Here is a 144,179-nt window from a genome sequence, read left to right as displayed (position 1 = left end):
AGCTTCACCACTAGAACCAGCTATTTCTCCAAGAAACCTCGTTCCTTTTATTAAAGAAGGGTTTTCAGAAACTAAGATCTGGGCACTGGGCATGGTTGCTGCTGGAGAGTCGTTGTTTAAGGCCTTATCTGTAGATAGGCTAACACCGTATGGAGGTAGGTACTCATGCACAGTATAACATTTCTGTCAGTGATGGGCTTCCTATATGATGGCGGTGTACCGTGCTCCATAGGTGTGTAGCAGGCTATACAATCCTGGTTCGTGTAAGAATGCTCTGTGATATTTGCACAAAGTGGAAACGGCCAAACAACACATTTCTTGGAACATAGCCCTGTTGTTAAGCAGCACATGACTGAAAAATTACTTATAACTGTTTTTTGATATCTTTCCATCTGTCTGTATGTTTATTAGACATAAATATTTGTTTATTCTGTTGCCCCTGACTCAAATTTAGTACCACATGGTTTATTCTAAACTACTTTTTATATTTATGTGTAACTTTTCTCTCCAAAAGTGAGAAGTTTAGCTTTATTTTAACAAGTTGATTTCAGGTTTTTTCTTGTATTTCATATTTTTGCACCACCTATAATTTGGACATTCATTATTAAAATATAAGGTTCATTAATTAATATGATAAGATGCATTTATCCTTTGAATTATATTATATTCATATGTAGGCTTTTAATTTGAAATGTTTTACCATTAATTTAAGTACCAGCTGTGCTTTGCATGCAAAGGAAGGAGTATAGGTCTAAAAATAATGTTGAGTGAACAATCAGACTTAATAAAGTTATCCTCATGTGAACTGCAGTTATTTGAAGCTGTAGATCAGTGGTTTTCTGTCTCAGCTGCAAATAGGAATTTCCTGAGGAGTTTTTTAAAAACACTGATACCTGGTTCCCACATCCAGAGGTTCTGATTTAATTTGTCTGGGGTGAAGAATGAGCATAAGGACTTTCAAATCTCCCCCAGTGATTTTGCTATGCAGCCAAGGTTGAGCCAAGGTTCAGGAACTCTGCTGCGCTTGGCCAGGTTAATGCCGATTGCAGCATCTTCTATGCTGTCTTGTTTTCTGAATGGATTCGTTCCAAGCTGAGTAAACTGTGAAACAGTAATACATGTTTGCGTTTAACCAATGGAGCGCTTTGCATAGTGTTAGTAGGTGTGGTCCCTGAAGCACACTTGTTGCTGTTATAACACGGTTACCAAATATATGTGGTGGTCTGTGTCTGAAGAGTAGTGTGATACATTGCTTTTTATTTTGAATTTTAAAACACAGAGCAGACACTAAAATAAAAACTTTAAAAACAAGGTATAGCAGCCATTAAGTTTCATAAAATTGTGGACTTGTCTACCTAAACCAAAAATCTCTCAAGCAATTTTAAAGCATCCTTTTTTCATAAAAAAAAACAAAAAACCAACAACCATAGACAACATGGCCCAGTATTATAGACTGTCACCCTCCAATTTGTATGGTGAAGCCATAACCCCCATCATGACTGTATTTGGACATAGGGTTAGAAGGAGGTATTTAAGGTTAAGTGAGGTAATAAAATTGGGGCCCTAATCGATAGTATTGGTGCCTTTATAAGATGAGGAAGTGTAACCAGGAGTGGAGACACACTAAAGAAAGGCTGTGCACACATACAGCAGAAAGGCAGATGGACGTCTGCGAGCCAAGGAGAGAGGCCTCTGCAGAAACCAACTGTGTTAGCACCTTGATCTTAGTTTCCACCCCTATAACTGTGAGAAAGTGTATTCCTGTTGTTTAAGTCAACCAATTTGTGACACTGTGATGGCAATCCTAGCAGACTAATACACCAAGCAATTTCACGTCTCAGTATATAATCAATTAATACATATGTACATTTTTCAGGAATGTTCAAAATATTTGTAATAGCTTTACTAATAACAGATTCAAATTGGAAACATCCCAGATATCCGATCTTAAGTGTACAATTCAATAAGTTTGACATACATACATAGCTATGTAATCCATACCTTTTTCACAAAATAGATTATTTGAAGTTTCCACTTGTGCCTTTCTAGTTAATGCTTCATACTCAGAAAACCTTAGTTTTTATTTTTTATTTTTACTATGGATTCGTTTTACCTGTTCTAGATCTTAGTGTAAATGATTATAAACACATTGGATACCAGAACTTCAAAGTGGTTTGCCAGAGAAAAAAAAAGGCCTTCTAGTGTTTCAATAATACTTTTTTCAAAAAAAAAATTTTTGACAAAACATAATCTATAAATACTCAAATGTGTAAATCTAACTGAACATAAAAAATTAATACTTTTTTCATAGTTATTTATTTTTATACTTCAGGGCACATCTTTACCTTGCAAGTATAAGCATTTATCATGGATTATCTTATAAATCTTAGACCTGCCTCCACAGTTCACTCTGAATTAAAATAATTCATCATTCTAACATGAATCAGTGATGTACAGCAGGAAATACAAAGTATTTGGAATTGATGATTTATTTTGTTTAATAATATTCATGCCGTACATATGTGGTTGATGCTTCCTGTGCTTCTGAGTGTTCCTTTGGGAAAAATGTTGATGTCCATAATATCTAAACTTAGTACATTTTAATGGAATAACCTAGGAGGCATTGATGTGTTAGCGGATTTACTGTGGTTCTTACAAAGTTGGAAGAAATACTAAAGTATACATTTTTCCAACATGATTACTTTTTATGAGGTATACTTCCAGTTTAAAGGGCTTACCTTTAAATTTTGACCACTATCCAATTAAATAAGTCCTAATATAAATAATAATAAAAATACAAATTTAGAGTGCCAGCTACTTTCTAGCTATATGCTAAAGATGTATGGTATATTACAGGGCTCTGCAGAAATAAGGCCTGCTTGAGTGTGGCTGGTAGGGTACTAATATGGATGTAATAATTTATAATTTTATTTGAACATTTCACCTAAAATTTCATATGGTATGCTTGAGTGTGGGTTGTTATGTTACAGAATTACATGCTTACCATTGTGTAACAAAAGATTTTATAATAAAAAGGGGGTGTTATTTGTGCCAGAGTCTGTATTTTACATTATGTTTAACTGAGGGGAAATAACTCTTTGATGGCTTTAATTTTATAGCCTTACCAGTGAATACTTTTCTCTAAAATACTGTATTTCCTATGTATATTCCTGAAGATTCAGGTTTATCACTGGGTCTTTAAAATAATTTTCAAGTCTGTGTAGATACTTAAAATATAGTAAATCTACTATGGTCATTTACAAATGTTATAGGACTTAATTGAATTATAGAGTCAATGATAAAACCATTCTTATGATATTTATAATTTATTCAGATTACCGTTCAGCAAATATTTGATTTCCATGCTCCATTTGGCAAAGAGGGGGATGGGATACTTGGACAAAGTACACCTCCTCACCCCATTGATGTCATGGACCATGCGACTCACTTTGGCTATGGAATGTCTATAGGTAGGATTTAAGCCACAGTTTTGTGTGTTTGCAATATTTGGTTTGACTCTTGTGCTCCTGTGATTCTCACCGCGAAGAAAATGACCACAGCAGCTGCTTTCCTTAAACCTTGGACTCAGGAGAAAAACATGTAGAGTAGACCTAAAGTCAGCCCACAGGCTGAACACAAGTCCAGATAAACACATCTTGATATAGAGCCATGTAGCCAGTCCCAGCCTTGATCAGCTGAATTGCAGTCAGCCTACTGGTCTGTGCATGTGAGATTTTGAGTTTAGTGGTGATGCAGCAGTAATTGGCTCGTATGATCTTAAACCTGGTTAATAATTAGTTTTCAAGTGGGAGATACAGAAGCAAAACACCCAACCAAGATGGAGGCATAGGTAGCTATACCTCACACAACCAAAAGAAGGATGACAGTAACAAATTTAAAAACAAAAAGTAACTAGAACTGCCAGAAAAATGAACTGTATGGAAGTTCTACAACCGAGGAGTTAAAGAAGAAACATTCATTCAGACTGGTAGGAGGGGCTGAGACCAGCAGTCTCAGGGGCTGGAGAGGACACACAGCAAGGTGGTGGATGGAGGACCAGGGTGGACAAAGTGAAAGCTGGTGGAATGAGCAGTCCCATATTTGCATGTGGATAAATTGGGAGGAACATCTGGGTAGCATGACCTCACAACCCAGGTTTTCAGTGCAGGGAAATAAAGCCTCAAAACTTCTCACTGAAAAAACCTATGGGTATTGCAGCAATGGGAGAAACTTCCAGCTTCCCTGGAGAGAGTTCATTGCAGGTACCCCAGGGTCCTGGAACTTACACAAAACTACCCACATGGGAATCAGTACCAGAAGGGCCCAATTTGCTTTTTGTTAATGGAGGAAGTGATTGAAAGCTAGGTGAGAGCCCAGCAAGCCACATTTTCCCTCTTGAACCCCTTCCCCACATACAGCACCACAATGCAGCAATGTGGGTAGTCCCACCCTGGTGAACAGCTAAGGCTCCACCCCTTACTAGGTAACAGGTGCTCCAAGATGAAAAAATATGGCCCAAGAAAGAACAGATCAAAGCTCCAGAAAAAATACAACTAAGTAATAAAGAGATAGCCAACCTATCAGATGCACAGTTCAAAACACTGGTAATCAGGATGCTCACAGAAATGCTTGAGTATGTTCACAAAATAGAGGAAAAAGTGAAAGCTATGAAAAGTGAAACAAAGGGAATTAACACTGAAGGGAAGGAAACTGGGACTCAAATCAACAGTTTGGACCAAAAGGAAGAAATAAACATTTAACCAGAATAAAATGAAGAAACAAAAATTTTTAAAAATGAGGGGGTGCTTAGGAACCCCTGGGACAACTTTAAACGTTTCAACATCCAAATCATAGGGGTGCCAGAGGAGAAGAGGAACAGCAAGAAATTGAAAACTCATTTAAAAACATAATGAAGGAGAACTTCCCTAATCTGGCAAGAGAAATAGACCTCCAAGAAGTCCAGGAAGCTCAGAGAGTCCCAAAGAAGTTGAACCCAAGGAAGTGCACAATAAAGCTCATCATAATTACATTAGCCAAGATTAATGATAAGGAGTGAATATTAAAAGCAGCAGGGGCAGAACCATAGAAATGGAGATCACATGGAGGGTTAGCAACAGGGGAATGGGAGGAGGGTGGGGGAGAGAAGGTACAGAGACTAAGTAGCATAGACAGTAGGTAGAAAATAGGGGGGAGGACAAGAATAGTATGGGAAATACAGAATCTAAAGAACTTGTGACACATGGACATGAACTAAAGGGGGGAATGGGGGTAGGAGGTGTGCAGGGTGGAGGGGAATGAAGGGGGGAAATGGGACAACTGTAATGGCACAGTCAATAAAACATATTTTAAAAAAAGCAGCAAGAGAAAAGGTGACAGTTACCTACAAAAGAGTTCCCATAAGACTGTCAATTGATTTCTCAAAAGAAACCTTGCAGGCAAGAAGGGGCTGGAAAGCAGTATTCAAAGTCATGAAAAGCAAGGATCTGCACCCAAGATTACTCTATCCAGCAACGCTTTTATTTAGAATGGAAGGACAGATAAAGTGCTTCCCAGATAAGTCAAGTTAAAGAACTTCATCATCACCAAGCCCTTATTATATGAAATGTTAAAAGGACTTATCTAAGAAATAGAAGATGATCAAAAATAAGAACAGTAAAATGACAACAAACTCACAACTATCAACAACCAAACCTAAGAAACAAAACAAAAACAAACTAAGTAAACAACTAGACCAGAAACAGATTCACAGAAATAGACATCACATGGAGGGTTATCAGCAGGAGAGTGGGGAAAGAATGGGGGGAAAGGTACAGGGAATAGGAAGTATAAATGGTAGGTAAAAAATAGACAGGGGGAGTTTGAGAATAGTATGGGAAATGGAAAAGCCAAAGAACTTATGTGGATGACCCATGGACATGAACTGAGGTGGGAGAATGATGGTGGAGGAAGGTATGGGGTGGAGGGGAATAAAAGGTAGAAAAAATGGGACAACTAACATAATCAATAACATATTTTTTAAACATTTAAAAAAGTAAAAAATGAAGCAAAATAGGACACGATTCTTTTGCTTTAAATATTATCATGTACTTGGAGACCTACGTGAAAAATGCAAGATGCTGTGGTGAGGAAAACAAGGTTATTGGTAAACACATTAGTTAGAAGAGAATAGAGATCAGTTTATTTGTCAGGCCACAACTCACCAGCAAAAAAAGCCTTGAAAAATTAAGTAGGTAGACTGTTCTAGTTATATATGCTGCATGATTGAACTTCTTAAAACTTAGTGGCTTAAAACTAGAATTTATTATTATATCTCATACGTGTTAATGTGGCCCAGATGACCAGTTCTCATTTGGGTCTCTCATGTGGCCATACTTTAATGTCAACTGGTGCTGTCATCATCTGAAGGCTTCTCACATCATTGCTGGATGTGTGAAAGGGTTGCTATAGTTACTTGATTCTGGCTCTAAGCTGAGACTTCAGTGGGGCAGTCCATAGTTTCTTCCATATAATTATGCAGCTTGGGCATCAAACAGTATGATGGCTGAGTTTTGGGTTTCATCCCAGGAGCAAGCATTTCAAAAGACCCAGGCAGATACTGCAAAGCTTTCTACCACTCAGCCTCCACACTTTCAGAAGAGCATTATTACCACATTCTTTTCATCAAGGGTGTTACTGAAATCAGCCCAGATTCCAGGTGACGGGATGGAGATCTCAACTCTTTATATGGGAAGCAGCAGCTACAAAGAGGAGGAAAGAAACTGAGGTGGCCATCTTGAAAGTGTGTTTATTACTGTAGAGGCTTTATCTGACTCGATTTAGATAAACAGCTTTATCTATAGAGTGCTCATATAATTTGTCTTCCACATCACAACATGTTTAAGAGTAAAATGGACAGTAAATATGAAAACGTTGGAACTTCTCATAAATGTTGGGATTTCTATCAGTGTGTCTTACTAAGCTATTAAGTATTAATCTTTAATTCACCCTTTTATATTCTGCTTTGTGATGCTGGGGTTGTGATTCAGCTAACCACATTTCTTTCTGACCAGATGAATCACTCTTAAACTCTATTAAGAAGAGGCACTATAGGGAGTCCCAAAGACAGGTAGAGGGAGGAGAGACTTCCCCCTTTCTACTTGTATTATTTTTTAAAGATTTTATGTATTTATTTTTAGAGAGAGCTGAAGGGAGGAAGAGAGGGAAAGAAACATCAATGTGTGGTTGCCTCTAATGCACCCCCCCCCCCCCACTGGGGACCTGTCCCACCACCCAGGCATGTGCCCTCACCGGGAATGAACCAGCCACCCCTTGCTTCACAGGCCAGCATTCGGTCTGCTGAGCCACACCAGCCAGGGTGCTACTCATATTATTAACTCGTCAGAGTCTCAGTAGGGACAGTGGTTCCAGTTCCCAAGTTTGATTTTTCCATCTTCCCCAGACCAGACTCAGTGCACTCCTTTAGCTATATGGACATCAACAGAGGGCACCTCTACTTCAGAGATAGGAGACTCCGTTCATCTTCTGGATTCTAACAACATCAGTCTCTTCCCTTTGTTCTTTCTGCCCTAGAGATGTGAGATATTCTTGTTAGTGCTTCAATACCTGTTTAGCCAGTTTCATACATTAAATTCACTGTCAAAAGAGGGTGTAGTTTTTGCTTTCCTATTTTCCTGACTTTGATTGATATCGTTATCTTATATGCCTGGCTTTTTCCCCTGGATTGAATACATCATATTAATCCAAAAGTTTTACTAAGTAGTCAGTTTACACTGGCCATATTTTGGACACTAAAAGATATAAATGACAAGGGTTGGGCCCACAGAAAAGAATTTTGTTACTACTGTAGTGTGATTCACTTAGTTATTGTTAAATATTGAAAAAATCTCTAAATTACTCTATCAATTGATTTTATAATGTATATGCCACTAGTTTCTTTAATATACAACAAACTGCTTATATTATAAAGTAATCCCTTACTAACTAATATTTGTATAAACATGGCACTGTGTTATTGTGTGTATAAAATCATTTTTATTCTCTTACTAGCATACAGTGAAATATTTTAGCACAGTGTACTGATGTATAATTTATAAGAGAATCAGAATGCATCAGCCCAAATCCCAAGAATAGCAAGCAGATATAAACCTGGCAAATAGACTTTAGGAATTTATGTTCCAGGTGGAAATCTCTTAGTAGATAATATCAGTTATTCAAATAAATATATGATCTGAGTAATGGATGTATTCTCCTCTACAGTTAATTATTTGTCTTTTGATAACCAAGGCAAAATATAAGTGACACTTTTAGTATTACCACTTAAAAAAACACCTTAAAGATTAAATTTATGTATGTACTCGTTGAAAAACATTAGAAATGGAGCACCTTGTTTATTTTCCTAAAATTATTAGTACTACACCTGTTTTGCCTACTGTGAAATCCATAAATTGTAATGGCGGAAATTTTCCTCTCAAATTTTATTTTGATGTTAGCTTTTGATTTGTTTTTCTGTTTTGTCTGTTCTAAGAGGAACAAGCAGACATGCTGAGCCAGGTGGGCTGCAGGACTCCCTTTGTCAGAGAGGACACCAGAGTTTGTGCCATCTGTCTCTGCTTTGACGGAGCCGGAACGGTGCTGCGGATGCACGACAAACGTATGTCTTGATGGTTCTACCATGAAAAATGCTATGTATCCTTCATATGAAATCTGTTTATTCAGAAGCATTTTAAATTGCTGTGGTCAGAGGCCCTGCTGTTAGAATTTGCCACTTAATTATGCTGTGGCAGCAGGACCTACCTATATTCTATAACAGATTGTATCAGTAGGAGTCATAGCAACACATATAATTTTAAAAAAATCTAATGGTTTTGTCTTTTTTTGCCAGCAGGAGGAAGGCTGGCAAACCCATGTCTCCAAGGGCATAGGTGATTTGCCCTTGACAATTATAAACTTTTGCGAATATGGGTAAAGACTTGAGGGATACAAATAATACAGAGGGTTATAGAAAAGGTAACATAGGCAAAGAAAAGAAGATACATCTTTTAAAGGAGGAAAAAATAAAATGTTTAAGAAAGGAAAGTCAGCATTTGGGAGCTGTGAACTAAAAATGATATGTCCATATTTGCATACTCTACTTGTTGAGATGGGTCATTTTCAGGTGTACCTTTTTAATGTGGGTTAATTACAAACAAGGCCAAATTTGAATAAATTGAAAAGATATTGTTTATCGTAACTTTAGTGCAATAATACTGGGAAATGACATTTTCTGACTAATATTTACCATCTTTGTCATGCATGATTATGGCAATAAAAGGACCATGGTATATTTACCACTAAACGCTAATTAAAAATCTGTGTTTATTCTTTAGTAATTCAGAACGCTTTCAGAATCTTGTAGGTTGGGAAGTCAAAGTAAAAGTTAGAAGGGGATGGATGCCTGAGAGGATAGATTTAGGGAGACATAACCCCATTTCTCTGGGTTTTGCATCATCATCACCCAGGAGGTACTCATGAAGCTGAACTGAAAATCTCCCGCTCAAGAAGCATCCCTGCCTGAGAACTACTCAAATGATGCAGTAATCTCAGTGTTTCTGTAGACAGTCGGTTTGCTGGTGGCCATGGGCAATAAGCTTCACTTTCTTTGTACCTTACCCATGACTATTAATCACAGATTCAAGATTTAAAACTAAAAAAAAATTTAAAAGAATCAAACTCAAGTTCAGCAAACTGGGAACTTCATGAAAACAGTACCTATGAAGAATTACTGTTTGTAGGGCAAATACTTGCCAATATACTCATTAGTGAAATAGTTTTCACAGGTATTTTGTAATTCCCGTTCAACAGACTTCAGTAGAAGGAACAGCTTTTTCAGTTCTTTTCTTCATAACAGGTTGGGCTATGTCAGTTGAACACTCCAAGAACACTGAAAAGTCCATTTATTTGCAGAAGGACACACAAGGAACAGGTTTCGTTAAAATTCCCTTTCTTTACTATGTCCTTTGCTTGTGGTACTCCAAATAGACCTAACCACACATATTTTTCTTCCCTTCCCTCTTCTTGTCTACCACCACACACAGTTTTGTCCCATATTTTATTTTTTACACTTATCTTGTTATTTTCCATCATGATCTATTTTCTTAAACTGTGCAGATGGAAATTTTATTTCTTCCCTCTTTGGTCATACTTTTGTATTATAATAAATATCATGCAGAAATGGCAACGACGCACAAACTCCAACTCTGGAAATTTTTGTTACTATATGTTGCTGCTTTTGAGATAAGTGTGTGAGTTTGTCAAGATTTAGATAATTCTAGAATTACATTATGTTTAGGAGCTGTCTCTCTGTGGGAAGAAATAAATGATATTGAAAGGGAATAAAATGGATATGAGTTGTTCTTTTAAAGGAAAGTTTAGTCAATGTATATCCAAAGTGCACTGTAAAAGTCTCAACATGTTGTCTAAATAAATTGGGTGTTTTATAGTGGAAGTAAAATTAAATTTAAAGTTTTTTTCTGTAGGTCTTTGGCTTTTATGGTGTCTCCTCTTCTCAAAAATAAAATAAATGCTATAGAATTATTTTCAAATTGTGGGAAAATTTTAATATAGGTCATTTATCTACATTCTACAAAAATGGGGGAATAGGAAACAAAAATAAATGAAAATAAGAGTTAATGTTATCAGAAGTTATAGTATAACCAACAGAATTAACTTTATGCAGAATACAGTAGAGTTTCATTGCCTTCTGAAAAATTCCAACCCTTTGTAGGGAGGCACCAGGGATTTCCATGCTGTCCTGTAAGTGATATTCAGGAGATGGTATCTAACCCTCTGTCTTTGGCCTTATAGCCTGATTTTTGTACTTTTTAACTTAGGAGAGTGATATATGTCTTCCAGGAGAGGATCAGTTCCATAATTATACACACTATTATACATATAAAAATACAGTGAAAAGCAATCAAAAGAGAAAAAGATTCCCAGAATTTTAACAAAAAATTCCTCAGGTATAGTTTTGTCTCTTTTTAGGATAAGACTAATGATATTTAAGTGCACGTGGCCCAATTTGAATTATTGTTTCTTCATATAACAGAAATGTTAGACTATAACAAATGATGTACCTGCATTTTAATTCCAGACAAATATTTTTATTAAAGATTTCTTCTCCAATATGGTGGCAGTTCAACATAATTATGTTAAATGCTATCCAGTATAACTGTAATAACCAGCCACAAATACTTCATAAAGAATCGTATCATATTTTCAAAAGAAATTACATAGGAAAAGTAAAATCTACCAAAATAATACTAAAACTTTACTTAAAATGTTGAAACTATCATTTAAAAGAGAGAATGACCAAATGGGAAGAATATTACTATTGTGGATTGTGATGCTTAGTTTTATGTATCTAATTTTCCAAGTTGTACTATCCACTTATTTAATCAAATACTAATACTTATCTATATGTTATTTTGAAGATATTTGGTAGATGTAGTAAATATCTACAATCAATTGACTTTAGTGAGATTTTTCTTACTAATATGGATGGGCCTTATCTAATCAGCTGAAAGGCCTTGAGAGCAAAACTGAGTTTTTCTGAGGGAAAATATATTCTTCCTCAAGGCTGCAGTTACCAGCCCTTGCCCATGAGTTCCAGACTGCTGGTATGCCTCATGGATTTTGTAAGCCAATTATCAAGTCTAAGATAATTCCTTCAAGTAAAGCTCATGTGTTCACAACTACATAAATCCTAAGTCCTAAATCATGACCACAACATATCTGAAGAGTCTCAAATTTTTTTTTTCAGTTTTCATGTAATTGTAGGTAGCTTAGCTATGATTCCCTTTGCAGGGAGTGGGACTTAGAGACTCAGAAAGAATATATAATGTAAACTAAAGTCTTAGTAAACTTATATTTGCATATTTGTCTATCAATTTCTGAAAAATATTTACTTATAAGAACAAATATATTTATTTTGGTTTTGTATAATTCAGCCATGTACCTGATTTTCATTTATGGATTACCTGCACTTATTGATCTTTTAATAAAATATGTTCACAGTTGCAGGATAATTATAATTGTAATATTGGCTAGATGAAACACTGCTGTGTGGTGAAATGGATATGAAATTTTTATTTTTAAAATACCATATTCATTTTATTTTCTCTTTCTTATAAGGAATTATAAAGAATAGCTTGAGGCCTGGCTGGTGTAGCTCAGTGGATTGAGCGTGGGCCTATGAAGCAAAGGGTCTCAGGTTCGATTCCCAGTCAGGGCTCATGCCTGGGTTGTAGGCCAAGTCCCCAGTGGGGGACACGTGGGAGGCAACCACACATTGATGTTTCTCTCCCACTTTTTCTCCTTCCCTCTCCCTCTCTCTAAAAAAAAAAATAAATATTTTTTTAAAAAGAATAGCTTGAGGTTTTCTAGTCATGAGAATGAGAGTAAGAGCATTTATCTTGTAGCTGTGTCCAACTTCCCTCTAATTCTTAGGTCTTTGGTAAATCTTTTATAAAGAGAGTATGGCTCTTAACTTCAAAGTAATAGGTTAGGATTTAAAACGCTTGTAATGTACAAGCGTTTTAAATCCTATGAAAGTGATGGTTGGGTTACCTTTTACCTACTTTTCATTAAAAGTAATGGTAATCATATACATTTCATATGTGATTCCTAATACATCAAAATATATTAGGCTGAAATTAAATAAGGAAAGGATTGTAAATCTTAAAACATAATGAGAAGTTATCTTTAACCATTGCTAACATTACTAATGGTTATCATAGAGGAAGGGTCACCAAGGAACATATACAGGACTCATGGAAAAAGCCAAAGAAGGGTAGGACTCTGGGTGGGAGGTGGGGATGGGTGGTTTGGGAGGGGACTGGTGCGGGGGAGAAATGGAGGCAACTGTACTTAGGCTCCATTTTTGTCCAGTTCATGTAATATAGAGTTCTAATGCAGTTTTCTAAATAGAGTAGTACCTTGGTACTCATCAGGAATTCTTTCCAGAACTCCTAACCTGTGAGTACTGAATGAATTTTTCCTATCAAAAGTAATGTAATTAGAAATAATTCATGAAAGCTTCCCAAAAGTTTCACAGTTTACTGGGCTAATGTCAAATAACAAGGTTGATTTATAACACAGAAACTAAAAACTAAACATAGATAAAAACATTAATTACATAAAAATGAAAGTTATCTTCACTTTTTTGTACTGAGAGGAGTTCCTGGAATACCTGGTCGGTGGCGATGTAGCGGAGGGGGAGGGCAGTAAATCCTTGGAAGAGGAGTCCTCTTTCAAGATAATTTTAGACAATTTTCAGGGATTTCTTCTGTTTTCTGTCTCTTGGCTTCACTGAACACTGTTGGAGACACGTTTAGGGAGTTTCACTAAAAATCTATCAAGAGAAATTTGTTTCTGTCTGTGTTTCAAAGTGTTTTTAAAGTGTGACATTGTTCATCAAGCAGACCCACATTTTGGCTTGCTAGAGCTTTGTGTGGGTGGTACTTTTCCACGAAGTTTCGAATTTCAATCCATTTACTGCACATTATTTTTATCAGTGTGGTAGATATTTCCTCTATTCCCTCCTCCTCACCTAAAGAAATTCCCTCAGCCACTCGACTGTCCTCAGTGCTGAGCTCTTACTTGTGCTTCTCCACTAGCTCTTTTAACGTCTTCATCACTGACCTCCAGGCCCATGGAGTTGCCCAGAGACATGATGTGCTCCACTACTGGGCTAGCGGGATCTTCCTCAAAGCCTTCAAAGTCCCTTGGAGTTATAACTTGTGGACATTTTTTGTTTTTTTAATTTAAAATTTTATTATTATTCTATTACAGTGTCTCAATCTTATCCCCTCTTTGCCCTCCTCAACCCAGCACACACCCTGCTCCCACAGTCAAACATCATACTGTTGTCCATGGACAAGGGTCATTCATAAATGTTTTTTGACTAATTCTTTCCCCTTCTTTCCACCATTATTCCTTCCTACCTCCCCTGTGGTCACTATCAGTCTGTTCCATGTTTCCATACCTCTGGTTCTGTTTAGCTCATTAGTTTATTTTGTTCATTAGATTCTTCTTATAGGTGAGATCATATGGTATTTCTCTTTTGCTGAATGGCTTATTTCACTTAGCATAATAGTCTCCAGTTCCATCCATGCAGTCACAAAAGGTAGGAATTCTTTCTTTCTTTCTGCTTTGTAGTATTTTATTGTGTAAATGGACCATGTATATCTCTGTTTTAATCCAACTGTTTACCACAGGGTACTTAGGCTATTTCCAGCACTTGGCTTGTAAATAATGCTGCTATGAATATTGGGGGTGCATAGGGTCTTTTTAGTTGGTGTTTCAGGATTCTTAGGGTATATTCCCAGCAGTGGAATTGCTGTGTCAAAAGGCAGTTCCATTTTTATTTTCTTAAGGAAATTCCATACTGTTTTCCTGTTGTAGACCGCTCTGCCTGGTTTGGGGAATTGTATCTGTACCCCTTGTGGCTAAGGGCGAGGGACAACATCTGGAATGCAAGCCGCAGGAGACAAAGCTTGTCTCTGGTAACAAAGGCTGACTCAGTTTCCTCTCCCTGCCCCCAAAGCCTGGTCGGAAGTCAATGACGGGTAAGACCCCTCACAGTGGGGGGCAACCTAAGCCAGACTCCATCACTTGGGAGGCCTTCATGGAAGGACTTGGAGGGCTGCAACAAAGAGCAATGGACTCCCTCCCCCCTCCCCCGTCCCCCGCCCACCTGGGCTTCAAATCCCCATGTTCTCTGGGAGAAGCGCTTCCTGGCTCTAATCCCCTTAAGCCTGAATACCTGTTGGGGAGAGGTGCAGCTTCTTGCCTTGCTAGAGCGTGTCCTGGAGAAAAATCTGGCACCACAAAGACTTGCTGATAAATCTGTGAAATCTACTCTGGTAAGAGTGCTTTCATTCATATGATAAGGGTCCTAGAGGAAATGAGTATGTCTCCCAAAGTTTCTGCAACTCTCTTCCTGACAGACACTGACTCAGACTCTGAAGCCCTCAGATTTCTTTGAAATGTTATCTACTGTTTGATCCTTGCCGCCCTGTATTCCTGTGTATTACAACCCAATAAAAGGCTATGGAGCAGGGGGCTCAGGGCCTTTTTCTCCTGGGTGAAACTGGCCGCTGCTGGCCTTTGTCTCCCGTGAGAAACTGGCCACAGCCCACTCCTCCTCCCCAAGCAGATCACCTCGTGTCTGGCCATTATTCACTCTCCTTCCGTGGCACCCGGGGGCGTGGCGAGAAGTCGCTCCTACATTTTCCACTTTACCAATCTGCGTTCTCACCAACAGTGCCCTTAGGGTTCCCTTTTCTCCACATCCTCACCAGCACTTGTTTGTTGATTTATTTTTTTAATTTTATTTATTTATTTTTAGAAAGATGGGAAGGGAGGGAGAAAGAGAGGGTTAGAGAAACATCAATGTGTGGTTGCCTCTCACGTGGCCCCCACTGGGGACCGGGCCTGCAACCCAGGCCTGTGCCCTGACTGGGAATCGAACCAGTGACCCTTTGGTTCACAGCCCGTGCTCAATCCACTGAGCTACACCAGCCAGGGCTGTTTGTTGATTTATTAATGATGGCCATTCTGACTGGTATGAGGAAATATCTCATTGCGGTTTTACTTTGCATCTCTCTGATGACTGGTGATGTTGAACATCTTTTCATATGTTTCTGGGGCCTCTGTATGACCGACCTCCTTAGAGAAGTGTCTGTTCTGGTGTTTTGCTCACTTTTTAATTTGATTGTTTTTTCCTGGTGTGGAGATTAAACCCTTGTCTGATATATCATTGGCAAATATGTTCTCTGTTACAGTCTGTTCCCTTTTTATTTTGATGATGGTTTGTTTAGCCATGCAGAAGCTTTTTATTTTGTAGTAGTCCATTTGTATATTTTTTCCTTTGTTTCCCTTGTCTGGGAGATATATTGGCAAAAATATTGTTAGGTGGGATATCTGAAATTTTACTGCCTATGCATTCTTCTAGGACTTTTATGGTGTCAATACTTGTATTTAAGTCTTTTATCCATTTTGAGTTCATTCTGGGGTATGGTGAAGTTGGTGGTCTAGTTTCTTTTCTTTTCTTTTTTTTGCATGTACCAGGCCAATTCTCCCAACACCATTTACTGAAGAAGCTATTTTTACCTCATTGTATGTTCATGCCACCTTTGTTAAATGTTAACTGACCATAGCTATATAAGCTTATTTCTGGGCTCTCTATTTTATTCAACTGATCTGTGTGTCTGTTCTTATGATAAAACCAGACTGTTTTGATTATAGTAGCCTGGAAGTATAGTTGGATATCAGGTATTGAGATCTCTCCTACTTTGTTCTTCTTTCACAAGGTTGTTCATGCTGTTGGGGTCTCTTTTGGTTCCATATAAATTTTTGAAATATTAATTCTAGATCTGTGAAATATTTCATTGGTATTTTAATAGAAATTGCATTGATTCTATAGATTGTTTGGGGTAGTATGGAGATATTAATGATGTTAATTCTAATTCATGAACACAGTATATGTTTCCAGTTATTTGTATCTACCTAAATTTATTTTTCAGTGTTGTATAGTTTTCCAAGTATAGGTATTTTTAAAAAAATATTTTATTTATTTATCTTTAGAGAGAGGAGAGAAGGAGAGAAACATCAATATATGGAACTGGCCTGCAATCCAGGCATGTGCCCTGATTGGGAATCGAACCGCGATCGTGTGGTTCGCAAGCCTGCGCTCAATCCACTGAGCCACACCAGCCAGGGCCCAAGTATGGGTATTTTAATATGTTGGTTAAATTTATTCCTAGGTATTTTATTTTTCTTGTTTTTGTAGTAAATGGGTTATTTTCCTAGTTTCTCTTTCTGATATTTTATTGTTGGTGTGCAAAAATGCTTTTGATTTCTGAATATTGACTTTGTAATATTTGGTAAAATTCACCTGTGAAGTCATGCAGTCCAGAACTTTTGTGTGCTTGGAATTTTTTGACTACTGCTTCAATTTCACTAGTTGTTATTGGTCTATTCAGGCTTTCTGATCCACTTCTTGATTCATTTTTGGAAAATTGTATGTTTCCACAAATATTTCCATTTTACCCAGGTTATCCAATTTCCTGTCATATAGTTTTTCATAGTAATTTCTCACAATCCTTTGTATTTCTGTGGTATCAATTGTAATGTCTCCTCTTTCATTTCTGAATTAATTTATTTGAGTCCTCTCTCTCTTTTTCTTGATGAGTCTGGTTAAGGGTTTGTCAATATTGATTATCTTTTCAAAGAACCAGCTCCTGGCATTGATCCTTTGAATTGTTTTTTAGTCTCTATGTCAATTAACTATGCTGTAATCTTGATTATTTTCTTCCTTCTTTCTACTCTGGGTTTTTGTTGATGTTGTTTGTCTAGTTCTTGTAGATGTGGGGTTTGGTTGTTTATCTGAGATTTTTTATCTACTTTTAGTAGTAGGCATGTATTGCTATGAACTTCCCTCTCAGGTCTGCTTTTGCTATTTCCCAAAGGTTTGGGGTTGTTGTGTGTTCATTTTCATTTCTTTGTACAGATTTTTAAAAATTTCTTCCTTGATCTCATTGCTAACCCATTCTTTTTCTAATAGCATGTTACTCAGTCTCCATTTATTTGGATGTTTTTGTTTTTCCCTAGAGATTGGTTTCTAGTTTCAAGCCATTGTGATCCAAGCACAGGCTTGATATGATTTCAATTTTCTTGAATTTTTTGAGGCTTGTTTGTGGCCTACCACATGGTATCTTTGAAAATGTTCTCTACACATTTGAAAAGAATGTATATTTTGCTTCTTTGAGGTGATAGATTCTTTATAAATCAATTAAGTTCATTTGATATAGAACATCTTTCTATTCCATAATATACTTGTTGATTCTTTGTTTGGAAAAATGTATCTATTGTTGACAGTGGGATGTTAATCTCCTATAGTGAGTGTGTTGCTGTGGATATCTCTCTTGAAGTCCTCCAAGATTTTTCTAATGCATTTCAGTGCTCCATATAGGGTGCATGTATGTTTCCAAGGGTTATATCGTCTCATATACTTAAGGACAAGTCCTTAAGTATTATGTAGTGACCTTCTTGTCTGTCGTTATGGAATTTGTTTTGAAATCCATTTTGTCTGATATTAGTATTGCTATCCCAACCTTTTTTTCTCTTTTGTCCATTTGCTTGCAATAGTTTTTTTCTATTCCTTTACTTTCAGCCTGTGTAGATCTTTTGTTGTGAGGTGGGTAGTGTTCTCTTATCCACTGAACTACTCTATGTCTTTTGATTGGAGCATTGAATTTATTGACATTTAAGGTTATTATTGATAGATCCTTATTCATTGCCATTTTTTCCCTTAGTACCTGTATCCATCTCCCACTCTCCCTCTATGTCTTCATCTTCTTTATTTTATTTTATTTTATTTTTAATATATTTTATTGATTATACCATTTACAGTTGTTCTATTCCCTCCCTTCATTCCCCTCCACTCGCACCCTCCCTCCCCCACCATTCTCCCCCCCTTAGTTTATAACCACGTGTCTCAAGTTCTTTGGATTCTATATTTCCCACACTATTCTCGCCCTCCCCCCTATCCATTTTCTACCTACCATCTATGCTATTTTCTGTGCCTTCTCCCCCCTTCTCCCCCTCCCACCCTCCTGTTTCTAACCCTCCATGTGTTCTTCATTTCTATGGTTCCACTCCTGATCTAGCTGTCCTCTTGGTTTGCTTTTGTTTTAGGTGTGGTTGTTAATAACTGTGTGTTTGCTGTCCTTTCACTGTTCATATTTTTCATCTTCTTTTTCTTATATAAGTCCCTTTAGCATTTCATATAATAAGGGCTTGGTGATGATGAACTCCTTGAACTTGACCTTATCTGAGAAGCACTTTATCTGTCCTTCCATTCTAAATGAAAGTTTTGCTGGATAAAGCAATCTTGGCTGTAGGTCTTTGGATTTCATGACTTGGAATACTTCTTTCCAGCCCCTTCTTGCCTGTAAGGTCTCTTTTGAGAAATCCGCTGACAGTCTGATGGGTACTCCTTTGTAGGTGACTGTCCCCTTATCCCTTGCTGCTTCTAGGATTCTCTCCTTCATTTTGGTCTTGGCTAATGTAATTATGATGTGCCTTGGTGTGTTCCTTCTTGGGTCCAACTTCTTTGGGACTCTCTGAGCTTCCTGGATTTCCTGGAAGTCTATTTCCTTTGCCAGACTGGGGAAGTTCTCCTTTATTATTTGTTCAAATAAGTTTTCCACTCGTGGCTGTTTCTTTCCCCCTTCTGGTACCCCTATAATTCGGATGTTGGAACGTTTAAAGATGTCCTGGAGGTTCCTAAGCCTCTCCTCATTTTTTTGAATTCTCACTTCTTCATTCCTTTCTGGTGGGATGTTTTGTTCTTCCTTCTGGTTCATTCCATTGATTTGAGTCCCCGTTTCCTTTCCATCACTATTGGTTTCCTGTGCATCTCCCTTCATTTCAGTTAGTTTAGCCTTCATATGTTCCTCTAATTTGTGACTTTGTTCCTCTAATTTGTGACTATAATCTACCAGTTCTGTGAGCATCCTGATAAATAGTGTCTTGAATTGTGCTTCTGAGAGGCTGGCAATTTCTTGGTCGCTTAGAGTTACTGGCTCTGGGACTTTGAGTTCTTCTTGCACCATCTTTCGGGTTGTTCGTGCCTGTTCCGTAGCAGGATCAGAGCCCTAAAGTGTTCACTAGAACAGGGCAACTCAGTCACTGGATTGTGACGTTGTATGTGGGGGTGGGGTCCAAGAGGGACAATGGCTCTCACTGGTATTGCAGGGCAACTAAGTCGCTGGGTTGTGATGCTGTATGTGGGTGCGGGGTCAAAGAGGGACTATGGCGTCCTGTCCGCCGCCTGCCGCCACAGCCCTCACTGGTGCCGCAGTTGCTGCCGTCACCGGGCCCACGTGTTTTGTCCCACTGCACGAGAGTGTGCCATCGCCGTCAGCCCTCGCCCCCTGGGGCCTGCGTGGTCTGTCTCGCTGTGCGCGAATATGCGCCCGTGGTCTGCCCTGCACCCCAACTGGTTCTTGTCTGCCTGCGCACCTGGGTCGGGGGCCCTGTCCTGCCCGACCCTGCTTGCTGCTGGCTCCGCCCCTCTTACCGTCCCCGTTGAAGGGTTAGATGTAGTCGGACTTCCGTATAATTCAATTTTCTGTCCTTTGGTTGTGTCTTTGTTTCTCCAAACCTTTGTTGTATTCAAACTTGGTTGTGGGAGAAGGCACAGTGTTTCCACCTATGCCTCCATCTTGGCGGAAGTGCATGTCTTCATCTTCTTAAAGTAGTCCCTTTAGCATCTCTTGCTGCTTGGCTTGATGAAGATGTGTTCTTTTAGCCTTCATTTTTCTTGGAAGCTCTTCGTTTCATCTTCCATTTTAAATGAGAGCCTTGCTGGATAGAGTAGTCTTGGTTGCAGGTCCTTGCTTTTAATTACTTGGAATATTTCTTCATGCCAATCCCTTATGGCTTGTAGTGTTTCTGTTGAGAAATTAGCTGATGAGATTATCAGAGCTGCCTTGTATGTTACTAGTTGTTTCTCCTGTGCTTCCTTTAAGATTATCTTTTTGTCTATCAATTTTGCCATTTTTTAAATTTTATTTATTTATCTTTAGAGGGGAAGGGAAGGAGGGAAAGAAATATCAATGTATGGTTGCCTCTGCTGGTAGCACACAATGTATTGTGTGTCCCCTGCCGGAAACTGGCCTGCAACCCAAGCATGTGCCCTGACTGGGAATCGAATTGCCATCCTCTGGTTCGCAGGCCCATGCTCAATCACTGAGCTATACCAGCCAGGGCACATTTTGCCATTTTAATTATGAAGTGTCTTGGAGTAGGCCTCTTTGGGTTCATCTTGATTGGAATCCTTTGTGTTTCCTGGACTTGCATGAATTTTTTCCTCATTATGTTAGGGAAGTTTCCCATCATTATTTATTCAAACATGTTTTCTATCCCTTATCCTTTTTTTTCACCTTCTGGTATCCCTGTGATATGAATATTACTGTTTCAAGTTGTCCTTCAACTCCCTTAAACTATCTTCATCTTTTTGAGTCTTTTTTTGTTGTTTTTGGTCTGTCTGCTTGATTTTTTTATATTTTGATCTCTAACTCTGATTCAGTCATTTGCTTCATCTGGCCTGCTCTTAATTCCTTCTAGTATAGTTTTTATTTAAGTTATTTTATTTTTTAATTTCCTTCTGGCTCATTTTCATAGTTCCTATATCCTTTTTCATGGTGATAAAGTTCTTACCTCTCATAAAGTTCCTTGTAGTTCTTACTGAACTTCTTGAGCATCCTTATTTGAAAGCTATGTCTGATATATTGCTTGCCTCAGTTTCACTTAGCATTCTTTCTAGAGATTCCTCCTTTCCTTTCAGTAGGGGATTGTTTCTTATCTCCATACTTTAAGTGACTCTTTTAGTTTATGTGTATTAGATTGATCTGCTTTGACCCCTTGTCTTCATGTGGTGGCCTTATGTGGTAGGAGGCCTGTGGGACTAAGTGGTGTAATCTCCTTGATCTCCTAAGCTGGGTGTTCTTATGATGCTTTTTGTGCCATTTATATGGGTTATATTGTTACAATCGGGTTTCTGGTGGTTGTTTGGTCATTCTTTGTTGAGTTCTTCCCTCCTGCTGGCTGACTGAGAGTCACACTGCCCACCATATCTTGTATGCTGTTGTACAGGTGCAACCAGAGCAAGACAAAACAACCCAGGAAAGAAAACCCACACTCACAGTAATAATCCCCACCTACAGCTACAATATCAACAGCAAAGGAGCAAAGTTAATAAAGGTAGAAAGAGATTAAGTATATTATAGGAAAGTACAAATGAATATGACATGATTAATGGAAAGAAAAATAATTTTGAGAAGGTAGAGAGAGGGAAAATAATGAGAGCAGGGAATAGAAAGAAGGTGAAGAAAAAAAGAAAGGAAAATTTACCTTGTAAATAAAGAAGGAAGTGAAGCAGGCAAAATGAAGTAAGATAAAGGAAGAGTATAATATGAGGTCTAAAAATATTTTTAAAGTAGTGAAAACATTGAGGAAAAAACATCCACCAGAGCAATATCAATGCCAAATGTGTTAAGGTCAGTACAGGTGGAAAGGAAATAGAAGGAAAAAAGAGAAAAAAATAGATTATGAGAGATGTAAAGGAAGGAACAGTGATCTTGAGAGAATAGAGGGAGAAGAAATAATAAGAGTGAGAAATGAAAACCAGGCTAAAAGAGGGAAACAGTGAAATTTAAAATTAAAAACAGATAGAGCAGGAGGAAAGCAAAATGGAATAGGGAAGGGGAATAGTAAAATTTGAGATTTGAAATACAAAAATAGTGAACATCTAGGAATAAAATTGAAGAAATGCAACAACAACCATCTTATCAACAGCCAATAAGCAAAGGTTAATAAAGGTGGAGAAAGAATAAGGATATTATATGAAAGGGAAAAAGAATGTGAGATAATGAATGGCAAGAAAAATAGTTCATTAGGCTGGAGGGAATAGAAATAAGAGTGTGGAAGAGAAACAAGTTGTAGAAAGGGAAAAATAAAATTTAAAACAAAAATAAGAGGAAAGAAGAAGGCAAAATGGAGTAAGAGAAGGAAGGCATAAAAGATGAGATTTGGAATAAACTAAAATTGAAAAAAAATGTTAGGAACAAACTTGAAGAAGTAAAAAATGTTGAAGTGCTATACAAAAGAAAAAGCAATGCAAATAATGAAGAAGACCATGGTGGAATTTATCTGTGCACCGTCCAGTGTTTTTCACTGTCTTCTTTTTCTGGATCCTCCCCTGATAACACCAGGTAGTGTCCTAGTATAGCCCTGGGCAGCCTGTTTGAGACTACAGGTGATCCAGTCTGTGGCTGTCTCCTTCAGGCTTGGCTGGTCCCCACTATTCTGCCCTGCAAGCTTCCCATCAGCCCAGGGCCCAGGAGTGGTTCACCTAATGTCCAAGAACACTGCCAGTGCCACCTCCACCTGCCTCCAGAAGGGGCTTCTGGTGTGACTGGGAGGGTAGAATCCCTGGGTCACCCTTGGGCACTGTTCAGTCTTCTAGGAAGATGGTGGGAGTGTTTCCATGCCCCTCACATGTCTTGGTCTACCCCAGATTATTTCTGATAATGGATAGTTTCTGGTGAGTTAGCTGTTTGTTTCCTGTGATGGACCAACCTGTATAAAAATGGCAGCTTTTTCCTGCATGGTGCTGACAGCAGCTCCTTATAAGAGCTGAGGCTGGGTGGGGCCCTACACACCCCTTGTGCCTGTCTGTAATTTCTCTGCTCTGCTGGTTTCAGTGGATCAGGGTCCAAGGAACTAGCATAGCTTGTAGTGTTTGATAGAAAATCAGAAAGGGCCCTTTTAGAGTTTCTCCTTCTTTCCCTTTTGGATATATGCCAGGCAGGGGGCTCCTGGGCCTGACCTCACTGATCTGAAGAGCCTGAAGTCCCTTAGGAGGGAAGTGGGGATGCCTGTCTATGTGGGGACCTGCCTGGCTGCAGCATATCTCTGCTGTTCAGCTCCTGGCTGTCTAGTCTCCAGGGTCCTTCTCTCACTGGAGATTCAGGCTTGAACTCTCTACTCTGCACAGCCTCCTGCTCACCAGCCATGCTGGGTCAGGTCCTACGGTCCCTTTAGCATGACACTTTCTGTTCTTCCTGTGCAGGTGGGCTCAGTGGGATCAAGCTGCATTTTCACTCTGGTTTCTTTGTCAGCAGAGCCGCTGAGCGTGCGCGCGAGTTCAGGGTGCCTGCTGAGTCTCGCCTCAGCTGCTCTTTTAGAAGAACACCTGTGTGGCCCCCACACTGGAGCATTGCATGCTGGGTTGGTGCTCCACACACTCCACCTCCCCAAAAAGCACAGTCTCTCTTGGTCGGGGCTGTCCACAGCCTGCCAGTGCCACTGACAGTTTTAGGAAGATAGAGTTCCCTTCTGGAATGCTTCCGGTGGGCGCTGCAGCTATGGATGTGATGCTCACTGTGTGTGTGTAGCCTACACCTCCCAGACTTTATAACTCCTCCCACTTCTCTCTCGATGAGGGTTGGCTGTTTCCCTGTGTGGGACCAGGGCCTGCTCAGGGAAGACAGGGAGCCATTAAGCTGTGTTTTCTGTCTGTTCTCTTCTCTGCTGTAGGGAGAGGGAGAGTATTTCCCCCTCCACTTATACCATTTCTTTTTGGATGGTGAAAAGCACCCTCTGTGCTCCCTGGCTCCAAAAACTCATGTAAGTTTAAATTCTGTTAATTGTTCATGTCACTTGTCCTAAGATCAGCCAAAAATCCATGCTGAGGGCACAAGTAAGTGGGCTTGGCTTCCACCTACTTGGTCAGCATCTTTTGAAAATCTGGCCATAATTTCTTTCAGGCAGAGTTCGTGGTGGTGTAACAGACTTCACACCAGGCCTCATATATGACAGTAACCGAGTGGAGGATATGAAAATGGTCCTTCCAGAACTCTCTGAGTGTCACCTGTGTATCCAAGGTTACTTCATAACACCTCTGGAAGAAGGACCTTTGTATAGAGTTTTTTGAAGTTGGACATGACCCATAGGTTCATGGGCTGGAACAGTGGAGTTGTGTTAGGGGGCAAGAACCTACTGTTATGAAACTGAACTCTAGTAAGTCATCCTCCATACCTGGAGGGTGAGGAGGAGCACTGTCCATAAATAACAGCCCTCGGGCGGTTTGTTTTCCTACAAATATTTATCCACGTTGGGGCCCAAATCTTTGTTTTTCCACTCTATAGAGAGCTGCCTCACCACCCAAGCTTTAGTATTGGTCTTCCATATCACACTTGGTTTTCATCATATTCTCTCTCTCTTGAAATCTTGTGGGTTTTCACTGTGATACACTAGTCGAGACTTAAGTTTTAAATTCCCTCTAGCACTCCCACACAACGACAGAGTTAGCCTAGCCTTCATCAGCTTGTACCCTGGCAAAGTCTTTTCCTCTTGAGTTAATGTAAGTTCTGTTAGGCATTTTCTTCTAAAACAAAGAAGTCTTGTCACAGTTAAACACTTGGGAGGGGACAACATCCTCAGCCTCTACATACTCACCAAACTTGGTGACGTAGTTTTGGGCAGCTTTTTGTTGGCACTGTCTGCCTCTCCATGCCTCACCACACTACGAACTCCAGTTGTCTTTTTAAATTTATAGAACCGTCGACAACTTCAGCTTCAAACACTTCGATCCTCTCCCCACTTGTTCTAGGCTTGTCTTTTAACAAATCAGCCTGTAATTGCCTAGATTTCTCGCAAATTATTGCCTTCGAAATATTGTCACCTGCAGTTTTTTGTTAATCCAGATGTAAAGCAGTTTTTCGACTTCTTCCAATGTCTGTGAATGTTGGTTACTCACAAACTTTACACCTTTAGCAACCCTTGCTGGTTTAACTACTTCCTTATTTCTCATTATGGTCAAGATCGTCATTCTCAGCATCTTGAATATAAGACCTATATCAATCACACGTACACCACTCTTATGCTTAATTATGATCTCTTTTTTATTTTCCATCATGGTTCTTATTAACTGCCTTTTAGGCTTAGCAGTATCCCTCTTAATCTTTTTGCAACCCATGATTAGCACTGAGAATGCACAAATGTACAAGCCTAATGATAAATATGTGGAGGTTCTACATTGTTCATGAGCTATCATGAGACTGATGTGTTGACCTTTGTTTCATCATGAAAGAGGGACACTGGGTGGCAAGAAAGCAATGAGTGATGAATCCTTTTCTCTTGCAGGATGGCATAGTGACTCACACAAGTTCTAGCAAGTGCAGTGAGTCCTGAGCAAGGGTCAAATGCTGAAACATTTTTTTTTTTCAACAAAATGTGATGAGTACATACGGATTTGATAAGTTCTAAAGTAGATGAGTACTGAGGTATGATTGTATTCTGAATGCTTCCTAGCTTTATATGCATACACTGCAAGATAATTTCTTAGATTTTTAAAGAGATTTTTATGTTTTAAGGAAAATGTATCTACAAGTTAATTCTTTTAACAGTAGAAAAATATCTCAGGAAAAACATAGATCACATATTTATTATTTACTAAGATATGAAATCATAAGAAAGTACAGGTTTTAGATATTATTTGGGTGTGGCTCCAGGAAGGGAGCTGGGAGCTGATTAATGAAAATGTATTTGGAATATTGTTTACCCACATCTGAAAGGTCCCAAACATTTCATAATTCTAATTACTGCAGTATCGTCCGAAATTTATAGAACCACTTTTAATTTGTTTTTTCTCAGTTGTGATTAGAAAAATAGGGAATTACATTCTACATGTCTTTATTTCTTTAAAATGAGGCTGAATTTTTCACCATCACCGTCACTTACTCTGGCAGTGTCCCCATATTAACATGACACACAAAACAAATGTTTCAAAGAAGTTTAATGCTTTCACAACAGGAAGGCCATATGGGAACTGAATGATTTTTACAGTGGAGCACACTGACCTGACCAGGTGGCCAATTAACAGAGAATATTTATTAAACAATGCTCTTTAACAGTTTCATAAAACCCAAGCCAATATTGGAATGGAGCCATATTCATGGGCACCTGGGATTATATTTAGATAATTTTAACAATTTTTTCCTGCCTACTCAGAAATGTGATTAAATGTTGTTGACATTTATTTTATTCAATAGTTACTTTGGGCTTTTTGCCTGCCTGACTGTGAAAAATTTGAATTATTTGACTCAGGCTCAGCCATAATGGCAGGGTTTAGAGAGACAAAAAAAGCTTATAGTATAAAATAGTTGTTTTCTTACTTCACTGACAATGAAATAAAGCACATGGATAACTAGAAGGCCAAATCCACTACAAACAGGGATGGAGGAGTATAGTATTATCATCAGTGTAATTAGGATAAAGGGCTGTACAAGGAGTGTGATCACTTTCTAAGCTTATTTTCATTCAACATTTTTAAGAATGAGTACTGTGATACACAATAACAAAAACTGAAAATGCTAAGGAAATAAAGTATTTTATTAAATTAAGTGAGCTTTCAATTCACTGAAAGAGACTAAAAACAAAATAAGTAATTAGAATTTACTTTGATAATGGATACGGCACAGTTTTCAAACATCTATAGGAATGGGAAATAACTGAACCCAACTACAGTGGAGATGTCAGGGAATGATGCTGAGAGATGCTGCATGCAATGAGTGTTAAAGGACAAGAATTAGACTTTTAAAATAATGGTAGACTAGAATTCCAGAAAATGGTAGCAGAATAGACAAAATTTCAGAGGCACGAAGTAGCCTTTTTTGTTTGTTTTGTTTTGTTGGTGGGGATTTATTTATCTGGAGATGAGGTTGGACAGATACTTGCAAACAAGTCAGCAAGTCAAACCAACTCATTCTTGTCTACTTTCTTTATCTGTGATATAGAGATAACCTATCTCCTGCATAAGTTAGGGTTCTCTGAAAAAGAGACCAATAGAGAGAAAAAGGAGGAGGAGGAAGAGGAGAGAGAGAGAGAAGCACACATTCTCTCTTTAGGAGAGCTTCACCTTTTTCTTTTTTAGGGTCTCCACTGACTAGATGAGACCCACCCGAATTAAAGACAGTAACATGATTATACTTGTGCTTAACATGATGTAGCTAAGTTGTATACAACTGAAAACATATTAACTCCATTCACAGGAAAGTATGAAAAGTTCTTTGATAATTTCACTCTTCTTGATATCTGTAACTTAAATACTATGATGTCAAATTATTTAACAATACTTAAATACTATATGATATAAAATCATTTCATTTTATGTTATATGATAATGGAGAAATGAAAGAAAACAAAGATATTTGCTAGATAGAGAGGTAGATACACAGGCACAGGTACAAACATATTCATCAAAAAGGAAGAAATAGTTGTAATAATTACAGTCCTCATTTATGTAGCTGGTCATGTGGTCATCACTGGTGTTCCTGTTTACCTTTTCCTATGACATTCTGTGTTCCCTTTATCAGCAATCACCTCAGATGGTTGTGGTTCTTTACCTGGAATAGAGGTGGGAGTGATCCAAATCTTCATTCCTGAAGTGTCTAGGACAGTAGTGCTGTGTGGATTGGGTTGCTGTAGTTTTCCATTGACTTTAATCACGGGCCATATTGAAACTAAGAGAAATCTTAAAGGATCTCCTGTATTCCAGACATGCTCTTTTCTACCTCCACTTTGGAGTAGAAGTCCAGTTTCCCCCGGGGAATTGGCATCAGTCAACCCAGCCAGAACAGTAACTCCTTTCTTTGCCGGCTGATTCAGAGGCATGAGATGCCCGAAGTGTCTGGACAGCAGTGTTAATTTTCTGTTCAATGAATGGAATCATTGTTGTGTTTGGTGGGTGCATTCTTCCCTTTGGAACTAAGATCACTAAGCCAACTGTGCTTAAAGTCATGGGGCTAGGAAGCAACAGTTTAGCTAGTGGGAAATTCAGGATAATATGGTGGGGAGGTGCCACTTCTGTTTTCCCCCCTTGGACCAGTGAATCCTCACTATGGGAGAAACAGCACCATATATTGGATGCTGACTCACAGTATTTAAGCCTCCAGGAGAATCTTGCTCCAGCCCTGCAAAGTGCTGTCACCTGGGTGACGTGGTTATTCAGTTTTCTAAAGGCCAGTCTGCCATTCTGTTAAGACATCTGCTTTAGAATAGTAGAGAACGTGGTACACCCAATGAATTCCATGAATATGGGGCGACTGCTGCATTTATTTTGCTGTGAAAAGAATTCCTCGATGATAAGTAATGTTTTGTGGAGTATGAATACAGTAGATAAGTCATCCTCGAAGTCGGTGGATGGTTGTTTTGGCAGATGCAGTGGGTGCAGGGAGTCAAATTTGTACACAGAGTAAGTACATATTCCAGTAAGGAAAACACTGCTTTTATGATGGAAGTGTCTAGTGTAATTAACTTGCCAGGTAGCTGGCTGATCATCCCTGAAGAAAAGGGCCATATTAAGGACTCAGTGTTGATCTCTTGTTGCTGGTATTGTACTGGGCACTCAGCAGTGGCTGCAGCCAGTGTGGCTTTGGTAACTAGAAATCCATGTGCTGAGCCCTTGAATCATCAACCCCTGCTCCCATTTTATTAACAGGAGAATATAGCAGCAACAGTATCTCATTTTAATCAAATTCCATATGTGAGAAAAGTATGTGTCAAAGTTAATGTTGAATTTATTTTATCATCATTTACAACATTATAGATTTTATCCTAACAGCCAACTTTATGTTTATGATACTTTCATGAAGTAATATTTGGAAATATTTATCTCACTTGTAGATGTCTCACTTTGAATTGTTAATCTCACTTTGGCTACTCTTAACTCAAAGTAGTGTATTGAAAGTCAGTTCATAATAAGATATAATATGTTTGGAAAATTATTGGGGAAAAAAGAAAACATACCAACCAAAAAGTACAAGAATGTTGTGCTTCTTTTCAGGAATGAACCATGGATGACATATTTATTACAGATTAAGCACAACCATCAAAAGCACTGTTTTTGTTTAGTGTCAAACAAATTTGATGTGTAAATAACTGGGTTATTTCATCCATCAAGTACTGATGTTTTTTTCAGGCTTGGAATTATTCACTTGGAAAGCAACAATAAGTTAGTAATTTTATTATGCATTTACTTCTTTATATCTTTCTTAGATTCATTTTCTGTCCACCTATTAAGAAGAGCAAATAATAAATCCTGTTCTCTTCAATAATTGCAATTTTCTCGATTCACTAGAGTTTTAAAACTAATAAATCAAAGGTACTTTCAAGGTAAAAATGAGACGATAAAGTATTTACAAATTTTATGGGTAAAATTTATTTAATTTGAGAATCTTAGAAGGAGTCATACATATTATACCTACAATATTTTATTATTTAACTTTTAGAATTTAAAATAAAAAAATGAACAAAAGTGAAGTGCAGAAACCAGGACATGTTAGACTCTCTTACTTCTGTGGCTGTATTGAGATGCAGAATAATGGGTGGTGCCTCCTGGCTCTGATGACAGAGAAGTCAATACTGTGACCTGATCTGGACTGATATGGTTCTGTTCGCTCATTTTATTGTTTCAGTGAGGAAAAAAATCCCTTTGCTCTTTTATTCTTTACTATGATTGATTTTCCCTAATTTTATTCAGAACAGCTCTTGCATGGTGGTATCCTTAGTTCTAGGTTCTATCAGAGAATAAATAGAAAAGTTAATGAAGAAACATAAATAAAAATAAATATTATAAGTACCTAAATTTTGTAAAATATTATAAAACTAATGTGCTATGGGAAGAAGTAGAACAGGTTAAGAAGAATTAGAGGTATTGAGAGGATATCACTTGATTGGATATTTGTAGCAAAATGCACACCGAACATCCCTTTTCTTAATTTAAGACATGGTCTTGGTTATAAATCAGGTTTATCACATGTCTATAAAGTAAAAACTAATATATTAGGTTAGTCTGGAAAAAGTCCAGCCATTGTTAATATAACAGAATTTTTGTGTGACATCAGCGTAGCCTGGTAGACAAGGAGAGTGGACTGGAATGCACATGAGTGAACAATGATTACTTCACTGTACTAGTGAATAAGGGCAGTAGATAGTATTGAATGAGGGTGTGTATTGTGTGGCCATGGCATTCAAAATGACTGAGTGAGCAGAGCAACAAGTCTGCATCAGAGTTTGTGTTAAGCTTGAACATTCCTCCTCGGAAACCATTCAGATGATTCAGAAGGCTGCAGATATAGGCAACTGGTGATTGGCAGCTTCATCATGACAACACACCTGCTCATGCATCAGGTCTTGTGCAGAGTTTTTCGGTGAAATATCAAATAACCCAGGTGACTCAGCCTCCATACAGCCTAGATTTGGTAACCTGCTTCTTCTGGCTTTCCCCAAAATGAAAGTCACCTTTGAAAGGGACGAGATTTCAGACCATTGATGAGATTTAGGAAAATATGATGAGGTAGCTTATGGCAATTGAGGGAACTGTTGTGAGGTCCCAGGGTGCCCACTTTGAAGGGGACAGAGGCATCATTGTCTTATGTACAGTGTTTCTTGTATCTTGGATCTTCAGTAAATGCCTCTATGTTTCATATTATCTTCAGATACCTTCTGGACAGACCTAGTATAATCTCAGAAATAATTTCCTCTTAAACATAATGGGTTTCATAATGATTTTCCTAAAGATTCTTTTCCTCTTTGGCATTTATAAGTTATAAAATTTAGTTTGAAATGCCCATTGCATTTTGAGAATTTTTTTCTATTTTATGAGGAAAATTAACAATATTGATGGAATGAGTAGTGTGGAAAAGCTCCAATATTTTAGTAAACTTCCAAAGCAGTTAAAAATCCTCAGTGGCTGTCTGAGCCAAGGCCATACCAATGATATCAGATTCTTTTAATGTGTTTGCTTGTTTTCATGTTTTGTTTTGTATTCTTAAGTGAATTTCCAATTAATGATACATGATGTAAATGAGGCTCTTGTTCCAAGAATTCTACTAATTACAGCTTTCAGGTTCAATTGGAAATAAATGTTAAAATGTGCTTCTCAAAGATTAATTTATTTTTAATGAGACTTGGAGAAATGCTAATGGCTTTTAATCTTTGAATGAAGTGAAAGTTTAGTAAATTGAAGAAAGTAGGCAAAAAATTCACTTTCAGATTCCAACTATTTGTTTTAAACTGTTACTTCAATTCAATATGTTTCTGTATTACCATTTATTTTATGCTCTTTTACGTGGTATTAAAGTAAGTTATATTAAGTATTTCTGTCGGCAATCTAGGTGTAAGTGAGCACTGACACCAAAATAAACTGTAAAAAGTGAGTTAGAAAATGGAGTATAGAAGGATTTACTATTCTTTTATACTTAGGCACCGTAGGAGTCAAGAATGACCAGATGAATGTGAGTGAGAGGAGGAGGAGAGCAGGTGTTTTAGGTCCATGAGGCATCTCTGCCGAAGTACTGAGGTGCACTTAGTCAGTAATTTGATATGTCGTGAACATGGCATTCCAAAGAGGATCGAAAGTGGGAAAAGTAAATAGAAACTCAATAATATCAGTTATGAGAATATACATGTATATATGTGCATGTGTATAAACTATAAAGACTACTTTTGAACAGAAGTTATACAAATGTCTCACTACAATGCAAATACATACATGCATTGCACATATATATATGCGTGTGTGTCACCATACCAAAGATGACCTACCTCGACACATTTTAATCATCCCAAACCTGTAGGTTATATTAAGTTTCACTTTTGGGGTTGTGTTTTATGGATTTGGACAAATTTATAATGACAAATTCATCACTGTGGTATAATACCACATAATATGTAGCATATGTTATCTATATGATAGAATATTTTAACTGCCATAAAAATCTCTGGTGCTTTGTTTCCTCATCCTGGTCCACTTCGCAGCTTCTGTGAAGGACAGCTGATCTTTTGATTTTCTTCATAATTTTCCTTTTCCCAAAATGTCATAAAATTGGAATTGTTCAATATGCAGACATTGCAGATTGGCTTCTTTCATTAGTGGTATGCATTTAAGTTTCCTCTATGTCTTTTAATGCCTTGATAGCTCATTTCTTTTTAATGCTGAATCATACTCTATTGTCTGAATATACAACAGGTAATTTACCTGTTCCCCTTATTGAAGGACATCTTGGTTGCTCCTAATTATGGCATAAATTGTGAATAAAGTTGCGATAAGCATTTGTGTACAGGTTTTTGTGTTGGAAACATAAGTTTCCAACTCCTTTAAGTAAATACCAAGGAGTGCAAATGCTGCATAGTATGTAACAGTACGTTTAGTTTTATGGGATGCCACCAAACTGTCTTTCATATTGCTGCATCATTTCACATTCCCTTCTGCAGTGTTGAGAATTACTTTTGCTCTACATCCTAGCCTTAACTTGAGGTTGTCATGGTTCCAGATTTTGGCCATTGTCTTGGATCTGCGGTGGCATCTTGATTTAATTTTTATTTCCCTGGTGATAGATAGCATGTAGCATTTTTTATATGTTTTTTTCCATCCAAATATATTCTTTGGTATGGTGTCTTTTAAGGTCTTTGACCCATATTTAATTGAATTGTTTGATTTCTTATAGTTGTATTTCAAGAGGTTTCTGTATATTTCGAACAACAGTCCTTTATCAGATGTGTCTTTTGCAAATGTTTTGCCCAGTTTGTAGCTTGTTTTATTCTATAGACACTGTCTTTCTCAGAACAGTTTTTTAAATTGTAATGAAATCCACTTATCAATTATTTCTTTCAAGGGTCTATATATATATATATATATATATATATATTTGTTGTTGTTAAAGTTATTGGGGTAACAACATTATATACATTTCAGGTGTGCAACTTTATAATATGATATTGGTATATTCTGTTTTGTGCTCACTGCCCAAAGCTAGTCTCCTTCCATCACCATATATTAGGTCCCTTCACCTCTTCTTCCTCCTTTTACCCCATTTCCTCTCTGGTAACCTGTAACTGGGATATCAAGTGAATATTTTCATAACCATCATGATTCCTTAAAATCACCTTTTTGTAATAGCATTCTATATTCATCATATGTTTAAAGTGTTTTAACTTGAAATATATTTTGTTTTATTTTTTCTGTGAATATGTGTCAGGTGTATGTTTTTAATCTTTTTTTCAACATTTTGGTTGCATTTGATTTCAGAATGCTTCTTGTAATGTTATATAGGTAAACTTTATGCTTTAATTATTCCTTTTTATAGATGTCACTTGGTCATTTCTTTGAGTACTTCCTCTATTCCTCTTCCTTTAACATTTGTCTTTTTTTTAGAACTACTTTTAAATAATGTTAGCCTTGACCTACCCTTCACATACATTAACATTTTCCTTATAATATTTTATCTCTGTTTTCATCTTATTTTTCCAAAAAAATCCCTTTTAATGATTTTTATTATATTTTTCCCACTCTCCTTTAAACCCTTATACCACACTTCCCCCCCACCAATCACCACATGATTTTCCATGTCTGTGAGTCCTTTACCTTTTTTGCTCAATTCCTCCACCCCCAATCCTCTTCACCCCCCTTAATTGTCATCCTGTTCTTATAAGTATGTCCTTATTTTGTCTGTTAGTTCAGTTTGTTCATTAGATTCCACATATGAGTGAAATCATATGGTATTTGTCTTTCTCTGACTGGCTTATTTCATTTGGCATAATGTTCTCTAAGTCCATCTGTATTGTTACTAAAGGTAAAACTTTATTCTTTTTTACAGCCAAGGAGTATTCCATTGTGTAAATGTTTCATAGTTGTTTTATTCACTCATCTACTGATGGACAATTGAGCTGTTTATAGATCTTTACAATTATAAATAATGCTGCAGTGAACATAGGGGTGGTTATGTTCTTTCATATTAGTGTTTTGGGTTCTTTTGTATATATTCACAAAAGTGAGATCACTAGATCAAAAGGCAGATCCATTTAGAATATCTTGAGGTATCTCTAAGATACTTTCCACAGTGGCTTTACCCATCTGCATTCCCACCACAGTGCTAAAGTGTTCCTCTTTCTCCACATCCTCACCAACACTTGTTTGCTGATTTATGGATGATAGCCATTCTGAGAGGTGTGAGATGATATCTCATTGTGGTTTTAATTTGCATCTCTCTGATGACTAGTGACATTGAGCATCTTTTCATATATGTACTGGCCATCTTTATGTCCTCTTTTGAGAAATGTGTGTTTAGGCCCTTTGCTCATTTAAATTTTTTTTTTTTTTTAAATGTTGAGTTTTGTAAGTTCTTTATAAATTTTGGATGTTACCTCCTAATCATATGTATCAGCAAATGTATTCTCTCGTTCTGTAGGTTGTCTTTTTATTTTGTTGATTTTTTCTTTTGCTGTGCAAAAACTTTTTAGTTTGTCTTAGTCCCACTTGTTTATTTTTTCTTTTGTTTCTATAGCCTAGGGAGATATATCTGATAAAATATTGCTACGAGCTAAATCCAAGACTTTGCTGCTTATGTTTTCTTCTGTGATTGTTATGCTTTCCAGTCTAACATTTAAGTCTTTAATCCATTTTAAATTTATTCTCATGTGTGGTTAAGAAGGTGGTCTAGTTTCATTTTTCTTCATGTATCTGTCCAATTTTCCCAACACCATTTATTGAATAAACTGTCTCTAGCCCATTGTTTGTGCTTGCTTCCTCTGTCAAATATTAATTGACTATAAAGGCATGGGTTTATTTGTGTGGTCTTTGTTATATTCCAATGATCTATGTGTCTGTTTCTATGCCAGTACCATGCTGTTTTCATTATCATCGCCTTGTAGTGTAGTTTGATATTCAGGACTATCATTCCTCCAACTTTGTAATTCTTTCTGAGGATTACTGTTGCTGTGTGGGACCTTTTGGGATTCCATATAAATTTTCAAAATAGTTGTTCTAGTTGTATGAAATACATCTTTGGAATCTTGATAAGAATTGCATCATATCTATATGTGGATAATATGGACATTTTAGTGATGTTAATTCTTCCTATCAATGAACACGGTATGTGCTTCCACTTACCTTCTTCAAATCCTTTCTTCAGTGCCTTATAATTTTCTGAGTAAAGGTCTCTGACATCCTTGGTTTGTTGTATTCCTATGTATTTAATTCTTTGTGCAGCAATTGTGAATAGGATTGTTGAATATTTTTTCTGCTAGTTTGTTATGGACATATAAATATACAACTGATTCCTAGTTATTAATTTTGTATCCTACTACTTTGCTGAATTCATTTATCAGTTCTCATAGTTTATTGGTGGAATCTTTGGTGTTCTCTATGTATAGTATCATTTCATCTACAAATAGAGACAGTTTTACTTCCTCCTTTTTAATTAGGATGCCGTACTCTGGTTTCTCTTCAGATTGTATAAATCTTTCACCTTTTAATTAGGATGCCTTTTATTTCTTTTTCTTGTCTGAATGCTGTGGCTAGGACTTCCAGTACTGCAGTACTATGTTGAATAAGAGAGATGAGAGTGGACATTCCTTTCTTGCTCCCTATCTTAAGGGGAGTACTTATATTTTTTCCCCATTGAGTACGATGCTGGCAGTGGGTTTGCCAGATATGGCCTTTATTATGTTAGGTATGTTTTCTCTTCACACTTTGCTGAGAGTTTTGTTCATAAATGTGTGCTGAATTTTATCAAATGATCTTTCTACATCTATTGATATGATCATGTATTTTCTCCTTCATTTTGGTTATGTGGTGAATCATATTTATTGATTTGCAATAATTTATTAACCTTGCATTCCTAGAATAAATCCCACTTGATCTTGGAGTGTGATCTTTTTGAATGCTATATTCACTTTGCTAATATTTTGTTGAGGATTTTAGCATGTATATTAATAGGGTTATTGGCCTATAATTTTCTTTCTTTGTGGCATCTTTATCTAGTTTTGGACTTAGGATAGTGCTGGCCTCATAAAATGTGTTTTGGAGCCTTCCCTCCTCTTGATTTTATGAAATAGTTTGACAAGGAGAGGTGTTTGTTCTTTTCAGAATGTTTGGTAAAATTCACCTGTGAGGCCATCTGGTCCAGAGCTTTGTTCATTGGGAGTTTATTGATTACTACTTCAGTTTTAGTAGATGTAATCTGGCTACTCAGCTTCTCTGATTCTTCCTGTTTTAGTTTTGAAAGATTGTACCTTTCTAGGAACTTACCCATTTTTCCAGGTTGTACAGTTTGTTGTCATGTAGTTGTTCATAAAATTTTCTCACAATCTTTTGTATTTTTTTGGTGTCATGTGTTATTTCTCCTTTTTCATGTCTAATTTTATTTATTTGGGTCCTCTTTTTTTTTCTTGAGTCTGGCTAAACTTTTGTCAATCTTGTTTATCTTTTCAAAGAACCAGCTCTTGGATTCATTGATCTTTTGTATTGTGTTTTTAGACTCTATTTTGTTTGTTTCTGCTCTGATGTTTATTGTTTTTATGGAGAACAGATTGATTTTATTTTATTGTCAATAAAATTTTCAAGTAAGTTGAAAGATGTAAATCTAGTTGAAAAGTACACATCTGTATCAATCAAAATGGCTTAAGTTCAAAAGCAAATTTATAAGTAGATGTAATGGAAAAGTTTGCAGTATAATAACAGCTAATGTTTATTCAGGGCCTATTGTTAGCCAGGCTCTGTTCTAAGTTCATTACATTTATTGTCTTGTTTTACCCTCGTGTCAGAGCTAGGATTTGAACCCATGCAGTCTGCTTCCAGACACTGTACTCCTAACCACAATGCTTTACTGTCTCTTGAAGAGATAGTTTCAGACAAAGCTACATGACATTTATTATTTCTTTCCGTTTTCTCACTTTGAGCTTTGTTTGTTCTTTTTCGAGTACCTTTAAGTATAAAGTTAGATTATTTGAGCTTTTTCTTTCTTTTCTTTTTTTTTGAGATAGGCTTGTAATGCTATGCATTTCCCTTAGGATTGCTTTCCTCCTGTCCCACAGATTTTTGATTGTTGTGTTCACATTTTCATTTGTTTCAAGGTATCTTTGGATTTCTTCCTTCATCTCTTTGTTGACTCATTCCTTTTTAAAAATCATGTTATTTTGCTCCCATGTCTTTGCATGTTTGTCTTTTCATGTTGTTCTTGTGTTTGATGTCTAGTTTCATAGCACTGTGGTCAGTGAAGATGCTAGATATTATTTCATTCTTCTTAAATTTATTAGAATTTATTTTGTGTCTTCACATGTGGTCTATCCTAGAAACCATTCAATGTGCAATTGAAAAGTGTGTATATTCTGCTGCTTTGGGGGAAAATGCTTTGAAGATATCAATGAAATCTATTCGATCTAGTGTGTCTTTTAAGGCCACTATCTCCTTGTTGATTTTCTTTCCAGAAGATCTAACCATTGAAGTCAAAGGGGTGTTAGAATCTCCAACGCTGATTGTATTTCCATTGTTCACTCCTTTTATATCTATCAAGATATGCTTTACATATTTAGGTGCTCCTGTACTGGGTGGGTAAGGGTTGAGTAGGGTTATATCCTCTTGTTGGGTTGTTCCCTTTATCATTATGTAGTGTCATTTTTTTTGTCTCTTACCATAACTTTGTTGTTAAGGTTCATTTTGTGGAATATAAGTACTGCTACACACATTTTTTTCCTTTAAATTTGCATGACATATCTTTTTCCATCCCTTACTTTTAGTCTATGTGTACCTTTTGGTCTGAGATGGGTTTTTTGGATTCAGTATATATATATGTGTGTGTGTGTGTGTGTGTGTGTGTGTGTGTATGTATGTGTGTATATATACACATATGTGTGTGTGTATATATATACTTAATAATCACCTGAAATGTAAATGGTTTACATGCTCCAACCTAAAGACTTAGGGTAGACCCATATATATAATTTAGTGCCATTTTATTGTTAGACTGTTCTCTGTTTTTTTTTCTTTCCCTATTTCTTGAGGCAAGCCCTTTAACATTTGTTGCAGTACTGATTTGGTGTTAATAAGCTCCTTTAACTTTTCCTTGTCTGGGAAACTCCTTATTTCTCCTTTGATTTTAAATGATAGCATTGACTGGTAAAGTAGCCTTGGTTGTAGGCCCTGCTTTTCATTTTCTTAAATATGTCACACCAGTCCCTTCTGGCCTGAAATGTTTCTGGAATCAGATGAAAGTCTAATGGTGCTCCCTTTTGTGTAACTACTTGTTTTTTTCTTGTGGCTTTTTCTTTAGGATTCTCTCCTTGTCTTTAAGCTTTGCCATTTTGATTATGATATGTCTTGGTGTAGGCCTCTTTGGGTCCAAATTGTTTGGGACTCTCTTAGCTTCCTGGGCTTGTGTTAAAGACTTTTGAAGGCCTTGGAAAAAGACTTGTGTCTTTTTCCTCCACCAGATTATGGAAGTTTTCAGTCACTGTTTTTTCAAATACATTCTTGATCCCTTGCTCACTCTCTTCTCCTTTTGGTATTCCCATGATGTGGATGTTGTTATGCTTCCTGTTGTCCCAAAAGTTTCTTAAGCTCTCCTTATTTTTTAAAAAATTCTTTCTTCTTTTTGCTGCTCTACTTAGGGTTTTTTTTCCTACCTTGTCTTCCAATAATTCATTCCATCTTCTACTTCATCTAACCTACTGTTTCTTTTTTCCAGTGTATTATTTATTTCAGATATTGCATTCTTTATTTCTGACTGGTCCTTTTTTATGGTTTTTATGTATTTTTGTCATGTTGTTGAGTATCCTTATAATCACTACTCTAAACTCTCTATGTGATAAATCACTTGCCTTCATTTCATCTAGTTCTTCTGTAGAATACTCTTGTTCTTTCATTCAGATACTGCTTTTTTTTTTGCCTTCCCATTTTGGCTGCCTCTTTGTGTTTGTTTCTGTGTATTAGGTAGATACTCAGGACTCTGGTACATGTTTAAGTCAAATCCTGCCTATGACTGGCCCTGGGCAACCTGTTTGTAGCTATCAGCAATCCACAGCTTGTGGCTCCCTCCACTGGCCCTGAATGCGAAGAAAGAACCCGGCTGCACACTAAGGCCAATTTAGCACCGGGCCTGGGGGAGGGTCTACTATAGCTTCAGAGCTCCTAGAGATATGCCTCTGCCTATAGTCTTTCTGTTAGGCTTAAAAAGTGAATGCCTCCCAGGTGTACTCCCCACCAGCAGGGCTTAAGCACCACAGGGTAGGGAGAGTAATTCCTGTGGATAGGAGTATTGCTTCCCCTCAGGCTAATGACACTTAGAAAGGAGTGCTCTGCCTGAGAAAGATGCTCTCTGCAGTATGGGGAATGACTCAGCATAGGGATCCTTGTGGCTATTCCTGCAGTTCTCTCCTCAGAGCCACCAGCACAGTCTGTCCTCATAGTTTTCTAGTCCACTCTGTCCTTACCCTGGGCTGGAGCCCAGGGTAAGTGGTTGCAAACAGAATTTTGTGTGTTGGCCCTTTAAGAGTCTCTCTGCCTCTCCAGCTATCTCTCCCTGGTAGATAGAAACTGCTGCTATTCACAGCTATATGTTATTTGAGTTTCTTTCCTGGTTCTAGTGCTATAGGTTGGGGAGCACTGCTTGGGATTTAGATCCCACACGTCTCAGTGGGAACCCCCGCAGCTGCTGAAGTATCCAGAACTTCGACTGCTGCTCATGGGAGCCCCACCAGCCCAGCCAGCCCTCTCACGTATCCTCTGCATCCCTGCTAGTCACGTAGTGGTGATGTGGCTTCTTCCATCTGTCTATAATTATAAGGCTTCTCTCCAGCTAGTGTTCAGTAATTTATTCAAGATGATTTTTCTATAACTTACTTGTAATTCCAGTTTGATCTAGGGAGGAGGTTCATGTAGCTTCCTCTTACTCCTCTGCTGTCTTCAGTTTCTCCCTAAATATTCCTTTAACTTATATTTTCAGCATGCTATATGTTCTTTAGCCATACCTATTCCGTTACTAGTATGTTAATGTAATCATTATATTTTAGATTGCGAGTATGTTTCCTTTAAATCTTATAGAAGCCATAATTTCTCTCATTTTTCTGAGGACAGTAATATAAAGTCCAATATTGTATTGTATGTGTTTATATTACCTTAATTGTTCTTAATGTGAGTGATTCTGGTTGTTGAATTGTGTTAGTCTCTTTCATAGCATTGGATTCCTCCATTATTTCATCAATATTCCTGGTGGTGTCAATTTCTAATTAGAAAGCTAAGATGCCTTTTTGCCTCTGCAAATTTTGATAGGGGAGTGGTAAGAGCTCTGAAGAGTTATTAAGGCATATGTATAAATTGCTTGTCTAAAATGAGAGTCAAGGAAGTGATGTTATCAAGCTAGGGCCTATTGCTCGAGGAACATGAGAGCCAATATTAGGCACTGGCTTTTGAGAAAAGAAAAGCTTTTATTGAGGGGTCTAGCAGCAAGGAAATAGAAGGCAAAAATCAAATCTCTCTCTCTCTCTACCAGGGTTTTTCTGTAAGATTTACAGGGTAAAAAGCAGGAAGTTATGCATATTAATTGATTACATTATCTGCTGTAATGAAGTTTATACAGTGCTATGGATTTCATGTACAAATTTGGGTGAAGTTAACATGTAGTTCATGGGGGATTTTAGCCACCTGACATCAAAAGGTTGTCTTTAGGGCAATATTTTTCTTTCTGCATAGCCTCCACAGACTTGTTTAGACCCGTAGGACAGTTTTGTGGCTTCTAATTCAGAAAGGAAGGGTGATAATTCAGTTTTCCTTTGGCTTTGACCTGAGACCTCCTCGCTCCATTCTAGTCCTTGAAAAAAAAAACTGATGAATTGGGGCCAATATATTACTCTTCTGTTACAGTGTTGGACGTTAGGTTTACTGTATAAAAGTTTTGCCTATTTCTCCTGAGGTCACCAGGCATCACAGATACTGCACTGACTTTTTGATCCCACCTTTCTGCCAGGCTGCTCCTGCACCAATACTACCCTGATTGCTGCCCGGTGGTGGAGGAGTGGAGGAACAGTGGGTCTCCTGGCCATTTCTGCCGTGCTCCCACCATCAATCATCTTGTCAGTTGACTAGGACAACCCCAGACTCCCAGAGGCTCCTGTCACATTTTTTATCTATTCTCTTTCGAGTATATTTTGGATCTTCACTTTCTTTTTTTGTGATATGATTTCTGTCTTTCAGCTATCTTTCATGAAATCTAGTAGAGCACTTTCTTAATATTAATACATTATTTATTGATTTATAATTATTATTGCCTCTAACTTATGGATTTAAGTTAGAAAGAGTCTGCAATGTTTTCAGTCAACTAAACTATTTTAAATTTCTAACATATATTTAGGTTGTCAAATTTTACCACATTTAACTTGACAATATTTAACATCCATTTTTCTTACATGTTTTATCTTTAGCTGTTTTTAAGTTAAAAACCAATAAACACTATTTATTATTCTCTGTTAACCAAGTAATGTGATTGGACCCATAGAGATTAGACTCTAACCCCAGTTGCCTTAATTGCTAATGATCAAAGATGTTTCAAGTTTTAAGGTCTAGGGGCTTTTCTTTTCTATATACTCTATTTATTGATCAATACATATCCTTATTTAATTTCACATTTTGACGATAAATCTTTCATCCCTTTTATAACTCTTAAAGATGTATTATTATATCAGATATTTTGTGTAGACTAATTAAATGTTAATTTAAAGTTTTTACTTTCCATGTACTACCTGTTCATCTAGTGGACAATAACTATTACTTACTGTGCTCCTCTGTTATGTTGTTAGATACCTTCAAATACCTTTTGAATTGAATGAAAGTACTCCATGAAATAGCATAGGTGGCCACATAATTTTTCTCTCTTTTTATGTAAATCTCTGCCCTGAATGAAATGCCTGTCAGCGAGACCTGGGCGTGTGGTAGGATGTGTAAACTCCCATACTTCAATTTAATTTACATTGTCACGAAGCGGTCTCCCAAAGGCAAAACACGGAGCACTTCATTGTGGGATAACAATGTGCAAATGAAAGGCTTGTCTTTGCTTAGGCAGATAATTTAAATATGGAGAGAATACATTTTGATTTAGAGCTTACAATCTTTCTGTATATGGGGACATGAGAATGCCATTAAGAGAGCAGCTAGTCTGTAATTTCTCTGATTAATTTACCTTCTTTCCCCACCTGTGTCTCATTACAGCTGGTTACCCAGGGTCCCAGAGTCCTCACCCAGATTTTACATACCAACTCCAGCTCCAGGTTTAGTGCCTCTCCAGGATTCTGCCTATAGGAAATACCACATACATCCCCCCTCATCCATTGCTGCTTATTATTCAGGGTTCTCTCACTGTGTAGCTTCTTCTGCTTTGGTTACCCAACAATATGATTCCATATGTTTTGTGAATTTTATCATAAGTCCTCTTTCACTCTATGTGCTATTATGGATTTAAGAGAATATCTCACTGTTGATACAGTGAGAACTGTAGAGAGAGATGAAAACATACTGCAATCTCTTTTGAAACAGATTTTTAAAAATTAATGCTTTTTAGTAATAAATGTTTTTATTGTTTTGTCAGGTGATTAAAAATGGAAAAATAAGACCTGAATTCTATTCTTCTACTCCTAATCACCATTGCCTTCAAAATACCATTTCACTGTATTTCTTTAATTCAATGAAGTGCTAAAACACACCGTTTGAGAAAATGTGTTTCAGAATAATTTGTCATTTAGATAAATACCTAAATGCATTGTGGCTCTCCTCTCATTAATTTCTAATCACTCTTACTCCTTTTGTCTTTATAACTTAACAAAATGAAAACCTAAACACTTCTGTACCAAGCTGTTGTCAAAACTAAAACCAAATACAGTTTAGTAAATTATTACTTAACATCGTAAATTTACTAGGTGTTCAAATCCATTCTGTTATTAAACTCTTTAGTTGGCCTTTGTCTGTGACAAGGAAAACAGAGATAAGAACTGCCAGATCTTTATTTTCTCAAATACCAGTTTAAATTGCAGAAACAGAGAGAAAGCAAAACATTCTACTATATTTCTTTATGAACTGTGTCAAACTGCATAACTGGCGATTCTCTTGAACACAGGAAGTAACTTTTCAGTCTGTTTTAGAGAGCAGGGAAGGTGTTTCTCTTTTATTATAGCCACCAGCCATAGCTCTTTGCCATGCAGCACTTACAAGGCGAATGTGGTAACGCTGAAAAAAAATTTCTCATGTGTTTATTTTTACTTCCTTAGAATCTAAATTTGGCCAGACTCAAATTTACTATGGTTTACCATCTCTTACACAGAGTCCAGTTATCCAAGCAGGTGCCCAAATAAACACTAGTATAAACAGGTACTTACACATATATCTCAAAAACAGATTCCAGTTCTTCTAGTGTATTAATCACACTAGAAATTATGTACTTAAAATATATCTTCACATATATTTACAATAGTGTTACTACAAATCAGTTTTTCTTATTCTCAACAGCTTTTTCAAAGAAAATTGATACAATAGTGCTAGCGTATTTGACAACTTTTAATGCAGGAGTACAACTACTACATATAACTGTGACCATGAACTTGTGAGACAGATAGATGGTTATTCTCAGACACCCTACTGCATGTACCAGCACTATTTGATGCATAGTGCCACTTCTTTCTGGAAATACTTCCTTCACTTGGCTGCTAAGTCACATTAGCGTTGTTTTCTTTCTCTATCACTAGTGTTTTCTACTTACTCTCTTCAAATTCATTCTTTCCAGCTTCTAGATCTTTTCTGTCTATATTCAATCCCTGGGTGACCTGATCCAGTTTCAACTTTTATGTGCCATCTCTGTGTTCCTAATTCTCAAATTTATTTTTAAAACTAGGATCTTACCCCTGGCCTCTCTATTTTTCCATCATCAATCTCTCCTACAAGATATAAAACAGACATCCGAAACTTGCCGCACTGAATTGAACCAGTCTGCATACCTCCACTGACTGCCACTTGAATTGCAAATTCACAAAATTTGCAATTTTCTTGGAACTACTTTCTTTGTTCCACTCTGCCTGACTTCATTCCCTCCCCATCTTTGCTCTCCTGCAGCCACTTCTTGTTTTTCTTTAAACGCACCTAATTCATACTTTCCTTGGAATTTTGCCCTAAGTTATTCTACCTGAAATGCTCATAGCTGTCTTCGTGGAACTCACCCTCTCCTCTTGTAAGCCCTTCAAAAAGTATTTTATCAACCCTTTCTCGACTACTCCATTTAAATTGCAAACTGCCCATGCCCAACCACTCCCAATCTCCATACTATGTCTCTTTATTACCTACTATGCTGTAGTAGGTAATACATTGCTGTAGTAGGTAATACATTTACACATTTACACATTTACACATTGTGTTTTTGTCTGTCCTCATTCGTTCAAATATAAGCGCCATAGAGACATGGATTTAAATGTTTTGTTTACTGCTTTGTCCCCAGAATCTATCCAAGTAAGGGACATGTATTTGTAGTTCAATAAATAAATGTTGAATTAGTGAGTGAACAAGATGCTCTCTTTATACTGAAGTTGAAGCTAGGAAAAGACACAAAATATTAGGATGGAGCTACTCACTTATTAAGATTCTGAATTTCTTTTTACTTATCATTGTGAGAGATAGCCAAACTGTTTAGTCAAAAGATTTTGTTTATTTTTTGAGAGAGGGGGAGGGAAGGAGAAAAAGAGGGAGAGAAACATCAATGTGTGGTTACCTCTCATGCATCCCCCTCTGGAGACCTGGCCCACAATCTAGGCATGTATTCCAACTGGGAATTGAACCGGCAACGCTTTGGTTTGCAGGCCCATGCTCAATCCACTGAGCTATACCAATCAGGGAAGCAAAGCAAACTATTTAATGATGTTGCTCAGATGTGCGATAGCATATATATTAATAAATTAAAATAAATAAAAAAGATAACTATTTCATCTTAACTCTTATTGAAATATGTTTTTTCTGGCAAAATAGTTTAAATTTCTTTTCTTATTTAAATATGTAAAGCCATATATATTAAATATATATATATATATATATATATATATATATATGCTATATATATATATATTATATATATATATATATATATATATATATATATATATACCATACATATATATACTATATTTATATATATATACCATATATATACTATATATATATATATATATCATCATTCTGGGAAGAATCAGTGGAAACTAAGACCCCTGATTTACAGCCAGAGCTGAGATTCCATCCAGCTGCTTGCATCCACTTGCCAGTCCTGGAACTATGCCATCTTGAAAGCTGAGAGTCCCCAGTAATTTGCTTCAGCTGATATTACATGGAGCAAAGATAAAATACCCATGTTAAACCTTGCAGAAATTGAAGATTTTTGAGAAATATAAATAATCGTAAATGTTTTAAGCCATTAAGTTTGTCAGTGATATATCACACGGTAAGAGATAAGTGTTATAATTGAAACAATATAACATAGAATGATGGAAATCCTGTCTTGTCCAGAATTCTGTTCTCTGGCACAGGACTTACACATTATCAGTTTGTGGAAGTAGAACTGATGGCAAGTTTGAGCTAAACGATGCAATTTTTAACAAGTTATGTCTTCTAATTTTTTTAAAAGAAAGTAAACCACTTCAGGTATTGTTATATAAAGATACTCAGTTCAGGTTAAATAATCAGGCAAACTGATTATTTAAGTCAAGGTTCTGGGTGCCAGAATGAGCAAAAAAATTAGAAATCATCTTTATTGAGTTCTAGGGATTTGTATTAAATGGCAATGTATACACTCGTCTTATGTTATTGTATTGAACACATAGGTAGGAGTATCAAATTGAAAAGATGTTAAGATTGATACATTTGTTTAAATTTATGGTACTTCATAGTTCCCCTTTAGTGTTTTAAAAATATTTTCTATATTCTGTGTATTTGTAAACGCAAAATAATGTGTTTCAGTGTTATATAGTAAATCTACTGTGAGAATTTACTTTCTAGAGAGATACTGTGTTACATGTTCTGATTCTAGTTAGGTTTAGTGTCAGTGCATGAAAACGAGGAAAATATTCTTAACAGGGGTTTCAATTCTGCCCGTTTAAATATTGATCTGTTGATTTCAGGTTGGAGGAATTTTGATTATTTCTCCTCTGGTCTAATATGTATTTAAGATAATTGCTGTGATTCTTTGAAAAATATAATACTCACACTTTTTACTTTCTCCCAACGCAAAACTGTGATAATCTCTGTGAAAGAAACATGACTTCTTGGTGAATTTACTTCATTCTGTAATTACTTCATTTCAAAACAGGAATGTTAATGCATAATAAGACATTTAAAAATGAATATATATATATGTATATATATGTAATCTCCATACACTCTGGTTTTGTGACAACATGAAAAGTTACATATTTTCATATTTCTTTAGAATTCAGTGAAATAATGTCTATAAAACTTCAAGTGTGTCTCATTTTCCTGAACAATTTGTTTTGGTTCATTATCTTTTGCAATTACATTAACATTTAATAACAAACAGATTATGAAGAGGTACTACAAAAGGTAATTTTCAAAAAGATTGTGTCTATGAGGCAGAACAAACACTAAAGGTAAGAAAATAGATTTTAATGAATATTTCAAGATATATGGTAAATTATGTCATTTTAGTGGGTTCCTTTCATAGAGATTAAATTATTTTTCTGAAGAATATCTTTGTTTGAAATATTTTGCTAACATTTACTAATTACTTTAGATGCCTGTCAATGTGTTGTTAAATGGAAAGAAAGGTTTACTTAGAAATAGGTGACATCAAATAACTCCAAGAAAAATGCTTAGTATAACAATTAATGGTAAAATTTCCTTAATTACCCATGAGAAGATAATGATTTCATTTGACTCATTTGATCCATAGTAGTTAAATAGAGCTCTTGTTCCTGAGGAGATTTATCACTGACACACTGTTTCAATTCATTTATTCTGTTTCTTGAGTTCAAATATAAAAGTACAAAATTTATTTAGCTTTATTATATTTCTTATTGTCTAAATATTAAAAAGGCTTAAAAACCTTCTTATAGATTTCTGTGAGCTCTTAATAAATGATTACTGTCCAATTATCAAATACTGCATACTTTATTCAATAATTAAATTATTAAGAAGTAGAACAATATTAAGGTATTTGGAAAGCTAACTCTGAAGACCCTAGGTCTGCCCTCTTGGGTTCTATCAGTCATGGAGGAAGCACCCATGCAATTCCTACAAATTCATTTTACAATCCCATAAACATACCTCACTCAAAAGATAGGTTAAAATCCAATAAGTAAAATTATCCAGTAGTCAGATTTTAACTTTATATTGAAAATTGAACAATCACAAACTATTTCAAATATACAAAATTTGTATAGGTTTCTTAAGGTTTTTTTCACCTAAAATATTATGATCTGAGTCACATCAACTTGAAGGTATGAACTATCATCAACAAAAAGTGAAGAAATAGATCAATTTTAACTAAGTCATGGACCATCCTAGTCATTTGCTTTGACCAGAAAGAATATGAAAGGCAGATAGTTATGAAGGTAGAAACCCAGAATATGCATGAGATATAATAAGAATACAGTGAAGTAATTTCTTTCCATTTCCTGTGTCTATTTTCCTTTGTTTAATTTTTTTATTTCTGCATCATCTTTTCCAGTTGTAATGCTGTAACATGATCCAGATAATATGTATTAATACTAATCTGTTATTAGCAATTTAAATTTCTGGGGATAGAGTAATTAAATGCCTTTTGTTTTCCACGTTTTATGTAAGCTAAAGTACTATGCTTATTCCAAGAATGTCTGGTAATATATTTCTGATTATTGACCATGGTGTGGACAGATAGAACTGGCTAGTAATTTATATGATACTGTTTAATGTTTGAATCTCTTATACATTACATGTTTGTAATGTATGTGTGTGTGTCAGTGTGTGTGTGTGTGTGTGTGTATAAACCCAACCTAACTCCAAAGCAAGTGAAAAATGTGTAAAACACAAATTAAGTAAAACAGTAGGTCATTTGATGATGTTTTTATGTGCTCTTACTCCATCCGCTTCCTAGGCTGGTGTGGTGTGGTGTGCTTGGTAAGAAGTGGCACCGTTCCTAGTTCCCTTCCTTGGTCTGGAAAGCAGGGAGCAGAAATATTTTTTCAGTTTTCTGGCTTGTCTCACAGCTGCCTCAGGGACAGGTATCTGTCTTGTCTGACTTGGAGTTTGGACAGAAATGGCACATAGTTTGGATTTCAAACTAGAAGCTGCAGGGGGTGTGCGTAAATGGCCGACCAACAGGTACCTGAGAGCCAAAGATTATGGGCAGATGTGTGTAATAGAACATCTAAGGCCTTGAGAAGAAGACCAGTATAGGCCAATTGGATGAAAATGCCAGATTCCCAGGAAACTACCAGAAGCTAAGCAAGAGGAAAAGAACAGATTCTCTCTCATAGCTCTCAAAAGAATGCAATATTGTCAACACTTTCATCTTGCACTTTTAACCTCCAGAACTGTGAGAAATGATTTCTGGTATTTAAACCATTCAGTGTGTGGTACTTTCTATAGCAGCTATGGCAAATAAATTTAGTACTATTGTGAAGAATATGGCTGTAGTCATTCTGTATAAGCCTTGCGCAAATAAACATGGATTTATTTTGGGTATAAATATGGGTGCAACTTGTATGTCATTGGGAATTTTTATGCTCAACCTCTCCATATAATGCCAGTTTTTAAAGTGTCTGTGACAATTTACTACCAGGAGTGTGGACAGATTCTTATATCTTCAATATGACAAGGAACTATACTGTATTTATTTTAGCCATTTTGATGTTTTACAGTATGTTGTAATGATTTTAATAAATATTTCCATAATTACTAATGAGGTCAAACACCTTTTCATATTTTGTTGGGTATTTAATATATTCTTTTATAAAGCACCTTTTTATATCTATTACCCATTTATCTTACTGTATTTTGATTATTTATATATTCAAGAAATAAGCCCATTGCCTGTTATATATCTTACAAATAACCTTCTTTTCTGCCCCATTCACTGTTATTCTCTCAATAGTTTCTTTTAATCAACAGACATTTTTAATTTTAATGTAGCGCAATCACTTTAAGAAACTAAAGAAGACCAGAATCTACAACACTTATCTTATTCTCCTTTTGTAATTTCTAGAATATTATTTTGCATTTTGCATCTAGCTTATTTTTTCTGTTTCATCTGGAGTAGATTTCATATTTCATTAGTTTATATATAAATATCTAATTGATCTTTCATGGTTTAATACAAAGTTGATCTTTGGTGATATATTTATTTTAAATCAAGTTTCCATGTATGCCTGGTTTTGTTTCTGGAGTGTCTAATTAGTTCCAATTTCATGTGTGTATTCTTATACTATAAAAAGATACCTTAATTACTATAACTTCCAATAAGTCTTTATAGCATCTTGATAACCAACTACCCCAAAATGTTCCATCTTCTTCAGAAGTGTCATAGCTCTTCTACTATTGGCTTTTTAAAAAGAATTTATGTTTGGATTTAATCTATATTACGTGTTTTTCCATTACTATTTAGTCCCCTTACACTCCCTTCCCCCCAGCAATCACTACACTGTTGTCCACGTCCATGAGTCCTTTTTCCTTTTGGCTCAACCCCTCCACTGCCTTACCCCTCCACTAGTGGCCATGTGCTCTCCAACTAAGAGTCTGTCTCTGTTGTGCTTATTAGTTCAGTTTGTCATTAGATTCCACATATGTGTTCCGCATATGGTATTTTTCTTTTTCCAACTGGCTTATTTCACTTAGCATAATGTTCTTCAGGTCCACCCATACTGTTGCAAAAGAAAAAAATTCTATTATATGGCAGAGAAGAATTACAATGTGTATATATCCTGTGTTTTTTTTTTATCTACTCATCTGTTGATGGACACTTGGGCTGCTTCCAGAGTTGGTGACTGTAAATAATGTTACAATGAGCATAGAGGTGCTTCTGTTCTTTTGAATTAGTGTTTTGGGTTCCTTTGGGTATATTCCCAGAAATGGGATTGCTGGGTCAGCAGGCAGATCCATTTTTAATTTTTTCGGATATCTCCATAGTCACTTCCACAGTGGCTGCACCAGTCTGCATTTCCACCAACAGTGCAAAAGGGTTCCCCTTTCTTTACATGCTTGCCAGCACTTGTTGTTTGTGGATTTATTGATGACAGCCATTCTGATGACAGCCATTCTTGTGTGAGATGGTGTCTCATTGTAGTTTTAATTTGCATTTCTCTGATGATTAGTGACATTGAGCATCTTTTCCTATGTTTTAGCCATCTATAGGTCCTCTTTGGAGAAGTATCTATAAGGTTCTTTGCCCATTTTGTAATTGGGTCATTTGGGTTTTTTTTAGTATTGAATTTTCTAAGTGCTTCCTACATTTTGGATATTAACCCTGTATCTGATGTATAGGCAAATATGTTCTCCTGTTCTTTGGGATCTTTTTTAAAATTTTGTTGATAATTTTCTTTCCTGTGCAAAAGCTTTTGTTTGATGTAGTCCCAATTTATTTATTTATTTATTTTGTTTCCATTGCCTGGGGAGATATATCTGATAAAATATTGCTATAAGCAATGTCTAAGATTTTGCTGCCTATGTTTTCTACTAGGATGTTTATGGTTTTGGCTCTAATATTTAAGTCTTTGATCCATTTTAATTTTTTTGTGTGTGTGGTATAAGAAGGTAGTCTCGTTTCATTTTTCTTCATGTATCTGTCTAGTTTTCCCAACACCATTTATTGAATAATCTATCTTTAGCCCATTGTATATGCTTGCTTTCTCTGTTGAATATTAATTAACTATAAAGTTGTGGGTTAATTTCTGGATTTTCTTCATTTATGGGTCTGTTTTTTTATGCCAGTACCATGCTGTTTCGATTACTATGGCCTTATAGTGTAGTTTAAAATAAGGTAGTGTGGTTCCTCCAACTTTGTACTTTCTCAGGATTGCTGTTGCCATGTGGGGCCTTTTGTGGTTCCATATAAATTTTTGAAACATTTCTTCTAGTTCTGTGAAATATGTCATTGGAATCGTGATAGGAATTTTATGGAATCTATAGATTGCTTTGGTAATATGGATTTTTAAATAATGTTCATTCTTCCTATCTATGAACATGGTATCTGCTGCTATGTATTTGTATCTTCTTCAGTTTCTTTCTTCAGTGTCTTATTAATTACTAAGTACAGGTCTTTCGCATCCTTGGTTAGGTTTTTTCCTAGGTTTTTTATTCTTTTTGAAGCAATTGTGAATGGGATTGTTTTTTTTTAAATTTTTTTAATTTATTTTTTAGAGGGGAAGGAGAGAGGGAGAGAAACATCAATGTATGGTTGCCTTTTGTGCCTCCCATGCTGGTAGTTAGCCTGCAAGGAACCGGCCTGCAACCCAAGCATGTGCCCTGACTGGGAATCGAACCGCGATTGTCTGGTTCGCAGGCCCGCGCTCAATCCACTGAGCTACGCCAGCCAGGGCCTGGGATTGTTTTCTTAAGTTCCCTTTCTGTTAGTTTGTTATGGACATATGAATATGCAACTGATTCCTGGATATTAATTTTGTATCCTGCTACTTTGCTGAATTTATTTATCAGTTCTAGTGGTTTCTTGGTGGAATCTTTGGGGATCTCCATGTATAATATCATGCCATCTGCAAATAAAAACAGTTTTACTGTCTCCTTTTTTATTTGGATCCCTTTATTTCTTCTTCTTGTCTGATTGCTGTGGTTGGAACTTCCAGTACTCCAGTATTATGTTGAATTAGAGAGGTTAGAGCAGACATTCTGGTCTTGTTCCTGGTCTTAGGGGAACACTTGCAGTTTTAGCCCATTGAGTATAATGCTGGCAGTGGGTTTGTCAGATATGGGCTTTATTAGGTTTAGGTGTGTTCCCTCTATTCTCACTTTGCTGAAAGTTTGATCATAAATGGGTGCTGGATTTTATCAGATGCTTTTTCTATGTCTATTGATATGATCATGTGGTTTTTAAATCCTTCATTTTGTTTATGTGGTAGATCACATTTATTGATTTGCATATGTTGTACCAATTTTGCATTCCCAGAATAAATTCTACTTGATCATGGTGTGTTATGTTTTTGATGCATTGCTGTATTCACTTTGCTGATATTTTGTTGAGGATTTTAGCATCTATGTTCATCAGGGATATTGGCCTATAATATTTTTTCTTTGTAGTTTTTTAATCTGGTTTTGAAATTAGGATAATCCTGGCCTCATGAATTGAGTTTGGGAACCTTCCTTCCTCTTGAATTTTATGAAATAGTTTGAGAAGCAGAGGTGTTAGTTCTTTTCAGAATGTTTGGTAAAATTCACCTGTGAGGCCATCTGGTCCAGAGCTTTTGTTTGTTCAGAGTATTTTGATTATTGTTTCAATATCATTAGGTACAATGTGTTTGTTCATATTCTCTGATTCTTCCTTATTTATTTTTGGAACATTGTATGTTTCTAAGAATTTATCCACTTGTCCAAGTTGTCTAGTTTGCTGACATGTTATTGTTCATAATATTTCCTTGCAATCTTTTATATTTTTTGGTGTCAGGTGTTATTTCTCCTCTTTCATGTCCCATTTTATTTGTTTGGGTACTTTCTCTTTTTTTAATGAGTATTGTTGAAGGTTTGTCAGTGTTTATCTTTTCCAAGAACCATCTATTGAATTCAGTGATCTTTGGTATTGTTTTTTTCTTAGACTCTATTTTGTTTATTTCTGCTCTAATGTTTATTATCTTTTCCTTCTTTTCATTTTGTGCTTTGTTTCCTGTTCTTTTTCAGTTCCTTTAAGTGCTGAGTTAGATTGTTTAATTGAACTTCTTGTTTTTGAGAGAGGCCTGTAATCCTATGAAGTTCCCTTAGGTTGTTTTCCCAGTGTCTCACAGATTTTTAGATTGTTTTGTCCTCATTTTCACTTGTTTCAAGATATCTTTTGATTTCTTCCTTGATCTTTGTTTAACCCATTCATTGTTTAATAACGTATTACCTAGCTTCCACGTCTTTACATGTTTTTCAGTGTTCTTCTTGTGATTGATTTCTAGGTTCATAGCATTGTGGTCAGAAAAGATGCTTGATATGTTCCAAATCTTCTTAAATTTATTGAGACATGTTTTGTGTCCTAAAATGTGATCTATCCTAAAAACGTTCCATGTGCACTTAAAAAGTAAATATATCCTGCCACTTTGGGGTAGAATATACCCCAAAGGCTACTGTCACCTTGTTGATTTTTTGCCTGAAACATTTATTCATTGAAATCAACGAGGTGTTAAAATCCCCAATTATGTTGGGAATATAAGACAAAAACTGTACTTGAACAAGAATTAAATTAAAAAAATTCCCCAATCATGACTGTATTTCTGTCAGTCTCTCCCTTTGTGTCCATCAAGATTTGCTTTACATAATTAGTCACTCCTATGTTGGGTAGGTAAAGGTTTACTAGGTGTATATCTTCATGTTGGATTGTTCCCTTTATCATTATGTAGTATCTTTCTTTGTCTCTTACTATAGCCTTAGTTTTAAAATCTATTTTGTTAGATATGAGTACTGATATCCCAGGTTTTTTTTTCTTTTTCATTTGCATGAAACTCTTTTTCCATCCCTTTACTTTTAGTCTGTGTGTATCTTTCAATCTGAGATGGATCTCTTGGAGGCGGCAAATATATGGGTCTTATTTTTCTTATCCATTCAGGTACTCTTTGTCATTTGGTTGGAGCATTTAAGCCATTTACATTTAAGGTGATTGTTGATAGATACATATGTAGTGCCATTTGATTGTTGAACTGTTTTCTTGTTTGTCTGTTTTTTCCTTTTCTCCTTCTCCCTCTCCTTCATTTCTTCCTCCCCCCTCCCTTTCCCCCTCCTTCTCCCCCTCCCCTATCCCCCTCTCTCCTTCCCTCCCTCCTCCTCCTCCTCCTCCTCTTCTTCCTCCTTCTCCTTTTTTTCTTCTTCTTGCAAGCCATTTAATATTGTTGCAGTACTGGTTTGGTGTTGACAAAGTGCTTTAGCTTTTTTTTTTGTCTGAGAAGCTTGTTATTTCTCCTTTGACTTTAAATTATAGCCTTGAATTTTCATAAAATGTTAGAAACACCTTGACAATTAGAAGTGCACACACATGCACAGCCCAATGAAATTTTGTTTGCTATGGAAATGAATTCATAGATAATGTTAGTTAAAATCTATAGCTTTGTATTATTGAATTTCCCAATCCACGAACAAGGAACTTCCTACATTTCAGTAGGTCTTTTAATATTTTTCTCTGAAACATAGTGATAGTCTACATGTAAGAGAATTACATATATTTTGTTTAAAATCTTAGTTGAACTTCTGTGTGTTTAATGATGTTGCAAAATGTGTTTTTAATTGTGTTATTAAAATGTACCTGTACAAAGATATAAAAATTTTTATATTTAACATGCACCCAGAAACATACTAAAATCACTTATTAATCTTAATAATGTAACTGTACATTCCTTTAAAATATTACATAAAAATCATATCATCACCTAATTATAAAATTATTTTTTGAAGACTAATTTTTAAATTTGTTTTTCTTGCCTTCTCACAAATTAGAACCTATAGTGTGATCAATAGTAGTGTTGATAGTGGGCATAATTATCTTTGAATATTTCTCTTTAAGTGAGATATTTGCTATTAATATTTTATAGCTATTAATCAGAGGAAGGTTTTTCTGTCTAATTCCTATGTAGTTAGTGGTTTTAATTATGATTAGATGTAAAATTTATTAAATGTTTTTTGCATCCAATTCTATAGTTATATGCAATATTTAACCTTTATATAAATTTTGTGACTTTACTTAGATTTACTAATTTGGAAGCAAATTTCTTTTTTATGCAAAAATGTAATTTGATTGTAGTATGTTGTGTGTGTGTGTTGTGTTTATACTTTTTATATTGCCAGGTTTGATTCACTAGTATTTGTTTTAAAATTTTTCATTCATAATCAAGACTGAGATTACCTTTTAATTTTCCTCCCTTATTTTTATATCTCTTTCAGATTTTGTTGTCAGAATTATATTGGTCTTATATATAACATTAGGCTGTTTACTAATTTTTCTAATCTCGAGAAAAGTTTCTGTATTTGGCATTATTGATTCACCAAATATTTGAAATGGATCACTGGTGACATTAAATGAGACTGATGTTTTCTTGTGAGAAGATTTTTATTCTATTTTTTAAAATATTTTAAATTTATCTCTAGAGAGGGGGGAAGAGGGGAAGAAAGAGAGGGAGAGAAACATTATGTGAGAAAGAAACATTGATTGGTTGCCTCTTGCACATCTCCAACAGGGGACCAAACGCATAACCCAGGCATGTATCTTAACCAGGTATAGAACCACAACGTTTTGGTCACGGGGCAATGCCCAGCCTACTGGGCCACACCAGTAGAGTGTAAGAAAGTTTTTAATAATGTACTTGATTTCTGGGTGCTGTTAATATTCTACTTTACTTTGGGTAGTATTCATATGGGTATTTACTTATATTAATTCCTTGAACTGTGTATTTATTTTTAACTCTATGTGTGTGTGTTTGTACTTCATTAAACATTAAATAAGAACTCTCTAGATAGGTAAACAGGTGGATAGATAATATGTATTATTTTATATGACTATAAGGCATCAGTATGGGTATTTAGTATCATAAATATAACTCCAAACTGTTACATTTATTAATTTAAAGGAGAAGATTTAGAGATGTGAGATAAGATTATATTGTTAACATTTTATTTTATTTCTCTTTGCCCTTTTACTTCCTATAGAAAACATGTTTACTTTAAATTTTAAAAAGTAGAAAATGTTACAGAAAAAAGCAATATGACAATTAATGCATTAAACTTAAACTGAAAAGTTTAGTGGTTTTCGAGATCACACTTAGAGGTTAGGAAACTCTTAGAATTTACCTTCATTCAACCTCGTATACCACATTTAGGACTCAGAAATTATGTTAAATGTGCATGCATTAGAATTCTAGCCAAGATGGAGGTGTAGGAAGAAACCCTTTGCTTCCTCCCACAACCAAAAGGAGGATAACAACTAACCTAAAATCAATGAACAACCAGAAGTACCAGAAAATCAAAATGCATGAAACTCTGACAGTGAAGGAGTTAAAGAAGCAAACAGAACAACTGGACAGGCAAGAACCCTCAGTGAGGTGGTGGACCATGCAGATGGGGCTGGCCGAATGGGAAACTGAACCTCAGAATTGCTTGTGGACTATGGTGGTTGCCACAGTGGGAGAAACTCCCAGTCTCATATGAGAAAGAATTCATCGGAAAGCGGGCTAGAGCCAAGTAGGGGAGCCACACTATTCCCTCTCTGGCCCCTCCCCCACAGGCAGTGCCACAGTGCAGCATGGAGAGTCGCCCTGCCCTGGTGAATATCTAAGGCCCCACACCCCTTACAACTTAACACGTGTGCCGAGACAAAGAAATATGGCCCAAATGAATGAAAGAACATAGCAAAACTTCAGAAAGAAAGCTAAGCAATGAGGAGATAGCCAACCTATCTGATGGAGAATTTAAAGCCCTGGTGGTCAAAATGCTCACAGAACTGACTGACTTTGCTCAAAAAAAAAAAAAAAGAGAAAATGAATGAAAGATACCTAAAATGAACTGAAGCAAAATATTCAGAGAATACCAACAGGGACAGGAAGGAAACCAGGACTCAAAGCAATGATTTGAAACAAAAGGAAGAAATAAACATCCAACTGGAACAGAATGAAGAAACGATAATCCAAAAAAAAAATTAAGAGAGGTTGAGGAATCTCTGGGACAACCTGAAATGTTCCAATATCTGAATTACAAGGGTGCCAGAAGGAGAAGAACAGAATGAAATTAAAAACTTATTTGAACAAATAACGAAGAAAACCTTCCCCAATCTGTCAAAGGAAATAGACTTCTAGGAAGTCCAGGAAACCCAAAGAAGTTGGACCCAAAGAGGAATATTCCAAGGCATATGATCATTAAGTTACTCAGATTAAAGGTAAAGAGAGAATCCTAAAAGCAACAAGAGGAAAGGAAAGAGTTACTTACAAAGGAGTGCTCATAATGCTAACAGCTGATTTCTCAAAAGTAACCTTGCACGAAGGAAGGGGCTGGAAAGAAATATTTGAAGTCATGAAAGGCAAAGACTTACATTCAAGATTACTCTATCCAGCAAACCTTTCATTTAGAATGGAAGGTCAGATAAACTGCTTCCCAGATAAGGTCAAGTTAAAGGAGTTCATCATCACCAAGCCCTTATTATATGAAATGTTAAAGGGACTTATCTAAGAAAAAGAATATAAAAATATGAACAGTAAAATGATAAGAAGCTCAGAACTATTAACAAATGAACATAAAAGAAAAGACAACAAAAACAAAAACTAAGGAAACAATTAGGACAGGAACAGAATCAGAGAAATGGATATCACATGGAAGATTTTCAGTGGGGAGGGGAAAGGAAGGAATAAAGGGAAAAGGTACAGGGAAGAAGAAACATAATTGGTAGGCATAAAATAGGCAGGAAGAGGTAAAAAATCGTGTAGGAAACATAACTCAAAGAACTTATATGTACAACCCATGAACATGAACTAATGGGGGGGGGGAATGCTGAAGGGTGGGAGTGTGCAAGGTAGAGGGGGAGTAAAAGGGGAGGAATTGGGAAAACTAGTAGCATGACAATAAAATATACTTTAAAAATATGCATGTGTTGTTTTGCCAGAAATACAAAAAATAGTGATGAGAAAATAGGAGTAGCTGAAGGGCTCCTTATATATTGGACTCTCATTAGCATAAATATAAAATTGTAATGCCTTTGTAATTGTTGTATTCAAAGAGTAATGCGAAATAACTTACAGTCTTTTCATAATTTGAGGAAAAGAGCTACAACATTTCCATCCATTGTAAATTTCAATTTATGTTTTCAGATGATTATTAGTCTTTTGAAAATATCCTATCCACTTGAAATCTCTTCTGTAATCATAAAAGGTTTATGAACCTAAACTTAAATTCTGTAGTGACAGCATGGCTTCATGCCCAGTGTACCTTCCAAATATAATGGAATATATTCACATATAATATTGTATGTTAAATGTCACATTATTTTGCTATGTATTTAGTATCATCTAAACTTAAGAAAACATTTTGTAAATCTTGCAAAATAGGGAAGAGTAGATCCTCATGCTACTTTCTTTTTTGTCCCTTGAATGCTCTAAGAATCCATATTTTTATTATTTTGATTTGTTCTCACCAATTTGTTATAAAAAGAAAGAAATGACATAGCTTTACTGATAAAAATGATAGTGCTTTCTTTGATTTTATGGTTAAGCTGCATAAGCTACAAAGGCCAAGACCATGGTATTCTAAACTGAACAAAAAGCCAGAGACCTCAGAGAAAAGGCAGCACACTGAACTATTTCCTGTGTCTAGAGTGGTAACCAGAGGCCTACTCACTTGGATCCTTAACCATAGACTGGGACTCTTGCCCTCTTTTTCTTACTCCTTTGTAATTTATTTGCACTTAATAGTGACACTGTTAGCATGTAGCAAAATACTGTATACTTTAATAAACCACTTACCAATTATTTATTAAAATGTACTCAGATACTTTTGGGGGCTAAATAGTTTAGGTAGTAGCTATAATTTTATTAATTAAATAAAATATATGTTTATTACTAATAACATTTGCCTCAATTGTCATTTAATATGCATTTAAACAATAACTCTATTTTTTAATGTTTTTAAATTTTTCAATTGTTCAAGTACAGTTTTCTGCTTTTTCTCCCCACTCCAGCCCAACCCTCCAGCCCTCCCCACCTCTCTCCTATTTCTACCCTCTCCCCTGTTATTGTCCATATGTCCTTTATAATTGTTCCTTCAAACCCTTCATCCTTTTCTCCTGAAATTCCCCCCTCTCTCCCCTCTGATCACTGTCAGCCTGTTCTGAGAATAACTCTCTTTAAATGTCAAGACTCCTGCCCTGGCCAAGCAGCTCACTTTGTTAGAGTATCATCCTTATACACCAGGGTTGTTGGTTCGATCCTCAGTCAGGGCACATACAGGAATCAACCAATGAATGCATAAATGAGTGGAAGAGTAAACCAATATTCTCTCTCTCTCTCTCTCCTTTCTTCTTTCTCCAAAATCTCAATAAATAAAAAAATAAAACTCCTCATTAAGTTAAAATTTAGAAATATATTCTTATTTAAATAAATCTGTATTTTTGTCAGCATTGTGTTTGATGATAGACTATCAATATGAATAAGATATAACCTCTACTACCACAAATAAAAAAACAAAGTCAACTCACTCTAATACGTATGGTAGATGCTTTAGCCAGGCTATGTAGAAAGTTTTATGAAAACATAAGAAATTATAATGAGAAAAATATGTGGGGAGTATGTATACATATAACAACATAGAATGTTACTCAGCCATAAAAGAGAAAGTAAGGAAATCTACCTTGTGCAATGACTTGGATGGATCCAGAGGGCATTTGCCAAATAAAATAAGTCAGACTGAGGAAGACAAATACAACATCATTTTACTTATATGTGGAATGTAAAGAACAAAAAAAATGAACTAACAAAACAGAAACATACTCAAACTGATGGTGATCAGATGGGTGAGGGCTTGGGTGAATGGGTGAATAAAGTGAAGGGATTAAGAAGTAGGAACTGGTAGAAAAATTATAAACAAAAAACAAAGCAAAAAAGAAGAAAATTAAATAGGAGAGATATTTTTTAAAAGATTTTATTTATTTATTTATCTTTAGAGGGGAAAGGAGAGAGGGAGAGAAACGTCAATGTATGGTTGCCTTTTGTGTGTCCCCTGCTGGGAGTTGGCCTGCAGGGAACTGGCCTGCAACCCAGGCATGTGCCCTGAGGGAACCGAACCGGGACCCTCTGGTACGCAGGCCTGTGCTCAATCCACTGAGCTACACCAGCCAGGGCCAGGAGAGATCTTTACAAAGATAATGCATGACCTGAGATTTGGGATGGGGTTATTTTTAGATGTACATGTATTTTGTGCGGAAAACAAAATCAAATACATGAAAGCAAAACATAGTGAGTATTTTGAGCTTGCTGGAAGTTAAATTGAAAAAGATTGGTAGAGAAATATGTATCAGTAGAGAGCATTAGCTTGGGTGCCTGAATGTAAAAGGCATTATACATTGTGATTAAGAATTTTCTCCAAAATTCTTAAGAATGTTTTCTGTAAATATTACCGAGGCATTAAACACTTTTATAATTATCTTGGAAAAGTATAATCAGATTCATTTTAGAATATAATGGGATCAGTCTTTAACAGATTGACTATATAGAGAAGGAACTGGAAGCAGATATAGAATTATTTGTTGCTTTCATAAATGTCGTAGCCAACAACACTGAAGACCTGCTTGGAATCTGGAAGTGGGGCTGAAATGAGATCAATTCAAGCAGTCACAGAGGGAATCAATAGGATATAAACTATTATATTTGAGTAGTAAAAAAGAGAATTGCTTTAAAATAATTCCCAGATTTCTAGCATTATTTTCCTCTTAAATAAGGCATTAAACATGGTAAAATTGAGGAATTACTGTTCAATTTAGGAGTCAGTAAGAAGCACAGTGGAGGAAGTGATAAAAATGTGATTTGATACAACCCTGTGATAGAATGAATTTCCCTGAATTATTTCTTATATTCATAAAATCAAAGGGGAAAAGTCACAATGAGGTAAGGAAAATAAGGAGAGAAGGCCAATGTTGAAATCTGATGATCAAAACAATATTTCTGCAAGCCAAGTTGATTTTCAGTGGCTTCCCAGCTAATTCTCTGAGAAATATCCAATAGATTGTTACAACAAATTAGTCAGATGTTACAAGAAACATAATATCTATTCCTGTACATTAAATATTATGCAAAAATGTTTACAAATGACATTACTTGAAGCCATTTATTAATAGGACTATGCCTTAAAACAACACATCCCCAAAATATTATTGATACTTGATCAAAAGTCTATTAATGTAAAATGCACATCTAGTTCTTAATTATTTTCATCCTGAATTTGAGAATTGGCAAAGATTAATTTTAAGTAGTTTAGTAAATTATAATTTGTACATAATCTTTGATTTAGAAGAAACAGAGAAGAGTAGGGAAATGTAACATAAATATGAACTTTATTAGAGCAAGAATAATCACTCAAATCTCAGCTCTATATTATTATTTTTTTCCTAATTATTTTTTTTATTTAATTCTTGTTCAAGTACAGTTTTCTGTCTTATATTTTCAGTTCTGTATTATTGTTGGAAAGATTCAAAGGTCAAAAAGTTGTTTCTTTGAGAAAGATATAATGGGTATATGTAGTGCTTTCTCAGTATTAGCCTATTCAATAAGGATACTTAATTTAACAAAAGTTATTCAATTTAATATTGCGGCAAAATTACCTCAAGTGACTGAAAAATTATATTTAAGTTAATGGCTATTTATCATCTCTAAAATGTCTAAAATCTTTCTTCTGAAAGGTGGGTGAAATGTATTGAAAATTATATCTTGAAATACTAAAACACAGCTTTGAGATGGATATATGCACCATAGAACTTTTATTCAAATATAAATTTCAATAAATTATTTATTTCCCCTTGGTAAATCTCAAAAGTGAAATTCTTGACACTGTTTTTTAGATCTTTTTAATATGAGGCATATTTTCTAATGATATAAAGAGAAAGTTTTGCTTTTAATAAAGGCAAATTTTCAGGCAAAATATCTAAAATGGCTTTGTATTTTAAAGTGTTCACATTTTTAGTTAATCTGCTCATAGTTAAAGGTAAGTATGCTGAAATCTAATGCAAAAAAACAAACAATAAGTTGGATGCAGTTATCAAACTATGTAGGAGAAAATATCCTTTACAGGAAAAATTTTGTTTTAATTGTCACATTTATACAAATATGACTACTCTTGCATTTCTCTTAAATATCAAAATGGTATGATTAATTAATAAAGCAAAAATGCTCATATTTTCTAAAAGTTTGCAATTTTTCAAAATAGTTACGTATTTCATAAGAACGTAGAATTAATTATCATAATTTTACAATTCATAGGACTTGGTCAAACCAGATAAATATTTCTTCAAGAGAAGACAAAGGTGAAAGTGTTTTAATAACAAATAATAGTAAGTGGAGACTTGAATTGTCAAGTTTAAAAAAATTAAATTTTAATTAAAAAATTAGTTGCACAAAAAGAAAAAAAAATGTCACTTCTCATGGTTAAATATTTTTCCAAAACTTCAAACACTGGAAGAGTGATAATTCATACTAAGATCTTTTATTCATTTTACAGAAACATAAGGCCTTAAAATGTTAACCTGTTCAGATAAATATATACTATGTGCATTAGTTTTTTGAGTGGGTCTTTTATCAACATTCAATTTCATGTGAACTTGACTTTGTACACTTTCCGTACTAGTTGTTCAAGAGAAAATCACAATACTATTGCAAATAGTATCTGTTCACAAGGATTCAATGATCTCAATTTAGATGACACAGATTCCCAGGTCTTATTTTCAATAAAATTTCAATTTATAAATGGTGACATTAAATCTAAAAAAAAATTCTGTTTTAATGTTAAATTTATCAAAGATTAAACATATTATTAAAACCTAGAGAAGCAGAAGAGTGATTGGTGTACAATAACCCAAACAGTATTTTCTAAAGTAAATACTATTGAACTAAAACAGTAGCTAAATTAACTTTGAAAACTTTTTTTTAATAGGCTATTGTGAAATCTTAGAAAGAAGAGAGTGTTTCCTATGTCTTTTTACCATAGAGAATCCCCTTTCTAATCAGAAGAACTACTTTTGAAATGGTGACTTAGATAATCATTAATTATTTTAAAGATCATATATTAATATGGAATCAGTTGCTTAGTTTTTGATGCTTTTCATGTTTTGTAATCATTTATGAATTGTAGTGCAGGTCATGATAATGATTTACCTGACAGAAGGAATACAGGGCATATTTGGTACCATAGTCTCTAAGCTGCTCGCTGAGCTTGCCTGTTTTTCTCTTATTCACATTTTCTGTCACCACTGTCCTTATTAGTTGCACTAATGGAATTTTCATCTCTTTGTATAGCCACATCTAAGATAAAGAGGATTTTTTTCAAACTTGCTTTTTTTCTTCATTATTTCTCTGCTTAAAATTCTCTTCCCATATTATCTTCACCTGTGGATATCTCATTCAGTTCAGGATTATTCCATTGATTGATAATAACAAAAATGCTGTATAAAATAAATTTTTAAAATATATTCTCCATATTATTGAAGATATGCTAATAGGATAGAACACATTATCCCTCCCTCCCTACTCCCCTCTGGTCATCATCAGAGTGTTCTATGTTTCCATCCCTCTGATTCTATTTTGCTCCTTAGTTTATTTTGTGGTGTAAAGAAGGGGAAGGGATTGGTCAAAGAACATCTGCAAATGACCCATGGACATGGAGAACTGTGTGAGGTTTGACTGTGGGCGTGGGGGTGGGCTAGGCAGAGGAGGGCACAGGGGCCAAAATTGGGACAATTATAAATTTTTTAAAAAGGAGAGGACACAATGAGAAACTCAAAGGCTGATTTCTGCATGAAGTTTGTGATCAAAGAAGTAAGGCAGTTTCTGAGCATTCAAGTTATTTATTGTATCACAGAGGAACTTACCTACATAGCAAAAAGATTATGACCAGAGCCACTTAAGGTAAGAAGTCTTGTTAGAGATCTTATTTGAATAAGATGGGACAGAGGGGACAGTGACTTTTGAGTGGAGGGGCATTACATTTGGATGACAATTCTCTCCTTGCCAAAATGACATAAAAATAAAAGGAAGAGGCATTTCTGGTGTGGCAAAGTAAGGACCTTCAAAAACTCACTCTTTGGGAAAAGCAGTGAAACTACAGCACAACAATTTAATATCAACTTTTTCAGAAATCTGAAAACTAAAAGCTTGCAAAAACCCAAGAAGTGTGTAACTAGAACAATTACTAAATTTTGGTAAGAGCAGGCCCTGTGGTTAATTAACTTGCTTCTCTTCATTCTCTCTACCAAATCCTTCAGTAGGCTTGAAAACCAATAGTCTCATAACAACCAAAATAAATGGAAAGATGTCTTATCCTCATATATTGAACAATTCCATTTGGCAGAAAGGGAAATACTCCTAAACTTTAAGTATGGACAACACAATTTCTACAAAAATCCAAGCTACGTTTTTGCAGAAATTGATAAGCTGATCATATGATTCTTAAGGGAAGGAAAGTGACCTATAATAGCCTAAACAATCTTGAGAAAGAAGAAAAGTTAGAGGACTCATAATTTCCAACTTCAAAACTTAATACAAAGCTACAGTAATTAAGATAGCATATGAGTGACTTAAGCTTAGATATAGAGATCAGTGGAATAGTGTTGAGAGTCCGAAAATAAAAACCCTTGCATTTATAGCTAATTGATTTTTGACATCCAGTCAAACTAATTCAATTGTTAAAGAACAATCCTTTCAACAAATAGCACTGAGCTATGTGGATATTCACAAAAAGAAGATTTAAATTCTCTTTCTGTACCTTCACCTTAATGTTATGTGAATATCTCCATAAAATCATTATAAAAACAAAGGAAAGATTATCTGATTTTGGATGGGGAACACACAATGCAATATACAGATCCTGTATCATAGTAATGTACACTTGAAACCTCCATGATCCTATTAACTAAGGCAACCACAATAAATTTAATTTGAAAAACAAGAAAATAAAAAAGTTGTGCAGCTGTGAGGGTACTGATTCAAAAGGGGGAAAAAACATATAAACCTCTCTAGGAGGTGGTGATCACTGATGCACACCCTCCCTCAGATTTACACTCTCCTTAGGTCCACATACTTTAGAGGGGCCAGAGAGAGGCTCACAAATCTTGAACATAATTTAAGTACCTCATCCTTACAGTAAATGCAAATCTTCTACAGAGGAGAACACATTCTTCCATTGGTTTCACGATCTTGCTACAAATAACTTTACAAGTACTATAAGATCTAGCTACCATTTGAACATTACTGAGCATACAGTAATGTTTAAATATGCACAAAACAGCCCTAGCTAGTGTGGCTAAGCTGGTTGGAACATTGTCTGGTAAACTGAAAGGTCCTGGGGTTCAATTCCTAGTCAGGGCACATGCCCAGGTTGTGGATTCAATCCTCTGTTGGGATGTATACAAGTAGGCAGTCAATCCATGGTTCTCTTTCACACAGATTCTCTCTCTCTCTCTGTCTCTCTTTCTCTAACCCCCCCCCCCCTTCCTCTGTCTCTGAAAGCAATGAGAAATGTCCTTGGATGAAGAAAAAAATAAATAAACAAATAAATAAAACAATGGATATTACAGAACATCCTTCATAGGACTCAAATGGTGGAATTGTCAGAAATAGAGTTTAAATCAGGTATATTTAAGTTAGTTATTGGGATAACCAATTTGTTTTTTCTGGAAAGTGGCTCTTGTAGGGCTTAGTTGTCTTTAATTTCATTCAAAACAATTTTGTTATATTGTATTATGACAGCTGTCATATCAGTGTGCATTTAAAAAAGCATCAAAATTGCTGTATTTTTGTGTAGCCATTTTAATACTGAAGATGGAAGAAAATAAGCAACATTTTTGGCATATTATGTTTTATTATTTTAATAAAGGTAAAAACGCAACTGAAACACACAAAAAAGATGTGTGCAGTATATGGAGAAGTTGCTGTGAGTGATCAGATGTGAAAAGTGATTTGTGAAGTTTCTTGTTGGATGATGCTTTATGGTTGGGTAGACTAGTTGAAGTTGATAGCAATCAAGTTGAGACATTGAGAATAACCAATGTTATTATACCTCATGGAGGATAGCCAAAATCCTAAAGATATTCAAATGAATAAAGTTATTGGTGACAATGAAGAATCTCTTTTTATTTTAGGGAAAAAATGGACTTTTTGGCCAATTCAATAAAATTGTGTTAAATTGAAAATATCTCTAGGAAATAGGAAAATGTAAAAATGACATAGCTAGTGTAAATAAAGATCAAGGAGGACCTTAATAAATAAAAATATAACTGAAATTTAAAATCTGTTGGATATAAGGAGCAGATTGTTTTGATTTAATCTTGACTATATATTTTTCCATTACCATTTAGTCCCCTTATACCCCCCCCCAACAATCACCATACCATTGTTTATGTCTATGACAAGTAGCAGATTTTGAGAATGGAATTGTAAATTAATGATTCAAAAGATAGAGCAAATGAAAGTATCCACAAGCAGAAAAGGAAAACATGGAAACTATAGGATCCAGAGATATCAGTTAAAGAGTCAGACAACTGTAATTAAACAACAATAAAATAATTAAAAATAAAAAATATGCATTTAATATGGAAAAAAGATCAATATTAAAAATGATAGAGGAAATAGGCAAAGAAATAAGTTAGCACACTACTTACTCAATAGCAACCAAAAAAAATTAGTAAATAGTAGAACAACAAATTTAATAATTGGAAAGAAAATAGGTACTAACCTGGAATTTTATATTCTGAAAAAATATTTCAAACTGAAATGATAAACAATGTTTTTATCCAACACACAAAATATGAGCTTGTCATATGTCCTCATATTTCCCAAAAGAAATTCTAAGCACTAATTTTTTCAGGAATGGAAAAACAATTGGTGAGCTTAGAAGAAATGTCCAAAAATAAAAACAAAATGAGGAACAAGAGAATTGGTAAATACTTATAAGTAAAATAAATATTAATTTTACTAAAAAGTAGTAGTAAAGTGAGATTAAGCATGTAACAAAATAAAAAATACCCTATACTACAGTAAAAGTGTTACTGGAGAGAATAAATGGAAATTTTATATCTAAAGACTTTTATAAATTGATAGAATATACTTATATACTTATTTAACATGCACATTTTTTAAACATAAAGATTTAGAATAAGTGAACAAATAATTGATTATGACTAAGTCTTAACAAATTTTAAAAGCATGCACTCTGTTAATTTTTGACCACATACAATTAAACTAGATATCTAATTCAAAAAAGGCCATTCAAAATATGCTTAATCTTTGCATATTAAAAACAAACTATTATGTACTAACCCATATGTCAATGAAGAAATCAAAACTGAAATGGGAAAATGTTTTCAACTAAATGATATAAAACTACTATGTACCAAAACATACTGGCTGCAGTGAAAGCAGTAATTAGTTTGACAGTTATAACCTATAATAAATGTGTTCAAAAAGAGAAAAAAGGATGAAAAGTCCATGTGTGAACTGATTTCACCTCATGAAATCCTCATCTCATGCAACTTCCCAACGGATTCCATGAGGCTAGTGAAACCACTTTCTAATTTGGCATTTCAGGATCTCTACATACTTCAAATTTGTCTTCCCTCCAATGACCAGTTAATGAAAAGTAGTTCTCACTGTCAGACAGATTTGTTGTAGTGGGTCCAGTGGTGGCCGCCAAAAGGATATGTCTACATCCTAACAACAACCTGTGACTGGGATCTCATTTGGGAAAACTGTCTTCACAAATATAACTAAATTAAAGATCTCCAGATGAGATCATTTTGGGTTATACCAGTAGGTCCTAAATTCAATGGCAAAAATCTTTTTAAAAGCACGAAGGAAAGAATGGGCAGCAGAGGAGAAGGCCATGTGAAGATGGAGGCACAGAATGGAGTATGGAACCACAAGCCAAGCAACACTGGAGTGTACTAGAAGCTGCAAGAGGCAAGCAATGATTTTCCCCAGATACTTTGGTGGGGAGGCAGTCCTGACAACACCTAGATTTTTTGGACTTCTTGCCTTGACAACTGTGGAAGAATAGATTTCTGTTGTGTTAAGCCACGAAGTATATAGTAGTTTATAACAATATCCCCAGGAGACTAATACACGTGTTAAATGAATTTGGGAATAGCAATCCTAAGTCTTCCAATAATTTAATTTATAATAATATAAATTAATTAGGTGGCATCTAAAGGGTTGGAGACTAGATCTGTATAATAAATTTTGTCATTCTTTGTTGATTGCATCTGGAGGTTGAATACTTAAAAATAGGATGAATGAGTTATGAGACATTTAATGACACAATACAATACCAGTAACATTACTGTGTATGCAGGTAATGGTCTTCTGTATGTATGTTGCTTTGCATCCACAGTGAAAGATATAATCAATCTTTTTTTATTTAAGTGACAGGTATTTATATTTGTTGCTGTCATGTTCAGGAAATCTGAAGAGTGGACTATGAGCCAGAGAGTTATTCAACTATAAGAATTAGGACCCAAACTCATAATTTTTTTTTTATCAGGAGGAGTTAATGGAGAAGAAGATCCTTGTTGTTGCTTAGAAAGTACTGATTACAAATGAAGAGTCCTATTACAAATATTTTCCCCCACATCTTTGCTTTTTATTTGTCATCTTTTTATGTGAGCTGCCTTTTCTCTGCTTATCTGGTTAGTGTCTCTTATTCTGTTATTCTGCCCAACCACTCCTGTAGTTTTTACCTACTATCTATATATCATTTGCTCTCCAGAGAATATCTCTGGCCCAAGTCTCCCTCCTAAACCTCAGACATGGATGACCAATTGACTAGAAACATCTCTACTTTTGTCATTGTAGGCACATAGACTGTAAGTACAAATCAGACAAAAATGATGATTAAAAAATCATTCTTTTTAACCTTCTTCTCTACTTCTCTTTAAGTGAACAGCATTATGAATTTTCCAACCTAGAGTTAGAATCTGGTCATGAATTTCTACATCTCTCCTGCCCTGACATACAAATTAATCACCAAGTCTTATTGAGCTTATCTAATTTACTTTTTCCGAATCTTTCCAATATGCTCAGCTTGTCATTATCTTTATTAAGCTCCCTATCATTTTCTCTTGCTTGTAGCTCTTAAGAGTTTTCTAACTTCTCTCTGTTCTTTTTGTCTTGTTTCTGGGACCATTCTTCACCTATTGTCAAAATGATCTTGCTAAAGCATGGACTCCTCCCACATAAACTTCTTCAGTATACTTTGTTATATCCTACCCTCATTCTTGACTATACTGCCACTACTCATTGCCCTCAAGCTAAGGTATAAATTCCATATCAACTGAATTAATTAACATTTCTGTTCTTCAAAGCCCTTTCTCCTCACATCACAATAAATTGCATTTATTTCTCCAAACTTGTCATATGTCTCTTCAAGGCTTTGTTGTTTTTTTACTTCTGCTTAGAAGTTATTTTTTCCGTATACCCTGTATGTGACCAACTTCTGATATACTTTGATCCTAGATGTCATTCATCCAAAGTAGAAATGTTCCAGATCCCCCATGGTTGTGTAAATTGCCTGTACTCTATGGTCCTAAAGCACCATATCTGAGCTCCTCTCATCTTACTTATCAGGTATTGTTTGTGTCACCTACACAAGATTGTAAAACCTCGAGGACCTACATGTATCTACATCACTGTTGTAGCCCTGGATTCTTGTGTAGTTATCACAAATTCAAAAGCTGTCTCAGACTAAGGGTGTAAAAAATGTGTAACTACATTTAGAAGATAATGCATGTGGCAAGGGCAAGGTTATGGTAAGGAGTATAGGTAAATAAAGCATATATGTGCCATATAAGGGCATTCAGTATGAATTTTATAATACAGTATTCACCAAAAATGATGTTTTCAGGCCACATTTGGCCCCTCTTCAGTCAGTCTAACTGCAAAAATGTATATACTGTATTAGATCTTTACAGTAGTTACAAGAGATTATCAATAAAAATTTGTTAATAATGTGTTAAAATCCATCCTTTTGTTAAATCACCTTTTTATTGAATTTTGCTTTGGTACATGAGTCAGTACATATTCCCTTGCCACTTCCCCTGGAAAGTAATTTTACTGAGGAAAATCAAAGATTAGGTGACAAACTAATGATGTCAATGTATATACAATGAAGGTATTTACTATGACAGTTACATTTTAACCGTAAATAAACAATTCAGAGATAAATCCAAGGCAATCTTAATTTATCTGTGAGTAATATAGATAGATATATTTTAAATATATTTGATACAGCTTAATGAACCTATGCAATATTTTATAAAATTTTGCATTACTTAGAATTTCTTATAAAGAGAAACAGTTGGGTAAGATAAAAATAAGAAAATATAAAATTAGTTTATATCTTTCTTTTTCATTATTTTTCTATTGCAGTTGTCCCAATTTCCTCCATTGATCTCCCCTGCCCTGCCCACACCCCACTTCCACAGTCAATCCCCACCCTATTGTCCATGTCCAAGGGTCATTCATACTTTTTCTTTAACTAGGCCCTTCCCCTTCTTTCCATCCTTATTTGTCCTCCTCTCTCCTCCCCTCTGGACCCTGTAAGTCTGTTCCTTGTTTCCACGCCTCTGGTTCTATTTTCTTCATTTTTTGTTTTGTTGATTAAGTTCCATTTGTAAGTGAGATCACATGGTATTTGACAAAGTACAGCACTCATTTATGATAAAAATGCTCAGCAAAGTGGGAATTGAGGGACCATACCTCAACATAATAGAGGCCATATATAAGAAACCTACAGCCAACATCATACTCAATGGGAAAACTAAAAGCTTTCCCACTAAGATAAAGAAAAAGACAAGGATGTCTACCTTTATTCAACATAGTGTTGGGAATTGTAGCCACAGTGATCAGAAAAGAAAAAGAAATAGAAGACATCCAAATTGGAAAGGAGGAAGTAAAACTGTCATTATTCACAGATGACATGATAGTGTACATAGAAAACCCTATAGGCTCCACCACCAAAAAACTACTCGACCTAAATGAATTTGGAAAAATAGCACTTGGAAAAATCCAAAGTCATATTCAGAAATTGATGATATTCTTGTATAGCAACAATGAAATATCAGAAAAAGAAACTAGGAAAAAATTCCATTTACTATATCCACAAAAAAAAAAGTACCTAGGAATAAACACAACCAATGAGGTAAAAGACCTGACTTTGGAAACTATGGAATACTGAAGAAAGAAATTAAGGAAGATACAAATAAATAGAAGCATATACCATGGGTTGGAAGAATTAACATTATTAAATTGTCCATACTACCCACAGCAATCTAGAGATTCAATACAATTCCTATTAAACCACCAAAGGCATATGTCACCGATCTAGGACAAATATTTCAAAAAATTTATATGGAACAGAAAATGACCCCAAATAGCTGTAGCAATCTTGACAAAAAAAGAACAAGATAGAAGGGATCACAATACCTGATATCAAACTATACTACAAGGTCACTGTAATCAAAACAGTTGGCTACTGGCATAAGAATAGACACATGATTTGTATCTTTCTTAGCAGATTTTATATAAATACAGGGATAAATCCTTATATTCTTTTATTCTTTTGAACATTTTATGTTAGGAACATTATTTAATGTCAGTGTTTTATTTATTACTCAAAATATATTTATTTGATTTTAGATAGGCTTGAATTTTGAATATGCAAATGGATTATATTTTCAACCTAATTAAAATAAAAAAGGTTTTTTGAACATTTGTAGATAAATCAATTTCATGTATTTTTACATAAATACTATTTTAAAGTGTTGTTTAAAAACCCTGTTCCTAATATTAAGCTTCAAGTTTATTTGAGCAACTTCTAAGTTGTTGGAGTGTACAAGAATTCCATTGAAGAAGAAATTAAGATTTTAGTGAATTAAGTTTCTCCAAAAAATATGTTTAAAATAACCTAAAATGTAGTCTAAAATGCAAAATGTAGGTCTAAGAATATATTAAGTAAGAATACATCAGTACTAAAAAATAAGACTTCCAATCAGTAATTGTTTACTTAAATAATCTCTGTACATGGAAAAATGTTTACAAAGCAAGTGGCATATTAGGAATAAAAGTTATTTTAATGCTATTATATAGCAGAGTTTTATGGGCTTATTGTTTTTAATAATTTAGAATATTGAAATATTCAATTACTTTTTTCCCTTTTTTTGTTCAAGTAGTTTTCTGTTTTGTATTCCCAGCCCTGTCCTCCCACCAGTGCTCCCCTACCTCCCTCCCATTTCCACCCCCCCACCTTATTTATTGTCCATGTGTCCTTTATACTTGTTCATGTGAGTCTTTCCCCTTTTCCCCTGTGATTCTTTGATAGGTAGTTAGAAATAAGAGATAGTTATGGGATTCCTGGAACTATTAGTAACAACATGAAAGTGAATATTCTGCTTAGGCTTTGAGGAGAAATTAATAAGATACATGTAGAGAGAAATGGAAATTTGTTGGTGTGAAGAAAATAAATGGGGATTTTTATTGTATAATGGTAGCAATGACTGCATATTAGTGCTGTCAGGAAACAATGTCACTTCTAGGGTAGTGTATCCATTTTGTCACGTGGGTCATTTAACAAAGAAACAGCCAAGCATTTCACAGTAATTTTAAGCAGTAACATTTTATACCTTTGTTATGGGGTGGATTCTATACATTCTATACATTCTATGCATTTCCCACCCATGATTTTAATTATTTATTTTCTTTTATTAAAAAATTTGTTAAACAAAAGAATACATTTTCACATTAAAATATCCATCATTATATTCACCAAGGGAAGTAACTGTTGATAAGCTAATGTGTAAACTTCTAGTTCCTTATAGTATGTACATGCATATTTGAATGTGTTATTTACATTTACTAAAATATGATTATGCTCTCATACTTTATATACTGCTTTTTCATTTTAAAAGATAATATATCATTTTGCCATGTATAATGTGCATCCACACTTTTGTACACATTATACATGCTATTTTTATGTCCATTATTATAACCATAGTGTAATCATTATGCCCATGTATAATGTTCATCCTTATTTTTCCCTCAAAAATTTGGGCAAAAAAGTATGCATTATATATGGCAAAATACAATAAATTTTTCTAACTTTTGAGTATACATCTTATACTCTGAATTTGAAGCCTCAAGTGTTATTACGAACACTAAAATTTTGTTCACTCTATGAATTATAAAAATAGCCATAAAATTCATAACAATTCAGTTTATTGTGGAAATAAAATTTTAGACTTTCTCTTGTGAACTTATTCTAGCATATAACATGTCACTAGACAGAGGGTAAGACTGACATCTATTTTTCATTGTAATGGTATTTAGAAGACCTATTCTGATAGAAATTCTGATTTTATATATATATATGTATATATATATACATATATATATATAATACATCTAACTAGGTACAATATCTAAAAATTGTACCTGATTAATGGCATGTTTTTACATATTTTACTTATTTCATATATGCAGCTTTGCTATTATAACCAATACCTTTCAAAGAATATAGAATTAATGAGCAAAAACTATAGAAAGGTATTTTCCCAGATTGCTCCAAGGCAGTACTTCAAGGTCTTGCCTTTCCTCAGTTCCAAGGTGACTCTGGAATCCTTTAGAGCTATCGTGCAGAATTCCCCATAAAACTTGGTGACTGATGCTCCAATAAGCGCTGTGGCTTACTGGCCAGCAGCCCAACTTTGATGAAAGAAGCCCCCGCTCTGGGGTTCTTCCAGATCACACTCCCTCTAGCCTGTTTCATCTGTCTTCTACGTGCTCCATAGGCCAAGGCTTCTCCCTTAGACTTGCTTGATTCTTCATTTGTTTTTATATTGATTCTAATTTCACCCGGGTCAGAGATACTAAATTCACAGATTGCTTAGCAGAAAAGCAAAATCTAACCTCATAGTTCTCAAAACTAACCTTAAAGTGTGTACTTTGATTTCCTTTGAAAGTAATACCTTTAAACATTTCCCCTAGAAATAAAAGAGTAATGTTTTTGACATATTTTTTACTGAATACAGCATGGAGAAACTACACATAAGTTTCTCTATATTAATGTATGCAATAAAACTAGCTAATTAGAGCCATTATTCTCTTTTTAAGAATTATTTTTGCAAAAGCATTTGACTCGAAGATAAAATTATTTTAGAAGCTTTCCAACCCTGACATGCCTTCTGTTTTCTTTTATATTTTCTACATTGTACTCACTGCCATTTACCATACTATTTATTTATTTAAAATGTATAAATTTAATTTGTAAATATACTTATTTAAATATAATATACAATGAGATACCACTCCACACTGGTCAGAATGGCCATTATTAAAGAAATCAACAAACAAGTGCTGGCAAGGATGTGGAGAAAAGGGAACCCTAGTGCACTGTTGGTGGGAATGGGGCTGGGGCAGCCACTGTGGAAAACAGTGTGGAATTTCCTCAGAAAACTAGACATGGAACTGCCTTATTATCCAGTGATGCCACTGCTGGGATTTTTTCTAAGAATCCTGAACACCAGTTGAAAAGAAACTATGCACCCCGGTATTTATAGCAGCACAATTTACAATAGCCAATGGCTGGAAGCAACCCAGGTGCCCATCAGTAAATGAGTGATCAAAAAACTGGTACATTTACACAATGGAATTCTCTGCAGCAGAAAGAAAGAAGGGGCTTCTACCCTTCAAAACAGCATGGATGAAACTGGAGAGCATTATGCTAAGTGAAATAAGCCAGGTGGTGAAAGACAAATACCATATGATCTCACCTATGAGTGGAACCTAATCAATGAAACAGACAAATGAGTAAAATAGAACTAGAGAAATGGGAAAAAAGAACAAACTGACAGTGACCAGAGGGGAGGGCGGAGACAGCTAACAGAGGAAGGAACAGGAAGGAGCAAGTGAAGGAACATGTGTAGAGGACCCACGGGCACAGAAAGCAGGGTGGGGATAGACTGTGGGCAGTATGGGGCAAGGGAGGGCAATGGAGAAAAATGTGGGCCAACTGTAATGGAACAACAATAAAAATAAATACATAAATAAATATAAAATCATATAATATATAGGTCTATATTGATAGGTTATACATCCTTATATAAACTTATTATCTATCATCTTCCACTAAAATATAAATTTTAGGCCAAAGGAATGTTTTCTATTATATTCTTTACTCCTAAAGTAGTAACTAACAAAACATAGGTAGTTAAACTTGTTACGTGAATTAATGAATTGTTAGTTTGTGGTTATTTGTATGTCTGAAGATTTTATTTTATTTTATTTTTTTGTATAAATGTTCAAGGAGAAGGTAACTATTGAGTTTTAAATGAATAAAAAAATAGAACCCTGAGCTGACATATCATAGCACCTCCAAATTACAAAGAAACTATAGTACAGCTTTGTGATTTTATAAAATAGTATTTTCAATCCACAATATCTGCATACAAGATGAAAAACAGGAAGGAGTGATTTTTCTCTTCTAAAGTTAGACCAGTGAGAATAAAGGCAATCACATTAAAAATCTTAATTCTTAAAACCATTTTCTCTTACCTTTAAAAATACTATGCAACTGTAATTGAACAACAGTAAAAAGGAATACAAAAATACTATGCAAATAATTTAAAATCTCTCAAAGTCATGAAATGTTTATATGTCTGATATTACTAAAATCATGTTGGCATTGATGCCAAGCCATTTATATATTTGTTGTAAACAGAATAACTCAGAGTAAGAGAATGTAGCACTGCTCAGTTAACTCCAATCTATTACCCAAGCTCTTGCAGTCTTAAGAGGAACCACAGGTTCAATGAACCATTTTCAGAATAGCTTGGGGAGTAAGACAGACACTTAATTAGCTCCATTGTTTCGTTTTTATCTAAGAAGGTAAAAATAGACTAATATTAACTATCAATCCCCACTATTCTTTAATGATACAACATTGGTTGAGTGTGAGGCCACATTTTAAAGGGACTGACACACCTAATAATATGTAGTTGCCATATAAAAACCTTGTCTGATTACCTGCTTTTCTTCTAGGCTGCTCAGCAGAAAGTCAGTCCTTCACCTTTTATTCTCTTTGAGGCACATTGTGTAAGCAGCTGTACAGTTAGGATTTGAAATTTAAATTCAGCTTTTCAAAATGTAGCCAATAATATTTCACCACTGCAGACATTTTAGCAGTTGTCTGTTGCATAATCAGCATGAAATCTAACAAAACTGTACACCAAAGAAACTCAAAGACATCTGCCTAACTGCTTTATTGAATGTTTGGGCAATTTCGTGGAAGCTTTGCCCATATCACCTGTGGTGGAACAGATGCGGCTACCCTGTGAGGCATATATTAGGGTTGTAGAATACCTGCTAGAAAGACATTCCAAATGCAGAAAAATGTATTTTGCCTTATGAAAAGGGCCTTGAGGGATCCAAATCACCTTCTCTTATTACACTGTTATAGGCTGAGAAGAACACACAAGGCATAGCAGGTCTAGCTGATAAAGTACTTTATGCTGAGGGGTTGAAATAAATTAGTGTTAAAATAAATTAGTGTTAAAATTTGTTGTTATTTTCCCTTTTAAATTATATTTTATTGGTTACGCTATATAGTTGACCCAGATTTTCTCCTTTGCTCCCCTCCACCCAGCAACCCCACTCCCTTGGGCAAATCCCACATCATTGTTAATGTCCAGAGGTTATGCATGCGTCTAAGTTCTTTGGCTACTCCATTTCCTATACTGTACTTTACATCCCCCCATGGCTATTTTGTAACTATTTATACTTCTTGATCCTCTCACCTCCTCACCCATTCCCTTACACTCAACTCCCATCTGGCAACTATCAAACATTCTCCATAAGTATGATTCTGTCCTTGTTTTCCTTGTTTGCTTAGTTTGTTTTTTTTAGATTCAGTTGTTGATAGATATGTATTTATTGCCATTTTATTGTTCATAGCTTTGATCATCTTCTTTTTTAAAAAAGAAGTCCCTTTAGCATTTCATGTAATAATGGTTAGGTGATAATGAACTCCATTAGTTTTTTTTCTTGTTGGGGAAACTCTTTATCGGCTCTTCATTCTAAGTGATAGCTTTGCTGGGTAGAGCAATCTTGGCTGTAGGTCTCTGTTTTTCATCACTTTGAATATTACTTGCCAGTCTCTTTTAGCCTGCAAAGTTTATTTTGAGAAATGAGCTGATAGTCTTATGGGAACTCCCTTGTAGTAATTAACTGCTTTTCTCTTGCTGCTTTTAAGATTCTCTTTGTCTTTAACCTCTGGCATTTTAATTATGATGTGTCTTAGAGTAGGCCTCTTTTCCTCCATCTCCTTTGGGATTTTCTGTGCTTCCTGGATTTGCATATCTATTTCCTTCACCAAATTAAGGAATTTTTCTTTCATTATTTTTTCAAATAGATTTCCAATTTCTTGTTCTTTTTCTTCTCCTCCTGGCACCCCTGTGATGTGAATGTTGGAAGCTTGAAGTTATTGCAGGGGATCCTTATGTTATCCTTGCTTTTAGGATTGTTTTTTCATCTTGTTCTAATTGGTTGTTTTGGGTTTTTTTTCCTTTCTTATGTTCCAAATCATTGATTTAATTCTCATCTTAATTCACTCTACTGTTATTTTCATGTAAATTATTCTTTATTTTAATTAATGTATCCTTTATTTTTGACTGGATCTTTTTTTATGTTGTTGAGGTCCTCACTGACTTCCTTGAGCATCCTTGCAATCAGTATTTTGAACTCTGAATCTGATAAATTGCTTATCTCCATTTTAAGTCTTTAACAGGAGTTTTTATCTGTTCTTTCATTTGGGCCACGTTTCTTTATCTTCTTATTTTTTTCAGCTTCCCTGCACTTGTTTCTATATATTAGGTAGAGCTTCTATGACTCCCTGTTTTGGTAGCATAGCCTAATGTACTAGGTGTCCTGTAGGGTCCATTGGCACAGCCTTCCTTATCACCTAAGCTATATTCTTGAAGTATATCCTTTGTGTGGACTGAGAAAACTGACCTATTGTAGTTGAGCCTTAGTAGCTGTTGACAGGTCAATGGTAGGGATTTACCCAGGTTAGTAATTTGCAAGGATTGGCTATGACTACTGACCACCAACCTCCACCCTCTGTGGAGGTTCTGCTATGCAGGGGAAGGGTAGGGTTGTGCGTGGGTTCTGTCAGAGAGACTGCTTGGGACTCCAGAAGTTTCTCCCACTGACTCAATCCATGCTGGTTTTGTAGGCAGAAATTATGGGGATTTATCTTCCTGGCACTGGAATACTGGGCTGAGGTCCTGATGTGGGGCTGGAATTCCTTGCTCCCAGGATATCCCTCACAAATTTTTACCTATCACATGTGGATGTGAGACCAGCCCTTTTCATGTCTCTGCCCTTCCTACCGGTCTGGATGGATGTGATTTTTTTGAATTCTGTAGTTTACAGACTTCCATTTAACTTGATTTCTGATGGTTCTGAATGATGGCTGTTCTGTAATTTAGTTGTAATTTTGACGTGGTGGTGAAGCTGTGTTTACCTATGCTGCCATCTTGACTGGAAGTCTTGTTATTTTTCTTAAGTAATAAAACTCGCCTTTTAGGTATAAAATTGAAAGTCACAGTGAAGTCATAATTTGTATGGGGATTATTTAGTTTTTATTTCAGTTCTTATTTAAATTAATCCTAATCAAGAGATGTTTTGAGGGATTTTGAAAAGGTATTTTTGTAATATTTTGAATGATTGTAGTTCACACTGGCTCTTTAGTACCTCCTTGTAAGAGAATGAGATAGAAGAAAATGTAAAAGTTATAAAAATATCTAAAATAATAGTAAGGATTCTGTCATTATGGGAACCTGTATTCTGTTCTTGATAAATACATGGGGGGAGCCTTAGATGGACCACATTGTCTACTTCTGTGACTCTGGCATGGAGAACTAAGCACTAAGCATATGCTACTTATTTTGATAGAAAATACACTAAAACTTAAGTAAAAGAAGAAGCTTCTATAAGTATTGTAGACCTTAAAATATTTTTGGTATGTAATTCTTCATTTGGATCATTTACCCCATTATGGCTGAAAACTAGTTTATTTCGAAATAGGTCTTCAGGAGAAACAAGCAGGGTAGTTACCATGGAATTATAAACACATTGAATAATTTATGTGGAAATACATGAATAAGACAGGTATTAATATGCCCCAAATTTATTAACCCTAAACTTTGTTAGGGGGCTATCAGTCCTTAGAGAGATTAAATCTAGTTGTGTCTTTCCACCCATTTTCCTCTAGCCCATCAGTGAATAACAGTGAACTTATATCAAATCAACATTGGGTATCAATATTAAATGGAGATTTAATTAAAAACAATAATTTAAATGTAACTTAATGTATAAATTATTTGGTTAAGATTAAATAAAACATGATTAATCTTGAATTAAATATTCATAGTATTTGTATCTGACAAATTACTGTGCCTCTGAAATCTCAAATATCTTTGCCTTTGTAGTTTTCATTAAACCTGTATTTCCTATTTAAATAGAAAACTGACAATAATTCATTAGAAAAATATGACCAAGTATCTAGCTTTCTAGCACTCTGTTGCCTTATTTTTTGTTTTAACTGTCTTTAACAGTCTAGTTAACTTTCTGGCAGAAATAATTATATTTAAATACAAATAAAAAATAAATTCACTTGTCTATCATGATTGATTCTGAGAGATTTCAGAGACTACAGAGATCAAATCTGATTCTTTCCTTCTTTTTTTCTTTTCATGTCGTTTTCTTTTCCTCCCTCATTGTCAGTTTCCTCCTCTTGTCTATTGTTTCATATTCTCCTGCGCATTATAAACACATATTCTATTTTCTTTCTTTCTTCCTCTCCTTTTCTTTTGCTTTTCAAATATCCTTCCATGTAGAAATGGTTTTGTACTTCTTTAACAAGAAATGTACTCATTTTTAAAATTAAAATTTTTTCAATTATATCATATCAATTTTTTATATTAGTTTCAGGTATACAGCATAGTGATTAGACAATCATATGCTATACAAATCAATCCCCCCTGACATTTCCAACCTGGCACCATACATATAATCATTACAGTATTTTTGACTATATTTCCTATTTTGTGACTACCAATTCATACTTCTCAATCTCATCACCTTTTTTACCCAGTTGCCTCACTGCTCTTCCCTCTGGCAACCATGAGTCTTGTTCTCTGTACCTATGAGTCTGTTTCTGTCTTGTTTGTTTGTTTATATTGGTTTTAGAGTCCACATATAAGTGAAATCATTTGGTATTTGTCTTTCTCTAACTGACTTATTTCACTGAGTACAATATCCTTTAGATCCATCTATGTTATCACAAATGGTAGGATTTCCTTTCTTATGGCTGAGTAATATTCCATTGTATATGTGTACCACTTCTTTGTCCACTAGTCTATTGATGGGCACTTGTGTTTCTTCCATATCTTGGCTATTGTAAATAACTGCAACAAAAAAGTAGTATGTATATTTTTTCAAATTAGTGTTTTGGGTTTCTTTGGGTATATTTCTGAAGTGGAATCCCTAGGTTATAGGCAGTTTCATTTTTAATTTTTTGAAGACCTTCAACATCGTTTACCATAATGGCTGCACAAATCTGCATTTCCACCAACAGTGAATAAAGGTTCCAATTTATCCACATTTTTACCAACACTTTTTTTTCCATAACCATTTATCCCCCATTCACTCTTGACCTCCACCCATCTCCCCTCTTCCTGCATTTGCTACACTGTTGTCCATGTCTATGAGTTCTTTTCCTTTATTTCTAGATCCCCCCCACCCCTTCCCAACCTCCCCCAAGAGCTATCACTTGTTTGTTGATATATTGATGATAGTCTTTCTGGCAGGTGTGAGGAGATAACTCATTGTGGTTTTAATTTGCATTTGTCTGGTGATTAGTAACATTGAGTATCTTTTTATATGTCTATTGGTCATCTGTATGTGCTCTTTGGAGAAGTGTTGGAAATTTTTTGGGGGGTTGAGATAAATGACTTTATAAATTTTGGGTACTATTCAATGGGTTGTCTTTATATTTTTGCTGTGCAAAAACTTTTTCGTTTGATGTATTTCCATTTGTTTATTTTATATTTTTTGTTTCTCTTGCTTGAAGAAATACATCAGAAAAAATGTCACTGAGGGAAATGTCTGAGATTTTACTTCTTGTTTTCTTCTAGTAGTTAAGTATTTAATCCACTTTGGGTTTATTCTTTTATATGGTATAAAAATGTCCTTGTCATTTAGTTTGATATTATGTAGTGGGATATCTCTGACACTGTTCATCTTTCTCAAAATTGCTATGGGTTTTCGGAGTCCATCATGGTTCAATATAAATATTTGAAGTATTTGTACTGAAATCCAATCATTTTGAAATGAAAGATGTAACAATTAGCAAATGAACCAGCATAAGAATCTCCCGGGTTAAAACCACTACATATTTAATCTAAAACATGAATTTCCTGAAATAATAGCTAGGTCTTAATTTTTATACATTGTGACTTAAATATATGGTAGATGTTCACTCAGTAATTTGGCCCTGGACCTGTTTTATTTAATATACTCTTTTTAAGGAGAGAAAGAAGAAATGAAAGTGAACAGTATGTGGGAAAAAAATCAATGGTATTTTGGGATTGATACAATATGAAAAAGATGAGAAGCATCTAAGAGAATCAATAATTTTAAGTCCTAGTTACTAGAAGCAAGGTGGTTACATGACAAGGGGTAAAGTACATAGGAATGAAGAGTTATGAGTGAATTTTAGAATTATTAGAACTAAATTTACATGTGAAACATCTCGAAGAATTTTATGAGATGAAAACTGGTGTTCAGAGATTAAAAAACTAAGGGTAAGTATGAGTAAAACCATATTGCATGGTTTTAATACTGATTTTATTCATTTTTAAAACTTGTTGTATTATGTACAGTTAAGTGCAGTTTCCTCATAGAACTCTAGAAAGATGATCCTTACTATTGATTTGTATGCATGGGTCATTTGTAGAGCAATGATCATGGTGCATCATATTAAAAGAATCCTTAAATAATTTTTTTAAATTTGTTTATTCTTATGCTTTAGATATTCTTAATTGTATATTTTCCTTTACCATTAACCCCAGTTATAGCCTTTTCACCCCTGCAGTCACCACACTGTTGTCCATGTCCACAAGTCCATTTTCTTTTGCTCGATCCCTCTATCTCCTAACCACCCACTCCCCAGAGCTGTCAGCCTGCTCTCTGAGTTTGTTTCTGTTTTGCTTGTTAGTTCAGTTTGTTCATTAGATTCCACATATGAATGAAATCATATGGTATTTGTCTTTATCTGACTGGCTTATTTTCACATATTATGGTGTTCCCCAGGTCCATCCATGCTGTCACAGAGGGTAAAAATTTCTTCTTTTTTATGACTGATTAGTATTCTATTGTGTAAGTGTCCTATAGTCGTTTTATCTACTTATCAACACTTAGGCTGCTTCCACATCTTGGCAATTGTAAATAACCCTGAAATGAACATCAAGGTACTATATTTTGGGGGGTTAGTATTTTTTGTTTCATTGTATAAATTCCCAGAAGTGAAATAAATCACTGAGTCATAACTATTCTAAAAAATTCAAGAGGAGGTAAGACTCTCACACTCATTTTATGAGGCTATCATTATTCTAATTCCAAAACTAGATAAAGACTTACAAAAATATGAAATTATAGGACAATATCTCTGATGAACATAGATGCTAAAATCCTCAACAAATTATTAGCAAACGAAATACAACAAAGGCATCAAAAAGATCATACACCATGATCAAGTGGGATTTATTCCAGGGATGCAAAGTTAGTACAACATCTATCAATCAATAAATGTGATACACCGTATAAATAAATGAAGGATAAAAACCACATGATCATATCATTAGATGCAGAAAAAATGATAAAATACAGCATTTATTTATGATAAAAACTGTCAATAAAGGAGGAATAGAGGGAACATACCTAAACATAATAAAGGCCATATGTAACCAATATACTGCCAGCATCATATTCAATGGGCAAAAACTGAAAGTGTTCCCTTTAAGATCTGAAACAAGACAGGAATGTCTGCTTTTACCTCTCTTATTCAACATGGTACTGGAAGTTGTAGCCACAGCAATCAGACAAGTAGCAATAAAGGGTGCCCAGATTGGAAAGGAAGAAGTAAAACTGTCTTTATCTGCGTATGACATGGTGCTGTACAAAGAGTCCACCAAGAAACTACTAGAAATGAGAAATGAATTCAATAAAGTACCAGGATACAAAATTAATATCCAGAAATCAGCTGCATTTTTTCTGCCAATAATGAACTATCAGAGGGAAATTAAATGACTTTTGAATGGTGTTTAGTCTTCCTGTATTAGAAATGATAGTGAACTTTCTTCATTTCTCATAATTATATTTTTAATTTTAGATTCCTTGTTTGGGGATCATGAATGGTTGTTAATGATAAATTCCATGAAGAAGAAAGCAGTGGGAAGTCACAGCCTTTATATTTAAAGTATTCTAATTACATTCAAATTTTAATTTGGGGGGTATGAATAATGTGCATTGTTTGTTTTCTTTGTTTTTTTTCTTCTGATTCAGGTGATTGCATACTTCATTCATCAAATAATCAATAATTTCATAATCAATTTTACTTTAGTGTTTGTAGTAACCCAAGCTTTTGAATATTAGGAAAATCAATATGCATATTTGTGGGAGAAAAAGTGACAATTCTTTGATAGCGGCTGAGTCAGAATTTGCAAAGAATTTAGGGCTACTAAAGCAAGTTTTTGATATATTTTGGAAATGTACAAAAATTATTTGTGGGATAATTTAGAATTATTAATTTTATTTGATTAAATTCTATCTATACCTATATGAAAAATTTTAACTATATTTCCCAGAACCAACTTTGTTAAAGGTTTTATTTATTATTTATTTTAGAGAAAGGGGAAAGGAGTGAGAAAGAGAGGGAGAGAAATATCAGTGTGTGGTTGCCTCTCACATGGTCCCCACGGGGGACCTGTCCTGCAACCCAGGCATGTGTACTGACTGGGAATAGGACAGGCGACAGGTTCTCAGCCCGCTCTCAATCTGAGCTACACCAGCCAGGGATATACCTATATGCAATTTTAAAAATCAGATATTCACAGGAATTTGATTGAATGTTAGCTATCTGGCTACCTCTTTTAGAAAGTAATTTTTCTTTATTTATTCATATGTAATGTTACCATAAATAGTTTTCTAATTATTAACAAGGAAGGAGAAAAAAGGGAATTAGACACTAAGCTTAATAAACTGGGGGGCACAAGTCTGCTTGCTTAACCAGAAAAACTACAGCATTTATAGGCTCATTCACACACTCCATGGGACTGCCACCAAGGAGACTTAATCCTAAAGCACAGGAAATTTCCCTAGAACACTATACAGGACACAAAGACAGGTGCTTGACCATAAAGGCCTATTAGTTTAACAAGGGGGTGGACCAATCAGGAGCCTGTGAAAGCCTGGGAAGTTGGTTGGTTATTTTGAAAGTTTCTGGTCCATCCCAAACCTGAGATGATATAATCCCAGTGTAACAAGAAGCTCTTTTTCTCCCTCAGTGACCCGCACTTGTTCATGCATTCATGCGTTCTCTCTCTTGCCTGGGAACACACGCAGTTTTGTAGGTCTAGCAATCATGTGGGTCTACAGCAGACCACATGGCTTTCAAAGGACTAAACTTTAGTTTGAAACAGAAACTCTGAACACTTGCTTGTGTTTTTCCCTTGATGAAGACATGATTGGATTTTTTCCATGGCAGGACTGAAGAAGATGGGAAGTTGGAAATCGTGGGGCAGATTTCCACCCCAGTAAACTTTGCCACACCACAGTCTCCCATGTGTGGGTCTGTGAAATGCTTTTCTCATGATCCTGTGGAAGAGACTGATTTCCACTGGTAACACTAACACTTATCAATCATCTACATTTATATACAACATGCAAGGTTGGAGATACTAAATGAATGTGTTCCAGACATGGAGACTACTATTCAGAAAAAATTTTCATCTAATTTTTCCTTATACCATTTTCAATTTTGTTATTCACTCCTGAGTGTTACTTCTTAAACACCTACTGTATACTGACATTTCTTACCTGTTTTGATCTACCATCTTCTCTCGTTTGGTTTATTTAACAGCCTAGTATTCCCTTACACCTCTTTTTTTTAAATATACCATTTGTTACTTATTTTTTCAACATTCAATTTATATTATGTTATGGTCAACTCCTTTCCCCATTTACCTTACATCAACTTCAGGGACTGAATACTACTCTTAGAATAAAAATCAACACTCTTAACATGGAGTTGACAAAGCTCTTTGTAATTTGAAACTCACCTCTCCAGCCTCGTCCAGATGTTTTGCCCTGTCTCTCATACCTAATATAATAATTAAGTTACAGCCTTCATAACCTGACCCTTGGTATGAAGAGCATGTAAAAGAAAAAGAAATGCACTGCACACTTGTTAAAAACACCGAAGAAGACTTTTCTCAAGACTATTGTAATAGGCTAAAGAAATCAATCTCAATATGGCTGAAAGAAAAGATGGGGGGATTTTGAAAACCTGGGGGTTAAGCTAATGGGAAGAAACTGAAGGATGTTAGGAGGGAGGGCAATGTAATTAGGCCATTAGTGTTTCTATTGTATTTAAATTATACTTCTACCCTTTCACAGAGAGAATAGGGCCCTTAACTTTATTGATGATTACATTTTATTTTTTTTAAAGATTTTATTTATTTATTTATTTTTAGAGGGGAAGGAGAGAGGGAGAGAAACATCAATGTATGGTTGCCTTTTGTGCCTCCCGTGCTGGTAGTTAGCCTGCAAGGAACCGGCCTGCAACCCAGGCATGTGCCCTGACTGGGAATCAAACTGCGATCGTCTGGTTCGCAGGCCCGTGCTCAATCCACTGAGCTATGCCAGCCAGGGCTGATGATTACATTTTAAATTGATGGCCTCCAGTTCATTGAGAAAGACATTCCTGGACTGCAGAAGACTTACATAACAAAAGGGCAGAAAAATAATTTACAATTGAAGTTCCTAAACTAAACATTATGAAAAGAGACATCAGTGTGGACTATAGTTAGAAAAAGCCTGTCTATAGTTCAGTCAAGCATATCTTGGTAAAATTACTGCCATGATGAATAAACTCTCAAAATGTTGCTTATTAAAGGATCTTAGAGCCCAGCTTCTGAAGCTGAATATTGTGTGGTACCACTTCTGCTTTCCCTCTGTAGCCTTCCTATTACTTAGTTTCTTTGTGTGTAAAATGGAAATAATAATAGCATTTAGCCAGCAGAATTTCTGAGGCAATAAAAAGATATTGCATGCAAATGGTTTAATAGGATTGGCTTTCCAGCAGGTGCTAAATACGTGCTAGTAATTATTGTTGTAAAAAACTTTGCTTCTAGAAATGGGTTAGTGGTGTTGGCTGGTCTAACATTCCAACAAAGAGTTGTGATATTCTTCTAGTGATCTGACCTCAAGAATGAGTGAGGAATACTGTGTGAAAACATAATAAGAGATCTCATATTTTTTCTTTCTACATCTTCTATACCCTTCCCTGAAAAAAATTGAAAAAGAAAGAAAAGAAAGAGAAAGAAAGAAGGAAGGAAGGAAGGAAGGAAGGAAGGAAGGAAGGAAGGAAGGAAGGAAGGAAGGAAGGAAGGAAGGAAGGAGAAAAAGAAAGGAAGAAAAGAAATGCTTAGAATTCTACAGTTTCCATGGGAAAACATAGTATTCCAACTAATCAGCTTTGGTGTCTGGGTAAGGTGCATGTGTAGCCTTTTGACAAGGGACTATCAATCACTTTATTGTTCAGTTTTTATTGTATAACAAAGTATCTCTGCTTCATTACAGTCAACTGGTTTCTTGTCTTTTAAGCAATAACAACAATCTTTCTCAGAGAGTTGATGTTAACATGAAATAATTTTAATAGCCATGTAAAACATATTTATATTTTATTTTATTTGCAATCTAATTCATATATCAATCCAGTTCTCTACACTCATAGAAAACCAGAGATAAGTATAATTCCTTGAAATACATGGAAATCTATAAAAGAGGAGAAGATTGTTTTCCCATTTACCTGACAATGCCATATCCTCTGATATTGTGTTAATTCCTGAAATATGTACATTTTTTCTCAGCAAAGCAGCAAAATAACATGCTTAATTTTGGATGGGATAGAATATCTGGGAATATGTGATTTTATACAAGTATAACCCAAAAGATGTCTTGCCTTAGGATTGACACTTGTTAATACTTGAACAGTTCCAAAATGTACATACTGTATGAAGCTTCTCTTCTCAATGGGTTTCTCATTTCTGTGTGGAATTTCATATCTTGCAGTACCCTGTAAGTAAAGAATATATTCCCCCTCCCTCAAAAAGACAATTAGGAAGGTGATGAATTAAAATGTAAATTTCCTATTAAAACATAAATGGCGTTTAGACAATAAACTTTCTTGGCCTATTTTTCTCTTTGATTCCCATATTTAGCAACAGTAACTGAGAGCCAACAATATGAAAATATAAGTGTACAGACAAATAAATTATGAAATCCTTGCCACAATATCCAATGACATATGGTAAAATTGTCCAGTTTCTCTTTGATTCCATTTCAAAAGCATAATTAGTTTTTCTGATTGTTATTTTGACTGTAATTTTTAATGCAAATTGTAATTTTCAAAACAAACCTCTAATTTACGGAGAAGTGCCAGATAGGTATCTATATGTTAGTAACTCATAATTATATCTTGAACATTAATCTTACTTCGGTGTAATATTTGAAAATATCACAAGTAAATTGAGATATATATTTTTGTTACAAAGCTAATGACAAAATCTATATTGATAACCAAATGAAGGAGTCTTTCAACAGAATTATGGACTATGGCATCTAGGAAGTTATTTGGATTAGATTAATCATATCTACACAATGCCAAAATGCCTAATGATAAGTAAATAAAATGATTCAACACTAAATAGTGTTCCTGCTGTGTTGATCTGATGCTGACAGTACAAAATTTAGAAAAGAGCTTCTTCTTCAAACATTGTTGACTAATGTTTAAAAATCTTTATTTCTAGAGCACAAAGTCCTTCTTTTGGGAATGGACATAAAAGGATAATGTGGTTGCAATTGAAATACTTTGAAATTCTTTTGAAACTAAGCTATCATCTTTTAGATATAAACAAACAGAAGATATTGCTGAAGATTACCTATCTACTGCAATGGATTGATCTTCCTAACTCTTTGAAAGATTCTTTGACTTGATTCTTTCTTATGGGAATGAGTTCATTTGAAAAAAAATTAAAATGCAAATCAAATAAGTAGTTTTAGTCATACAATTCCTTGACATACTGTAAGCTAGAGCTTGGTTTTCTAAGATACTTAGATGGAGATCTCATTCTCAGAGAAAAGATGAAGGGGTAGAGTAAATGGGAAAACCTGTTGTTTTTGTTTTTGGTGATTTTGGTCAAGATATTTAATTAGTTCCTGATCTTACGACAAACACTTCCAGTTTTTTCCTCTTCCATTTGATCTTGGCCATGGGTTTATCACATACGGCCTTTAGTATATTGAAGTATGCTCTCTCTAGTCCCAGTTTGTGGGTAGATTTGATCACAAATGGGTGTTGGATATTATCAAATGCTTTTTCTGGATCAGCTGATGAGGTGATTTTATCCTTCGTTTTTATCCTTCATTTTTTATCCTTCATTTTTATCCTTCATTTTTTCATACGGTGTATCACACTAATTTATTTATGGATATTGTACCAACCTTGCATCCCAAGAAATAAATCCCACTTGATCATGGTATATGATATTTCTAATGTATTGCTGAATCCCATTTGGTTAAGGATATTTTGTTAAGGATATTAGCTACTATATTGAATAGAGGCATTAGCTTATAAATTTCTTTCTTTGTAGTGCCTTTGTCTGGTTTGGAATTAGGATAATACTGGCCTTATAAATAATGAGCTTGGGAGTCTCCTCTTCTTGAATTTTTTGATTAGTTAGAGAAGTTTAGGTGTTAGTTATTTTTTCAATGTTTGGTAAAATTCACCTGTGAAGACATCCAGTCCAGGACTTCTATTTGCTGCTTTTTTTTTTTTGACCACTGCTTTGATTTCATTAGTTGTGATTAGCCTGCTGAAATTTTAAGTTTTTTTTTTTTCTGATTTCAGTCTTGGAAGATTATACGCTTCTAGGAATTGATCCATTTCATCCAGGTTGTCCAGTTTGTTGGTATATAGTTATTCGTAATGTTTTCTTACAATTCTTGGTATTTCTGTTATGTCAGTTGTTACATCTCCTCTTTAATTTCTAATTTTATTTATTTGGGCCCTCACTCTTTTTTGTGTGTGTGCATCTAGTTAGAGCATTGTCAGTTTTGCTTACCTTTTCAAAGAACTAGCTCTTGGTTTCATTGATCATATGTATTGATATTTTAGTCTCTAAAATATCTGCCCTAATCTTTATTATTTTTACTCACATTGGGCTTTGTTTGTTGTTCCTTTTCCAGTTCCTTTAGGTGTAAGTTTGCTGTGTCCCATAGATTTTGTGTTGTTGTGTGTTCATTTAAATTTGTGTAAAAGTAATTTTTGGTTTCTTCCTTGATCTCATTGTTAACCCATTCATTGTTTAGCCACATGTTAATTGGCCTCCATGTCTTTGAGTGCATTTTAGTTTTTCCTTGTGACTGATTTCTATCTTCATACCATTATGGTTCGAAAACATGCTTGATATAATTTTAGTCTTTTTAAATTTATTGAGACTAGCTTTGTGCCCTAATAAGTGACCTATCTTACAATATATTCTATGTGCAACAAAAAATAAATGACTGCTTTTATCACTCTTATTCAACATAGTACTGGAAGTTCTAGCCTCAGCAAGTGACAAGAAGAAATAAAAGGTATCCAAACTGAAAAGGAAGAAGAAAATTGTTATTATTTGTAGATGACATGATACTGTTATAGGGAATCCCAAAGATTTCACACAAAAAATCTCTACTAGAACTGATAAATGAATTCAGTAAAGTAACAGGATACAAAAATACATATTCAAAAATCAGTTGCATTTTTATACACCAATAGTAAACTATTGGAAAGGGAAACTAAGATGACAATACCATTTATAACTGATTCAACAAGAATGAAATATCTGGGAATAAATTTAACCAAGGAGGTAAAAGACGTGTACTTGGAACATTGTATACACTGAAGAAAGAAATTGAAGACAATACAAATAAGTGTAAGCATATACCTTGCTCATGGATTGGAAGAATTAGCATAATTAATATGTCATACTACCCAAAGCAATCTATAAATTCAACACAATTTCTATCAAGATACCAAAGATGTATTTCTCAGAACTAGAAGAAATATTACAAAAATTTGCCTTACCTGGTATAACTCAGTTGGTTGGGTTTTGTTCCCCAAAGCAAAAGCTTGCCAGTTTGATTCCTGCTCAAGGTACTGCCTGGGTATGTAGAATACCCACATATGTAGAATAGAGGGTAGAATCTCAGATCAGGGCACATACAAGAGCAAACCAATTGATGTTTCTCTTTCATATCAATGTTTCTTCCCCTCTCTATCTCCCTCTCTTCACCTCTTTCTAAAAGTAAATAAATAAATAACATCTTTTTAAAACACCAAAATTTATATGGAACCACAAAAGAACCCAAATCTTGAGAGAGAAGAACATAGTTGGGGGGAAATAACTCTATCTGATCTCAAACTATACTACAAGACCATGATAATCAAAATAGCTTAGTACTGGCATAAAAACAGACTTATAGATCAATGGAAAAGAATAGAAAGCCCAGAAGGAAACTCATGCCTTTCAGGTCAATTCATACTTAACAAGGAGGCATGGACATACAATGGGATAAATATATTCTATTTAATAAATGGTGTTGTGATAATTGGACAGATACATGTAAGAAAATGAAACTAGATGACCTTCATACATCATACACAAGAATAAACTCAAAAGTGAATTAAGGGCTTGAGTGTTAAACTTGGAATCATAAAAAAATCCTAGAAGAAAACATGGGCAGTAAAATCTGAGACATTTCTCCTAGGAATATATTTTTCTGACATATCTTCTAAGGCAAGGGAGACAAAAGAAAAAAAACAACAAATGGGACTACAAACTAAAAAGTTTTTGTACATCAATGGAAACCATCAACACAATGAAAAGACAACCCACTAAATAGGAGAGCGTATTTGCCAATGGTACATCGAGAAAGGGGTTAATAGCCAAAGTTTAGAAAATACTTATACAACTCAATGCCAGAAATAAACAATCTAATTAGAAAATTGGCAGAGGTCCTGAATAGGCACCAAAGAGGAAATATAGATGGCCAATAGCCACATGAAAAAGTGCTCGTTGCCATTAATCATGAGATAAATGCAAATTAAATCCACAATGAGATATCACCTCACCCCTGTCAGAATGGTTATCAATAAATCAATGAACAACAAGTGTTGGGAGGATGTGGAGAAAAGGGAACCCTCATGCACTGTTGGTGGGAAGGCAGATTGGTGCAGCCACTATGGAAGGCAATATGGAGTTTCCTCAAAATATTAAAAATAGACTGCCTTATAACCCAGTGATTCCACTTCTGGGTATATGATCAAAGAAATCAAAAACAGTAATTTGAATATGTGCTCACTATGTTCATTACAACATTATTTACAGTAGCCAAGATTTGGAAGCAGCCCAAGTGCCCATTGTAGATGAGTGGATAAAACAGCTATGGTACATTCACACAATAGAATACTTCTTGGCCATAGAAAAAGAAAGAAATCTTACCCTTTGCGACAGCATAGGTGGACCTGTAGCGTATTATGCTGAGTGAAATAAATGAATCGAAGAAAGGCAAAGGACACATGGACAATAACTAAGGTTGGGGGTGGAAATGGGAGGGAGGTGGGGAGCACTGAGGGGGCTGGGCAGGGCTGGGAATATAAGACAGAAAACAGTACTTGAATAAGAATTAAATTAAAAAAAAGAAAGGCAAGTACCATATGAATTTCACTTATATGTGGAATCTAATGAACAAAAAACTAGCAAACAAAGTAGAAACGGATAGATACAGAAAACTGGTAGCTATCGGAGGAGAGCGTAGAGGGGGTTAGGGGATTGGGTGATGAAGGCAAGTGGATTAAGGAAAAAAACTCATAGCAGACAAGGGTATTATGATGACCAGAGGGAAAGTGGGGGTAGGAGGAGGTAGAAGAAGGTGAAGGGCGGATAAATCGTGATGGAAGGAGACTTGACTTGGGGTGTGAACACACAGTACAATATACAGATGATGATATATTATAGAATTGTATACCTGAAACATATAATTTTATTAACCAATGTTACCCCCAAAATATTCATTAAAAAGTTAGTTTGACTTCTTAGAAGATAAAAATCTAGGACTTAAGAATGTAAAAGACACTGTTACAGTGAATGCAATGAGGAAAATAACTATTTTGTTTTAATTTAAAATTCATTATTACATTAAAAAGTATAACATTAATTTTTTTATTTTTACAAAATATGAGAAATGGTATCTAGAAAATGATTAATCTGGAATCACAAAGTCAACATCCCTGAATTAATTAAATTGTTTTCTTATAATTTTATAGGAAAAAAATAAAATAACTAAACAAAATTCTTTCAGAATTACTTGTACATATTTGAGTGTCAAATATGGAACAGGCTGTCAGGGCCCAGAGGGGAGAGGGGAGAGAATCACAGGGGAAAAGGGGATGGACTCACATGAACAAGTATAAAAGACACATGGACAATAACTAAGGGTGGGGGGTGGAAAGGGGAGGGAGGCCGGGAGCATGGGGTGGGGGGTGGGCAGGGTTGGGAATATAAGATAGAAACCTGTACTTGAACAAGAATTAAATAAAAATTATATTTAAAAAAAATAAAAAAATAAAACATTCAAACCTCAGAAAAAAAAAAGAATTACTTGTACAAAACAGTTTACAATTTTTATTCATTATAATTTTATTAGCATGGTATAAATAACTCTAGACAAGTCAAGGAGAAATACATGTAATAGAGAGAATTAAAAGTTACCAGGATGGAGGTCAGAGAAGCTGTTGTTAATGTACAGGAAATCAGAAAACAGGAATTTCAGGAAACTCGTGATCTCAGCTCTCTGACGCAAAGAAGCGGGTGTTTTCCAAAGGATGACTGAAGTTATTGGTACAAACTTTTGGGACAATAATAGCATTTTACTTTCTTCTGTCTTGCAAAACTTATGCAAAGTCTTTTTGTCATGAAAGAAACTTGAACTGGAACCCTGATGGCAATGGGATGTGTAAAATATACATTTCAGACTTCTTCTCCAGCAGAGCAAGCAGAGTGTTGAGAAGAGAAAGAAAAATTCACACATCCTGGTACAATGATCTATCAGTGATCATTTAATCTAATGTCCTATATTTTCTAACCTACATGTAAAATATCCTTTGTATGTTTAAATAATTGACAAGCAAATTCATCAAAGAAAAGAATAAATTGTTCAACACCTTTATCTTGGTTGATAATTTTTATATTTATATATTTATTTATTTATCCTCACCTAAGAATGTGCTTATTGATTTCAGAGAAAGAGGAAATGAAGAAAAGAAAGAGGGAGAAAAATATCAGTGTGAGAGAGTAATGCTGTTTGCCTCTGGCTCAAGCCCTGACTGAGGACTGAACCTGTGACCCAGGCATATGCCCTTCCTGAGAATTGAATCAAACCCTCAGCATTTCAGTTAACAGCATGACACTCCAACAAACTGATCATACCCGCCAAGGCTATGGTTAATCATTTTTTAATTGTTTTATGGAAGAGTTAAAGGAAATGAATTTTCTGTTGAATTTTTTGTTCAATAAAGTATAACTTTGTTTTTTAACCCTCCATTTTCCCAGGACTGAACCATTTCCTGTGCTATAAAGTGCATTGTGTCCCCTCAAAATGCATATGTTGAAGATCTAGCCCCCACAATGTTACAGTGTTTGGAGATAGGGCCTTTAAGGGGATAATTAAGGTTAAGTAATGTGGGTGGGGCCCTAACCTCATAGGGTTGATGGCTTTATAAGAAGAGAGAGAGAGAGTGATTTCTTTCTGCTCTCACGCAGAAGAAAGGCCATGAGAGGATGCAGGGAGAAGGATGCTCTGTGCCACACAGGAAGCGAACTCCCATCAGAAACTGAGCACTGCTGGAATCTTGATCTTGGACATTCCAGCCTCCAGAACTGTGAGAACATTAATTTCTCTTATTTAGGCATGCTGTTTCTAATTTTTTATGGAAGCCCTAGGAGATGGATACACCTGGGGTGAAGAACTTCAGTGCTAGAACTAGGAAAGTCCTGGGCAAAACAAGATGAAATGGGATGTTGCTGTAAGACTTTTTTTAAATGAAAAAATGTTTTGCCATAAAGAAATCTAGCTGAACGTCAACTTGGTAAAATTAATATTCAAGAAATTTCATGTGTCTCATATATTATATGATATTCAGTTGCAATCTGGGCATGATTTAGGTGACTCACATTTGCATGTTACCTAAATATGTTTTCTATTCATAAGAGAAAAAAGTAACTTTTCTTCCTTTGAATCATTCAATCTAAGATAATGTTTTTCATTTATTTTTTAACATTTCTGAAACAGTTTGCATCCTACCGTCAGGAACACCTGCCAATAATAACTGACAGCATTTTTTATCTTAGTAGATACATAATGAGTGCAATGTACAATTGAAAATTATCTTACTGTGATAAGATATGCAGAGATATTTATAACTTGTGACCTAGAAACCTAGGTCACAAGTTATACTTGAAACGTAGATATATAAACATAAACAATTTTTATCTTTTCTGTTGCCTACAGAGATAATTGCTGTTTGTTATGTTCTTAGCCTGGGCTTTGTAACTAAGTAAAGAGCCAAAGCTATTGATGTAAAGAAACATTGGGGAATTGTTTTGGCAAAAAGAGAAAAAAGTGGAAGGATGTATTATTCACTGAGATTTTTGGATAATGCTTTGATCATTGTTTACAAAGTCAATCAGGTGACACAGGCAACTATTTAACAATTTTTTCTTCCTAATGGAGGTTTATTTGTTTGTTTTTGGCAATACCTGAGAGGTGAGATGTGTCAAGCTTTAGGTGACTATGTAGATAGGTCAGGGAGAGGGAACTAGCCAGACCCCATACAGTCTAAGAAGACTTCCAAAAGTTCAGTCATGCATATGCCATTTTTTTTGTAATTTGTATCATATATTAGCAAATCTCTTAACGGAGTGAAAAGAAATTTGAATTACTGTCAATGTTTCCAGTAGGCCCATAAAATAATGAACAATTTTATATGATCTATAGGAAACACAGTGGGTCAAAAATATTTGTGCTTGATCATTTGGCAGCATAAAAAGATATAAATAAATAATAGAGGGTGTCACTATTTAACTATTTTGTATGCCATTCTGAATACTCTTTGTGGTGTTGGGATAAATTTTGTAAGAATTTATATGTAAGAATATATATATATGTATATGTATATATATATATAAGAATATATATATCTATATATATATATATCCACAGCTATAAATTAGCCAAAGAGAAAGGATTTACCAATGAATTCAAGTCTACAAGAATTTTCATATAAATATTCACAAACCTTATTAATACATGGTTTTATTATTTTCTTAGATACATTTTTTAAAGATTTTATTTATTTATCTTTAGAGGGGAAAGGAAGGAGAGAGGGAGAGAGACATCAATGTATGGTTGCCTTTTGTGTGTCCCCTGCTGGGAGTTGGCCTGCAGGGAACTGGCCTGCAACCCAGGCATGTGCCCTGACTGGGAATTGAACCACGATCCTCTGGTTCGCAGGCCTGTGCTCAATCCACTGAGCTACGCCAGCCAGGGCAAAACATAGTTTTAATATTTACAGAGCATTTCTTCCTACAAGACTAGTGGGATTTTTAATGAACTCTTTAATTATTAAAGGATATAAAAGGAGGGAAGATACTGCAGCTGCAATGCCAGTCTATGGAGGCTATTGCAGTGAACCAGAGAATAGAGGAGGCAGAGGTCATGGTGGTTTCAATGGCAGTGGTGAGAACCTAAAAGACTCTGGATATGATTTGAAGGAGGAGCTAAGGAGATTTCCTAATGGATTGGAGGTAGGCTTATGCAGGAAGAGAGGAATCAAGGATGAGTCTACTTTTTGGCCTGAACAACTGGAATGAAAAAGGTGTGACTGAGATATGGAAGGTTGTATACACAGCAGACTGAGACCAATGAGTAAGTTTCTATATTGAACTGGTTAACTATTTTACATACATTATTTTTTAATATTTTATTTCTTTTTTTATTTTTAGAGAGAGAGGAAGGGAAGTAGAAAGAGAGGGAGAGAGAGAAACATCAATGTGTGGTTGCCTCTCACATGGCCCCCACTGGGAACCGGGCCCACCACCCAGGCATATGCCCTGACTGGGAATCGAACTGGTGACCCTTTGGTTCACAGCCCATGCTCAATCCACTGAGCTACATCAGCCAGGACTTACATATGTTATTTTATATATTAGGTTGATGCTGTAAAATATTATGGTTTCCATGTTATAGAAAAAGAAATTAGAATTCTCTGTGCTCAATCTTTATGAGGATAATGGCAAAATGGCTAATATTTTAGTCCCCTGTATTGAACCTGATATAATGAAGAGTCATGTTAACCACATTGTCTCATGTAACTATTTTCTAACATAGTATACTTTTTTCTCCTTGCTATGGAGGTATTACTTTGTTATCCTGCTGCTGCAAAATGCTGTCTATGTGAGTCCTCATCAAAGAACAGATCTGTTCTTTGTTCTAGTGTTCCCGACTTCAGTTGTTAAAACAGTCAAACACGCTTGCTTTCACAAGGGCTTCTCCACCATGGAACTATTATTTTTCAATTCTGTTGTCCTTGGAATATTCTCTGATTGATTGCTAATAACTTAATTTCTCATTTTGTCATTTGCAGACATTTTATACTAATTGTATTTAATGGACTGTGAGCTACTGAAATATTTAGTTATCACTAGTAAATAGAATATATTTAGAATGAATATGTAGTAAGCACCTGGTTAACTAATGAATATGTATGTTATCTGGGATCATTGAGCTTACAAAAGCTTAATTGAGGCTAGAAGAAATATATTATTACCATTCTAAGGAACTAAAAAAATGGTATGCAGATTGATACAGCAACCTAATGTATGGATATACTGAAAGTCAACTTGTTAGTCACTGGTAACTTTTAAGTTTATCATAGAGAAGATCAGTATCTTTCCTGGTTACTTGATTTCACAACCAAAACTCATCATACTTGACTATATCAAGAGCTATTTTTTTTCTTCATTTAATCTTTCTGTCATTTAATTCAAACATTTGGACATATTTGGGCATTACTATGAATAAGCTCTATCCAAAATAAAGATTCTACATGTTTATCTTTGTTGTTAGTGTACTTTAAATGTAGGTGGGTTTGGCTGGGGGCTGGGGGTGGGTAGAAAAATGCAGATGAGGGAGAGAATGAGGGAGAGAATCATCAATGTGTGGTTGCCTCAGGCACACCCCTTCTTAAGCTGACCTGACCTGGCCTGAAACCCAAGCATGTGCCCTGACTGGGAATTAAACCAGCAGGTGACACTTTGGTTCACAGGCCCACACTCAATCCACTGAGCTACACCAGCCAGGGCTAAAAATGCCAATTTTAATTGAAAAAAAGAAACAAATTCTAAGAAGAAGGTTGAAGGCAGGCTAAGATGTATGGAATTCATCCTTTAGGTAATAATGAACTATTGAAGTATTTGAGTAAGGAAGTCAATTGATTATCAGAATGTCACAAGTATATTTAATTTGGCCATGGAATACAATTAGAATTGGTATTGAGGGATGAAGGGAGAAAACAGCAAGTTGTTTATCACTGTACACTACTCTAGTGATGAGTCACAGTTATGTCAAATAGAGGGTTGGTAATATAAACAAAGAGGACATAGATTAAAAGGTAATTTTAAAAATATTTTATTTATTTATTTTAGGAGAGGAGAAAGGAGGCAGAAAGAAAGAGAGAGAAACATCAGTATGTGGTTCCCTCTTACACACCCCAGTGGGGACCTGGCCTGCAACCCAGGCATGTTCCCTGACTGGGAATCAAAATGGCAAACCTTTGGTTCTTAGGCCAGCACTCAATGCACTGAGCCACACCAGCCAGGATTAAAAGATGTTTTTAAAGAAGTCACAACAAGGTTTAGCTGTGGGCTGCGTGTAAGTAGAATGAAAAAGAATTACTGTGAGGATTTATATATTACAAGAACTCTAAATGCTAGTTTTGACTGCCATTATCCACTTCACTGACCTTATGCAAAACCATTTACTCTGTTCCATGTACTTTAGAGGATTCTTGTAGAAATTATAGGGCATAAGATCTACAAAAGTATTTTATAAACAGTAAGAGTCCTGGTACTGTTTATTTTATAAACAGTAAAAGTCCATAGTACTTCTGTACTATGACTTTTAAAATATGTCCAGAGTTGTTAAAATTAAATTCCCACCTCTGGAGCAAATTTGAGGAATCAGTATTATTCAAGTATGACATTTAGCATATCTTCAAATTACATACATATTCCATTGTCAGTGTTTTCTTAGCATACAGCAAAAGTGAAAGATAACAGATACCTCCAGCAGAGAATCTAAAATACATTGAATAAAAGAGAAAGCCACAGAAATCAGAGATGAATCATTTACCTATTAAATCTGCGTAATTTGGTGAAACTAACACTCACCAGTGTAATAAAGGGTTTTAAGAATGATAGAAATGTTATGTGCTTTAGATATAACCAGCCTATTGTAATACAAATTTTATGGAGTTTCTTCACTGTTGAGAACAGTACAGGGACATTGAATTAGCCACATCCATTGATTTTCTTAGAGTGAAAAAGTCACTAATTTAAGGTACTGCAAATCTTTTAAAGATGTGTACAGGCATGTTGGATAGACAAAAAAATTGAAGTGTAATTCAGGCTTAAAAGTACGGCAATAGAACTGAGAGAAATTTGTTGTAGGTGAAGAGGTTTAGAATGCGGGCCACACTGAAAAGCAAGTCTCAAATAATGGAGAGACCATTGATTACACATACATTTTAAAAGCTGTTTATTGTCATTTCCTGGTTTAGCCCATCCCTGAAAGGTCCATCTAACATACAGAAGATAGGGGTTGTGGAATAAAGGAGAGAATGGAATGAAGGAGCAACAATACAGAGAAAGATCACTGAAAGAGCCGTTAACCAGTAATGCAAATGTTTTGTAAGTCCAAAGAGACTTTTTCAAGGAAGCACACATGGAGAACAAATCACATGCTACAGAAAAAGAAGCCAATGGAACACAAAAATGAGCAATTGTAACAACAGGACCAGAGAAATGGCTTAAGATAAATATATTTCATCTTCCCCCATCCTACTTGGTTCACCCTGAGATACCTCAGGGGTGTAATGAGGAGAATAGCAAGGATGTCACTGAATTTCTTGCTAAAAATAATGGACAAGGGTTAAATCTATTAAATGGGGAGGATTAGTGTAACACCGTGTTCTGTGGTAGATGAGGGCAGAAAAGATAGTTTAAAAGCGGACTTTTATATGTTAGTTATATTGCAATCCTATTTTCCAATATTGAGTATTTTAAATTAAAAATAAAATCTCAGTAGTAAAATGAAATAGTTATTATACCTATTACAACTTATGTTTTCTTTAGTCAATGGCTATGTATCCTATAAGGTTTCAGAGAAAGAAAATTAGTCCACTGAATTATCTTGTTATTAAAAAAATTTTTACCGTATATCATCAATTGTCCCATTCTTTTTCCAAATATAATTTTTTGGAGAAGGGGGACTTCTCTCTGTTTTCCTTGGTAACTCTTTCTAGAGCTATGTTAAAACTTTTAATCTGCCCTGGCTGGTGTGGCTCAGTGGATTGAGCGTGGGCCTGCAAACCAAAGTACTGCGGTTCAATTCCCAGTCAGGGCACATGCCTGGGTTGCAGGCCAGTCCCCAGAAGGGGATGCATGAGAGGCAACCATACATTGATGTTTCTCTCCCTCTCTCCTTCCCTTCCCCTCTAAAGATAAATGAATAAAATCTTAAAAATAAATAAATAAAATAAAATAAGCATTAAAAAAAACATGTTAATCTTTTCCAAGAACCAAGTGCTGGATGGCCCCTTCCTTTATTATGCATTCACACTGTTGTATTATTTTTATTTTTCCTTTTGTTTACTTTCACTTGCTTTTGTTGGTTTCTTAAGTCATTATTTTTTTAGCAACCTTCTATTCTAATATAGTCATGTAATGCTATATATTTCTCTCTAAGTACATATGGTGATACATCCTACAAAGCTTGACATGTCATATTTTCATTGACATTCAATTGCAAATAATATTTCATTTTTATTTCTTGACATATGAAGTGTTTAGATGTTATTTATAACATTATTACTATCTCCTATTATTCCTACTATGGTAAGAATCATTGGTATTGTGTTTTTATTATAGTGCATCTAAGTGAAGATACTTTATTCACCTGATTAGAATTTTCTGTGCTTATTAAATCTGAATAAATAAATTTTATCCACTCTGGAAAATATCCTCAAAGATGATCTCATCAAATGTTTTTCCCCCCAATATTTCTTTATAATTTATTTCTAAAATTCTATTTAGAAGTTGTTGGACTTTTCTTACACATATCCCTTCTATTTGTTTATGTGGCATTTGCTGTAAATTTTTGATTTTGTCTTTCAGTAATTAACTTGTCTTTTTTAATTTTATTTTTTCACATTTTTATTGTTGTTCAAGTACAGTTGTCTCCATTTTCTCCTTCCCACTCCCCCCACCCCAGCCATCCCCACCTCCCACCCTTGATTCTCCCCCTTTTGGCTTTGTCCATGTGTCCTTTATACATGTCCCTGAAAACTCTTCCCGCTTTCCCCCTATTATCCCCTACCACCTCCTCTCTGGTTACTGTCAGTTTGTTCTTAATTTTAATGTCTGTGGTTATAGTTTGTTTGCTTGATTGTTTTGTTGATTAGGTTCCATGTATAGGTGAGATCATATGGTATTTAACTTTCACTGCCTGACTTATTTCACTTAGCATAATGCTCTCCAATTCCATTCATGCCATCAAAAATGGTGGGAGCTCATTCTTTCTTTATGCTGTGTTGTGGGGGCAACTTTTTCAGCAAGTCCCCCCATCCATCACAGATTTCACAGGTTTATCAGGAATTCTTTATGATGCCAGATTTTTACCCCTGGGATCTGCTCTGGCAAGGCAAGGAGCTGCACCCCTCCCCATCAGGTATTCAACCTTATGGGGATTAGAGCCAGGAAGCGCTTCTCCCAGAGGACATGGGGACTCGGGCTATGTCACATAGTTGGGGGACAAGAGTCCATTGCTTGCTCTTTGTTGCAGCCCCCCAAGTCCTTCCATGATGGCCTCCCAAGTGGTCGAGTCTGGCTTAGGTTGCTCTCTGCTGTGAGACTTATCCATCATGGACTTCTGACTATGCTGTGGGGACAGGGAGGAAACTGAGGCAGCATTTGCTACCAGAGACCAGCTTTGTCTCCTGTGGCTGGCACTCCAGAGGTCACTTGCTCATCCTTAGCCATGGGAGGTAGGTACAATTCCTGAAACCAGGTAGAGTGGTCCACAACACTGTGTAATGTCCCATTGTGTAAATGTACCATAGGTTATTGATCCATTCATTTACTGATGGGCACTTAGGTTGCTTCCAGCACTTGGCTATTGTAAACTGTGCTGCTATGAACATTGGGGTGCATAGGTTCTTCTGAATTGGTATTTCAGGATTCTTAGGGTATAGTCCCCACAGTGGAATTGCTGGGTCAAAAGGCAGTTCCATTTTTAGTTTTCTGAGGAAATTCCATACTGTTTTACACAGTGACTACAGCAGTCTGCATTCTCACCAGCAGTGCACGAGGGTTCCCTTTTCTCCACATCCTGACCAGCACTTGTTGACTATTGATTTGGTTATGATGGCCATTCTGACTGGTGTGATGTGGTATCTCATTGTGGTTTTAATTTGCATCTCTCTGATGACTAGTGATGCTGAGTATCTTTTCAAATATCTCATAAAGTCCCTTGCAAGGACTTTATGTTCTCCTTGGAGAAATGTCTATTCAGGTCCTTTGTCCATTTTTTAATTGGATTTTTGTCTTCCTAGAGTCAAGTCATGTGATTTTTTAATATATTTTGGAGATCAAACCCCTGTCTGAGGTGTCATTGGCAAATATGTTTTCCCATACAGTTGTTTCCCTTTTCATTTTGCTGATGTTTTCTTTAGCTTTGCAGAAGCTTTTTATTTTGATGAAGTCCTATTTGTTTATTCTTTCCTTTATATCCTTTGCTCTAGTGGACATATTGGTGAAAATATTGCTGCATGGAATATTTGAGATTTTCCTCCCTATGTTCTCCTCTTGGAGTTTTATGGTGTTACAATATTCCAATACCTGATATCAGACTGTATTACAGGGCGACTGTAATCAAAACAGCCTCATACTGGTGAGCCCAGAAATAAACCCATGTCTCTGTGGTCAATTAATATTCAACAAAGCGGGGGAGAAGCATAATGGAATAAAAATAAGCCCTTCGACAAATGGTGTTAGGAGAACTGGACAGCTACATGCAAAAAATGAAACTCGACCACCAACTTACACCATACACAAAAATAAACTCAAGATGGATAATTTCTATTTATTTAGGTATAATTTCAAGTGTCATATTTCTTTTTTAGAAGTTACATTTTTCAAATGAAATCTAGTAATTTCAGTTGTCTTTTCCTACTTATTTTTATTACCTCTTTATTTCTTTAAGTATATACATAATATTCATTTTATATCTTCCATCAGTTAACACTGATATGTAAAACATTTTAAGATTAGACTATTGTTTGCTTTTTTTTAAAAAAGTATTTTAATAAATTTGGCTTTTCTATCCACTCAATGACTGGCATATGGTCACTTATCTCGGGGCGGGGGGATATATTTTATTTCAAATCAAAGCCAAGGCTTACCTGGACAAAAGAAAAACAGAAAACAAGAAAGAAAAAGGAAAGCTTTTCTATCTTAATAGAAAGTTTGAAACATATATGTACATATATATATACATACATATATCTTTTCTTTTTTTAGTGAATCCACTTTGCAAGGACTCAGATATTTGTTTCATCCTCTTTACATGGCCATTAATACCAAAATTTTCATTCACTATATATTGTAGGTACCCTTAAGGTATTTTGTAGAATCAGTCATCTCTCTCCTGCATTCACTTTATTGTTGGCTATATTAGTTTTCTGTTGCTGCTATAGCACATTACAGTAAACTATTTACCTTAACTATAAATTTATTGTTTTCAGTGTTGGAGGTCAGAAGTCTGAAGTCTGACCCAGATGTCAAAGGGCTAAAATGAAGGTGTCAGCAAGGGTTTATTTTGTTCTGAAAGCGCTGGAAGGACATCCACTTCCTTGTAATTTTCATCTCCTTCAGGCTACTGGCATTCATGACTTGCAGACTTCTTCCTTCATCTTCAAGGCCAAGAACCTGCATTGCTCTGGCCCTTCCTATTATTATTGCAGTTCCATCTACCGACCCCCAGAAAAGGCTCTTTTCTTTTAAAGACTCATGTAATCAGATTGGGGCCCTGGGGAGAATACGGGATAATCTCCCCATCTCAAGTTGCATAATCTTAATCACATGTAGACTTTATATTGTTACTAAATGGGAGATTATAGGACATATATTGACAAAATGGCAGAAAGAGAAACTTTCGTGCTCTCCGAGACTCCACGTCCTCACCCACTGCTCAGTACTCAGGTGCCAGCTACAAACTGACAGCTCAGCTGAGTGTATCGATCGAGTACTGGAGGAATACTCTGGGTGCCAACACATCCTAATCTCACCAACAGCTCTAAATGATAAGGGATTTCCTTGCAGCATTGTAATGAAAGACTAAACTGAGATAGTTAAGGAGATTTCACTAATTCTATTTCTCCTTGAATCTCAGCAACCCACAGAAGATGGAGAGTATTTGGTGAGGAGATAGGACACCCCCTAAGAATTGCTTGTAGTGCTGCAGCAATGTTTGTACTGTGCCCAGCATTGGGCACTATGGGAACATAGTTGATGGTGACTCTGTTTACTGTTCTTTGCGCGTGTACTATCTTTATCATGTGGGCAATGAGAGTGTGCTGCCAGAAATTCATTAGAAAAATGCAGATCAAGGAAGTAATGGGGTAGGTGGGAAGAATGAATGTATGAGATGAGGGGTGGGCATAGCAGAGGAGAGTAATGGGGAAAAGTGGGGACTACTGTAACTGAACAACAATAAAAAATGGAATAACTTCACTAGCTTTGAGCTACTCCTAGAGTGAAGTTATTTAGGGAAGTGAGGTTGGCTTTAAAAATCATCATGACATGAATACAATTCTAAATAGGAAATTCACAATAATAACAGAGAGAAGAAAACACAGCAGTAGGGTACTTAGGGTTACAAAATATAAAATAAAATATAAAATTTGATGGTTGAAGATTGAGAAACTTGGTGCTCTGAATTCTAATTATGTCGTATAATTATTATATTTAAGGAGATTAAAGACATTTAAGATGAATATATTATTAGAGACTTAAAATAGTATTGAAGTCATTTAAGATAATGTTAAGAGAAATTAAAACTATTGTTTAAGCTTTAAAAGTATTGAGAATAGTGGGAATTCATCCTAGAGATTATTTTTAACAGGAAAGAAAAAGTGGAGTGGTTTTCAAAATAGAAAATTCTTGGAGAGACATCAAAGACAATAAAGAAATAACAAAATATATAGAGACAAAGCCAACAGGTCCCAGGCTCAGTGTGAAATCTTAGTATTTTCAATAATTTCAATCTGAGGTATGTAACTATCAAAAGAGATTCTTGTAAACTGACAAATAATTCACTAAAACCTCATGAAAATGGTTAAGCAATTACTTTGAAAGTATTACATCTATGGAAATAATTTTATTATTAAACTTAATACTCAATGTGAATATTTGTATGTTAAATTAGCTTTTTATTTCTTTTAATAAAGAAATAGATTTTATTTCCACTTCTGTTTTAGTAGAGTTTCATTTCTCTTTCTTTCTTTTTTTTATACATTCTTTTAATCAAAAGGGCTGAAGTACCAGCTATTGATTGTATGACTATAATTGATCTGGCAGTGCAAAGTGGAATTTTTTCCAGTTGATGCAGTGATTGGAATTGATTTAGCAATAGAACTCATAAAAGAGTCAATAAAATACAGAGAATAAGGCAACAACTGCTTTTGGAAAAGATTGTAATTTAATTACAGCAGTCAGTTCTACCTACTTTAATTAATCTAGTCAGCATTCAGCAGGAGACTGAAGTTGCTATTTTAGGTTAGCTCTTAAGAAATTTACAGAGTTCTTAGAAAAAGAGTCATTCTCCATGTGGTTTTAAAATCTGGTTGCATATTCTCTGTATCTTTCTTTATACTTCACTTTACTATTAGATCCAGGTTCCTAAAAATAGTAAGTTGTGTGTTGCTACAAGTGTTATTAGTTACAAAATTGTGACAAGCTCTATATTTCAAGGTATGCTATTTCAGAAATTCTTGGTGGTTATTGACAGTCATACAGACTGTTCAGCTATTGTCCCTGATAATCTTTCTGCAACATTCAGAATTGTAAAACATATTTTGTGTGTATTTCTCTGTATTTATTACAAGTGAGTGATGATTTATTAATATCACTCCTTACTTTTAATATCTTTTCTTCTTCCTCTCCTTTGCACTGTTTCTTCTCTTTCTTTGGTGCTTTCAATTTTACATCTGATTCATCTAATGTGTTATTAAACTTTATTATTTTTGTTGAAGTTCTCACATGTTATACTATTGGTTTTACTTCTAATGTTCAGATCTATAATATGTCAATCAGTTATCAATATGTGTGAAATTTTGTATTATAAACTCTTACTGAAACCTACAATTCTTATAAACTCTTACTTAAAAATTGAATTTTATCAATGTAATAAATGTATATGGTTGAAGGTATGCTAGTGCTAAATAACTTGTTGCTACAATCACTTCTGCCCAACTCTTATCTACTATTTCTATGATTTGTGAAGACAATGCTAGCATTTTAACTCTAAAAATTTGCCCGTGCCCTGACTGGTGTAGATCAGTGGGTTGAGTGCGGGCTATGAATCAAAGGCTTGCTGGTTCAGTTCCCAGTCAGGGCACATGCTTGGGTTGCAGGCCAGGTCTTAGGTGGAGGCTGTGTGAGAGGCAACCACACATTGATGTTTCTCTCCTCTTTCTCCTTCCCTTCCCCTCTCTCTAAAAACAAAAAAAAATATTTTTAAAAAATTTGCCCCAATATATCTTTTCTTTTTAATTTTTACTTTTTTACTTTTTTATTGTTCAAATACAGTTGTCTTCATTCCCCCCAACTCCCCCGACCCCAGTCATCCCCACCTCCCATGCCTGATCCCATCCCCCCTTGGTTTTGTCCATGTGTCCTTTATAGCTGTACCTGAGAATCTCAATATATCTTATGAATGTCCTTATACTATTGTTTCTGAGTGATACATTTTAGCTAAAAGTTAATTTCCTGGTATATAATTGGAAAGTATAGGTGTCTTTACCTTTGACATTTTCTTTTCCTCTTCCACCAACCTTCACAGCACCTTTGTCAGAATTTTTGTTTAAACTCAGCCAGTAAGCTGCACTAATACAATAGAACTCAAACTGCTGAGCCTATGACAAAAAAAAGAGGAACCCATGTAGGGAAGCAAAATCAATACATTTCTTTTGTAGAGAAAATCATGTATGAAAAATGACAGAATTCATGTAAAAATGGTGCTTATTGATATAGATGATTTGCTCAAGAAAATCTGGCAGGATCCAGTGTCCCTTTGGTAACACAGTTTGAGGACTGGCAACAGTCAAGAGAACTGGTGAGTCACATTTGATTATGAATTGTGATTTATTTACACTAGAATTCGGCTAATTTTATCTTTTTACTTTCAAAATAGGTGCTGGAAAGACTTCTGTTAATTACTAAATTTAACAATTCCATCCTATTTCTGCTTCTTTTCCTGAAATACAAATCAAATATGGGATAAAGTGTGCACAGTAAAAAAAAATAGCAATGTTACTCTACTATTCCTTTGTCATACAATTTTCACTTGAATTATGCATTATTTCCCTTTTCCGATTGGTCCAGATTGTTAAATTTATAAATCCCAAATATCTGACATGTTTTCAAACACAAATATGTTTTCCCCAAAATAAGTAATGGATTTTTTAGGTTATTAGTTTTTTAAGTAGTCTTTGCTTACCTACTTCCCTGAATTCCTGCTGTGATAATGGATTGGAAACTCTCTCTGCCTCCTGCTCCTCCTTCGAGCCTTCATCATGACATTTCCCTCACTCTTTGACCCTCTGTTGAGTTCCCAGTCTCCTGAGCCCTGTATCTCTTTTTTTTTCCACTATTTTGCTCATTTTTCTGAATAACAAAATCACTTTTGAGACCTTACTAATTTGGCTGTGTATAAAATTCCAAAATAAAGTAATGGTCCCTGAGAATTTTGAAGGCTTGTTTCCAATGTCTTCTAGGTTATAATATATGTATTATTGAGCTTTCGGATGCCATTCTGAATACTTTTTGTGGTGTTGGGATAAATTTTGAGGTCTCTTGTAAAGTATGTACAATTTGAGCTTTCTCACTGGTATGATTGGGATCCAGCTATTAAGCTGGCTACTAAGTGTGCCCTCGCAATAAATACATCTGGATACTGTAAGTCTAGGAAATACTTTTTTGTAATAGTCTTTTGATATATGATTTCTTTCTGGGTTTTTTTTGGTCTTCTTTCTTTTAGGAACTCCTGAGGAAATACTCCTTTATGTTTTATTCTAAAATTATTTCTTAAATTTATCCTTCTAATTTTCCCCTTTTTACATTTTTGTTTAGACATCCCCTTTTTAAAGTATGTTTTATTGATTATGCTATTACAGTTGTCTCATTTTTCTCTCCCCTTTATCCACCTCTGCTCTGTACAACCCTTACTGCCAGCATCCCCCCCCCACCACCCTTAGTTCATGTCCATGGATCATACATACAAGTTCTTTGGCTTCTCCATTTCCTATACTATTCTTAACCTTCCCCCTGTCTATTTTGTACCCCCGATTACTTTTCTTATTCTCTGTACCTTTTTTCACTTTTCCCCGTTCCCTAATCTCACTGATAACTAACTCTCCATGTGGTTTTTCCACTTCTGTGATTTTGTTCTTGTTCTGCTTGTTTGCTTAGTTTGTTTATGGTTTTGTTTCAGATTGAGTTGTTGATAGTTGTGAGTTTGTTGGTATTTTACTGTTCATACTTTTGATCTTCTTTTTCTTAGATAAGTCCCTTTAACATTTCATATAATAAGGGCTGGTGATGATGAACTCCTTTAACTTAACCTTATCTGGGAAGCACTTTATCTGCCCTTGCATCGTAAATGATAGCTTTGCTGGATAAAGTAATCTTGGATGTAAGTTGTTGCTTTTATGATTTTGAATAAAATTTCAGCCCTTTTTTCCAGCCCTTTCTTGCCTGTAAAGTTTCTTTTGGGAAATCAGCTGATAATCTTATGGGAACTCCTTTGTGGGGAACTATCTTTTTCTCTTGCTGCTTTTAAGATTCTCTCCTTTTCTTTAATCTTGAGTAATGTAATTATGATGTGTGCCTTGGTATGTTCCTCTTTGGGTCCAACTTCTTTGGGACACTTTGAGCTTCCTGGACTTGTATATCTCTCTTTGCCAGATTGGGGAAGTTTTCTGTCATTATTTTTTCAAATTGTTTTTAATTCCTTGTTGTTTCTCTTCCCCTTCTGGCACCCCTATGATTCAGATGTTGGAATGTTTAAAGTTGTCCCAGACTTTCCTAAGCCTCTCGTCATTTTTTTTTAATTCTCATGTCTTCATTCTGTTCTGGTCGAAAGTTTATTTCTTCCTTTTGTTCCAAATAGTTGATTTGAGTCCTGGTTTCCTTCCCCTCACTGTTGGTTCCCTGTATATTTTTCTTTATTTTGCTTTGTATAGCTTTCACTTCTTCCTTTATTTTGTGACTATACCCAGTCATTTCTGTGAGCATCCTGATTACCATTGTTTTGAACTCTGCATCTGATAGGTTGTCTATCTCTTCATCATTTAGTTCTTATTCTGGAGTTTTAATCTGCTCTTGCGTTTGTGCCATATTTCTTTGCATGCACCTGTTACACTGTAAGAGGTGGAGCCTTAGATATTCACCAGGGTGGGGCAATCCATGTCACTGTATTGTGATGCTCTATGTGGGGGAGGGGCCAGAGAGGGAACAATGCTGCTTGTTCAGCTTTCAGTCACCTCCCCCACTACCCACAAGCAAATTGGGCCCTTCTGGTACTGATTCTCAGGTGGGTGGGCTTGTGTATATTCCAAGATTCTGTGGGTCTCTCCATAGAACTCTCCTGTGAGGCTAGAAGTTTCTCCTGCAGCCTCAACCCTCCAGGTTTTTATAGCCAGAGGTTGTGAAACTTTCTTTTCCCAGAGTTGGAACCCTGGGTTTCACAGTCTGTCTTGCTCCACAGTTCTTCCTCCTGGTTTATCTGCAGTTGATGTGGGACCACCTGGTCCTCTAGCCACCACCCTGCCATGCATCCCCTCCACTCCAGCTGCCCATCTCCACCCATCCTACCAGTCTGGATGAATGTATATTCTTTAACTCCTTGATTGTTGAATTTCCATACAGTTTGATTTTCTGGCCATTCTGGTTGGGTTTACTTATTTATTTGGTTTTAAATTGGTTGTTATCATTCTTTTGGTTGTGCAAGGAAGTGAAGTATATCTACCTAAGCCTTCCTCTTGGCCAGAAGCCTAGGTATCCACTTTTTTAATGCCTGAGTTTTTTCTTGTTTTCTGTTATTTTGTCATATTTTTGTTCTGTGGACAAAATACATTGTTTTATCTTTGTAAGGACATTAGTTATCATTTTGAGTTTTAAAAAGATGTTTTTATACTCTATATTTTTGTTTCCACCAGGTTTCCTCCTTTTTAATCATTTCATCTTAAGTTTTAGTTTCTTTTTACAATAGAGGCATTTTCTCAAATGTCTGGAGATTTCTGATGGAGCATTTGTAGTCAAAAGGCATTAAACATGGATTGAAATCAGTGTTGTCCTAAGCTGAGTTTTTCAGTGAATGGGTTTTACAATAGCGTTACAGTAGGAAGTTCATTATTAATGAAAGAGGAGAGAGCCAGATATCTGATTAAGCCAAACTAACTAAAAAAGGGCAGTTTTACAGTCACTCCAGGGAATAACCAGCATTGCTTTGCCAAATGTATTAACATCTGTGTGAGGAGGAAAGTCAGGCTTTCCAGTCACCCCAGAGAATAACCAGACACCACTGAATAATAGGGAAATGAAAATGGTGCACAAGGAAGTCCTTTTAAAACATACATGTACAGTGGAAGCCAAATCACCAAGGAACACTCTGAGGCATGCACAGTAGGAATCAAAATGCAACCATAAAGGGAAGAAGTCTAGCCTTGTAAAATCTAGGAAAAAAATGGGTAGGATAAGGGCACAAAGGGATCAACCCCAGAAAAATCCAGGAAAGGGATTGGATAGGGGAAGGGCACCAGCACAGCCCTTGGAAAAGCCAGCAGAGAGGTTGATAATTTGAAAGACAGCCTGCCCACTCTCTGTCTTTTTGAGGACATAATATCGTTTTTTACTCTATCTTGCCACTGTTGCTTAAAATCATCCACCTGTGTGTCTCTGAAATTCATTTCTTGTGACACAGCAGAAGAACATTCAGTAACAATAGGATGATTATTAGGAAGCACATCAGCTTTTCCATGGTGATGCTCTCAACGATCAGTGTTTAAAAAAATCATTTCTGTTTAGCTGCTTATTAGAAGTCTGATGTCTTTCATTGGAATAGATGCTTCATTACCAGCATTTTGCAAGCAAGGTGTATGAAGTCTATTCCTGATAGTTTATGGACTGCTTTGGAAGACAAGGGTGATAAGTGCTCCTATTCAAATACAAAATTTTATATGTTTCCTGATTTTTAGCCCCATTCCTGACCAGTGATTGCCTTGAATGTGGAGCTGCCAACTTCCAGCCTACAGAGGAGGGAGAGGTAATATTGTCTCCCTTTTCCCTTGTCGCTCCTACTTCTAACATGAAGTTGGTAATTTCTTTCATAAGTTAGAACAGATTCTGCCAATTGTTTCCTTTTCCAAAATGTACTGAAATCACAGCTACTATTAAGTTGGCCAAAAAGTTTGTTTTTTGTTTCTTTGTTTTTTCTGTGAGAACTGTAGTAACACTTGGTTGTCTTTAACTTCAATGACAACACTTTTGTTACATTGTTTTGTGACAGCTGTCAGTGTGCATTTAAAAAAACTTGTCAAAATTGATGAATTTATGGGTAGCCATTTTATATTGAAGATGGAAGCAGATCCACAATACTTTTAGCATAGTCTGCTTTATTATTTCAAGAAAAGTAAGAAGACAAAGAAAGATTTGTGCAGTGTGTGGAGAAGGTACTGTGACTGACCAAGTGTGTCAGAAGTGGTTTGCTAACTTTTGTGCTAGAGATTTTTTGTTGAATATTGCTCCATGGTAGAGTAAACCAGTTGAAGTTGATAGTGATCAAATTGAGACATTAATTGCCAATTAACATTAGACCATGTGAGAGATAGCCAGAATACTTAAAATATTCACTCAATAAAGTTATTGGTGAAAATGAAAAATGTGTTTTTTATTTTATGGAGAAAAACATATCAGCTTTTTGGCCAACCCAATTTTTTTCCTATTCTTATTATGTGTAAGATCAGTACTTTCTTTTATTTAATCTTATTCTCAGGTTCATGACTTTTTGAAAGGAAGTAAATGGATGCAGTCATTTTATCATTTTTAATACCCTATAAACATTTTTAGGTTATGTATTTGTCCAAAATTTTATTTGTATTTAACTCCAGGCATGATAATATTTATATGGTTAATTTAAAACATTAAGTAAATAAAAGCACAGAAATGTAAACAGTAAAGTAAAAGTGTTACTTCTAGCCTGTCATTTGTCATATGGACTTAGAGTTTATTAAGCATGATATACACAGAGTCACTAAAATTAGTAGTTTTTTCAATCCAATGATTATATGAAATTTTTGCTTGGTTGAAGTGAATAAATGTTTCAAAGAAATATGCTCATACAGTTATGTACATTGCTCTATAAGTAGGTTCATATATATGTATTTTATTTATTTTAATAACTTTTATCTTTGAAAATTCCTTGCTTTTCCTCGATAACAAACTCATTTAAGTGGAAAAGGAAGGACTTACTTATCTCTATAGGTATGTGAAAGAACTGTTTCAGAAAGTTACTAGTTTATTGCACAATCTTTATGAAATTTTGTCTGCCATTGAAACTTGGCAAGGCTTAGAAAAATTATTCTTGTTTGGCTCCAGATAGAACTGAAACTTAAATTGATTTTAAACTCGGAGAGAATAGATACCCCAGATACTAGGCAGGGTAAAATCAATCAGTAGAGGAAATAATCCTAGAATTTTTATGATTTTATTTCCATCTTTATTCCATTTTTTATACCTATCATAGAATCTCAAGCATGACAGATGTCTTAAAAGCCTCATGTAATTCCCAAAGAGGCTACTATAATAAAAGGAAAGTGATGGGTATTTAAAATAGAGTTAGAAGAAGAAGATGATTCAGGTACAAATTCTACTTTTAAAGTGCTTACTGTCAAACATAGGGGTATATTGAAAGAGGTGTACCTTGGATTTCATTCTGAAGCCTATATGTATATCTTAAGAGTGATTAAGTGAAACCAGAATAACCTCATACAGACTATCATATCTATCTATTATATTCATTTTTTGTTTTACCATATTTGAGACCATAATGGTACTGACTTGGTATAATAATAGCCAGTGGGGGNGACTTACTTATCTCTATAGGTATGTGAAAGAACTGTTTCAGAAAGTTACTAGTTTATTGCACAATCTTTATGAAATTTTGTCTGCCATTGAAACTTGGCAAGGCTTAGAAAAATTATTCTTGTTTGGCTCCAGATAGAACTGAAACTTAAATTGATTTTAAACTCGGAGAGAATAGATACCCCAGATACTAGGCAGGGTAAAATCAATCAGTAGAGGAAATAATCCTAGAATTTTTATGATTTTATTTCCATCTTTATTCCATTTTTTATACCTATCATAGAATCTCAAGCATGACAGATGTCTTAAAAGCCTCATGTAATTCCCAAAGAGGCTACTATAATAAAAGGAAAGTGATGGGTATTTAAAATAGAGTTAGAAGAAGAAGATGATTCAGGTACAAATTCTACTTTTAAAGTGCTTACTGTCAAACATAGGGGTATATTGAAAGAGGTGTTCCTTGGATTTCATTCTGAAGCCTATATGTATATCTTAAGAGTGATTAAGTGAAACCAGAATAACCTCATACAGAATATCATATCTATCTATTATATTCTTTTTTTGTTTTACCATATTTGAGACCATAATGGTACTGACTTGGTAAAATAATAGCCAGTAGGGGTGGTGGACGCTGGGGAGTGAGCATGTTTAGGTTGTGGCCGTCACATTCAGAATGACTAAGCAAGTAGGATAAGGAACCTGGATCAAATTTTGCATTAAGTGGAATATTCCTCCACAGAAACTATTCAGATGATTCAGAAGACCGCAGCTATGGGCAACTGGTGATTGGCAGGTTCACAACAATGAGACTGCTCATGCATCACCTCTAGTGCAGAGTTTTTTTTAGAAACACCAAACCACCCAGGTGACTCAGCCCTGCTACAGCCCAGATTTGGCACCCTGAAATTTCTGGCCTTTCCCAAAACTAAAATCACCTTTGAAAGGGAAGAGATTTCAGACCAGCAGTGAGATTCAGGAAAATATGACAGGGCAGCTGATGGCGATTGGGAGAACTGTGATCCCAACTGTGAACTGTGGTCCCAAGGTGCCTACTATGAAGGGGACTGAGGCATCATTGTCCTGTGTACAATGTTTCTTATATCTTGTATCTTCTTTAATAAATGTCTCTTCCATATTTTATGACTGAATACTTTCTTGACAGACCTCATATGTGTATGTAAGTTTGTGAAAATACTTTGAAATTTAAGTTATTAAGTATATTTTCATTAAAAATGAAAGGAAATATATTCTGCCACATACACATATATATTCACTCTCTTTTAACAATAATTTTAGGAATCAACTGTGATGTTTATATCACAAATTATGCAGTTTAAGTTCATTAAGTTCCTCTGCCTTTCTGAAATCCCTGAGCCCCCTATTCTCAATATATTAGAAGGGAATGGAGATGGAGTTTCCTGCTACTTACAGACTCATGCCCCATTGTAATGTTGGATGCATTTAGAGGAGAATATGAATGTGAAAGAACATGTAAAATATTGGATTAAACAAGGTGAAAAATAGAATATTTACAGACAACTTTCTTAGATATCTTGGAACAATTTGGTTGGCTCGATTTAAATTTGACCTTTTCGATTCATGTGATCACACCGTTTTTACTTGATTGAGGTCAAGTTGGAGCTCATCAGCATAATTGCTTAGCTTGCATCTTCCTTCATTTTCTGCCTTTGAAACTGTTACTTAGTAATTTTAAGACCATTGAAACTACATTTGAAACAGCCAAAGACATCTTAATTCTCCACTAAATATGAGTATTTAGTTTCCTCATTACAGAAGCAAAATAATCTTTCCCTGTGGCAGTAAGAACACAAAGCACTTATTGGGAAGAGGAGGGAGCCTCTGCAGTGAGACTTTAAATATAGGATCTGATTGAGCTTGTCCAGTTCTGGTACCTCTGCCCTAATTTAAGCCTCCTCCTCTCTCATCAGGATTATTTCTTAATCTATAAATCTTTACAACATTTAGCGTCTTTTTTCTTAATAGTTATTTTGATAAAATGTGTGTAATCATACAACAATTGCTGTTTCACTCCAAAGAAAGATCAGACTCTTCCATTGGGCATGTCAGTCTGCACATTCTCTTTTCCCAGCCTAGTTTTCCTCTCTGACCCTTTTTTTAAATTCATCTCTTATCCCATTCTTGGAAACTCTGCAACACTTCAATCCCCTATGCAGTACCTAAACCAGCTTTGAGTTTTTTTTAGTCCCAGCCTCTGCTCGTGTCATTGTTCTTCAGTCAGTATCTTCTCTCCTTTTAATGCACATTTCTTTAAATCATCCTAATTCAATTAGAATAAGTGAAATGAAGGAAAAAAGTTTCAACAAAAAACAGTTACTTTAAACCATGACTTAAAGTACTGAAATGGGGATGTGTGTTGGCCTCGTGGCCATAGAACCTTTATTCCAGTGAGTCTGACTAATTCTCAGTGAAGTTTTCTGTGAGTACAAAATAAATTTTCAAACAAGTCTTAGGTTTTATTTTGTTTTGGCATATTTGGTAAAAAGTAATTCTAACTAATACAGAGGATCTGGGAAGGTCTGAGGATTTTCTTGGGGAAGGCTTTTAAAAAGAGATGATGTTTTAATTTACTCATTGAGGCTAAATAAGTTTAAATAAAGAAAAAAAGCAGGCAGAGGAGGGCCAGAGCCTCTAATAGTTATTAAACACATGCATTGAATCAACATTTTTAAATGATGTCTAAAGGCCCCCTGAGATGAGAAACAAAATAAATCTTGAAGTGAAATGAAATACCACTATAATTGTCTTTTTCTCTGTCACACACAAGGAAATACTCTATATAAGAACAAACTGGGAGAAACATCTGCTTTTCTGAACATCTGCCTTCTCAGGATGCCTAAGATCTTTAATAGATTATTAAAGAAATAATGCATTTCTAAAAGACTTTTGGCTTTGATTTTTAAAATTTCAAGGATTTTTTTTTTGGTATTTTGTTGAATTTATTTTATTAAACTCTCTTGGATTCTATTCAGACTTTGAGTCTCTTTGACTTTGGACGTTTTAAATTAATTAATTAATTAAAAAATATTTTCTTTATTTTTAGAGAGAGGGGAAGGGAAGGAGAAAGAGTGGGAGAGAAACATCAATATGTGGTTGCCTCTCAGGTGTCCCCTACTTCGGACCTGGCCTGTAACCCAGGCATGTGCCCTGACTGGGAATCAAACCATGATCCTTTGGTTTGCAGGCCGACACTCAATCCACTGAGCTACACCAGCCAGGACAAACATTGGACTTTTTTGTTTTCATTACATATTCATGTTAAAGAGAGAGGGGAAGAAAGGAAAAAAAAACATCAATTTGTTGTTCTACTTACTTATGCATTCCTTCCATAAGTCTAAAAGTTTTCAATTTTTTATTTTATCAAATCAGATTATCTAAATTATTTGATAATGCATAAAAAGATAACTTATCTTTTAAAAAGATAAGCTTTTAAAAGTTATTGCAAAACAGAATAGCATTTATTTCTCTTTAAACCTTGTTGTTCATGTCCACACTTAACCATTTATTGTGTCATGTAGAATGCAGAAATCACTTGATGTCCAGCAGATGACTTGAAGCTATTTTTTTTTCCTCTCAAGGGTTCCTGCAATTGAATGGCCCACATATTGTGACTTCAAGTATGAAAATTATACACTATGTTCAAATCACAAATTAATACTATTTTAAATATATATCTGTGAATTGAATCACCCTGTTTATAAGAAAATTCAATATTTCATCAAGTTCAAGTGTAGTATAAAAAGATAAATGTACATTAGAAGTTCTATTACTTTTTATTAGAAGAACAATTTTATATTTTAAAATTTTAAATACAAAACTCAATAGAATTATCATTTTCATGTAGCAGTCAAATTTTTTTGAAGACAAATAAAAAATTTAAATGTAGAGATATGTTCTGCTTGAACTAGAGTATACATTCTTGCCAAGAGACACTACATATTTGGTATTTGGTATACTGATAATGCTTGATTTTGGCTATGATATATATATATAGTCTTATAACTCCAACTTAATGTAAAAAAAAAGCAATGCTTATTTAAGGTATTTGTTTATACTGTTTTAAATCAAAATATATTAAATTTATTAAAATAACTTTTGGATCATTTCATTTAGTATTTAACTAAATACTGAATACTATTCATTTAGTAGTACTTCTTGTTTTATCTATAAGCAGTATTTAATATTCTGGGTTGTTTTATTTTTTAGGTGACAAACTAAAGTCCATTAAAAGTGACATTTACTTTAGGAACCAAATCAACAAAACAAGCAAGCAGCACCAACTTACACCATACGCCCAAATAAATTCAAGATGGATAAGACTTAAATATAAGCTGTGACACCATTAAAGTCCTAGAGGAGAACATTGGCAGGAAAATCTCAGATATTTTCATGCAGAAACATTTTTACTGATATGTCCCTTGCAGCAAGAGACATAAAGGAAAGAATAAACAAATGGGATCTCATCAAAATAAAAAGCTTCTGCGCAGCTAAAGAAAACAGTATTAAAATAAAAAGACAACCAATTGTGTGGGAAGACATATTTGCCAATGATACCTCAGACAAGGGTTTAATCTCCAAAATATACAAAGAACTTACACAATTCCACTCTAAGAAGACAAGCAACCCAATTGAAAAGTGGGCAAAGGACTTGAACAGATACTTCTCCAAGGAGGACATACAGAGGATCCAGAGACACATGAAAAGATGCTCAATATCACTAGCTGTCAGAGAGATGCATATTAAAACCACAATGAGATACCACTTTACACTGGTCAGAATGGCCATCATAAACAAAGCAACAAACAACAAATGTTGGAGAGGTTGTGGGGAAAAGGGAACCCTAGTTCATTGTTGGTGGGATTGCAGACTGGTACAACCACTATGGAAAACAGTATGGAATTTTCTAAGAAAACTAAAAATGAATCTGCCTTTTGACCCAGCAATTCCACTGCTAGGGTTATATCCTAAGAACCCTGAAACACCAATCCAAAAGAACCTGTGCACCCCAATGTTCATAGCAGCACAATTTACAATAGCCAAGTGTTGGAAGCAACCTAGGAGCCCAGCAATAAATGAATGGATGAAAAAACTATGGTACAATTACACAATGGAATTCTATGCAGCAGAAAGAAAGAAGGAACTTTCACCCTTTGCAACAGCATGGATGGAACTGGAAAGCATTATGCTGAGTGAAATAAGCTAGGTGTTGAAAGACAGATACCATAGGATCTCACCTTTAACAGGAACCTAAAAAATAAAACAAACAAGCAAGCAAAATATAACCAAAGACACTCAAATAGAGAAGAGGATGGCAAGGACCAGAGGGGAGAGGGGAGGGAATTTCAGGGAAAAAGGGGAAGGATTTACAGGAACTTGTATAAAGGACACATGGACAACAACTAAAGGGGGTGGAAATGGGAGGGAGGTGGGGAGAACTGGGGGGTATGCTGGGATGAGAGTAAAAAAACAGAAAACTGTACTTGAACAACAATTAAATAAATATTTTTTTTAAAAAAAGCAAGCGAAATATAGCCAGAGACATTGAAATAAAGAAAAAACTAACAGTAACCAGAGGGGAGGGGGCAGGGAGTATTGGGGGTTTAAAGGGTATGGGTTATCAAAGAATAGATATAAAGGACACATGGACAAAGCCAAAGGGGAGTAGGATCAGGGTGGAAGGTGGGAATGGGTAGGGAGAAATGGAGATAACTGTCCTTGAAGAACAATAGAAAAAATTGAGAAAAATATTTTGAAATGCTTAAATGTGTGTTTTGGTAAATAAAATATTCTCTACAAACTTTTTGAAACTAGTTGTTAATATTGGCTGTAATTATTCATAGGAGTAGAGATTTACAAGATACATTTTATTAAAAAAATTTTTCGGTTAAAGTTTACATTGAATATTTTTAAAGATTTTATTTATTTATTTATTTTTAGAGAAAGAGAGGGACAGAAACATCAATGTGTGGTTATCTCTGCAACGCTCCCTACCAAGGACCTGGCATGCAACATAGGCATGTGCCCTGATTGGGAATTGAACCAATGGCCCTTTGATTCACAGGCCGGTGCTCAATCCACTGAGTCACATCAGCCAGGTCTACAAGATAAATTTTGAATTCTAAAATGAAACACCTAATTTTTAGCAGTACTGTATAAATTCTAACCTAGACTGAAAAGGGATTGCCTTATGATAGATACAATACAAAGATTAAATAGTGAGTTTTGCAAAGTCTTGAAACACTTATATTGAAACACAAGATATTGTTCAGGTGACTTTAATCTTTAAAAACCTCTGGGATAACACTGTTCAGGAGAGTTCATGTTTAATTTTTGATCCTTATAGTTTGTTTTATTTCTACCAATAGCCTCTCTTACCTTGATAAGAATAGTTAACTTCTGTCTCCCATGAATAATCTTCATCTATCGTCTGAGCATGTGATCTTAAAACTTAAAAAAAATACTCTACATTAGGAATTATACCATATATTACTAGTTATATTATATCTGCAACTCAAAAGGACAATTTGGCATTGACTTTACTCATTCTTCCTGGGTCAGAGCACCCACAGATTCAGCATCAACACTTGTGTTCAGCATACCCTTTTCCGTGATTCGTTGTGTTAAGAGAGAGACTCTTGAACACAGAAAAATAGTCTTGTGAAAGACCCTTGGTTTATTAGAGTTTGAATACTTATTCTCTTATTAGTTCTAAAAAAATTGTAGCTCTAGGTCCTAAAAAAAAGTGGGGAGTTGGGTCATAGTTCAGTATGTTTCTCTACTCACCTTTGTTTCTTTTTTTTCTTCTTGAATTAGAAATACTAGTACATTACATTACTTTAACCTGACTTTGCCAACTTTATTTCCACTACATTGATCATGTGCAATAGGATAAACAATGAGTCAGACACAATTCTAAATTCTCTATTTTGAGTTCTTGGATGAATGAGGTTGCTTTTAACTGGATATCTTTCTCAGTGGAATTAATACATTTAGTATGACTTTCACTGGGTTAAATAATCAATATCCACATCAATAAGAACATAGGTAATTAAGTCAACCACACAGAATTGAGAATACTAAATTGATAAACATGCTAATGAATGTCAAAGCATCAGTATTTAAGAACTGCAAGTTTTTCCTGTTTCTATCTCCATCACTCTTGCCTACCCACTTTTTTCTTTCACTTGCACTTATCCTGTCCCGGTGCATCCCATATGTGTCCCCTTCCTTTCTATTCATGACCTCATACTTTCTCACTTTCCTCTCATAGGAAAATAATTATGATTCTAATTCTCAAAAAATGGTAATATCCTCAGATACATATTTGTGTGTTTCATAACCTGGCAGGGTTATGGTTAGGGTTTGAACTTGATCAAAGAGGTCAAGCTTAAGAGAGAAGCTCCAATTCACACTCAGAGTGACACTGTTGTCAGAGAAGCCTGATTGTGAGTCTTGAGTTTGCAATTTATTAGTTGCATCACCTTGTTCATATTATTACCTTTATCCAGTCTCAGTTTTCTCATTTGAAAATTACAGTTTCTACGTCCCAAAGTTATTGCAAAGATTACGTTTTTAAATGCATATAAAATTCTTATCATAAGTTTTTAATAAGTCAGTAAATATTGTTTTCATTATCCTTTTCAAGATGATAACTGAATTTATGTTTGTGAATGGAGAACCCAGGAAGAAGGGAAAAATAAATAAAGAACCCTGATTAACACCAACCTTTAAAAATATAGAGTGACCACCCTGTTGACCCTGAATTTAGAATGGATAGGAGCAAAGGAGGACAGCAGGAGGCCCAGGAATTTCAATTCTATTAAGTGTCCAAGTGCTTCTGCCATCCAGACAGGGAGCTGAAACATTTGCTATAAATCTTTTCCAGGTAGGTGGGAGCTGTGGACAGCAGTATACCTGCAGGAAGAGGAAACCCACCAACAAAGGAACCACCAATAGACAATAAAGGAAGATGGTGAAGGAATGAGTGGAAGCCACACTAACCTCCACCCAGGACCAATTTGGAATTACAACTAAACAATGGAGAAATTACCCAGCACAAACAACAATAGCGAGAGAGGTCTCAAAACTTCTGACAGACAGAAGAACCAGCTTTGATACAACCTGTCCTCACCTGCACAATGGCAAACAAGACATGGTGGGCAGAGTGACCTTCACTTAACTAGCTGGAGGTAAGGACCCACCAAAGAAAAACCCCAAAACAATCAAAACCCAAAGACATAAATGTCTTTCCTGTCAAAGACATACAGCCCAAGATCAGTAATTTTAGGGGGTCAAGGAGACTGCACCAATGAATTTCACAAGTGTTCTACCATAGAAGTTCACACCACAAACCCAGGGAGTCAGAACAGATCAATTTAAGAAGCAGAGGCTAACAAGAAGAGTCTCACAAACGATAGGAAGACAAAGAAAGAAACCCCAGATGAAAGGAGGAAGCCTCAGGAAGAATGCTAAATGAAATACAGGAAAGTCAACTGTCAGATATTGAGTTCAAAGCAATGGTTATAAGGAATCTCAATGAGCTCACAGAGAATTAACAAAAACTGTAGGTAAATTATGATGAACTCACTGAAAACTATAACAACATGAAAAAGGAAATAGAAACTATCAACACGGGCCAAGAGGAAATGAAGAATACAATTTCTGAATTGAAGAACACAGTAGAAAGAATCGAAAGCAGGATTGATGAGGCAGAGGGTAGAATTAGTGAGCTGGAGAACAAGAAAGAAAAAAAAACACTCAGAGCAAGAAAAGGAAAAGAGACTCAGAGAATGAAGAGGTGTTAAGGGAACTGCAGGACAACATGAAATGGAATAATATCCATATAATAAGGTTAACAGAAGGAGAAAAAGAAGAGCAAAAGGTAGAAAACCAGTTTGAGAAAGTAATGATGGAAAACTTTCCTAATTTGATGAGAGAAAGTCACACAAACCCAGGGCTCCCAAACAAGAGGAACCCAAAGAGGCCTACTTCAAGACACATCATAATTAAAATGGAAAGTTCCAAGACAAAGAGAGAATCTTAAATTAAAAGCAGTAAGGAAGAAATGGGAAGTAACATACAAGGGAGTTTAGATAAGACTATCAGCTGACTTCTCGATAGAAATGCTCCAAGCCAGAAGGGAATGGCAAGAAACATTCCAAGTAATGAAAAGCAAAGGCCTGCAACCAAGACTGTTCTATTCAGCATGGCTCTCAATTAAAATTTCTGGAAATCCATAATCCTCCAAAACTGAATGAAGAATCAGGAAGCCTGAACAGACCAATAACATCTAACAAAATTGAGGCAGTAATCAAAAAGTTCCTGGCACATAAAATCCCTGGACTGGACAGTTTCACAGGAGAATTTTATAAAACATTTAAGGAAGACCTAATGACCACAAACTATTCCAAAAAATCCAAGAAGAGAGAAGACTCCCAAACTCTTTTTATGAAGCCAGCATCATCCTAATTCCAAAACCAGATAGAGATACAACAAAGAAAGAAAACTTCAGGCCAATATCACTGATCAACACAGATACTAAAATCCCCAACAAAATATTGGCAAATCACACCCAGCAATAAGTTAAAAAGATCATACACCATAATCAAGTGGGCTTTATCCCAGGGATTCAAGGAAAGTACAATATTGGCAAATCAATAAACATAATGCAATACATAAACAAAAGCAAAGACAAAAATCACATGATCATATCAATAGACACAGAAAAAGCATTTGATAAGGTATAGCTCCAATTTATGAATTAAACACTCAGCAAGTGGGAACAGAGGGAGCATTTCTCAACATAATAAAGGCCATATACAAGAGACCTACAGCCAATATCATACTCAATGGGCAAAAAGTAAAAGCTTTCCCACTAAGATCAGGAACAAGACAAGGATGTCAGTTTTCACAGCTTCTATTGAACATAGTATTTTAAGTCCTGGCCACAGCAATCAGTCTAGAAAAAGAAATAAAAGGGATTCAAATTGGAAAGGAGGAAGCAAAACTCTAAGTGTTAGCAGATGACATGATAGTGTACATAGAAAATCCTGTCGACTCCACCCAAAAACTGCTCGACCTAATAAATGAATTCGGCAAAACAGCAGAGTACAAAATCAATATTCAGAAACCAATGGCATTTTTGTACACCAAGAATGAAATATCAGAAACAGAAACCAGGAAAAAAATCACATTTGCTACAGCAAGAAGAAAAATAAAGTACATAGAAATAAACCTAACCAAGGAGGCAAAAGACTTATACTCAGAAAACTACATGACACTGAAGAAAGAAATTAAGGAAGACACAAACAAGTGGAAACATGTACCAAATTCATAGATTGGAAGAATTAACATCATCAAAATGTCTATACTACCCAAAGCAATTTATAGATTCAATGCAATTCCTATTAAAGTACCAATGACATATTTCACAGATATAGAACAAACATTTCAAAAATTTACATGGAACCATAAATGACCCTGAATAGCTGCAGCAATATTGAGAAAAAAGAACAAAGTAGGAGGGATCACAGCTGATATCAAGCTGTATTACAAGGCCACTGTAATCAAAACAGCCTGGTATTGGAATAAGAACAGACACAAAGACCAATGGAACAGAATACAGAGCCTAGAAATAAACCCAAGTCTCTTATCTTCACTGATATGTCCCCTAAAGGAAAGAATAAACAAATTGGACTCCATCAGTTAAAAAGCTTCTGAATGGCTAAAGAAAATAGCATTAAAATGAAAAGAGAACTAACTATATGGGAAAACATATTTCCCAATGATACCTCGGAAAAGGGTTTGATCTCCAAAATATATAGAGAACTCACATGATTCCACTCCAGGAAGACAAAAATCCAGTTAAAGAATGGGCAAAGATGTGAACAGACAGTTCTCCAAGGAGGACATACAAAGTACCCAGAGACATATGAAAGGATGCTCAGGATCACTAGCCATCAGAGAGATGCAAATTAAAAACACAATGAGATACCACAATGAGATTCACACCAGTCAGAATGGCCATCAGAAACAAATCAACAAATAACAAGTGTTGGAGACAATGTGGAGAAAAGGGAACCATAGTGCAGTATTGGTGGAAATGCAGACTGGTACAGCCACTGTGAAAACCGTATGGAATTTCCTCAGAAAACTGAAAATGGAACTGCTGATTGACTCGGCAGTTGGGATTATAATCCCACTGTTGGGATTATATCCTAAGAACCTTGAAACACCAATCTGTGAGAACCTATGCACCCAAAGTTCATAGCAGCACAATTTACAATAGCCAAGTGCTGGGAGCAACCTGAGTGCTCATCAGTAATTGAATGGATGATACATTTACACAATTTTATACTATGCAGCAGAAAGAAAGAAGGGTCTCCTATTCTCTGCAACAGCATGGATGGAATTGGAGAGCCTTATGATAAGTGAAATAAGCCAGGCAGTGAAAGATAAATACTATATGATCTCACCTTAAGTGGAACATAATCAACAAAACAAACAAGCAAAATATAACGAGAGACAATAAAATTAAGAACAAACTGACAGTACTAGAGGGGAGGAGGGAGGGGGTAATGGGGGAAAAAGTGCGAAGGGTTTTCAGGAACAAACTATAAGGGACACATGGACAAAACCAAGGGGTGGGTGGAATTAAGGGAGGGTGATGGGGATGGCTGGGGTTGGTGGGTGTGTTGGGGAGTAAATGCAAACAACTGTACTTGAAGAATAATAAAATAATTTTTAAAATATATAGAGGGAGAAATGATGATAGCAAATTGTATTTTGAATGGGAAAAGAAAAAAAGTGTAATAGAAATATACAATGTTGCAGAAATCAAAACAAATCATTTAATTAGGAAATGTTTAGTGGTATCAAATATTAGAGAATGGATAAGAAAAACACTAAAAAAGAAAATATTACAAAATAATAATATTAGAGTAGACTGTGTTTCAGGTATTCACAACTGTAAATATACTTTTGCCCCACCCTGTATGTAATGTTTTAAAACAACTATGTGGCTTAAAAAATGAAAAAGAAAATATATATAAATAAACATATGTATTTGTTAGTTTTCTTTATAGTCAAAGAAACAAAAGAGAACTATTTTATTATAAAAGAGGACTTTATTTATTACTTTTTATGGCAACTAGTAAGAATTAAATTTGGAAAAGATTGCTGTTAAGGAGTCAAATTGAAATAATTAAATCTGTTTGCAGTAAGTGTTGAGGAAATTTCCCAGCAAAATCAAGGAAAAAATACAAACAAAAAATTAAGGAAATTTTTGTTTGTTTGGTTTTAGACTGAAAAACTTTATAGGTTTTTTGAACAACAGAATTCAACTGAGTAAAGTTTAAAGATCTTATTGGCTTTATTCGGCAAGTTAAGTCAGCTTCCAATCTAGCGGATAGAAAGGTGCTCTGAGAAGCAGCACTAAATAAAGGCTTTCATAGGCAGAGGAAACGGAACAAGAAAATAATACTAAGGGCAAACTGGTTAAAGTAAGGTTAGTTTCCTTACATGGAGCAAAGGAAAGTTTCGGAGTTGTGTCAGCTATGGAGCTGAGCAGGCAAGTGCTGATTGATTGATCAAGGGCTTTCTGCTCCCCCACCCCCATCTCCCCCACCCCCTCTCCCATAGTCCAACATAGACATTTAGTTCAATTTTGGTTTACTGACAGGGATCTTAGGCCCAGGCAACTCCATTTGGGGCCTAATCTGATTTCTCTAACAGGCTTTGTATATAAGTAAAAAATAGAGAATAACTAATGAGTGAAAATTTTTCTGGGAGAATGTAGGAATAGAATCACAAAAGAAAGATTGACATGCTTAACCTCAAAGTTGGCTTTGCGATATCTGCTATGAATAAATTCATAACTAAGTCCTACATCCTGGGACGTTTCTGAATCCTCACCGTGCTTCCTCACAGTTTTCATGATATANTTTAAATTGGGCTTCTGAGAGGCTGGCAATCTGTTGGTTGCTTAGAGTTATTGGCTCTGGGACTTTGAGTTCTTGCACCATCTTTTGGGCTGTTCGTGCCTGTTAAGTAGCAGGAACGGAGCCCTAGGTTTTCAACAGAGCAGGGCAACTCAGTCGCTGGGTTGTGACGTTGTATGTGGGGGCGGGGTCAAAGAGGGACAATGGCTTCCCTCCAGCACTGCAGCCACCACCGTCACGAGGGCCACGCGCCCTGCTCCACTGCACGCAAGTGTGCCATCACTGTCAGCCCTCCACCACTGGGTTCGCCCCCTGGGGCCTGTGTGGTCCGTCTCACTGCGCTCGAATGTGCAACCTTGGTCAGTCTGCCCCGCACCCTGACTAGGTCTGGGCTGCCTGCCCTCCTAGGTCTGTCCTTCCCAACCTCGCTCTGCTGCTGGCTCTGCTTCTCTTACCATCCCCATTGAACGGTTCATAGCTGTTGGACTTCCGTATAATTCGGTTTTCTGGTCTCTGGGTGTGTCTTAGTTCTCCAAAACTTTTGTTGTATCCAAACTTGGTTGTGGGAGAAGGCACAGTGTTTCCACCTATGCCTCCATCTTGGCGGAAGTCCTGTTAGTTTTCTTTATAGTCAAAGATACAAAAGAGAGCTATTTTATTATAAAAGAGGACTTTATTTATTGCTTTTTATGGCAACTAGTAAGAATTAAATTTGGAAAAGATTGCTGTTAAGGAGTCAAATTGAAATAATTAAATCTATTTGCAGTAAGTGTTGAGGAAATTTGCCAGCAAAATCAAGGAAAAAATACACACAAAAAATTAAGGAAATTTTTGTTTGTTTGGTTTTAGACTGAAAAACTTTATAGGTTTTTTGAACAACAGAATTCAGCTGAGTAAAGTTTAAAGATCTTATTGGCTTTATTCAGAAAGTTAAGTCTGCTTCCAATCTAGCGGATAGAAAGGTGCTCTGAGAAGCAGTACTAAATAAAGGCTTTCATAGGCAGAGGAAACGGAACAAGAAAACAATACTAAGCGCAAACTGGTTAAAGTAAGGTTAGTTTCCTTACATGGAGCAAAGGAAAGTTTCAGAGTTGTGTCAGCTATGGAGCTGAGCAGGCAAGTGCTGATTGATTGATCAAGGCCTTTCTGCTCCCCCGCCCCCATCTCCCCTACCCCCTCTCTCATAGTCCAACGTAGACATTTAGTTAAATTTTGGTTTGCTGACAGGGATCTTAGCCCCAGGCAACTCCATTTGGGGCCTAATCTGATTTCTCTAACAGGCTTTGTATGTAAGTAAGAAATAGAGAATAACTAATGAGTGAAAATTTTTCTGGGAGAATGTAGGAATAGAATCACAAAAGAAAGATGGACATGCTTAACCTCAAAGTTGGCTTTGCGATATCTGCTACGAATAAATTCATAACTAAGTCCTACATCCTGGGACGTTTCTGAATCCTCACCGTGCTTCCTCACAGTTTTCATGATATAGATCCTGTTACTTCAACTCCAGTTTCCATTTGATACAAGTTATGTTTCAACAAAACAAAGCTATGTTCAGAGTCTAACACTGTTACTGATTTCCATAGAAATAAGTTCTTTTTAAGAGTTTGGTTCCTTGGTAACTTTGTTGAAATTTCAGGAACATACCCATTTTTTTTTCATGTTCCCCACCCAACTTCTGTCCTCCTCTCTCAACTTCGAGAAGTAACAGCCAAATCTCTTTTCTCTTTCCTGGTCCTGTGTATAGAGCAATTTCATCTTTATTCAAGCCCCACAGAGAAACAATTTATCTCTTAAATGGCTTTACTGTGCATCGAATGCCTGTCCTCAAATGCATTCTTGGATTTTTTAAAAGAATTTTCTCTTAAAAAAAAGAAAGTTTGTTCAATTTTTAATTTTTTAATCCTTAACCAAAAGAGGCTTATTCATTTCAGAGCAGAAAGGAGAGAGAGAGAAATAGGGAGAGAGAATATCAATGCAAAGAAACATCAATCAGTCACCTCCCATACAAACCTTGACCTACAACTGAATCTGCCATCTTTTAGTGTATGCGATGATGCTCAAACCAGCTGAGTCCCCTGGCCAGGGAAACATTTTATTTTATGTTTGTTGGTTTTGCTCAGAAAAAAAAAGTTGCTTCTGTGACAATATTCCCATTCTTTTAGGTGGAAATAATTTTTTCTCCTCCCATTTTGTACTTTCGTATGTTTCATATTATACACTCTCCTCAGTAAAATACTTTCCCTTACTACCTCTCAAATTATTGTAAAAATTTTTAAATGATTGACTTCTAAGTTGTCAGTCAAGGTGAACAAAGAAATAGTAGAATTTTTTTTCTTCCATTGTTTGAAGGTTAATAATTAGCATTTTTCAAACAAAAAAACAAACCGATCACTAAATTGTCACAAATACGGCACTAAACATTGTGGGAATTGCCATAAAGATTTTTGTTCAAAGTATGTCTTAGAGATTAAAAAAACAGTAAGCATTTGTTCCCATGTCTTTTTTATAAAGACAAAACTTTAGGCTAAGTGAAGACAAATCAACTAAAAGTAATATAGAACTGTAGTACCTGGAAGTGCAAACATAATAGAAAAATTAAGAATAGTGCTTTGACAGCTTGAGCGGCATTATACTGCATGTCTGCTTGTCAATGGAAATGTGGGGCTAGTTAAAAGAAGACAGGACGAGGAATCATAACAAGTGCTAAGCACATGTCTGTAATAAGATTGTAATGATAAAGATATGTTTTTAAAATATATATATATTGGCATACTTATCCTTATGGAGCCGCCTCAATATATAACCTCATAAATTGTTAGATGATAACTCATCAGTAACTGAAAGAGTTTTGGCAACTATTTTTGTGGAGCAATCTACATAGAAATGTTTTCCATCCACTGGATATTGCTACATTCAAACATAATTAAATATTCATTATTTTGTACTAATAAAATATATAAAACCTGTAAATCATGTAAATTATATTTATATTTATTTATATAATAAATATAGTTATATTTATTAAGTAATAGAAATGAGATGGTGTTGATGGTATTATAGCATACAGAAAATAAATCACGTTTGGATAAAATTACATTGCCTAATTATTTGTACTGTTGTATTAGTGATGGGTTGAAAGATGAATTCACTTATCCCTTACATATTTTGGAGAATAATTAGTATTTATTTGGCTTTTCATGATAAAATATATTTTTATTCTTTCCAAACATTTTCAGCAATATTAGAAAAAAATCTGATTATTTTAGTGTTCTAAAATTTATTTTGTCTTTTACCAATTAATCACCTTAAGGAAAAATATTTGTAGTAATTTATTGTGTAATATTATTATTTGTAATAATATTTGTATTATATGTTGTATTTTACAGCATAAAATAAGAAATGTAATAAATATTTTATAAAGGGAAGTTTGGCACTGAATTCTTAAAATGGATTTGTGCAAATGTATATTTTGGTTTTAAGTGTTGAAAATGTTTAAATACAAATATTTAAAGTTTTACCCTCTTCAAATGTTCACTGAAAATTCTTCTACTCTTTAGATATGAAACATTAATATCTGTAGTGTTTTTATAGATTAAGTAGCTCTCCTGAAGAGAAATAAAATTTATTTCCCTGTCTGGATCCCAGCATCAATATATAAATTCAAAGCTATTTACATTAAGTACAGTTAGAGTAATGCTATGGGCAAATTTCATTTGATTTTGGACAAATTGGAGGGTGACATTTAAGTCCTTAAAATAGTATATTATTAGGACTTGAGGGGGAAAAAGGAGGGCTATATCTGGGTAACTGTTTTTTGGAAAAATGATGTATTGTAGAGTAGTTAGAAATAACTAGTCTTTAACATCCAAAGAAGCACAATTAAGTTGAATTATTAATTGAAGATATTACATCCTCCCAGAATTAGTTGTGATGATAAGATTTACTTAACTGACTGAATTAGAAATGTGAGCTAACTTATGAAAATGTATTAATTTGAGAGGGCTTCCCATAGAATGTGACTACTACAACTCAAGGCGAGAGGTATATGGTTTGTTTACAATATTAAAGATTTTTAAATATTTTCCGGCCTTTTTCCATAGCTCATTTTTTATTTCATTTTCTGCTAGATGTTTTAAATGATAATGTATCTGAAAATGTAGGGAGTATGGATTATGTCTTTATCTCTTAAGTGCTGTTGGTTTTTGTTGTAGCATAATAAAAGAAAGAGATAATATCTAGGTAATCAGAAATCTTAACATAAGAATGTACTCAGATGTTTAACAACAGTTCCAGAATCATGAAGAGATTTTTAAATATTAATCCTAACATTAAGCTATACCTGGAATGATTTATTACAGGAGTGAAGATAAAGGAACTAAACTAACTTTTAGAAACCTACTAAAACTAATGAAACTAGAATGTGTGTTAATCAATATAACAGAATATCTTATTTAATTTACAGATAAAGAACATTTCTTTAAAGGCTAGGACAAAAAAGTCTTCATAACGTTTGCCAAGTGATAATTTCTGAGCACATAACTTTATGAGTCCTAGATTTACAAAATGAATTATTTAAAGTTTATTCACAATTTTGAATATAACTGTAGTATAAAAATGTATTTACTGTCCTGGCTGGTATTGCTCAGTGGATTGAGCGCGGGCCTTTGAACCAAAGGATCGTGGCTTGATTCCCAGTGAGGGCACATGACTGGGTTGCAGACCAGTTCCCAGCAGGGGATGCACAAGGAGCAACCATACATTGATATTTCTCTCCCTCTCTCCTTCCCTTCCCCTCTAAAGATAAATAAGTAAAATCTTTTAAAAAAAGAATGTAGTTACTCATCTGACCCAAGTAGATATTGGGATATAAATAATTTTATAATTGCATGTTCTATTTTTGCTAGTGAATATGAAATAGGCAAACAAGTAATATGATTAAGGTAGGGTGATTTTGTATATTGAGAGTCATCCAAAATATGAGGACTAGATTTATTCCCTGTCTATCTTGAAATGCAATAACTGAAAGCATTTGATGGGTGGTAGTTAAATCCTGAGATTCTCCATGAAAACTTCTTGGCCCAATGAAATGAGTATATATTGTAACAGAGTTTTTTTTTTTTTAACTTATTTATTTATCTTTAGAGGGGAAGGAGAGAGGGAGAGAAACATCAATGTATGGTTGCCTTTAGTGCGTCCCCTGCTGGGAGTTGGCCTGCAGGGAACTGGCCTGCAACCCAGGCATGTGCCCTGACTGGGAATCGAACTTCGATCGTGTGGTTCGCAGGCCTGTGCTCAATCCACTGAGCTACACCAGTCAGGGTCCTTATTGTAACAGAGTTTTGATTTCAGTGGACTTCATTGTGTGGAAAGTCTATCTAGTTTTACTTATAGAATGAGGAGGTGGTCTTTCTTTTATTTTATTATCAGACTGAAAAACTGAATTATTGTATGTGACATTGCTGCTTTTTACTAAAATGTAAGGCAATTCATCTGTTGTACCGAGGATCGCTATAATGCAAAAGATAGTCACAGGATAAAGAATTCTATGGCACATTAAATATTACAAAAATCGGTTTTTAGGACCAATAGAAGCATTTTATTTGCAATTCCACAAAGTCAAGCATTATTTTAAATGTATATATCTACACAGATGAATTACCACATGGAAATCACAGTTTTCCTATAATTTAATACATTTTAGAAATCCATTCCAAATAAATGAATTCCTTTAGCTATTACCTTGGGTGATAAGATTAAATAAAAATCAAGACTTCATTTTGGGTTTTTTTAGCTTTTACTTGTCAGTAGCATAGAACTTTTAAGAAGCTTCAGATAAATAAAAAAGGCACAGATACCAATATTATTTTGCATAATTTTTAGATCATTATCTTACTATAACAAGCTTATATAGCCATATTCTTGTATTATATGCAGTGAACATTTGAACCTGAATTGTAATTATTTATGGGGGTAAATAATTATTGGTATCTTCATATTATCTGTGCTAATGGAAAACACATTTTAGGTCTATTGGTCAAAGACAAACAAGTTGTAAATATTTGTAGAGATATTTTACAAACAAATATTTTTCTCACTTAAAATTGAAATTGAATGTTAGGATGATTTCTTAATATTCACCATTAAAAAATTATTAAATGCGTACTCTGTCCAATTCAGGACAAAACTCAAAGTACCCATTATAGTCTGGTAAATCTCAGGGCATATTGTGTGGAAACAGCCTCTACTTGTACACTTGCATCTAAGGTATGATATCCCAAAGTTTTGGCAAGAAATATATTCATTGAAACATACAGGAAAGGACTGTCACAGCACAAGATCCCAAATCACATTCTTTTTTACATTTGCTTTCAAGTTTTCTCTTCAACATTTCTTTAGACAATCCAGAGAGAAATACTTTTGACAAAATATTCTGATTTGATAGCAAGTCAGCTCACCCAATGTTTTTTTTACAGCACATTTTCCCCCCTCAAATCCATAAATAACAGAGATATTTATCTCTGGTGACTGGGTTGTGATGAGAAATCCATTGTGTGTATTGATTTTCAAACCACAACCACTAGCACAGAAAAAGTAATTTAGGTGTCACATTTACCAGTGATGTTAGAAGAACACAAATTAACTATATTTGTCAGCATCATAATAAATTTTGCTCAAGATTTTTAAAATAAATTTTTAAGTATTTTATTTATCTTTAGAGGGGAAGGGAAGGAGAGAGGGAGAGAAATATCAATGCATGGTTGCCTCTTGGGCGTCCCCAGCTGGGAACTGGCCTGCAACCCAGGCATGTGCCCTGACTGAGAATCGAACCACAATCCTCTGGTTCACAAGCCCACGTTCAATCCACTGAGCTACACCAGCCAGGGCTGCTGTAAAATTTTTATAGTTAAGTATGTATGTTGGTATGACATCATACTCCTTATTGTGTTTAATGTACATAATATATTTCACTACAACTGGGCAACAAATTACTTCCTAATCAAATAGTTTAGCAATCACTAAAAAGACTTGGATTCTCAGGCAGCAGACAAAGCTTGAGATGTAAGATGTTTATTTAGGGATCAACACCAAGAAGAAGGAAGCAGGATTGCTTGCAGGAGTGTGCAACCTGCAGCTCATAGGCCACATGCAGCTCACAATGGCTATGAACGCAGCCCAACGCAAAATGGTAAATTTACTTAAAGTATTATGAGATTTTTTCGTGATTTTGTGTCATGATTTATTTAATGCCTGGCTCAAGACAACTGTTTTTCTTCCAGTGTGGCCCAGGGATGCAAAAAGGCTGGGCACTCGTGAGCCCTAGAGGGAAAGGATAAACTGACACTTAGGTCCTAAAAGGCCTCTGCCAGCTCCGGAATGAATATCAAACCATCAGTGTCCCACGTTGGATGAAAGGTACAAGCCTTTACACACCTGTTTTGTGCAGTCACCACATGCAGGCCATCCAGGCCATGATGTGTACTCAGGTGAGAGACTTTGAAGCTGATGGAGACCATAAAGGAAATAATGGCTGGCAGTCGGCAGTTGACAGCACTACTGGTGGCTGATGCTTGAGCAGGAAATCTTTTCTTGATGTGGGTTCCAGGTGTTTCATGTCTGTGTCTACCACAGTCAGTTTAGAGAAGGGGCTGATGCTGTTCTGACCAGAGTTAGTGAGCAACAGCATGATGGGATCCAGCGTCAAGTTACCGTGAAAGACAAATCTCTAATAGAGATGGTAGATAGGCTATTTTGCCCATTTTAGAATTTCATATATCTGACCTGTAAAGCCTTTTTTTTTGCGTGTTAAAAACATTTCATTCATGTTTTTGCATGTCTCAGAAGTTCTTTTTTCTTACTGCTATATAGTAGTTTATTTTATAAATATCCATTTTCCTGTGATAGGCATCTGAGTTGTTTCCAATTTTTGGTTATTATTAACAAAGCTAACATGAGCAGTTTTTATTTATTTTTGTTTTTTATTTTTTATTTTATTTCATTCTTTTATTTTTAAAATACCTTTTATTGATTAAGCTATTACAGTTGTCCTACTTTTCCCCTTTATTCCCCTCTGCCCTGCACCCCTTCTCCCACCCACATTTTCCCACCTCCCCCTTAGTTCATGTCCATGGGTTGTTGATATAAGTTCTTTGGCTTCTACATTTCTTATATTATTCTTAACCTCCCCCTGTCTATTTTGTACCTACCATTTATGCTTCTTATTCCCTCTGCCTTTTCTCCCATTCCCCCTCCCCTCCCCCTCTCTGCTGATAACCTCCATGTGATCTCCATTTCTGTGATTCTGTTCCTGTTCTAGTTGTTTGCTTTGTTCATTTTTGTTTTTGTTTTTGTTTTTGTTTTTAGGTTTGGTTGTTAATAATTGTGAATTTGTTGTCATTTACTATTTATTTTTTGATCATCTTCTTTTTTCTTAGATAAGTCCCTTTAACATTTCTTATAATAAGGCCTTGGTGATGATGAACTCCTTTAACCTGACCTTATCTGAGAAGCACTTTATCTGCCCTTCCATTCTAAATGATAGCTTTGTAGGACAGAGTAATCTTGGTTGTAGGTCCTTGCTTTTCATGACTTGGAATACTGCTTTCCAGCCCCTTATTGCCTATGAGGTTTCTTTTGAGAAATCAGCCAATAGTCTTATGGGAACTCCTTTGTAGGGAACTCTTTCCTTTTCTCTTGCTGTTTTTAAGATTCTATCCTCCTTAATGTAATTATGATGTGCCTTGGTGTGTGTTCCTTGGGTCCAACTTCTTTGGGACTCTCTGATCTTTCTGGACTTCCTGGAAATCTATTTCCTTTGCTAGATTGGGGAAGTTCTCCTTTATTATTTGTTCAAATAAGTTTTCAATCTCTTGCACTTCCTCTTCCCCTTCTGGTACCCCTATGATTTGGATATTGGAACATTTAAAGTTGTCCCAGACGTTCCTAAGCCTCTCCTAATTTTTTTCTGAATTCTTATGTCTTTATTCTGTTCTGGTTGATTGTTTATTTGTTCCTTCTGCCCCACACTGTTGATTTGAGTCCCGATTTCCTTCCCCTCATTATGGGTCCCCTGTGTATTTTTCTTTATTTCACTTTGCATAGCCTTCACTTTTTCCTCTATTTTTGTGACTATACCCAATCATTTCTGTGAGCATTCTGATTACTAGTGTTCTGAACTCTGCATCTGATATGTTAGCTATTTCTTCATTGCTTAGTTGTATTTTTTCTGGAGCTTTGATCTATTCTTTTATTTGGGCCTTTTTTTTTTTCTGTCTTGGCATGCCTGTTACATATTAAGGGGTGGAGCCCTAGGTATTTGCCAGGGTGGGGCAACCCACATCACTGCCGTGTGGTGCTATATGTGGGGGAGGGGTCCCACAGGGAACAATGCCGCTTAACATGATCAGTTTTTAAAAGACTGTTTTTGGATGTAAGTTTTCTTTTTTCTTGGGTAAGTGCATAGGATAGAAACGACTAGGTCATAGGATAAATGTTCAACTTTCTAATAAATTACCATACAATTTTCTGAAGTGGTTGTTATGTCACTCTGCTAGCAATTATGACAGTTAATCTCCAACATTTGGTGTTTTCAGTCTTTTCCACTTAATCTTTTTAGCAAGTTTATAGCACTATCTCATTGTGATTTTAATTTGCATTTCCTTGACAATTTATAAGCACTTGTTCATGTGCTTATTGACAATTTGTATGTCTTTTGGGAAATATCTGATCAGATCCTCTACCTATTTTTTATTTCATTATTCAATGTTTTTTTCTTGAATTCTATAATGACTTTTCATGTTCTGAATAAAAGTCTCCTTTTTAGATTAGATGTTATAAATATTGTCTTCTAATTTTAATGAAGACCATTTTTTGTTTTAATTGTTCTTATGTTTCATAGCCATTTTTTCAAAAAAATTTTTTCTTATCCCAGGGTAATAAACCTCCTTTGTGTTTTCCTCTAGTAGCTTTATTATCTTAGATTTTACATTTAGGTTTAAGAGCTAATACAGTTGATTATTGTGTATGGTTTCTTTCACACAGACATCTAGTATTTTAGCATCTTTTGTTGACAGATTTTACTATTCTCGCTCAACAGTTTCAGCCTTCTTTTTGAATATATTTAATTATGCATAAGTGACTAGATTCTCTATTTTGTTTAACTAATTTATATATATTTTAATGATATCATACTATATTGATTAGCATACCTGTTAGTAAGACTTTAATTCAAGTCAGGAAAGTTTTTGTGGATTATTTTGGGGGCTTTTATTGCATTTGCATATGAAATTTTAAATTATTCTATTAATTTCTAGAGGTTACATTTCAACTGGTATTTTGATTTGGATTGCAATAAACAATAAATAAATCTGAGGAGAAATGATATTTCAAAAATACTCAGTCTTTCATTCTTTGAATGTGGTATATCTCTCCATTTCCTTGTGTCTTCCTTTCATATTTCTTAGAAATGTGTTATAGTTTTTGGTGTAAAGAGATTGCACATATTTAGATATATTTATAAGTTTTATAGTTTTAATGGTGTTAAAATTATATTTTATTTCATAATCTAATTGTTTACCAGTACATAAAAATAAAATAGATTTTTCTATGTTGATCATGTATTGCTGAATTTATCTATCATTTCTTAAAGATTATTATAAATTCCTTAGGCTTTATTTGCAAATAAGAGAGTTTTAATTCCTTTATAGTTTTGTTTGACTTTTATTTCTTTTTTTATCATTATCCTGATTAGGACCTTCAATACAATGCTGAAGAGAAATTTTGATGTTGCACATTTTTGTTCTTTTTTAATATTTTTATTTTTCAGTTACAGTTGACATACAGTATTATATTAATATTGGGTATACAACATAGTGATTAGATGTTTATGTGGTTTATGAAGTAGTACCCACCTGACATCTACATCGTTATTTCAGTATTATTAACTATATTACTTGTGCTGTGCTTTACATCCTCATGACTGTCTTTAGAACTTGTAATTTTTATAACTTAATCCCTTCCCTTTTTGCATACATCTCTCCAACCCCGTAACCATCTGGCAACCATTGAAATGTCCTCTGTATATGTGAGTTTCTTTCTGTTTTGTTTGTTCATTTATTTTGTTTTTTTAAATTCACATATAAGTGAAATCATATGGTATTTGTTTTCCTCTGTCTGACTCATTTCATTTAGCATAATACTCAGTCCATCCTTGTTGTCACAATGTCTAGATGTCATTTTCTTATGGCTGAGCTGTATTTCAGTATTTATGCACCACATTTTATTTATCCACTTGACTATTGATGGATACTTAGGTTGCTTCCATATCTGGTCTATTGTAAATAATGTTGAAATAAACATAGGGATGCATATGTCTTTTTTAATTTGTGGTTTGGGTTTCTTGGGATAAAAACCTAGCAGTAGAATTGCTGGGTCCTTTTGTCTCTTGTTATATACTATGATTTAAAGTTTAATTTGTCTGATATAAGTATTGCTACCTCAGCTTTTTCTTAATTTCCATTTACAACAAATATCTGTTTCAATCTCTTTACTTTCAATCCATTTGTGTCTTTTGATCTGAAGTAAGTCACTTTAATTAGTGTTGGGGGACACTCTGCCTAGTTTCAGGAGTTGTAACTACCTGCCCTGACTAAGGATGAATGAGCGACCTCCGGAATGCAAGCCACAAGTAGACAAAGCTTGTTTCTCTGCTTCCTCCCCCTGCCCCCAATGCATGGTCAGATAGTCTATGATGGGTAAGACTCCTCACAGAGAGGGGCAACCTAAGCCAGACACAATCACTTGGGAGGACATCATGGAAGGACTCAGGGGGGCTGCAACAAAGAGGGAGTGATGGACCCTTGCCCCCTGACTATTCCTGGCTCTAATCCACTTAAGACTGAAAACCTGTGATGGGGGAGGCCGTGCAGCCTCTTGCTGGGCTTGAGTGGGATTCGGGGTAATCTGGCATAAGAAAGAATTCCTAAAAGTCCTGTGAAGCCTGCTTTGCTAAGAGTGCCTTCATTCATATGATAAGGGTCCAAGTAGGAAATGAGTATGTCTCCCAAGGTTTTTGCAGTCCCCTTACCTGACAGACACTGTCTCAGGCTAAGCCCTCAGATTTCTTTGATATGTTATCTATTGTTTGATCCTTACCACCTGTATTTCTGTGTATTACAACCCAATAAAAGCCCCGGTAGGAAGGGGCTCCTGGCCCTTTTCCTCTGAGAGATTGGCCACCTCTCCCCCCCAAGTAGATAATATCTTGGTAGTGTTACTTTCATCCGTGATGGACAGGGGTCTTGCAAGCAAAATTGCCCCCCCAAATTAGTATATGTGTGGGTCCTAGATTTTTCTCTGTTCACTTACCCTATGTCTTTTGATTACAAATGATAGATTTGCTATGCATAGTAATCTTCATTGTAGGCCTTTCACTTTCATCACTTTGAATTCTGTGCCAATCTTTTCTGGTCTGAAATGTGTCTGTTGAGAAATCTGGTGACAGTCTTATGGGAGTTCCCTTGTAGGTAACTGATTTTCTCTTGCTGGTTTTAAGATTCTGTCTTTGTTTTTAACCTTTGGGGTTTAATTATGGTGTGTCTTGGTATGCATCTTTTTGTGTTCATTTTTATTAAGACTCTTCACATCTGGATTTGTATGTGTGTTGGGGAAGTGTTCCTTCATTATTTCTTCAAATAGATTTTTGATTCCTTGTACTCTCTCTTCTCCTTCTGGTATCCCTATGATATAAGTGTTGGTATGCTTGATACTGTCCCAGACACCTCTTAAATGATCCTCATCTAATTTTTTTTCTTTTTTCATTGGGTGTTTTCTACTACCTCGTCTTCTAAATTGCTGATTTGACCCTCTCCTTCATTTGTTGATTCCTTCTAATTTATTCTTTATTTCATTTATTGTGTTCTTTATTTTCAACTTTTTTTACATTTTATATCTACATTTTTGCTTCTCATCTCTTTGTTAAAGTTCTCTTTGGGTTTATTTAATATTCCCATAACATCTGTGATAATTCTTATCACCAGCGTTTTGAACTCTGCATCTGATAGATTGTTTCTATTTTGTTTAGTATTTTTTTTTCTGGAAGTTTGTTAAATTTTGTACATTTGAGATATGTTTCTTTGTCTCCTCATTTTTTATGTCTCTCTGTGTTTGTTTCTACATATTAGGTAGAGCTACTATATCGCTATACCGGTCTTGTTAAAGTGGTCTTATATAGTAGGTGACCTATGGGGTCCAATGATATCATCTCCTTAGTCACCTGAGCTGGGTGCTCCAGGTGTGTCTTATTTGTGGGCTGTGTGTGCCCTTTTTTTGTAGTTGAGCCTTGATTGCTGCAAACACGTCGATGGGAGGTATTGACCCTCAGGCTGATTGGTTGTGAGGACTGACTGTAACTACAATGGAGGAGCTGTTGTGCAGGAGCTGACCCCAGGGAACAGGAGATGTTTTAAGAGAATGCTGGTGCCTGCTGAGTCTCCCTTTGGGTATGTTGTTTGTGAAAACACTTGTTTGGTTAGTTCTCTGGTGTGGGCTGAAACTGGTCACCAGGTGTGTCAGTTTGAGGAACCTTTTGGGATGGGCCCTTGTGAAAACCAAGGTTAGCTGCTGGTTATGTTCAGCCTGAGGCCACCCAGTAGGAGCTAAAAAGAGATCTACAGATGGTTGTCACTTGTGCCGGTCTTGGGGTGCCTGAGAGAAGGTAAGCAGCAAACCATGGCTCTCTGCTACTAGTGCTGAGCTTGAGGCTGCTTTATGAGGGGTACCTAGCATGCAGGGGCCAGGTACTTTTTTTCTGGGTGTTGTGAACATTTGAGAGATTTAGAAAAGCTTGTAGCATGATCCCAGACAGGCCATTTGTATAGAAAATCCCCTGGAAAGAGCGTGGGGGGGTCAAACGTGTCAAAAGTTGGGTGGGAAAAAGTCTCAAGGAATCATCATGATGGGGCAAATGGGTGTAAGTCAAGTTTATGGAGATTCAGACTTTGGATCTGCCTGCACCTACAGGCTGAATTGGAGGAAAGTTCAATCAAGGAACAGTGCCATCTGTCAGCACTCTGTCTGAGAGAAAGCTGCCCTTCTAGCCCTTGCCCTGAATTCAGACATTTCAGTTCTTCCTTCTATATCTGTGGAGCTTTTTGAGCTGCTGACCCAGCTGGAGCTCAGAGAAAGTGCATTATTCAGCAAACAAATTCATGTGTAGGCACTTTAAGAGGAGCACCTGGGACTCCAGAAGTTTTTTGTCTCAAACACAATCTCTGGTGGTTTTCACAGCCGGTAGTTATATGGGCTTCTCTTCCTGGCACTGGAACTCTGAGCTGGGAAATCTGATGTAGGGTTGGGACCCCTCATTCCTCAATGGGGTTATCCCTATGGCCAAGATATCTCTCAGACTTCTTAATTGCCACACTGGGCGTATGGGGCCTGATCCTCCTACCAGTTCCTATGTGGCTTCTTCTGTCCTCTTTAGTTATAGAACTTCCATTCAGCTACTCTTCAGGTAGTTCTTAATGATGGTTTCTCTGTAGTGTAGTTGTAATTCTGAGGAAGAGGCATACACAGCATTACCTACTCCACTATCTTGACCAGAAGTCACTCGAGATTATACTTTTTTCTTTGGTCTCTGTCTTAGAGGCAAAGCATGCAATATTTTACCAGTATGTATATTGCAGGTTTTCTAAGCTTTCTTTGAAAGGTTGAGGAAATTCCTTTTATTCCTAGTTTGTTAACCATTTTAAAAAATGAATGTTGTATCTTGTTAAATGCTCTCTCTGCATGTATTGAAATGCTTATGTAATATATCTTATCCTGTTAATGTGGTGAATTACATTTTTATATATTGACATAATTTGCATTCCAACTTGGTTATTATATATTGCTGGATATTATTTGCTATTTTTTGAATTAAGAATCTATGTATATTCATGAATAATATTAATTTTTGTTCTTTTCTGGTTTTGGCATAAGGATTATAGTGGCATGATAGTTTCCATATGTTTTCTCTAATCCAGGTAGGTGTTTGTTTGTGAGACTTGAGGTCTCAGAAGCAGGATCTGAACTTACCTTCCCACCCTTTCTCATAAAAGCCCTGATTCTAAGGTTATAATACATAGAGGAGCCAGTTGTTTTCTCTCAGTAAGGGTATTGTCATATTTGCTGTGTGTGATTTTCCTGGAAAATTGTTCAGCTTCAGACCAGCGACCTCCATTGCTGAGACATTTTGGAGATGGGCAGCTCTGTTTCCTGGGATTCATTCTCATGTGCTCCTTCTGGGATTCACATCATATGTGCTCCCTTGAAGCCATAGGAATTACTTATTTTTTCTATAACAAGCATTCAGAAAACAAATACTGATATTCCTGATTCACAAAACTAGCATACTTTACTATATCTTGTTTTATAATCTTTTTGCTGCAGGCTGCTGCATGGGCAGAATGCAGACAACTTGTGTCTATGTTCACTTAATGACCTCCAAATGACCCTCACATTTTGCACTGTGCTACATTGGCAGAACTGGAAAGAAGAGCAATATCTCTCAATCTGAGATAGTATTTCCTTCCATGGGACATTTGGCACTGTCTAGAGTAATATTTGCACATCCTGGTATCACCCAACCTCCACAATGATATTTTAAAATTTTCATATATTAAGGTTTAGTGTTTGGTCTATAAGGTCCTATGAGCTTTGACAAATAAATAGTTTTATATATCTACAATTAAAGAATTCCACATGATATGCTTACTACTCTAAAAATATCCTCTGTTCTTCCCTTATTCAACCTCTCCTACCAAAGAAAATCCTGGCTATCATTGATCTGCTTACTGTTTCTGTATTTGCTATTTCTAGAAGGTCAACAATAATAAAGTATATAGCCTTTTCAGACTGACAGTTAGCAAAACATGTTTATGACCCATTTCTTTGTAAGACCCTATAATAATCCTCTTTATTGCTGATGAAATATATCCATCTTCATTTACCAGCCAGAAATGCAAGCATTCCTCTATCTACATAAGTTTTTCAAGCCTTCATGATACAATCAATCACTTCCTGTGAGGATCAAGGCTCATCATCCCAATAATTATTATTATACTTTCCTTTATAGAGAACATTCATTCCCTGATGTAAAGAAAGATCCTTGGTTTTTCTTTCCTCATGGCCTCTCCTGACCCCCCCTTTGATTGCCTTTCTCTTGTTTAGTAGCTATATACTCCTATCTTTTGACCTAATAGCTAGTACTTACTTTAGTTTACCTAGTTTCATGCCAAAGATTCCTAAGCTGTATTAGAATTAAAAAGTTCTCCTCACCCTGGCCAGTGTGGCTCAGTTGGTTGGAGTATCATACCATAAATCAAAAAGTTGCAAGGTTGCTTCCCAGTCAGGGCACATGCCTAGGTTGCTTCAGGGTTTGATACTTGGTTGGGGCTCATATGGGAGACAACAAATAAATGTTTCTCTCTCACATTGATGTTTCTCTCCCTCTCTTTCTCCCTCCCTTCCCGTCTCTCTAAAATCAATAAGCCTGTCCTAGGTGAAAATTAAAATGTAATCTCCCTACATAAACCAGCAGCAGAGCAGCAGTGAGGCAGTGCATGCAAGATGGCCTTTTTTTAAAGATTTTATTTATTTATTTATCTTTTAGAGGAGAAGGAGAGAGGGAGAGAAACATCAGTGTATGGTTGCCTTTTGTGCATCCTCTGCTGGAAATGGCCTGCCGGGAACCAGCCTGCAACCCAGGCATGTGCCCTGACTGGGAATCGAACTGCGATCCTCTGGTTCGCAGGCTTGTGCTCAATCCACTGAGCTACACCAGCCAGGATGCAAGATGGCCTTTTGCTTTCTCCCATCCTTTCTGCTGTCTTGTGTCAGAAGATCTCAACAGATAAATTGAGCTTATACCCAGCAATATATCCAGAGGTAGTGGTCACATGGAGGTAAGTCAGTACCCCTAGTATTTTGGGGGCTAAAAGAAAAGGTACCTTTATACTCCACCCAGGTATACTGAGTCAGTATATTTCAGTGTTCCATTTTTGCTGGATTGGTACCAAGGTCACATTTGGGAGGTGAATATCGACCCCAATTGAACCTGAATGCCATACTTAAGTAAGGAGACTGACTGCTAAAAATACCAAGTAAGTGGGATCCAGAGTTTCATTGCAAAATACTTAAAAGTCCAGGAACCCACTGAAAATAAGTCATTATAATATGAGCTAGGAAAAAAATGTATTAAAAGAAAATGGGCAGAAAGTAACATTAGATGACTAATGTTAGGGATTATATACAAAATTTAAGGTATCATTTATGAAAAGGTTAACAATTACAAACACTTTTGAAACAAAAGAATAAATAGAAAATCTTAGCAAATATAGAAATATAAAACCTAATTACAGAATCAAAATTGAAATAACCAAAATAAAAACTCTGCCAGAAAACTCAATAATTAGAGATGACAGGGAAGAAATCAGTAAATTTTCTGAAAGGTTTACTTTATTCTCAGAGAGAGAGAAAGAGAAACATGCCAATAGACTACCTTCTGCATGCCACTCAATCAGTGACTGAGCACCCGACCAACTCACGCGTATGCCCTGACCAGGAAGTGGACCTTTCAGTCACAGGATGATGTTCCAACCACCTGAGCCATGCTGGGCAGAGCATTACTAAATTTTCAATGTATGTGTTTTGTAAA

This window comes from Sturnira hondurensis, unplaced genomic scaffold (assembly GCF_014824575.4).
Source record: "Sturnira hondurensis isolate 20B ecotype Veracruz unplaced genomic scaffold, ASM1482457v3 Scaffold0008948, whole genome shotgun sequence".
Lineage (NCBI taxonomy): Eukaryota > Metazoa > Chordata > Mammalia > Chiroptera > Phyllostomidae > Sturnira > Sturnira hondurensis.
Note: the sequence above shows the minus strand (reverse complement) of the source record.